The sequence below is a fragment of the Hippocampus bargibanti genome, linkage group LG10 (genome assembly GCF_051943395.1).
Source record: "Hippocampus bargibanti isolate YZ-2025 linkage group LG10, ASM5194339v1, whole genome shotgun sequence".
Classification (NCBI taxonomy): domain Eukaryota; kingdom Metazoa; phylum Chordata; class Actinopteri; order Syngnathiformes; family Syngnathidae; genus Hippocampus; species Hippocampus bargibanti.
This window is the reverse complement of record NC_142743.1, coordinates 129,944-271,476: the sequence shown is the minus strand read 5'-3', so window position 1 is coordinate 271,476 and position 141,533 is coordinate 129,944. Positions and strand designations below refer to the sequence as shown.

At 44.1% G+C, this 141,533-nt stretch overlaps 9 protein-coding genes across 27 annotated transcripts in view; 5 read left to right on the top strand and 4 right to left on the bottom strand.

The window, feature by feature from the left end:
• Positions 1-1,867, top strand: part of arpc1b (actin related protein 2/3 complex, subunit 1B) — a 13,671-nt gene extending 11,804 nt beyond the window's left edge. For 3 of the 4 annotated variants that reach the window (XM_089006659.1, XM_089006658.1, XM_089006660.1), the window contains 5 exons: positions 6-113; positions 246-467; positions 583-658; positions 754-1,112; positions 1,307-1,867. In XM_089006659.1, the coding sequence (XP_088862785.1) occupies positions 6-113; positions 246-467; positions 583-658; positions 754-1,112; positions 1,307-1,325 (784 nt within the window). In that variant the 3' untranslated portion in view covers positions 1,326-1,867. The remainder of the gene's footprint in view (positions 1-5; positions 114-245; positions 468-582; positions 659-753; positions 1,113-1,306) is intronic. The other variant, XM_089006661.1, reaches the window with a different exon arrangement.
• A 7,431-nt stretch (positions 1,868-9,298) lies between these two features.
• LOC148892006 (protein AF-17-like) lies at positions 9,299-38,606 on the top strand. Of its 12 annotated transcripts, XM_089006644.1 has the most exons (22): positions 9,299-9,872; positions 11,196-11,275; positions 11,379-11,433; positions 11,557-11,666; positions 14,052-14,155; positions 14,613-14,706; positions 14,902-15,009; positions 16,168-16,302; positions 18,264-18,353; positions 18,648-18,795; positions 18,876-19,652; positions 23,889-24,088; positions 25,142-25,250; positions 27,695-27,761; positions 27,892-28,040; positions 30,936-31,121; positions 32,015-32,091; positions 32,259-32,587; positions 32,724-32,802; positions 34,014-34,207; positions 34,283-34,391; positions 34,518-38,606. In XM_089006644.1, the coding sequence occupies exons 1-21, from the start codon at positions 9,764-9,766 to the stop codon at positions 34,344-34,346; spliced, it is 3,264 nt and encodes a 1,087-aa protein (XP_088862770.1). In that variant the 5' UTR covers positions 9,299-9,763; the 3' UTR covers positions 34,347-34,391; positions 34,518-38,606. The 12 variants fall into 12 exon arrangements, 11 of the variants coding, with proteins under 11 accessions (XP_088862770.1, XP_088862771.1, XP_088862772.1 ...); XR_016116286.1 differs by lacking the exons at positions 34,283-34,391; positions 34,518-38,606 and having other exon boundaries at positions 32,259-32,355; positions 32,487-32,624; positions 34,014-34,075; XM_089006645.1 differs by having other exon boundaries at positions 14,905-15,009; positions 34,283-38,606.
• Positions 38,607-39,762: 1,156 nt separating this feature from the next.
• Positions 39,763-42,882, top strand: LOC148892005 (uncharacterized). 2 transcript variants are annotated; one of them, XM_089006460.1, is made up of 4 exons: positions 39,763-39,898; positions 40,039-40,164; positions 40,860-40,976; positions 42,063-42,882. In XM_089006460.1, the coding sequence occupies exons 2-4, from the start codon at positions 40,069-40,071 to the stop codon at positions 42,240-42,242; spliced, it is 393 nt and encodes a 130-aa protein (XP_088862586.1). In that variant the 5' UTR covers positions 39,763-39,898; positions 40,039-40,068; the 3' UTR covers positions 42,243-42,882. The 2 variants fall into 2 exon arrangements, with proteins under 2 accessions (XP_088862586.1, XP_088862585.1); XM_089006459.1 differs by having other exon boundaries at positions 39,858-40,164.
• Positions 42,883-48,435: 5,553 nt separating this feature from the next.
• LOC148892004 (polycomb complex protein BMI-1-A-like) lies at positions 48,436-58,511 on the bottom strand. Of its 3 annotated transcripts, none has more exons than XM_089005351.1 (9): positions 58,341-58,511; positions 57,568-57,685; positions 56,291-56,387; positions 56,169-56,224; positions 55,924-56,053; positions 53,136-53,175; positions 52,929-53,027; positions 52,081-52,161; positions 48,436-49,852 (listed from the first exon to the last, which is right to left on the bottom strand). In XM_089005351.1, exons 1-9 carry the CDS (start codon positions 58,494-58,496, stop codon positions 49,472-49,474), a joined length of 1,158 nt encoding a protein of 385 aa, XP_088861477.1. In that variant the 5' UTR covers positions 58,497-58,511; the 3' UTR covers positions 48,436-49,471. The 3 variants fall into 3 exon arrangements, with proteins under 3 accessions (XP_088861477.1, XP_088861474.1, XP_088861475.1); XM_089005348.1 differs by lacking the exon at positions 58,341-58,511 and adding an exon at positions 57,804-58,208 and having other exon boundaries at positions 48,439-49,852; positions 57,568-57,695; XM_089005349.1 differs by having other exon boundaries at positions 48,440-49,852; positions 57,568-57,695; positions 58,352-58,454.
• A 1,142-nt stretch (positions 58,512-59,653) lies between these two features.
• On the top strand, positions 59,654-78,521 carry LOC148892003 (phosphatidylinositol 5-phosphate 4-kinase type-2 beta-like). Of its 2 annotated transcripts, none has more exons than XM_089005347.1 (10): positions 59,654-60,801; positions 63,847-63,944; positions 65,978-66,074; positions 66,167-66,319; positions 68,086-68,232; positions 71,034-71,072; positions 71,230-71,343; positions 71,505-71,760; positions 73,522-73,625; positions 77,893-78,521. In XM_089005347.1, the coding sequence occupies exons 1-10, from the start codon at positions 60,673-60,675 to the stop codon at positions 77,923-77,925; spliced, it is 1,170 nt and encodes a 389-aa protein (XP_088861473.1). In that variant the 5' UTR covers positions 59,654-60,672; the 3' UTR covers positions 77,926-78,521. The 2 variants fall into 2 exon arrangements, with proteins under 2 accessions (XP_088861473.1, XP_088861472.1); XM_089005346.1 differs by having other exon boundaries at positions 59,657-60,801; positions 75,979-78,521.
• Positions 78,522-81,560: 3,039 nt separating this feature from the next.
• Positions 81,561-83,688, bottom strand: psmb3 (proteasome 20S subunit beta 3). The gene is made up of 6 exons (XM_089005352.1): positions 83,531-83,688; positions 82,467-82,651; positions 82,293-82,400; positions 82,032-82,209; positions 81,769-81,863; positions 81,561-81,698 (listed from the first exon to the last, which is right to left on the bottom strand). The coding sequence occupies exons 1-6, from the start codon at positions 83,531-83,533 to the stop codon at positions 81,650-81,652; spliced, it is 618 nt and encodes a 205-aa protein (XP_088861478.1). The 5' UTR covers positions 83,534-83,688; the 3' UTR covers positions 81,561-81,649.
• Positions 83,689-85,825: 2,137 nt separating this feature from the next.
• On the bottom strand, positions 85,826-95,033 carry cwc25 (CWC25 spliceosome associated protein). The gene is made up of 9 exons (XM_089007041.1): positions 94,871-95,033; positions 94,572-94,744; positions 94,253-94,489; positions 94,094-94,163; positions 93,814-93,959; positions 93,036-93,108; positions 92,770-92,966; positions 89,266-89,433; positions 85,826-87,005 (listed from the first exon to the last, which is right to left on the bottom strand). Exons 1-9 carry the CDS (start codon positions 94,886-94,888, stop codon positions 86,894-86,896), a joined length of 1,194 nt encoding a protein of 397 aa, XP_088863167.1. The 5' UTR covers positions 94,889-95,033; the 3' UTR covers positions 85,826-86,893.
• Positions 95,034-97,761: 2,728 nt separating this feature from the next.
• sp6 (Sp6 transcription factor) lies at positions 97,762-104,048 on the bottom strand. Its single transcript, XM_089005555.1, has 2 exons — positions 103,289-104,048; positions 97,762-99,301 (listed from the first exon to the last, which is right to left on the bottom strand). Exon 2 carries the CDS (start codon positions 99,168-99,170, stop codon positions 98,262-98,264), a length of 909 nt encoding a protein of 302 aa, XP_088861681.1. The 5' UTR covers positions 99,171-99,301; positions 103,289-104,048; the 3' UTR covers positions 97,762-98,261.
• scrn2 (secernin 2) lies at positions 102,624-133,652 on the top strand. Its single transcript, XM_089005553.1, has 9 exons — positions 102,624-102,642; positions 110,797-110,893; positions 112,356-112,518; positions 114,160-114,341; positions 115,531-115,730; positions 116,625-116,840; positions 120,299-120,464; positions 122,276-122,441; positions 127,061-133,652. Exons 2-9 carry the CDS (start codon positions 110,883-110,885, stop codon positions 127,211-127,213), a joined length of 1,257 nt encoding a protein of 418 aa, XP_088861679.1. The 5' UTR covers positions 102,624-102,642; positions 110,797-110,882; the 3' UTR covers positions 127,214-133,652.
• Positions 133,653-141,533: the final 7,881 nt, after the last annotated feature.

Sequence of the window (141,533 nt, the reverse complement as noted above, 5' to 3'; positions counted from 1 at the left end):
TCCAGGTGGGTGTGCAAGCACATCAAGAAGCCCATCCGCTCCACCATCCTCAGTCTGGACTGGCATCCCAACAACGTCCTCCTGGCTGCTGGCTCCTGCGACTTCAAGTGCCGGTACCAAACGTTCACTTTTAACGGCCACCCATTTAAAAATACCGCCGCACAATAGTTAGCCGAACCATCTCGAGTATTTTTGAATTTTTCAGGCAGCCATTTTGAATTGCGCATGAATTGGGCTTCCGGCAGGGTGTTCTCGGCCTACATCAAGGAGGTGGAGGAGAAGCCGAGCCCCACGCCCTGGGGAGGCAAGATGCCCTTCGGAGAGATACTGTTCGAGTCCAGGGGGTCCGCAGGCGAGGTTCCTGGCGGTTGGGTGCACAGCGTCTGCTTCTCCGACTCGGGCAACCGCCTGGCGTGGACCTCGCACGACTCCACTGTGTCAGTTGCCGAGGGCGGCAAGACCGGCACGTAAGATGTCAAAATGGAAAGAAATGCCGACCCACATTGACACGTTGGCCTTTCACGTCATTTCGCCTGCCGTGTTGTGTTGCGTGTGGCTGACTTTTTACGGCAAATTCCACAGCGTGAGTAGTCTGAGGTCCGAAACGCTTCCTCTTCTGTGCGTTACCTTCATCACCGAGAGCAGCTTAGTCGCTGCTGTGAGTACTACGACAACCTTTGTGTTGTCGTCACACACGCACACACAGCCCGTTAGCACCTAGCAGCCAGGCGTCACGTGACCCGCCCCCTCCAGGGCCACGACTGCTGCCCGATGCTCTTCGTGCTGGACACCGCTAAAGGAGGCCTGGATTTTGGGGGAAAAGTGGACGTGCCCAAGCAGGCGGCCCAGAAGGGGATCAGTGCCAGGGAGCGCTTCCAAAACCTGGACCGCCGGGCCTCCGAGACCCAGAGCAAGGACCTGAGCGCGCTGAGCACGCTGCACAAGAACAGCATCAGGCACGTTGCCGGCTCACTTGCAAGAATTGCCACGGCCTTCTCATTTGGTCTTTTGCTTTTTCCAGTCACATCTCGGTGCTGCAGGGAGGGCGCAACCAGTGCACAAAGTTCTGCACCACTGGCATGGATGGAGGCATGTGCATCTGGGATGTCAAGGTCTCACACACACACCTACACCTACACCTACATCCTCGTATACTCTATGGCAGTGGTCCCCAGGGACCGGTTTATTGTCAGGGAGCTCGTGACTAGCCAATCATAGTTTGCAAAAACTCTTGACTCTGCCTCGCCCTCGCTATCACAAACTAACAGACGAGAAACATTGTCTATTTTCTGTTGTTTGTGTTCAGACTCTGGCGTCGTCTATGAGGAACCTGAAGATCGTGTGAAGTGACTCACATGAAGAAGACAAGCGCTGTCTTATTACACAAAGCTTTGGTGCCATATTTTAAGGCAATCTTATCATCATTATTATTGTAATAATTTTATCATTATTATAATTTTTTTAAATGGGTCAAACGCTCGAACGGCTCCGTCGTCTGTGTTAGCTCGGCGTGCTAGCATGGACGATGCAAGACCTGGGCGTACGCTTCCAGCAGTATTTTATAGATTCCAATCGTGATGATATTTATCCACCATGTGAGGCTGCGAGTCCTCGTATTTGGACGCTTATGCTGGTCATAATATGCTTTGAATTAAAAAAAAATTGTACGAAAAAAATGGCATTCCGTTCTCTGCGGCCTGTCTGTTCTCCTGATATCAGAATTGTATTCTGGTGACGGACACCGGCGGTGCTTCCCCGCGTTGGCCACAAGGGGCGACTGATTCTTGCTGGAGTAAATCAACCACCGGCAATTGAGACACCAAAGTGGATCTTTCTCATGTATTATTAAAAATGTCCGGCACTTTCATGTCTCTCTTGTCTGTATGATCATATTTCGGATCGGAGTTTTCACAATAGAAAATGTTGCTTAAAAACAACAGATTGAAATTATATACTATCCTGTTGTATAAACCTGGCGCCGGCCATTTTGAAACCATTTCGACTTACGGCCGTTTGAGTTGCAACCGTTTTGTTGGAACGGAACTTGGTCGTAAGTATATCTATCGATCGATCGATAGATAGATAGATAGATATAATATAATATAGCAGCTGGATAGCTCAGTTGATAATGAAGATCATGAAGTATTCCTCAAAGGGTGCAGTTCAGCCCGGGTCTTGTTCTTGCCATTGAGCTGGCTTCTTAGGACTTGCCTCACGCTGGAGGTATTTGGTCGCAGCCGCTTTCCTTGTTGCTAGTTCGAGGTTGCCATTGGCCTGTGGTATACCAAGGTACTTGTAGCTGTTTTCAATGTCTGCTATTGTTCCTTCAGGGAGTGAGCCCCCTTCAGTGTGGACTACCTTGCCCCTCTTAGTCACCATCCGACTACATTTCTCCAGCCTGGATGACATCCCGATGTCACTGCTGTAGATCCTGGTTGTGTGGATCAGGGAGTCTATGTCCCTTTCGCTCTTACCATACAGCTTTATGTCATCCATGTAGAGGAGGTGACTGATTGTTGCTCCATTTCTGAGGCGGTATTCATAGCCTGTCTTGGCGATTATCTGGCTGAGGGGGTTCAGTCCGATGCAGAACAGCAGTGGGGAGAGTGCATCACCTTGGTATATGCCACGTTTGATGGACACTTGCGCCATTGGCTTCAAGTGTGGTTTTCCGCATCCTCATCGAGTTTGCAACGAAGGCTCTCGGGTGACCTGATACAACTCCAAGCATTCAGTGATCCATGTGTGTGGCATTAAGTCATGCTTTCTTGTAATCAATACAGGCTGTGCACAGGTTTGTATGTCGGGACCTGCAGTCTTGAGCGACTGTTCTGTCAACCAGCAGCTGATGTTTGGCACCTCTAGTATCTCTACTAATGCCTTTCTGTGCTTTGCTCATGTATTGATCCATGTGTCCACTTATCTTAGCCGCAATGATGCCTGACATGAGCTTCCATGTTGTGGAGAGACAGGTTATTGGCCGATAGTTGGAAGGAACTGCACCCTTTTTTGAGGAATCCTTCATGATCAGGATTGTTCGCCCTTCGGTTAGCCATCCTGGGTGAGTCCTATCCATCAGCAACTGGTTCATTTGTGCTGCTAGGCGCTCGTGGAGAGCTGTGAGTTTCTTTAGCCAGTAAGTGTGGACCATATCCGGGCCTGGTGCCGTCCAGTTTTTCATACCTGAGACTCTTTCTTGTATATCTGCCGCTGTGATGGTCACTGGGTTCTGTTCAGGGAGGTTGCTGTGCTCCTCTTTCAGAGTCACCAGCCATTGTGCACTGCTGTTATGTGCCTTTCCAGTATCTTTCAGTTTCCAGCCTTGGAGGGTCTGCTCTGCTGTTAGAACCCTGCCACTTCCTAGATGTGTCTGTATATTATTTTCAACAGGATGAGTTTGATGACACTGCCTTAGTTTGGAACAGCCATCTCATCAGGCCCTTAAAGAACATAAATGTCCCCAGTGGTCGGCCCAACGTGATCAGAATCAGAATCATCTTTATTTCCAAGTATGTAGAACACACAAGGAATTTGTTTCCGGTGGAACACGCTGAACTAGTATCATCATCAGAAAAATTGCAAAGAGGCACCATACAGTTCTACTTGGATTACTGTTTAAAGAGTTAATGACTTGGGGGAAGAAGCTGCTTATGTCTGCTGGATTTGGTGCGCATGGATCGGTAGCGCCTGCCTGAGGGGAGTAGCTGCAAAAGGTGGTGGGCAGGGTGCGGAAGGTCCGGTAGGATTTTCCGCGCCCTTGTTTGCATTCTTGCAGCGTGCATGTCCTTAAGAGTGGGTAGGGCGGTGCCAATGATTTTTTTCCCGCCGTCCTAACTGTCCGGTCAAGTTGGATTTTGTCCATTTTTGTGGCGGCCCCGAACCAAGCGGTGATAGAAGAACACAGGATGGATTTGATGACAGCCGTGTAGAAATGTTGTAGCACCTCCTGTGTTGCAGGCCACGCTTCTGAGAAAGTAATTCCTCTGATGGGCCTTTCTCAGGATGGAGTTGGTGTTGACCTCCCACTTCATGTCCTGGGAGACTGATTCCCAGGAACTTGAAGGTCTCGACGGTTGTTGTATACTTTACCTGAACTTTATGGGACAAGGAACTTACTTCTGTGAACTTGTAATTGCACTTCAGAGAGGCCCGTAGCGCAACTTAAGTTTGAAGAATTATGTTTTCAGGGGTCATTGACATTAACTTTTGCTCAAATATTTTTGCTTTCCGAATACCAATCATACTGGACTTGTATTTATATTACATTATTTTATATTCAAATGTGGAGGACACTGATTCGCTGTGGCGACCCCTGAAAGGAAAAGCCAAAAAGAAAAGAAGATATTCATGTACACGTGAATTACAGTACTCAAAGCAATCACCGTATCCGGTATGTTTTGCTTGGTGTTTGGGTGGAACCATTTTATGGCTCCTCAACTGGTGTTAGATGCAACATTTATGATGAAACCAGCCATTTCTTCCAACCGCTTGTGCATATTTTTTTATTGTCATTTCACTTTAAACGGATAATTGGAACACATTTTGTGACTAATAATGTATAGCCATCACAATTATGTATTCTTTGTCTTTGCTGTTTCTCTTACGGTATAAGGAAAACAGTTGATCTCCGATATAAAATGTTCGTTTGAAAAAGCATTCTTGATGTCAATAAACATACTTTCTTGGTCGCTGACTTTACCGACAAATACCAAGGACAACCGACACCTTTGGACAAGTTGCGTCCATAATTTGTAAAATGACTTCAAAGGACTTGTACTGAGCGCATTTGACAAAGATTCCACCGCATAGAGGTCTCTATTTGACCTTTTAAGACTCGCGCTGCATATTCATGAAGTCTTGCTTTCGAGTTGGTGACGATGCCCGAAGTGACGTCACATTCGGAAGGCCCCTGATCAAGAAAGCGACACACAATGCATTTTGGGTACTTTGTTCCGTCTGAAAACACCGTGTTGATGGCGAAATTAGAAGGAAAATTACATAAATAACGCAATGGTGAATCGTTGTGTGTCGCAGCCAATTGCTGTAAAACGCATAAAGAAGGTGTAAGTTGACACAAATTCCCAGCGGACAAATCAGCCCATTTCCAACGGAGCAGAGCAGTCGAGCACCAGCGAAGGCGAACGAGGAAGCTAAGCAGAGCTAGCGATTCGCCGCTTGGATAGCGGAAGTTTGATGCATGTTTACTCATTTAGTCACGCTGCATGCAAACTGTGAGCACACCTAGTGAAAGAGAGCAATCGCCATGTTAGTGGAGCAAACTGATCGGACAAACATCCACTTTCTACCGTGTCATTTTTTACTCTGGAGCGCTGTCGGAGCTATCTCTCTCGTCTGAATAGCTGATGTTTGTGTAAAATTGCAATATTATTTGCTACTTGTGCTACCTTCGGAGCTGTCCAACCTTTTGTAATGATGTTCATCTATTCTTGAAAATCGCTTGAAGAGTATATCTGCAACCAAATCCATTTCTTCTCATCCTTCAGCCATTGTGGTTTGACAAAACCATGTGATTGGCTAGTAACTAGCCAATCGTGCGACGAGCCAACTTTTGCGACAACTCTGACGTTGCCAGCGCCTTTGAACAGGCCTTGAGTTGTCAACTCGAACTCTGATTGGTTAAAGCAACGGTTTCATCGCAAGTGATTTTTACGCTCAAGGCCTGCCAAACTGATGGTGAAGGCATCCAGGTCGATTTCTGACCCCGGTCACAAATTATGGTGGAACTTTGATTGGTTAAATGCTTAAATACCCCACCAGTATCATATGCGCATTCATCGAAGCCTTCTTTCAATGACTATGCCCACTAATTGCAGACTAGACTGAGGGGTGGATCCACAGAAGCCCTGAGACTGACTCGCCGAAGCCGTCAGCTTTGATCCAACCCAGTTTAGGAACCACTGCTCGAGAGTAAACACACGTCATACACATACTTTGAGAAGACACCCTTGGATTTGAAGGCTCTCTAATCCCTGAACAAGATTTGCAACCGTTTGTCTAAATACCTACACATTTCTTCTCTCCCAATCCCAAATGGTTCCTCGGCTGCGGTTTTGCAACAATTCGCATGTGATGGTTGGATGTTCACGAACAATAACATGTTGCTTTTAACAGAGATTGCATCAAACGGACTTGTGAATCTTCTTCTTTTCCTTTGGGCTTTTCCCTTCAAGGGGTCGCCCCAGCATATAAGTGTCCTCCATCTTTAGAGGTTTGTTACAGACTTGTGAATAGTGTGCTTATAAAAACGGAGTGCACATATTGCACAGTACCAAAGAATCAAAGTCTGGGCAACAGCAGTTATTTATTACCCTCACAACAATTGAAAATGTGTAAGCAGTGACCGGAGAGATCAGTAGCAATATGTTTAAGGCTGGTGCTAAATAAATCCACGTTGACTGAAATACCTACAGTTGTTTTTGATCATCTAACACCAATCAATGGGCGGCCCGGTAATATAGTGGTGAGCACGCCGGCTTCACAGTGCAGAGGTCACCGGTTCGTGTCCCGTTCCGGCCTCCTTGTGCATGTTGCATGTTCTCCGGGGCCCGTGTGGGTTTTCTCCGGGTCCTGCAGATTCCTCCCACATTTGAAAAACATGCCTGGCAGGCAGACTGCACATTCCCAATTGTCCCTCGGTGTGCGAGTGACTGGTTGTTTGTCTTTGTGTGCCCTGCGATTGGCTGGCAACCAATTCAGGGCGTCCCCAGCCTAGTGCCCGAAGATGGCTGGGATAGGCTCCAGCACCCCCGTGACCCTAATGAGGAACCCTAAGCGGTATGAAAAATGGATGGTTAACACCAATCATCGACCCTTTTAAAAATCTATTTTTTTGAACAAACAAGAATATCTTTTTTTCTTTATTACCAAAACATCTGATGACACATTTGGAGATGCCACCTGATTTGGTCGAGCGAGAGGGTTTCCGCTTTCAACACAGAGGTTGAATTCACATGACAATTTGATTCACAGGTTTGTAACCATTTTACATCACATTGCAATAAAAACATAGCACAAGAGACCCAGAAGAGTGCCCTGGGAGAGTACAACATCATTTGGAACAGTGCCTTGAGATGACCAGACGCATCCACGGCAATGCAGAAATGAAGGGAGTGTTGTCAGAGGCGACGGTCTTGTGATGAGCCCCAAGGCTTCTATCATTCACAACCCCCAAAATGTATTTCGGAGTAGACATCGCTGTAATGTTTTTTGTTTTTTTTTGGCAATTCAAACATGTTAAGTTTGCCTGTACCACCTCTCATTTTGCCAGTGGAACACTGTCACCGCTTTGAGCGCTAGTGGTTTGACAAATCACATTGTATGCGTGAAAGGAATCCAAACATACTCCTCGTGTAACAAAATCAACTATGCAGCTCTTTAAGACCTTTGGCCGATGCAATCCCGAGTTTCCATGTCTATCATATCTTTGGTATCCAGTAATGGTGTGTGTCTGCTATGAAAAAACCTTCGAGCGATCCCATTTCTCGGTTGATGTTCCAATAATTGTCTCACACCTTCCTTCCTGGCACCCGTGTCACCTCATGTCACACATCATGGCACTCCTGTCATCTGTTACAGGATTGTGTCAAATCTGTTGTTGCATCAGGTTGTTGCAGAGATGTCACTGTTGGATTGGAAGTTAAATGATAGATTAAAATGCGGAATACCATAGCAATGTGCAACGAAAGAATGTAAGAATAGTTAATATCTTGATCTTGGGTGGGATCGGGGCGCACCTCCTCATCGGGCGATGACGGTGACGTCTGATGTCACAGTTCCAGAATGGCTTATTTACACTTCTTGTCTTTACGTCTGTGCCGTACAGGAGTGGTCCATCGATGAGAAGGTTTCTTCAGCCGTCATCTGTACAAATTTTTAAATTAGCTGACTTAAAGAACCCCCTCAGATTCAATCTTAGATGTAGACAGAGCCGGTTAATTCCTAAATGCTTGAAGCAAGCACCCCTGGAACCCGGATACTTAGCCCATAAAATGCAACAAAATTATACTAGGAAAATACTCAATTTGCGAATTAGGAGACTTAACATAGAGATAAAAAACAAACAGTCACAAATAGAAACTTATTATCAGCGATTACAAACTAAACTTACCCACAAAATCTATCAGGAAGTGTGTGAATGTACTAAATCCGGTTATATGAGGCACCACAGCAAAACCAAAGAGAGGGTAAATTTCTAAAATTACTTTTACTGAAACAATCCCAGCTACTGGTAAACACGCAAAAAAATTAGGAGTGAGCAGATTTCAAGGGAGAATTGGATCAAAAATTTGTCAGACAGAGATCTCTCAGAGACAGAAAAGGCGGTACTAACCAAAGGTTTAAATTTCTCAGTGACGCCTAAAACTATACCTACAATAGATAACAGCTACTGAATCGGCTATTAAAAATAGAAAACTTTCGTATGCAGAGGCATCTTGATCTACGCATTAAAATATCAGCCCTTCTCAGTAGTGCCAAACTACCTCCGTCCAACATAACATTAGAAGAGAGAAAGGCGTTAACTACTCTACAAAAAGACCAAAATATTACTATTTTGCCAGCAGACAAGGGCAGATGCACAGTGCTGCTCAACACATTGGATTATGAAGACAAAATAAATAGGTTAATCAGTGATTCTAACACTTATGAGCAACTAAAAAGGGACCCTTCCAATAGATACAAGAAAGAAATGATAGACTGTCTCCAAAAGTTAGAGAAAGGAAAACATATAGAGAAACAGATGTATTTTAGATTATACCCGGGATCATTTGGCTGGATTTTTACCACTCACGAGGAACGGAAAAACATTCATATTAATGGTGAGTCTTTTGTCCTTTGGGCTTTTCCTTCCCTTGACGGGGTCGCCACAGCAAATCAGTGTCCTCCATCTTGAGAGGTTTGATCCGCATGTTTGTTTTGGCCAAGCTTTTACGTCGGATGCCCTTCCTGACACAACACTCTGTATTTATCCGGGCTTGGGACCGGCACAAGAAGACATACGTATGTCCCTTTGTGGCTACAGAACAAGCAACTCGCTCAGTAAAAGGCTCCCAAAGACAAAATGGAGTATTGTCACAAACTTATTTGAAATAAGACATTCCGATGGATTTTTACCAATCATGAGGAACGGAAAACCTTTCATATTAATGAGGAGTATTATCACAAAGTCATTTTAAATAACACATCCTGTGACTGAAAAGTGACGTGGAGAGTTTTGATAGGCGCTTATAAATGAAATGTACTATATTATTATTATTATTATTATTATTATTATTATTATTATTATTATTATTATTATTATTTGGTCAAAATCACGTGCGTGCGTTTGTGCGCGCGCGCGCTCGTGTGTGTCCACGTGTGTGCGTGTGGCTCTCACTGAAAAACATTTCAAGATATTTGACTTTGACGGCTCTCTTCGTCAAAAAGGTTCCCGAGCTCTGCGCTATCGCTATCTTTGCTCAGACATTTCCCCCGACTCAATATTGGATGTGAGCATGCGCACTGCATCGCCTCTATGGGACTGGGAGGACATTACGGAAAAAACGTAGCAGCGGCACCGCCACCGCCACCCCAAACCTTACTGCGAGCAAGAGCGATCGGCCCGCGACCATGACCGTGCCCGTGCCCGTGCCCGTGCCCAATGCGGTGCTCGAGGGCGGAACGAGCCCTTGACCGAGAGGCCTAAAGCGAGATCTGCGCCGCCGCCGGGAGGGGGAAATATACTATTTCTTCATATGGAAGCAGCATGCGGGAAATGGTTGGCGGTTGCTGCGTGTGTTCCGACGAGCGAGGCTGGGCTGAGAATCCGCTCGTTTACTGCGATGGACGCGGTTGCGACGTCGCCGTACATCAAGGTAACGTTAGCCGCCGTTAGCGTGGAAGGAGCGGACGGCCGAGGCGACGACGGGAGGCGGGCCGTCGAGCCGTCGCTGGATGGATGGAGCCTACGTGCATACTTGTGCGTGCGCGCCTGTTCGCGTCTGTGGGTGGGTGGGTGGCTGGCTGCTCGCGTGCGTGCGTGCATGTTTGTTTGCCTACGCGTGTGTGTGTGTGTGTGTGTGTCCCGGGTGGTAATTGTTATCTCCTCACAACTCACAGAGCCAAGCAAGGTGAATGCTTGTGTGCGCGGGCGTGTGCATGACATTTCCCAGCCCTGTCGCGCACGACACATTTTCTAATTTTCAAATATTACCATCCGTACAGCATCACGCCACTCTCCCGAACCCCCGTGTCCACACGTTTCACTTCTTGGGTATTATGAAAACCTTTCTTTGAGTTCGAGACGATGTGCTATACATATACAGGTGTCGTAAAGTGTTGCAAAAACCGTACTTAGCCAGATACAAATGAGAATTGCGTGCCTCGCAGATCTGAGGTTTAATTTTGAAGTCATGGCTGCGTGCTTTTCTGCGTGCACTTCGGTTGGCTTCTTCATCCTAGAAACATGGCTAATTGAAGACTTAATTTAAAAACCAGATGGTTAAATTCAGATGAATGTCACCATTTTTTTACACACGAGTGGCAATTTGCTATTTAACTGGTTGAGGTGTCAGCGTTCTTGTTTATTATGTTTGTTAAAGTCATTCTAAGTGCCTTGCGTGCCGGGTCAGAGAGGACAGTCGTTTCATCTGTGCTGTATCAGAATCAGAAACCTTTATTCGTCCCACAATGGGGGAAATGTGTATGTCATGCATCTGAGCATACGTATTTGAGAATAAAGCTGACTTTGACAAATCTGGCCCGCCACATCATTTCATTCGGCCCGCGAAGGCAAATCAAACGTGTGAATTTCCACGGTCCTTGCTCAAGCCTGAAAGAAAATTTCCAATTGTCCCATGCGCGCCCCACAATCACAGTCATTATTTGGCTTCAAAATTGAAAACTAGTTATGCATTAATTTGCTGTGCGCTCTGTATGTAATATGTGGAAGGATTAAACATTCGAATGGTTTCATAACGGCCCCCGAGCGCAAATCGTAACTCCAGTGACCGACACCCTGGCATCTGGGACGTTAGTAAAGCATGTGGTTCTCTGGACAATTTGCCTGCACTTGTGAGGTTCCGTTGGCACTCTTTAATATCCGATGACAGATTTGACATCAGCTTCATATAAGGAGTGCCTTGAGATTGCAATTGTTGGAATATGAATGAAATGAATCAATCCCGTTTCTGTTTCAGCATGCTACGGCATCGTCCAGGTTCCCACTGGCCCGTGGTTCTGTCGTAAATGTGAATCACAGGAGAGAGCAGCGAGAGTGGTTAGCGTACCAACGCACGACATATGAACGGTTTCATTTGTCATGCTGCGATCGCAGTAACTGAACTAAAGTGGGATTATTTTGTGTGTGTGTCCTTCGATAGAGGTGCGAGTTGTGCCCCCACAAAGATGGCGCTCTCAAGAGGACAGACGGCGGAGGTAAATGTATATGAGACTCGCTTGAAACTTTGTCTCTGGCCTTTTTTTGCCTTACCAAAGTCAAATTTCGAGAAGAAAACCAACGTTTTCATGCTCCAAATCTTCTGTGGTTGTCACCATTAGGTTGGGCTCATGTTGTTTGTGCTCTCTACATACCTGAGGTGCAGTTTGCCAACGTCCTCACCATGGAACCCATCATGCTACAGTATGTTCCGCATGAGCGATACATGAAGGTATTGAAACATGTTGAAACAACAGTTGTGTTGAGTCCTGAAAACAAAGGGCCACCATTTTTAGTGCAGCCTTGTAGATATCTGCCATTTGAAAAAATACTGAAGACCGTTTGTTGAAATGATCTTTGTGAGCAACCCGGCTTCTCCTCAAATGCTTGGAAGGCAAGTTGATTTCAGAAAATAATGTGGCCGCAGTTTAGTTGATCCTAAACTCCCCTTAAAAAAAGGCACTGCTCCTCCTAAATCCAATATTGAGCTTTGCGACGGACCCTTCTCTCCAAAACTCTTAAAAGCAGACTGAGGAGTGTGTCCCTCCTGTCGTTGACAAGTTTAACCCTACAAATTCAGTAATTAACTCATTCATTGCCGGCTCAGATAAAATGGGTCTTTGCTTTACATAGCTGGCGATGGCAATAAATGAGCGCCAAAAATAGAAAAGTGGCGGTACCGCCCCAGTCTGCTTGACCCGGTTCGAACATGGACACAGGAGGTGCAGCTTCAGGCAGCCGGCGAAGAGTGATGACAAGAGAGCACGAGGATCGTTGTCTGGTAGTTTTAAGGCTTATTTAGTTGAAAATTATGTTTTATGGGGACCTGGGAACGGATTATTCTCATTTTAATGGTTTCCTGTGGGAAATAAATATATTATTATATATTAATTTGTATATATTATTATACCAATTAAGTTTGTACGCCAAGGTATCACTGATCTTTGCTCCCGAGCCTCTCTACCTCAGACTCCAGACACATAACACACAAAACCAGTGATGTGAAAAGACAGTTTGCAGGAAATCACAATGTTGGCAACTGTTGCGTTGCGTGCGTGCGTGCGCGTGTTTAATAGCGAGTAAAGGAATTAAAAGCAAAGTGCCTATCTCCATTCAGACTAGCCCATTCGAGCATTGCACTTTCCATAAAAATCAATGCCGATGCTGACTGACACTGGCTCTGTGTTTGAATGTAAATCTGCACAAAGGAGCGTTGGAGGCCTAGTTTCCTCTTAGTGTGTCAGCTCAAGTAAATTGCAGGCAGGTTTCTCCTGTCTGCCTCATTCTTCCACACGTGTGTATTCTGCATTCCTCAACAGCATTACGGATGGATGGTGACAACTTGAGCAAGCACTCTTCCTTTTACAGGGCTGGTGTGGCAATAATAAGAATACATTTCATTTATAAGCGCCTTTCAAAACTCTCAAGGACACTTTGCTGTCACGGGATCAGTTTTTCTGTCGGTGAGCAGCAGCAGCCAGACAATGTCTGCATCCTTCTTCTTTCGTTTCAACGTCGCTGTCCTCTGAGGGGAACATGACTCCCTCCCCCTTTACACAGACCGTTCAAGGGGGGAATACCAAACCATTTTTTAAGCCTCCCCACTTTTGTACTAAACACAAGCAGGGACAAAATGTGTGTGTGGGGGGGGGGGAGTCATAAAGCGACACTGGAAGTATTCAAAGCACTGAATCAACGGCGTAATGATGTGGTGACAATCTCACTGAATCTCTAATGCGTAAAAAAGGGGTCTTGCTGGCTCAAGCAGGACTGAGGCACAAAGGCGACAACAGAGGCACGGGCTAAAAGGTAAAGAGCCTGCCATTCCTTTGTTCTGCACCTGTTTCTCGGCCTCATTCGCGCGACCCACTCACTTCAGGCAACACAGAGTGGGAAGGCCACCAACTAAACCCAGAAAGAACACATATCTTCAAGATACGTAGCCTAGCATTTCAGATTTGGATCACTGCTACCTCATCTCTTATGCTTTGCACCACCACGTGTGCTCTATTGACGAGCATTTGTCACCGGAAGAGGCCTTTTGGTTTCTGTTTGACCTAATGATAGAGAATAGATAGAATAGAAGGTATCAAGTTTCATGCTGTTGTGTGCTTAGTTAGGTGAACACAAGGCCCACAATGAAAGCACAGAAGAACTGGCATCAATCTGAGGTGAACAAACGCAGCCCGTTAAACTGTCATCCTCATGCGGGAGATCTGGCCTTGGACAGAATTTAGGACTTGGTAGGTAACTCATTCACAGGAAGGGCTCAGTAGCCAGGTTACAAATCAATCAGTTCATGGAAAGACAGCCCGCTAATATGTATATATTCTCTTGGTTTATGGGTGGTGGTGTTTGTAACGTGGCTGTTTTACTAATATACCACTTCAATTTGCATATACTCTCAGTAAATAGCTTGGCAGAGATTGGGCGTCCGTCGTCATGAATGGCTGCATCCCCTGCCGGCAGTAAAAGACAATCTTCCTGTGTTCACATGTCCGAATAAACATCTCTGACACCTAACCCTTTTAGCAGTGGTGCGATACATGCAATAAAAAGTGTTCCTGCCGTCCTAAAAGGTCTTACTAGTCGGCTCTCCATACCATCCTTTGCCTAGACATGTTACATCTGTGAGGACCACGGCAGAGAGAGCAAGGCAGCATGCGGCGCGTGCATGGCCTGCAACAGACAGGGCTGCAGACAAGCTTTTCATGTCACCTGGTAGGTGGTCAGGAGCATGCATGTGCTCTACGTGCCGTTCCAAAAATGTTGTTTCATTTAAATAAAAATACAAATAGTTTGACACTGCTACTTGAACTAGTCGGTCACAAGACGTAGTCAATATTTTCTTGGCAAAAGGGGGTTGATTCAAAAACACTCTTTATCGTCAGGCAAATATCCCATCCATATTTCAAGCAATTTCACAAGTAGTATATATTTTTCCGCGGTGGATTTTTCCAAAAAAAGCCAAGCAAAAAAAACTCATGTTATCAACTTCTCTGAAATCCTTCAAAGCGTGAGTAGATTCTTGACCAACGTGTCATGCGAGTTGCAGATTTACTATTAAGTTAATCTCTTGTCAATGGATGTTCCGGGGCAATGCATGTATGTTATGGTGTGGATTGAAACGTAACTGCCTGTCTCTTCACATTTGTGCCCGACTGGATATTGCCGTTAGCGCTCAGATGGCAGGCCTGCTGTGTGAGGAGGAAGGCCCTGAAGCTGACAATGTCAAATATTGTGGCTACTGCAAGCATCACTACAATAAAATGGTAGGAGATCCGGCCTTTATAACTACGTACCTCCTTACTGTGTACACCAGTGCTGTATAGTTTTTCATTCCAATACAAACACTGCACAATAAATATGTATTACAGTAGAGTAAAGTTTTTGGGTGAATATATATATGAAAAACAAATGGGGCTGTATCAAATGTCTCAATTTCCAGAATGTTTCCTTATTTCCAGCAGAAGAAACGCCGTTCCAGTGAAAACGCAAACAGTGCCTTCAGTCATTCCCGGGATCGCTCTTCCTCCACATCACAAGACAAACACCACTACCACCGCCAGAGGAAGGTAAAGGCGTCACACGTGTATTCATTTGACATCCAAATTAAATTGTTTTAACACGTTTTGTTGATGATTGTTGCAAGTGAGAAGTGGCGCTTGTCGCCTCCGACTACATCGACCACCATTTCCTTAGGTGGTTATTTTCATGGTCGGGGCATTGTTCATGTATTCATTTTGGGTGCCTTGTCTTTCTCTCAAAACTGCCCGATTTCCCGCTGCTCCTGCAGGCTGTCGACCTACCTACCTATCTGAGACATACAATGATACTTCGACTTACAAACGCTTTAGCTAACAAACCTTTCGCCTTACAAACATTAAATTTGCCACAATCTAATCTTGGCATACGAACGAGTTATCGGGAAGCGCACGGAGCGCCACAATGAGTGAGTGCTATGTCGTTCGCGAACGAGCCGGTTCTTGGAGCTGGATCTCTGAAGTGAACGAAGAGAGCTCCTAACAAGGAGCTGGAAATGGCAGCCGACCTCTATTCCCCGCCCCCAGTCTTTGGTTAAAGCCGCACGTGATTGGTCAAGACTAGTTTCAACTTTATTGATAGGCAGAGTGTAGACTGCACGGTTAAAATATCCCATCAATCAGGCTCCACAAATAACCCGCACAAGCCATCTGTATAATTTGAAGGGAAAAGACAGGCAAGGGAACCAGCTATGAATGAAGTTTCTAGTGTGTCTGCCGGCATCTGTTGCTGTTGCAATATCACAACTTCCAAGATGTACAACCCAGAACTCCTTGAGACATTTTATGCAAAAAGCTATCAACCCAGCTAAACAAAACGCAATTGATGAGGAACTGGGTCAAATTATCGCTGAGAAAGCACGGCAACTTCACTCGGATATCCCCATTGTGGGACGAATAAAGGTTTTCTGATTGTGATATCGTCAAGAGGCAACCTGGAAGTTCGTCATCCATTGATGATTTCAAGGCTAGCCACGGATGGTTCGAGAACTTCAAGCGTCGTACAGGGATTCACAGTGTCATTGGTCATGGTGAGGCAGCCAGTTCTGTCGATAAAGCTGCCAAAGCTTACAAGGAATCATTCCTTAAGATGGTGGAAGAAGAAGGCTAGGTTCATCGTCAAGTGTTTCATGCTGATGAAACCAGTCTCTATCGGAAAAAAAAAAGCCTCACCGGACTTTCATTACACAGGAAGAGAAGTCCGTCCCTGGGCATAAGCCTATGAAAGAGAGGCTAACCCTCCTTCCTACAGTCCTCATGGAATGTGACTCTCCCTCCCACCTCCTCCCGCTCCATTCAATCAAGCCATCAACGACCATCACAAAGGTAAATAAAACGACTTTATTATACTGTTTCTTTCTTTATTTACAATACCATAGCACATTTATTATACATAAAATGAGGTATATTTTGTGTAGTTTTACATCTTATTTAGTAGAAATATATGTTTTATGTGGACCAGAGAACCGATTATTCTCATTTTAATGATTTCCTATGGGGAATTCATGTTTGGAATACACACTTTTCGCCTTACACACACACTTTCTGGGAACCAATTAAGTTCGTAAGCCAAGGTATCGCGGTACTTGGACAGGAGTGGTAACTCGGGTTATGAGTGGTTTCATCAAAAGCACTGTGACTGGTGTCTTAGGTAAAAAAAGATAGGCCGTATTTCTTCAGCCTCTAAAAAAGGACGCATGCGCCTTATGCCCAACTTCATTCCTGCTCTAGGGACAATTGTGGCTAGTAGTTAGAATTTGCACACACTGTTGTGGTATATTTGACGTAATGAGTAATTAAAATAATTGTTACCACACACAAAGATCAAAAACATGCGACCTAATTAATTCCCGTGTTGTATACTTTTGGGATGACGACACAGCACCATTTACTCCAGTGTAGGCCTGGCCGCCGAACAACTCGGGTTGCACTGAGGTTAACACACTTTGCTTTAGTAAAGAGATTTATATGAGCGCTCTACAAAATTTACACCGTTGTAAGATATCGATGAAAAGCTTTCTTCAGCCGTCATCTGTACAAATTTGAAGGTGTCGGACGTTTCGCTTCTTAGCCAAGAAACTTCGTCAGCAAACTGAAGTCTTACTGGTAGTTTAGGTCCTATGTATATATATCCCTACTGTCCAGACATGGCGGTGCTATGATAGGTCCCTGCTCTCAGGTTGGGGGGAGCAGAGGACTACCCCCTGCAGCTGCTCCACTGGTGTAAGATATCTCGCAAACAAAATATAGCGATGCAAATGTGTGCCGTTTGAACATCCCTTTATTGAGAGTGCAAAAAATATGTCCAATCTTTAATGGGTTGTTTTTATTTCAGTTTTGCCTTTGTTGATAATAGTGATCCTTTTAAACTACAAATCCTATTGATTCAAAGAAAACCGTTTAAAAACAAAAGGAGGAAAATAAAATTAAGCTGAATTTGATTTTGACGCGCTAAAAACTGAGACTGGTGCGCCGATTCCAAAAATGTGAGTCGAGTAGCACATCTCGTGTTTTTCCCCACAACTTACCATGTAGAAAAGCAAAATTCAGTGATTAGCTGCAGTGTAAGAATGAGCTTATTACCGTCGGACTTGCAACTTGCAGTCACAATTGAAAAGGTATCATGAGAGGTGTATGCAGCTCCCAATCGCTGCGCGCTTTCTTGGAGGGATCTGCGAACAGAAAACTAGCAATTACTCTGCTTTACTGTGTAACCATGGGCTTACAGTCATCATTTCTGTTTTCTTTGATGACTTGTCAAAGATTTTAACCGTTTAATTTACATAGATGCCATTTAATTTCATCTTATTTAAGAAAAAAGGAAACCCTTTCATCACTTTGCTGCTGTGAAATGTAAATTTCTCCACTGTGAGACTAATAAAGGCAAATCCAATCCAATCCAAAACATGATGCGATAGAGGGGGATGTCAGTTAGGAAACAACAAAATGGCGTCCTTTGAGGTGTCGCCACAGCGAATCAGTGTCATCCATCTTCACTGTATACTACATAAAAAAAATGCTTGATCCTTGAGAACAGTAAAATACTATATGTTGAAAAGCTTTTTTTTTTGTATTCATCGATCGTTTCATAATATTTGGAGTGCAACTATACAGAGCATATAGGTTACTACTACGAAACAGTTCCAGCTGGAAATGTTATGGCCCCTTCGCATCACGCGGAAAAGCATGTCAAGAATGCTGGTATAAGGTGGAAAGATGTTGAATGTATGATGATCTTAAATTCGTCCTTTCTGAAAGGTGTCGAAATCCGTTATGTTTTATTTCAGAGTCACAAGGACAAGATTCGTCAGAAAGAGCGCCACAAGAAGGCCTCAGACAGCCTGCTTTCTTCAGCGATGTCCACCAGTGGAGACATGGTATGAAGAGCAGAGCGAAAGACAAATCTATCTATCTATCTATCTCGACCGACCCACCTACCCACAGACCCATCCACCCCCCCCCCCCCCCCCCCCCCCAACCCACAGATCCATCCATCCATCCATCAGTAGAAATGAAAATAACAGCCGGCCCGCCTGTTTATTTGTTTATTTGCTACGTTATTTTCATTTCTACTGAGGATCGATCTTGCCTCCAAATACTTGTCTTTGGCTCGTCTCCTTGACTAAGTAAGCTTGACATTTCAAATCATTTGTCTACGCGTGTTGGCACAGATCTCTTCCAGTCACCACAGTTCCAAAGACAACGAGGGAAAGACCAAGAAGCTGATGTCGCACAGCCATGCTCACCACAGTAAGAAAAGGGGAAGCACCGGGAAGAGTGGTTCCTCCAGTTCCTGTTCGTCAAGTCCGTTCAATCCAGGTACGTACTACACTGACACTTTAGCAGGTGCAAGAAGAAGAAAAAATATTTGTAATACGGATCCCGTCTCGCTCATTAAGGCGGAATCCTGTCTTCACCTCAAGATTCCCATCAGTTCTCTTCATCATCCCGTCCGGAGCGTGACCACGAACGCGGCGGCGAGGATCGCAAAGAGCGTCACAGGAGGCCAGCCACGCAAGGAGCCCAAGAGGACGGCAATCAGCCAGATCACAAAGATGAGGATAAAGAGGAAGACGAGAATCGTAATTATCAGGAGGCGCCTGCGTTGACCCCCGCCGAAGGCCCTCTCGCAGGGTCACAAGGTCGGTCAGATGAGAACTCCAGCCCTTTTGAGAACAAGGTCACAATTTCAACTTTTGGATCCATCATGCGCATCACCTCCACGTCAGTGGCGGGTAGTAGCGGCAAGATCCGAAAGATCTCCTCTCCGGGAGACTACAAGCCTTCCAAGTCTCTGTGCAAGTTGTCTCAATTGAGCACACGATCGATCCCCGAAGAAGCAGAGCTGGCGGGCAAAACCATCCCGCCGTCTCTATCGCAAGAGAGAAGGCACCGTAACAACAAAAAGAGTCGTCATGGTCCAGGCCGACCCCGGGGAAGCAAGAACCGAGAGAGGAAAGAGGACACGCAGCATCATCATCATCATCATCACAGCGCACCTCCTCTTCCACTACCGCCAGTCTTCACCTCCTCACTCTACCCGAGCCCAATGTCTGTTTCGGCCCTCACCTTCCCCTGCTCACTTCCCACCACCGCCACCACTTGCTCTTCTTCGTTCTCATCCTCCTCAGCTAGCGCTTTTTCCACAACCCACGGCAACTCGATGCTTGGCTCGGGTGAGTAGGTGTGTGTGGTAACGCGGAGGTTTCCGGTGTGAAGTGAAAAGTGTGCATGCGCTTCGACATATTGGTTTGCAACTTGACCGAAAATGAATGGCAAAAGGCGCAATTGCAGTCTAGCCTAAGGACAACAAAAACGGACAACTATTTCCTCTTCTCTGTATTTGCTTGGTCTTTGTCACCAAGAATGTATACTCCATCAGAGGTGCTCAACTAGTTGAGCGTGGTTGCCCGGTAGCCCCCAGATTGGTCACAAGTTGATTGCAAAGGGGTCGAGGGGCTAATGAATGGGACTCACGAGGAAACCATTTTGAAATGATGATCTCTCATGTTCACGCATTTCACACGCTGCAAAAGTGTGTCTTCTGCCTCCGCCACACTAGGCAGTGATTTCCTTGTCACAAACTCACAAATTATTGGATCCATTTATTTCTGATTTGTTCATGTTTGAAGACGTTATAGCTGTTGCTCATCGTTTGTGTGTGTGTGTGTGTGTGTGTGTACAAGCGAATGTGCATCTCTCGCTCTCTCTCTCTCTCTCTCTCTCTCTCTCTCTCTCTCTCTCTCTCTCTCTCTCTCTCTCTCTCTCTCTCTCTCTCTGTGTATACAGGATAGATTTACATGCAGTAATGAACAATCGAAAGAGACTAGTTTACTTAAAGGACAACCGACGTCAACCGACAAGTTGTGTCCACAATTTGTAAAATGGCTTCAAATGACTTCTACTGAGCGTATTTTACAAAGATGCATATAGCTATACGTATTTTACGTTTTAAGACTCGCGCTGAATATTCCGGAAGTCTTGTTTTTGAGTTGGTGACGAGTCCGTACGTGACGTCACTGAAGGAACGCCCCTGACCCAAAAAAAAAGGACTCATTGTAGCAGTCCTTCCATCACGTCAATGCATTTTGCTGTGCTTGTTTGGTCTGAAAACGTCATGTTGCACCAAAAAGAGCCAGAAGAGGGCGACCAAGATCCATCTAAGGAATTTATCAGCCTGTGGAAATGGGCTGATTAATTGCTCACAGGAGCTTGGTCGCCATTTTCTGCCTCTTTTCTCAGACGCTACATTGCAGTCCAGATGCCTCAAAATGACACGGAAGGACTTCTTTAATCGATTGCAAACATGTATGCTTTCCTCTTCAGAACTATTTGAATCATATTCATAACTGGATGAGTAACAAGAAAGCATATTCTCCGAATCTGAAGCCATTGTTTTGATTCTCCAGCAATGCAAGACGTCTTGGCGTGACGTCACGAAGCTGATATTATTCCCATTGTCCAAGGTCTAAATGAGCTAAATGTAGCAGTTATTGTGATCTTGGACCTTGGCTATGCCTGCCTCAAGAGCCATGTCATTTTATTGTTGACGTTTTTCAAAAACTCTGCAAAATGTGGGATGTGTCCTTATTTTCATTGTAGCTTTCCAGAGGTTGATGCTATAGCATTCAAAGTGGTACCAAATGAAAGCTAATAACATTGTCTTACATATGGTAGTAAACACATGAACGCCTGTGTTAATTTTAATTATTTTTTTTTGCTCTTTTGAATTCAAGACGGCGCCGTGAGAGTGGCTGCCTTTCCAGCAGCTCATGTATTTTGTTTTTCTACTTTCATTCCTTTCATCACTTCAATCAATGAATTTTGATAGCGCAGCACGCAACAGTGGCATCAACAAGGGTGCAGCGAAGCTTATTGAAGAAAAACTAGGCAAGACGGTATTCTACTTCGCTTGTCGCCATCACATATCAGAGGTAATAACTGGAAGGGTATGGGAGGCTGTGTTTAGCAAGGTCAAGAGTCCTGACAACCCAATGTTCAGCAATGCGAAAGAGAAGTGGGACAAGTTGGTTCAGGACTGCCCAAGAGTTCTGGGCCTAGTTGAACAAGACTTGAAACAGAAGAAGACAAGCACAATTGCAGTCTTAAGCAATGTCCTTGAGGAAGCGAGTCCGAGGGCAGATTACAGAGAGGTGGCAGAGCTGTGCCTGATCCTGCTTGCTGAGAAACCTCCTGCAGGTATCCACTGGGCCAAGCCAGGTGCCATTCACCAAGCCCGCTGGATGGCCAGGAACATTTACTGTGTGAAGATGCTCATGTTTTCCAAGGAACTAAAACGCAACACGGAGACTATATTCAAGTTCCTGGCCTTATTCTACACCAGCCACTGGGTGACCGCCACATCTGCAGCTGATGCACCTATCCATGACCTCCAGCAGACATTTAAACAGCTTCTTCCCCCAAGCCATTAACTCTTTGAACTCTTTCAACAGGAGCCAAAATGGAAGTGTATAGTGCCACTTAGCAGTTTTGTTTTTTTGACAACGATACTAGTGCAGCGTGTTCTACCGGAAACAAATTCCTTGTGTGTTCTACATACTTGGCAATAAAGATGATTCTGATTCTGATGAAGAACATGCTGCAATACAAGCAGTATGACTATGAACTGGCAACCTCGGTTCTCAAGAAAATGAACAACCACCGCTGGTATCTGACCCAGGAAGTAGTGCCATTCAGCTTGTTCGGTTCACATGCCAGCATGAGCAAGTCTGCAAAAGAGAAGCTCGCAGTCAAGCTGTCAGAAACAGCGAAACCTGAGAGTTACAGGAAAGACAAGCCAGTGTTTCCTGTCATCGAGGCAGCTACAGTTCTCACAGACCCGGTAGGGCCAGAGTCTCACTTTCTGTTTGATGCTCTTTGAGTGAAATGTGACTGGCTCACTACTCCTGCTGACACCTGGGAAGACTGTGACAGCTACAGGAATGCACAGAAGGTCAGTGAAAGTGACCAATGATGTGGCTGAGTGAGGTGTGAAACTAATGAGTGACTTTGCAACTCAGATCACAACTGACCCAGAGCAAAGAAGCTGCTTACTACAAGTTGTGGATTGGATTTGCCTTTATTAGTCTCGCAGCAAGCAAACTTATGAAAGGAATCAAAAGTAGAAAAACAAAATACAGGAGCTGCTGGAAAGGCAGCCATCTGACAGTTTCAAAAAAGCCACATTGAACAAGTGATAATACATGTATTAGTAACATTAGCAACAGTTTCTTATGCAATATATGTGTCAGTGCAGTGCTATCATACTACCAAATTGATTTTTTGTAGTGTCCCAGCTGTTTGTGCATTAAAATTAGCCAACATTTACACAGGTGTTCACGTGTTTTATTGTGCTTACCACCATATTCAAGAACATGTTATTAGCCTTCATTTGGTGCCACTTTCAATGCTATAGCATCAACCTCTGGAAAGCTACAATGAAAATAAGCACATAATATCCCAAATTTTGCAGCATTTTTGAAAAACGTCAACAATGAAATGACATGGCTCTTGAGGCAGCCATAGCCAAGGTCCAAGATCACAATAACTGCTATATTTTACTAATTTAGACCTTGGAGAATGGGAATAATATCAGTTTGCAGAAAAAGGTCCATTTTGAAGAGGTCTACTAAATGTATTTTGTTTTGATGGCGATTTAAAATATGTCTCGACTTTTTTGCTCATTTTCTTTTGACTATATATTGTCATCCATTTTCTATTCCGCTTAGCCTGACATGGGTCACGGGCGAGGTGGAGTCGGCAGGGTACATCTTGCACTGGTTGCCAGTTTAACATCTAGACACAAACAACAATTCACATTCACACTCACAATGAACCTACGGGGTATGATTTTGCAATGTGGGAGGAAAGGGGGGATCTGGACAAACCCCAGGTTGAACATGCAAACCGCACACAAGGACTCAAACGTTTGCGCCTCTGTGGTGGGAGGCAGACGTGCTGACTAGCAGGCCAGATGTTTTTTTTTAATTGTTATCAAACCTCTAAAGATGGAGGACACTGATTTGCTGTGGCGACCCCTCGAAGGAAAGGAAAAGATCTATTCAATCTTTTGTCATATATATTTCACCTTGCATTGTAATCATAGCTACCACCTTAACCCTTGAGTCATAAATATTCCTATGGTGAACATTATATTTGTTATTGTCCTATTACGATGAAAACAGGATGTGAAGAGAAAAAAACAAAAAACAACACATTTGACCAAAAAACCCCCAAAATATAATCTGAAAAACAAAATGACTTTCCACTCTGTTAATTGTTTTTGTTGTTTTTTTTTTATATATAAAAATGTGTTTGTCTACCAGGGTTGTCTCCGTCAAATCTGGAAAATGAAGATTTGTTTATCTGCAGACACAGAACATCCAAACCAATCTTCTGTCTTTGTCCCTCAGGTATCTTTTCCAGCATTAAGAACCCCCTGTCAGCGGGTGTGGGCATCTGCGGCACCTCTGTCTCCCTGAGTGCAGGGCTGTGTACCACTTCCTTGTCCCCGGCTGGGGGCATGTGTAGTAGCTCTCTCTCATCAGGACTCCTCCCTTCCCACACTCTCGCAGGCTCTCTCTCATCAAGCAATTGTGTTTCAAACCAACAGGTATGTACGGGACAGTCACACATATATTATTGTCATTGTTATTATGTGTTAGATTCTATTATTATATTCTGTGCAAGCTCTCAGTGGTACAGGAGTGGTGCATCCATCGATGAGAAGGTTTCTTCAGCCGTCATCTGTACAAATTTGAAGGTTCCGGACGTTTCACCTCCGATCCATATTAGTTGGCTGACGAAGCCTCTTGGATAGGAGGCGAAACGTCCCAAACCTTCACTTTTGTACAGATGACGGCTGAAGAAACCTTCTCATCGACTCAAATGTAATGCATTTATGAAACATACTTTACTCTTGATGTTTAACTTCATGGCTTTTGTATCTCCGCACTTACCCGTAATTTCCGGAATACAGAGCGCACCCGATTAGAAACCTCACCCAGTAAAATTTTCAAGGAAAAACCATCTTGTACATAAAGCGCACCTTCTCTATAAGCCGCATATTTCTAAAGAAAGACGGTACACGGAAAAAGGTTTCACCCTTTTAATAAGATACCTTAACTTTTCTTTCAAAACTGTGCCTGTTACGCGGCAGCAACACAACAAGCATTATGGTAGTAACAAAGCCCGAAGAAGGCTGGTGAAAAAAAATCATGCCGGTAAAAGTGAGACAGCAGCGACACGTGCGCACTCGTGAACAGGACTGTGTAGAAAAACATACCACGTTATTGAAACACGGGGTGACCCAAAAGAATGCGTACCCATGAAAACGTCAATTGCGGCTTTGATTAAAAAGCGACAACTTATTTCAAATTACAAGCACACATTATTCAGTTGATGGGAGACCATTCACCAGCGTTTCAGCTATTTGTAGTCAATTTATGGCCTTCCCAAGATGTGTTCCAAATGTCCACCCTTTTGTTGCTAGCAAACTCTACTACATTCAACTTGGCACATATATTCGCCCTGTCTCACTCTTACCTTTAGTGCTTGAGCGCCTCTGGATGGATGCATACATTGGCCGCATCGTTGCATAACTCGCAGGAAAAGTCGTGGCTTATTATGGTATATCTGTCTCCTTTTTTAATATGAATTTCAACAGGCGCATCCAGGTTCAAACGGCACTTACAGCGCCACACCCGCGCCACCATTCATCACTGGTCTCTCCTCAATATCACCACTCCTGAGTCACGCCCCAACCTCACTACCAGGTAGAGGTCAATGTAACGGACTTGAACCACCCACACCTATTTTGTATTGCCAATCAATTATTTGATTACCTTCTAGAACAGGTGTCAGGAACCTATGGCTCCTTTTCATGATTGCATCTGGCTCGCCGATTAAACAAAATACATATTCTCGCTTTTTCGCTGTTCATTTCCTGTTTGGGCGGCAGTTGGCGGAAAGCGCAATTTTAATTGGATGATACTGACCTAAGGTGGCCGTTGATGTCGAAACAGGTAAACGCTCTCTTTTAAATAAGCCTGACGCATAAAAAAAATGAATGATCGTACTCTTCAGGTTGAATGGACGGAAGGATTCACCTTTGTGGAGAGAAAACGTTCTGCCGTGATTCTAATTTGCAATTAAACAGTACCATGAATGAAACAGTTGAATATGGCACTGTGGCACTTTCACAAGCCCCATGCTAACGTTAGCATCGATATACTTCTGTGCGAGACAGCAGAAAGCGAGCGTGCAAGCTAATGAGCAGTGTGCAGGCTAGCTAGCAGTAACTTTGCGTATGCAGCCGGCAAGTTGACTTTCATTCCGATCGTTTGGATGGATTGTTTACCAATCACCAGGAACGGAAAACCATTCATATTTATGGTGAGTATTATAAGAAAGTTATTTTAAATAATACGTATCAGTGTTTGAAATAGTGTCTGCCCGGTAGCCCGGGGCGTACAACTTTCAAAACGTCTCGGTCTGACAACTTCTTCAAGAAAAAAAAGTGTTGTTTTTTTTCAATCAAACATTGGTTTTATTCAAGAAAGCAAAGGCTACAAACAAACCGCTACAAGCCAGCGATATTTGTGATAGTTGTGGTAGGTACTTCCTTAATAAAAAAAAATCATTTATACTTCGCAACAGTTTTTTTTGTGTGTGATTAGTCGACTTATTGTGTTTCAAGTTGTGAAAAATGGGGCAGGCAACTTTATGGCCGGGCAGGCAACTTTTCAGAGTTGTCTGCCCGCGTGTCCGCTAAATTTTTGTCCTGAGTTTCAGACACTGATAATATATTCTGAGATTTCGTGGAAATCACGTGCGTGCATGTGTGTGTGTGTGTGTGTGTGTGTGTGTGTGGCTCTCACTGACAAACATTTCTAAATATTTTACTTTTATGGCTCTATTCGTCAAAAAGATTCCCGCCCCCTGTTCGAGAACACAGTGTCAAGCTCATTTTTGCCCGCGGGCCACTTTGTAGTTACGATTTCCTCTCGGGGGCCGTTATGAATTTGAATCCTTCCACATATTACATATAGAGCGCAATACAAATTAACAAATAACAATTTTTTTAATGTTGAAGTGAAATAATGACTGTTATTGTGGTGTGCATGGGACAATTGGAAATTTTGTTTCAGACTTGAGCAAGGACCGTGGAAATTCACGCAGCAGTTTGATTTGCCTTTGCGGGCCGAGTGAAATGATGTGGCGGGCCAGATTTGGCCCCCGGGATTTGATTTGGACACCTGTCTCCTCAATCATTTGAGGTTGAAACATGGTGTTATCATCTGCCTCAACCAGTTGAATAGCAAATTGTTAGTAGTGTGTATAAAATGGCACCATGCATCTAAATGTAAACGTCTGTCTTTGAAATTAAGATCTTCAAATTGACTCTGGACTGATCATCAGGCAGTCATTGGGTCCATAATGAGCAAACATTGACAATTTGGTCCTCAATTAGCCATGTTTCTGGGAACAAACCCAAGTATCGTATAACGAGGATAACCTAAAAAAATGTGGGTGCGCTTTATAAACGAGGCCCGGGTAAAAACTCTCATATACGTATATTTAATGCTTTATCCCCTCTTGGAGCGGGCAGCATTTCCATGGCTATTCGCGCCCTTCAGTTTTGATTCTTGGAAAGACCCGGATCACCCGCATTCTTTATTATTTTTTTTTAATTGTTGATTACCATTTCTTTAGCTACGCTTCATTTCTTTCCCAGCCTTGCCCACACTGAAACGTGAGTTAAGCATTGCTGTTTTGCACAATTACCAAGATCCAGAGTTTCCATTCATCATTTTGACATTGTCAATAAATGATTTGTAATCACAATGCTTGGTCTGAGCCGAGAGAAAGGGAAACAAAATTTGATACCGATTTGGAATTGAAAATTAGCCTTATACTCCAATATATATATATATATATATATTACATGCAAAAAAAAGCCATGAGCACAACAGAAAACCAAGAGCCGCGATTTCCAAACTAAACGTCAGCTCTGTGAGGCACACAATGAATTCTCAATTGTATGTATGGGGCAAAGTCTGCTTTTTGCAGCACTTTACTACACTCGTACGGTAATGATGTGGCGGGCCAGAATTGGGCTCCAGGCCTTTGACAACTGTGACAACTACAATGACACAAATGGAGAAAATGGCAAATAGACTCAAAATGGATGACTATTACGTGTTGTTCCCTTTCGTAGAGTCGGACCTTGTCGACTGTCGCTTCCCATGTCAGGGACACTCGCCGAGGGAAAGTCTTTCATCTCAGTACGTCTTTTGTTAGATTCTCTTTTGAAATCGTATTCAAGCGATAAGAAAGAAGTCATATGCGTAGGCAGCAGGTGAGCGATCTCAAGTAACAAAGGAAACCCTTTCACTCCCTCGATGTCACACACAGGTCTCCTATGAGCTCCCTCCCTCTTCTTTTTGACCAGAGAGATGGCTCGGGCGCAGGAGTTCAAGCGTGTCCCGAGAACATCCCCCGGGCAAGCTCTCAGATTGAGCTGCTGTTGGAGAAACACAGCAACGGAGAGATCGGCGTCGACAGTAAGTGACTTTGTTCGTCGCCTCTTATTCAGACAGCGTTTCGGCGAAATGGACCTGCCGCTGAACATTCCGCAAGCCCCGACCGACCGACCGACGCTGCTCATCTTTAAAACCCGCCTCAAAACTCACTTGTGCTCTTTGGCGTTTGACTCGGCATGATTCAGACTTGCTCGTGGTTTCACTCCCTGGTGCTTTTTACTAACTTTGTGACTGCTTTATTTCCTGTATATGATCATTTTCCATGTTAAGCGCTTTGTTACAGCTTCGGCTGTTGTTGAAGCGCGAAATAAATCAATATGTATTGTATTATGATAAAAAGGTCTTGCTCTGCAAACTAAAAAATGATAACACCTCACGGATATAATTACAATACTGATTACACTTGAAATCCTGGGGCCAGTTATTTCCCAAAAAATGTACAGTGATACCTCAGCTTACGAACGCTTTAGCTATCGAACTTTTGGCCTTACGAACGTTAAATTCGCAAGAATATAATCTTGGAATGCAAACTATTTTTGGGGAAACACACGGAGCGCCACAATGAGCGATGTGTCGTTGGCGAACGAGCCGATTCTTGGCGCTCCTAACACGGTGTTGAAAATGGCAGCCGACTTTTTTTTCCTCTATTCCCCGCCGCCAGTCTTCGGTTAAAGCCGCACGTGATTGGTCAAGATCCGCGGTAGAGGAGGCTGGGGACACACGCAGCAGTGAGCGGGGGAGGGGTAGGGTAGCTGTTACACGCTGTGAGCAAACGACAGAGCTTGAAACAAAAAAAAAACAAAAGTGAAAGGTGAGAAAATGGATAGAAAAAACAGTGACATTTGGACTCGTTTCAACTTTATTGATAGTTCAAAGGCAGCGTGTAGACTGCAAGGTTAAAATATCCCATCAATGAGGCTCCCCAAATAATCCGCACAAGCCATCAGTTCAATTTGAAATGAAGAGAAGCCAGGGAAGCAGCTATGAATGAAGTTTCTGCTGTGTCTGCCTGCATCTGTCACTGTTGCAATTCACAACCTCTAAGATGTACCACCCGGCGCTCCTTGAGACACTTGATGCAAAAAGCTATCCACTCCATCAAGCCATCAACGACCATCACAAAAGTGAATAAAACGACTTTATTACTGTACAGTACAGTTGTTTTCTTTAATTACAATAGCACATTTATGATCCAAAAATAAGGTATATTTTGTGCAGTTTTAAGACTTATTTAGTTGAAAATTATATTTTATGGCACCTGGGAACTGATGATTCTCATTTTAATGGGAAATTAATGTTTGGAATACACACTTTTCGACGTACACACACTTTCTGTGAATCAATTAAGTTCCTAAACCAAGGTATCACTGTAATTGGATGGAAAAAAAAAAGATCCAAATATGTAAATTGCATTTTTGACGGTCCAGAATCGGATATACAGTTTGAAGTTGATGCCAGTTTTTCAAAGAAGTATTGGATTGGATCATCCCGATCCAGATCCTCTGTTTTCAAGATTACCAGATCCCAATTACCGGTGCTTTAAAGGACAACCGATGTCACTTTTGTTTGATAGCATCTAAAATAGCCAAAACACGCAGTATGATATTTTTATTCAAATGCAAAACGCCAATAAAAATGACTTCAAGTGTCCAGAATTTGCAAAAAATTGAGCTGTGAATTGAGCATTTTCAGAAAGTCCCGCCTCCAGTTCGTGATGTCACGCCAAGACGTCTTGCATTGCTGGAGAATCAAAACAACAGCTTCAGATTCGGAGAATATGCTTTCTTGTTACACCTCCAGTTATGAAAATGATTCAAATAGTTCTGAAGAGGAAAGCATACATGTTTGCAATCAATTAAAGAAATCCTTCCGTGTCATTTTGAGGCAACATTGGGAGGCAGAAAATGGCCACCGAGCTCCTGTGAGGAATGAATCAGCCCATTTCCACAGGCTGATAAATTCCTTACATGGAGCTTGGACGCCCTCTTCTGGCTCTTTCTGGTGCAACACGAGGTTTTCAGACCAAAGAAGCATTGACGTGATGGTGATGGAAGGACTGCTACAATGTGTCCTTTTTTTGGGTCAGGGGCGTTCCTTCAGTGACGTCACGTACGGACTCGTCACCAACTCGAAAACAAGACTTCCGGAATATTCAGCGTGAGTCTTAAAACGTAAACTATAGCGATATGCGGTGGAATCTTTGTAAAATACGCCCAGTAGAAGTCATTTGAAGCCATAATTATGGACACAACTTGTCGGTTGACGTCAGTTGTCTTTTAAGTGGTGTGCTTTTTGTTTGTTTGTTTTTTAGACAAAAGGCAAAATGAACAAATCTCCATTGACTTTCTTTCCACAAAAAATAACAAATATGATGTGGATATTTTGAAGAATGAAAAGCATAAATGTCCAATAGCTGACAGAACAAAAGAATGTTTTGTTTTTTGTTTTCCTTGGGATTATGACATTCACTTGGCAGTTCGGTTATTACGGTGTAGGGCGGTCAACTTGGCCAAAACATTAAGTCATTGTAGGTGTTGCCATCGGCGGGCAATCTTTGACAAAATTGGAGGTACAACCTGGATTTTTGCGCCCGTAGGTGTTCCTAATGAAGTGGCCAAAATATAAGGTACATAATGTCATAGTTCTTGTGTCACTTACTTGATTCTAAATATTCCGACCTTGCAAGATCAGCAATCAATCCCATTCCAAGTGTCTGGTCATTTCCTTTCTAATTGAAGTGATCATGTTCATGACTGTACTGTATTATGGCGCTACAAATGAATTACAGCGCTACAATGGACCACGTCAACCGACTGATGCTGACCTTTTTTGGGGGTCTATTTAGAGTCAAATAATGTCAGCGGCGGGCGGGTGCGTGCTTTCTTTGTGATTTGAATTGTTTTGTGCCTGTGCCAGTCGTAGACATGCTCCAGTCACTTCACTCACTGCAGCAGGAGAACCAGCGGCTCCAGGACCAGATTCTCACTCTGACAGCCAAAAGGGAGCGACTGCAGTTGCTCAACGCAGAGCTGGCCGTACCTTTCCCTCACGCTCATTCAGTGCACATCGCGGCCCGGATGAACTTCCTGTCCTCAAGTCAAGGTTACATTTGGAGATTTGTCATTTTTATCACGCCGTGTACTAACGTAGGTTGCACCGTGTGTGTGTGTGTGTGTGTGTGTCTATCTATCTCTTGCTTGCCTCCTCCTTCATCAGCTTATCGCTGTCGGTCGGTTAATTGTTAAACACGTGCACTGTTGTCTTTTTTTCCTCTCTCTCTCTTTCTGAAATGGTCTTGTGTGTCTCTTGATTTGAGCGTACTGTGGCTTCCTCCACTATTCGAGAAAGATGTGTGCCAAGCTAATTCAAGACTCTGCACAGTACATCAATGTAAATGACACTTGACAGTCACAGACAAGCATACATACAAGAATAAATAAAAGACAATTATAAATAGAAACCAGATCAAGTGAGACAAAAAAAGCCATTTTAAATGTGTGGCTTTTGAGATGGGATTTGAAGGTGGCAAGCGAATCAACGTTACGAATGTTGGGAAAAAGCGAGTTCCAGAGTTTGGGTCCGAGCGTCTGAAAGCTCTGCCCCCCATCGTGTCGAGACGGCCAGGGGGCACACAGAGGTGGAGGGAGGAAGAGGATCTGAGGGAGCGAGAGGGACTAGAAATTTGAAGAAGGTCACATAGGTATGGGATGGAGTCAAGCTTTAAATGTAGAAAGAAGAATGTTCAAGTTGATTGTATATTTGAGCGGGAGCCAGTGGAGCTCTCGGAGGACGGATGGGGGTGATGCGGTGAAAGGATTGAAATAAAAATGCATTATCATCCTTATTATCAATGTCACTGACCGGCATCTGGCTGCTGACCGCTCCAGTGTCCCTTAGCTGCCTCTTGCTGAAAATCAGCCGGGATAGATTCTCACCTTTGACGCCGATGAGGACAAAAGCAATGGAAAATGACTGGCTTTTGCCTGTTTTCTCAGAGCCTCTAATGAGCAATAAGGATCCCCTGTCGAAGAGCACTTTCCATCATGAGCACGCCTTTGTTAACTCCTCCGAGGTGAGAACCTGCACTTTTCTGCTAATATATCAAGTTGACATGTAGCGATGGTCCTTTCCGGCTCGGGCGGGTGTCGACGACGACTTTGCCGGCGCACTGTATGTAGAGCCATCTAGCAAGAAAAGCAAGCTCGGAGAGAAAAAGGCTGAATTCCCTTTTGCTTCCAGGATGTCCACTCGGGTAGTCCGTCCCGCAGTGGATCTTCCCTCTCCTTCCAGAGTAGTCCACCTCCTCAACAAAGCCAATCCGCGCTGAATGGCCGAGGTACATGTGACAGTTTGGGAGCCATCGATCGGCCGGCGGCGGGCGGGCTTCTCGCATCTCTTGCGGCGAGTCCTCAGCTGACGAACGGGGCGCTCGGAGCTTTAAACGGGGTGATCCATTCTCCTGTCCAGAGCGCCGCCCGGCCCGCACTCCCTGCTCTGCGCCCCCAGCCGCCTCCACTCGACCACCAGACGATGGCACAGAGCTTTCAGCTTCCCGAGAGCGCCAGCCCGTGCGTAACCAAAGCGCCTGACGTTTTTCTTGTGCCCGTCCGTATCTCCTCCGTAATGCCACCATGTCTTTTCTCGGGCGTCACACACATGAAGCTATCATGACCTTTTTTTTTTGTTTTACTGTACATCTTCCAGATCTTCTGTCATGTCCGAGCAGCAGAAACAGATCATTCTGGAGCAGCAGCAATTCCTCTCGTCACAGAACTTCACTCCTGTAAGGTTCTTTTTTGAAGCATTAGATTCACCCATCCGTGATCCGGACCACTTTATCCTCGCAAAGGTCGCGGGCGTTCAAGAGCCTATCCTCGCTGTCTTTGTCATAATAATACGTACATGTCATTATGAAGCGCCTTTCAGAACTGTCAAGGACACTTTCCAGTCACTGGATTGATTTTTTTTTTTTTTTGTGCGAGGGTGAGCAGCGGCAGCCATTCGCGCCAGCATTCACTCTACTCGGAAGTGACACAGCAGCAAAGAAACGCATTCCTTATGAAAGGAAGAGGAAATGAAGGAAAGAAAGAAGTAGAAAAACAAAATACAGAAGCTGCTGGAAAGGCAGCCACTCTTGCGGCGCCATCCTGAAGTCAAACAAAAAAAACTAAATCTGACAACACAAAAACACAAAGAGTCATTCGTTCTTCAGCACTTTCTGTACCCTCTTTGTGACATGAAGCAGTTGTAGATGAAAGACGGACGGCATCAAAGCCTCCTTTCACAACCTATCTTGTTGTGAACATTCTTCTTTCTACATTTAAAGCTTGACTCCATCCCATACCTATGTGACCGTCTTCAAATTTCTATTCCCTCTCGCTCCCTCAGATCCTCTTCCTTCCTCCCTCCACCTCCATCTTTGCTAAACATTGTTGATTGAACTAACGAACCAAGGGAGTCTGACTTGTGTCTTGTTCTTTGGCACTCATACGTGAAATTGTCCATTGGCGTTGATTGTCCCGTCGTGCTTTAAAACAGACACATGGTTTAATTTACAACAGATTCTATTGTTACAGACAGCGTTTTTTTAGTTGTTCAATTATGTTTGGGCGTATACTTTGGCCTTTGTCGGAGTGTCGGGCAGCCACATCATTTGCCGCTGCTCACCCGCACAAAAAAAATCCCGTGACTGTAACGTGTCCTTGAGAGTTTTGAATGTATGATTGATTACTACTTCACGATGCCTATTGGGCCCTCCCTACAAGGCACGTTTCATTGTTTGACCAGCGGAAGCACACAAGATGACCAAGGTGAGGGAGTGCGCCATTCACGCTTGTGTGCGGGTAGGCTTTTTGAGCTAAAGTAGACGGACGGCGTCTTGTCGAGACCCTTTGAGTCTCCGGCGGGAGTAGAAGTTCAAAGAGGTTGCCGCTCGCTTGTCGGAATGACGTTGATGAACCTGCGCGTCGATGAACTTTGCCCACCATGCCTTAGGAACAGAGGGCGGCGGTCCGCCAGATGCTTCGGCGGCAAAGGCGGAGGGACGCGCAGCGCCTCACGCCGGCAGGAGCCCCGCGCTCGGCGCCAAACTCCCCCATTTTGGCCCGGTCTCCCGACCCGCCGTCCTCAGCCGGCGCCTGCCCCCTGCCAGGCGACCGCTTTGGACCGCGGGAGAGCCCCCTCCGCAAGTCTGTGAGTCGTCTCGCCACCGTTGCTTCTTATTGACCAGCCCTTTGAAGTTTCTTACCTGCGTCGTTTTTCAGGCTGCGGGAGACAAGAATGGATGAAATCCACCAATGGTCTCCAGTCCAGATATCCAGCAGATAAAAGTCCCTGAAGGATAACCGACCGACCGACCGACCGACGGACGAAGTCAGCTCACATGACACGCCGACGTCATATTTTACTCTGTCGTCATGAAATGAACGTAGAGCGGGATGGACTTGTGTAGGGAAGTGAATTTATCAGACCTTCTTTCGTCTTTCTGTGTCTTTTTAGACGGGCAGCTTTTCAGAGGTCGTGAATTGGGCGCTCATTGTGTCCACCAGACCAGTGGACGGTCGTTACAGGTGTGGTCTAGGGTTTTGATTTGAAGCACTGACCCTTAATGAATCCTTTCCATCAATGTTTTTTTTTCTTTTTCTGGGAATGAATGACTTTGATTTGTCCACACGTAAGCCACCTCACGCATTTGTCTTCCTGTCAATGTTGTCTTCCCTTTCTGTTCGCTGCACCTGTGTTGTTCCTTCCAGGCATTTGCTTTACTCTTACAGTCAATGGTTAATTTCGAACGTTCTACCCTGCGGTTGACTTTCAAGGTTGATTCCTCACAGGACAAGCCAAACGTCACGACGACGACAACATGCCATCAGTGGCATTTCAATGCGAAACTCGTCATTATCTGCGCTGACGTGTGGCTTCCATTTTGCGCGTTTTACTGCCTGTACTGGCTATAAATAGCCACGGGAAATCATCTCATCGACTATGATGAAGTCACTTATTTACTGATGTCTCCAGATTCAAAAGAGCCTCTTGTTCCTCCTCACCGCTTTCTTTCGGGTGAACTTGCGTCTATTCCCAACAGAGAAGTCTACTTGCTGTCCAGATTAAGACTCGAGAGAAACCAAACATTTGGAAGTTGTTAGTGAGAATTTGTTTCCCCGGATTAAGAGTGCACTTTGCATCTTAGTTTTTGGAGCCATTTAAGTCTTTTTTTGTTCATGTGACTCGGCACTCTGTTTTTTTTTTTTATTGTATTTTTTATGTCCAGGATATATATATATATATATATATATATATTTGCGCTACGTATTCTTACTGTAGATGCCTGCTAACTGGCTGTACTTTTAGCAATACTGGATAGATAATGCCTTAAAGATGCTAGCTCTCGAGAGAAACGGTTGTGGCCAAAAGCTCAAGCCACTCCTTTTTTGGTTGTCTTTTTTGAGTGATAAACCGCACTCATACAGAACCAACCAACCCATTGATACATTTTTATACGTCACCGGTTTCATCAAATCTTCTTCTTTTCCTTTGGGCAAGCTTTTCCCTTGACGGGGTCGCCGCAGCAAATCGGTGTCCTCTATCTTGAGAGGTTTGATCCGCATGTTTGTTTTGGCCAAGCTTTGACCGTCGGGTGCCCTTCCTGACGCAACCCACTGTATTTATCCGGGCTTGGGACCGGCACAAGAAGACATGCGTCCGGTTTCATCAAAGTGTGAATAACCTGTCACCGATAACTATACTGTCATTGTTTACTGTAATGTTTGTGTTCAGATATAATGTACCTTGGTTGTTTGTGCTTCAGAGGATCTTAGAGACATCTTATAATGGAGCGTGCGCAAAGGATGTCAACTACAGTATCGTGAAAAAGCTGTCAAAATGAAAATAGTGTTCTTTGTGACGTTACCTACTTTGGGGAAGTTGAAATCAGACGCAGCCGAGCCTTCTTGGCTAACGGCGCTCCCGTTTGTTTTAGTCGTGGAAAGCCCGTCTGCCTGCGTGGCATCTTGCTACGTCGACGTGGTGCTTCCATTCCGCAGCTCGCAAATTCATTATTTACCAGCAATGGGTTTTTTTCCTTCTTCTTTTTTGTGTTCACTTTAGCGTAGCGATATTGTCGGGGGTCTCGTTTTCTCGCCTCTTTTGATTTTGAATATCGTCTGCCCGTGTAAGGTCTTGACTAGTTAGTGTCGTCTGTAGATGTCAGAAAGCAACGTCAAACGGAGGTGTTCAAATACTGTAGCGATGACACAATTATTATGTTGATTTAAAAGTAAATACTCTGAGCCAACATTTCCTTCTTAAAAGCGGGACGCCTACAATTTACCAAGTACAGTATGTCCCGAGAAGACAATGTCCAAGGAAAGGAGAGGCGCAAATGTTTTTCTTTTCTTTCCTATGTTGCACTGAGGCACTGTAAGCCCAACTTGTTCCAATGATTTTTGTTTGATGATGAGTTGTACATTTCTGGTGTGAGACACGTTTTTTAAAAGCTTTGAAGTTGGGTTGACCGAGATAATTGTGACGGGTGTCACAACAGTGACTGTCTTCATCCCCACGATGCTGCCGTATTAATGAAGACGAGACTCGTGGATGTGTCTTTTTATTTCTTTTATTTCTGCAACACTGCAACACAGTATGGCAGAAGGGATGGGTGAAGTCGCATGGGTTTCGTCTTGTGATTAACCTGAATCTCCTCGAGATTGTTCTCAAATGCAAAACATTGTAGATAACAAAACAGAATTAACAACGTGTGATCGTATAGTGGTTATTTACAGAAAAAGAGAATACAACACAAGTTCACTGTTATTTACAAGATGTCCCTGAACGCATCATGGGCGGAGACTCGGCAGAACACGCGGTGCGCTTGTAATGGCTGGCGCACAGTTCAACCAGCCACGGACACTCACGGGCAAATGAAACACGACACAAGAAACTAAATATTGTTCAATAAAAACGAAATGAAACAATTATTACCTGCAACACAGTATGGCAGAAGGGATGGGTGAAGTCGCATGGGTTTCGTCTTGTGATTAACTGCGATAGAAAAGCGCATATTCCTAAGTTCCACTCGACAAAACGTGAAGTAAATAATGACACAAAAAGTAATCTGGACTCGAAATGAATAAGGGAACTAATTAGATAACACTAGACAGTACAAAAGGGGAAACAAAATAAGATATTGTCATGAAAATGCGCGTTAATCAAGACCAACAGAAAATTGCGACTCACCCTGAATCTCCTCGAGATTGTTCTGGAAACTATGGGCGGGACATAGTGCCACACTGTGCGCCGTTGCGTCACTTCCTTCATAATTTAATAACCTAAGTGTACAACTCCGTTACATACACCCCCCTTAAATTATGCAGAAGTGAGGCAACATACACACGGAAGACAACAGAAAGACCAACAGGCAAAATAGACAAGGTTATCGGGCAAGGATGTACAAAAATGCTGTCTAATTATGTCGCTCATCTGACCAACTACGTCAGGTGACTGGAGTAAGGGATCTGTCGCCGGTGTGTCAGGGTCTGTGCGCTCGTCGGAGATGCACTGTACTGGGTCTGGGAAGGAACTCTGTCCCCACTAACATAAGTGGCCTCAGCTCGCACCTGCCCATTCCCCTCTGTACAAACTACATCACCCTGCATAGCACTACATAACTGTGACAGACTGGAGAAAGGTATCTGTTGCTGGTGTATCAGTTGTCTGTGCGCTCGTCGTAGATGCACTGCACTGGGTCTGGGAAGGAACTCTGTCCCCACTAACATAAGTGGCCTCATCTTGAACCTGCCCATTCCCCTCTGTACAACCTACACCACTCTGGATTGCACTATACAACTGTTACACGGTTGGGAAGCCTCTACCAACACACTCAAAGGTGTGCTACTTGTTACATGTAAGGAGCTCATTCTTAGACTTAACACACAAAAACACGTACATGAAAAAAAACACACTAATTGCAAAACAGCAGGTAGACAATTAACACACTACATGTATTTCCAAAACGGGGGTCGACACACCGTCCACCGAGTGATGGGACTGCACAGCGTCTTCATTGTGCAGCATCGCGGTCCCAGTCCGAAGTGGAGAGTCACTTGTGATCCGGGTCACGGCACCAATGTGACGGGTGTCACAACAGTGACTGTCTTCATCCCCACGATGCTGCCGTATTAATGAAGACGAGACTCGTGGATGTGTCTTTTTATTTCTTTTATTTCTGCAACACTGCAACACAGTATGGCAGAAGGGATGGGTGAAGTCGCATGGGTTTCGTCTTGTGATTAACCTGAATCTCCTCGAGATTGTTCTCAAATGCAAAACATTGTAGATAACAAAACAGAATTAACAACGTGTGATCGTATAGTGGTTATTTACAGAAAAAGAGAATACAACACAAGTTCACTGTTATTTACAAGATGTCCCTGAACGCATCATGGGCGGAGACTCGGCAGAACACGCGGTGCGCTTGTAATGGCTGGCGCACAGTTCAACCAGCCACGGACACTCACGGGCAAATGAAACACGACACAAGAAACTAAATATTGTTCAATAAAAACGAAATGAAACAATTATTACCTGCAACACAGTATGGCAGAAGGGATGGGTGAAGTCGCATGGGTTTCGTCTTGTGATTAACTGCGATAGAAAAGCGCATATTCCTAAGTTCCACTCGACAAAACGTGAAGTAAATAATGACACAAAAAGTAATCTGGACTCGAAATGAATAAGGGAACTAATTAGATAACACTAGACAGTACAAAAGGGGAAACAAAATAAGATATTGTCATGAAAATGCGCGTTAATCAAGACCAACAGAAAATTGCGACTCACCCTGAATCTCCTCGAGATTGTTCTGGAAACTATGGGCGGGACATAGTGCCACACTGTGCGCCGTTGCGTCACTTCCTTCATAATTTAATAACCTAAGTGTACAACTCCGTTACATAATCCATGTTATGAATGTTGCACCATGTATCTACAGTATAACAACATACAATGAGGTTTAATGGAGAGCAAGTGACCTGTTGGAATTAGAAGTGCATAAAATGCAGTTTCTCAAATACAGTACGTCATGAAAAGCAAAGTTATAGCTATGCATGATTATAAATGTGTGGTTCCTTTGCAACAAAAGAGCACCTAATGTCAAGTTTATTGTTATTGTAAAGTGTAATTGCCCGGAGGGAGTGATCAAAAAAGAATTTGAGAATATTCAGATTAATATCCCTGTAAAGTATTTTGATACTTTGGTGTGTACAATTGAAAGAGTGGAAAAAAATCAGTTTTGTCAATAAATGTATTTTGATGAGGTTCAATGTCTTTAATGAGTTTTCCTTGACGGCGTAATATTGCAATCCGTGCATTTGGCCTCACAACAAAACATCAGGTGTCTGTGCCCTTCAATTGAACACGTTTCATCTTATATCTGATGTGTAAAAGATGCTTGTAATCGCGGTTTGGGTCTTTCCGTTGTTGAGTGACGTCAAGTCGCGGTCGGTTTCCACTCGACGTCGCAACACGGACCGAACGCGACCGAACGCGACCGAACGCGACCGAACGGGCTGTTCCGGCGCACTTTGACAAGTCGGAAGTGGTACAAGTTACGTATTACGATGAGCGTTACCGGCCGTACGCGTACGGATTCATGAATGCGCCAATAACTTCCGCTTCCGGCGCCTGGTACTGCAGGATCGACCAATCAAATGAGCGTACTGCAGTCGTCAGGTCGCGCCTATTGCCTTGTTGACGCGCCACTCAAACTGAATCCGCATTGTGATTGGCTTGATGTTTGACCCTCGATTTGCAAGTTCCTCTTACTTAAAGCGCCACAACCAACCTTCTTTGAACCTCGACCGAGATGACGCCCGTTTTGTGAAGTGAGGACGCGACTGTATTTTGACGATGTCGCTTAATTGATCGGCGCGGACTTTAATGATGTCGCTTTATTGATCGGCCCTGACAGAGAAGCAGCCACTGACGTTTCCTAATAACGGTGTGTTGTGAACTTGTTTTGAAGAGATTCATCGAGAGCTCCGGCTGCGGCAACATGTCAATTGGAAAACTGAAGCCGGTGGTCAAATTGGATCACGGATGGATTTGTTCAATGTTGAAACGAGCTCGGATGACAACGATGGTTTCAAAGGTAAACGTTACCCTTTCCGCTAGCGATTCCCGTGAAACAGTGAGAGCTCCTTCGTGCTTCCATGGTACTTTCGTCACTTCCGACACAATAACTACACTGCGTTTGGTGCGCCGTTAGACTGACGAATCTGCGTAGGGAGTAGGAAGTAGGGAGTAGTAAAGTAACAAACGTAGAAAAGAGCAATGGTGGAAATCCAAAATGTGGCCCGGGGGCCAAATGCGGATGGCCGGTAACGCCGTCACCTGCGTGTGCTAAGTGCTGCCGTCTAGCGGCTCGATTAGGAACAGCAAATTAGCATCGGTTTCATTTGCTGAATGAGCGTCCCAATACATACGAGCCAAAATGGCGACGATCAACAAAAGGAGCCACGTTGACGAACGAGCGCTGGCAATTCCAGTTTTACATTCATGTTTCAAATGAACCCAAACGCATGCTTAAAATAACTGAAATCTCAAGTAAAAAAGCTTTTGTGAACCACAACGGTGCCTTGAAATGTATTTGAATGAGTTGCTGTTATATCTAAAGAACGGAAAGAACATGGTTGCACCCCCCGACATTTTTAACACACAAAATCTGTTGCCCTTTGGACATGCCTGCGCTATATTTATAATAATTAGTATATATATATATATATATATATATATATACAGACAGATATAAAGTTGGGCGTGTGTGTGACACGTGACTTTCCTCAGGTCCATCTGGCCACAATTCCTTGTAAGGCCGTCATCCCGTCCAAGAAGCCTTTCAAAGTGGACCTTATTGGCGGAAAGCGTTACTCTTGGTGCACCTGCGGGCACAGCAAGAAGCAGGTAAATGCTATATGCGCTTTCTAATGAATAAAAAAAGAGGTGGACATGTACAATGAGACTATAGTCTTTTCATTGCCACTTGTGCTGATATTGCTCATGGGGGGAGGCGAGGCAATACAATGAAAACGTGTGCATACGAATGGTGAGCGTTGTTTGCATTCATTGGATATTGCTTGATGTCGTTTGACGTCGTTGACTTTGTGTCCGTCCGTCCGTCCGTCCGATGGGGTAACAAATGTTTTGTGTGTCGAGAGGCCTGCCTGTAATTGTCTTCCTCGCTGTTCTTTTGCTTTCTGCTTTCCCCTTCATGGGTCGCCACGGCGAATCGGGGTCCTCCATCTCATCCTATTTTGTGCATCGCTGTACGGCAAATAGGGATTCAGGGTGGGGAATCGGCAACATCACATGCTCTCATTTTTGCAAATTATGGTGCAAAATAAGGATGGTATTTTGTCCACGACAAAACGTCATCTCAATAGACTCTCCGGAATATTGATGATGACCAATTTTGTGTTTGGGAGCCTCTTCATCTTTATTAAATTCATCCAGTTGCTCGTTCTGGAGCCGAAAAGCCAGTGTCTTATTGTGCCGGTCCCGAGACCGGATAAATAGAGAGGGCTGTGTCAGGAAGGGCGTCCGACGTCAAAGCTTGGCCAAAACAAACATGCCCATCAAAGCTCTGAAGACGGATGACACTGATTGGCTGTGGCGACCCCGTCAAGGGAAGGAAAAGAAGAAGAAGACGACGATCTGGAATATGTCTGCTATCCGATGTTGGCAGCGCTCACGATGAAGCATTTCCTACAAGTTTTAACACACGTGCTAATATGCAGCTCTCCTCAGATCACTGATGTTGTAGCTTTTTAGCTTTTTATTTTAGCGCGTGTGTGTGTGTGTGTTAATTGACAATTGGCAGTTAGAAAGTGCACTTTATGTTTGTTGTTTGTGTGCGTCGGTTTAATGAGCTCAAACGTTTGTGTGATGATAAATGTGCAAACAGCCCCCAGAAATCAGGAAAGGGACACATACTTTTCCATTGTACGGTAACGTATGGCTTTGAAAGTGTATTTTGTGTGATTGTTTCAGCCTTTCTGCGATGGAGCGCACAAGAGCAAAGCCCAGGGCCTGTCGCCACTCCGCTTCGTGCCGGAGAAAGATGCCACCGTTTGGCTGTGTGGCTGCAAATACACCAACAAGCGTCCGTACTGCGACGGCACGCACGAGCAGGAATTCATCGTATCCGCACCGCTACATGAAGCAAACTAACACGTCTCGCCTTCTAGACTGTCAAGTGTCCAACAAGAACACTGCTTGTAAATGCGGAACATGCGGTATGAGTGTATGTACATTTATTTCAAGATCGAATGTTAGCACTTTCAATCTGATACGTTGGCAAACCTCTCGGAGATCATTGCTTCTTAACCCTAATGGGGCATTAAAGCCAACCGGTTGGGATGCATTTTCATCGAAGAACCGTTCCTGACTGAACAATAAAAGTGAAACAAGTGTTACTACTTCAGATTTGCTCAACTGGGGATGATAAATCATGCAGATGAATTGATTGAGGACTTGTTCATCCGTCACGGGACATATTCATATGACCATTTCTTTTTCCCTTAACATAGCGTGTGCAGGGCGACCCAAAAAGATAGGTACCCATGAACATTTCAATTGTGCCCGTGATGAAGAAGCTATTTATTTCAAATGACAACCACGCGTTAGGCAGTTTATGGAAGAGCATTCAGCAGAGTTTTAGCTATGTCCCTCCATTTATGTCTTTGCCAAGATGTGTTCCAACAAGGTTAAGAACCACTGGTCTAACAAAAGGCGGTCTGACATGTTATCAGTAAATCAAATCAGATGTACGTACCATCACCACAACAATAAAAAAAAAAATGACATGACACCTGTATTGTTTTTGTCTCTTATTTTCAGTATGATACACGTTGACTCTCGGTTGAGTCTTGCCATTTTTTTTCAAACAGACCTCCATTCAAGGCTGAAAATAGCTCGTAACAACCACATTCACGGACAGATGTTCATTGCTTGCTAGTTATTTTATAAATCAATTTGTTACGTTGTCACTGTTACGTTGTCAGTCACTCTTGAACAATACGTCTGTGTAAGCTCTCAGTCGTACAGGAGTGGTCCATCGATGAGAAGGTTTCTTCAGCTGTCATCTGTACAAAAGTGAAGGTTTCGGACGTTTCGCCTCCTATCCAAGAGGCTTCGTCAGCGAACTAAAGTCTGACTGGTCGTATCGGCCCCATTTATATATCCCTAATGTCCAGACCTGGTGGCGCCGGACACAGCTATGATAGGTCCCTACTCTCAGGTTGGGGGGGCAGAGGACCCCTCCCTGTGGCCCCACTGATTGTTCCTACATTCCTGACTAACGATTGGCCTATTACCCCCACTCCCCCCGGTATCACCTCATCAGCAGATTCAATCTTAGATGTAGACAGAGCCGGTTAATTCCTAAATGCTTGAAGCAAGCACCCCTGGAACCCGGATACTTAGCCGATAAAATGCAACAAAATTATACTAGGAAAATTCTAAATTTGCGAATTAGGAGACTTAACATAGAGATAAAAAACAGTCAGAAATAGAAACTTATTATCAGCGATTACAAACTAATCTTACCCACAAAATCTATCAGGAAGTGTGTGAATTTACTAAATCCGGTTATATGAGGCACCACAGCAAAACCAAAGAGAGACAAAAGGGTAAATTTCAAAAATTACTTTTACTGAAACAATCTCAGCTACTGGTAAACACGCGTAAAATTAGGTATGAACAGTTTGCAAGGGAGAATTGGATCAAAAATTTGTCAGACAGAGATCTCTCAGAGACAGAAAAGGCGGTACTTACCAAAGGTTTAAATTTCTCAGTGACTCCTAAAACTATACCTACAATAGATTATATCACAGCTACTGAATCGGCTATTAAAAATAACAAACTTTCGTATGCAGAGGCAGATGATCTACGCATTAAAATATCAGCTCTTCTCAGTAGTGCCAAACTTCCTCCGTCCAACATAACATTAGAAGAGAGAAAGGCGTTAACTACTCTACAAAAAGACAAAAATATTACTATTTTGCCAGCAGACATGGGCAGATGCACAGTGCTGCTCAACACATTGGATTATGAAGACAAAATAAATAGGTTAATCAGTGATTCTAACACGTATGAGCAACTAAAAAGGGACCCTTCCAATAGATACAAGAAAGAAATGATTGACTGTCTCCAAAAGCTAGAGAAAGGAAAACATATAGACAAACAGATGTATTTTAGATTATACCCGGGAGAGGCCACGCCATGTATCTATGGCCTGCCAAAAATACATAAAGAAGGGTTCCCCCTCCGACCCATTGTTTGTAGCATTGACTCCTCTACATACAATGTAGCCAAATATTTAAAAACTATTTTAGCTTCGTTGGTTGGTAACACAGAATACCACGTAGAGAACACCACAGGGTTTGTAGAGAGGATCAAAGACCTCATATTGGAACCTGAGGAAACTTTGGCATCATACGATGTGACTTCTCTCTTTACATCTGTCCCAACCCCAGCAGCAGTCTCAGTGGTGAGGACGAGACTGCTGGCGGACGTTTCTCTGCATGAAAGAACCAAACTTAAACAGGATCACATCTGCCAATTATTGGAAATCTGGTTGTTTCATGGTTGTGCTATGGGCTCACCAGTTTCACCCATAGTGGCTAATCTTTACATGGAAGAGATGGAGAAACAGGCCCTCACATCCTTCCCAGGGACAAAACCTAGACACTGGTTTAGATATGTGGACGATACTTTTGTCATAATTAAGAAACAAGAAATTCAATCCTTCACAGATCATCTCAACTCTGTAGACGTCAACATTAAATTTACTCGTGAGGACATTCAAGAGAACCAACTCGCCTTCTTGGATTGTAAAGTAATTATAAAAGAGGACAGAGCGCTAAAAACAGAAGTCTTTAGGAAGGCTACGCACACTGACCAATACTTACTTTTTGACTCTAACCACCCTTTACAACACAAACTAGGAGTTATCAGAACCCTCCAGCATAGGGCTAAACTTATACCAACTAGCACTGAAGGTAGAGAAAAGGAGTCAAAACATATCAGGAGAGCACTCACTAACTGTGGGTACCCTCAGTGGTCATTCAACAAATGTCAGAAAGAAAGAATAGCGAACGAAACCAATAATTCTCAAGATTCAAAAAGGAGAGGAGTAGCAGTACCGTACATTGCAGGAGTTTCTGAAAAATTACAAAGAGTCCTTTGGCAACATAAAATTCCAACTTATTTCAAACCGATAAACACGTTAAGGCAAAAATTAGTGCATCCAAAAGATAGGCTACCAAATGAAAAACAAAGTAATGTGGTTTATTCCATACATTGTAAGAATGAAAATTGTAAAGAGCAGTACATTGGGGAGACTCAACAAATTCTCAAAAAAAGACTTTATCAACATCGCAGGGATAATACTAGTGGGCCTCAATCGGCAGTACATTTGCACCTAAAAGCTAGCAACCACTCATTTGACGACAATGAGGTTAAAATCTTAGCGAAAGAACATAGATGGTTTGAAAGGAGAGTAAAAGAAGCGATTCTTATAAAACAACAAAATCCTTCATTAAACCGGTCTGGTGGGGTGAGGTTCAATTTGGATCGTTCATACAATAGCCTGCTCAGGCAAAACAGGTTAGGCAACTTTCGCAATGCTGATGAGGGTCGTTGGGGGTAATAGGCCAATCGTTAGTCAGGAATGTAGGAACAATCAGTGGGGCCACAGGGAGGGGTCCTCTGCCCCCCCAACCTGAGAGTAGGGACCTATCATAGCGGTGTCCGGCGCCACCAGGTCTGGACATTAGGGATATATAAATGGGGCCGATACGACCAGTCAGACTTTAGTTCGCTGACGAAGCCTCTTGGATAGGAGGCGAAACGTCCGAAACCTTCACTTTTGTACAGATGACGGCTGAAGAAACCTTCTCATCGACTCTTGAACAATGTTTTCAAAATGTTGAAAGTAGTCATGTACAGGGTGACCCAAAAAGAACATTTCAATTGTGGCTTTGATTAAAAAAGCTATTTATTTCAAATTCTAACCGCACGTTATTCAGTTGACGGAAGACCGTTCACCAGAGTTTCAGCGGCTTCGGTCCATTTTTAGTCCATTTATGGCTTTGCCAAGATGTGTCCACCATTTGGTTGCGAGCAAACTCGTCCTCAAAGTTATCAAATCACTTTGACGCACTCCTCTTTCGGGAGAAAACATGGCTCCAGCGAGGCACTTGGTAGGACGCATCTTTTCGGGTCACCCTCCCAAAAGAGGAGTGTTTTAAAGAGATTTTTTGGGTCACCCTTTATTAAAACATGTTGAAAAAAAGCATATCGTATCAGTTGACTCATGAGCAAAATAATGTCCCACAGCACAGCACTGGTTGGACGAGCAATGTCATGTGAATATGTCCAGTTGACATGTCAGAAGTAATGGACATTTTCAATTGGCTACGGGTTCACCTGAATGGAAGAAGCTCCGTCCAACCCCTGGCCTGCGATCCAATCCAGATTAAGAACCATTGGCTTCTTCGTGAAATCTTATTTTTGGCATGTCGAGAAATGAGGCATAATAAGTACATGAAGAAAACTGCCAGCATTGAACTTTATTTCACAGTATGTTTCACAACTTCATGATGTTCTCCGGAAAGGATTCACTAGAAAACCTCGTCAACATTTGATTGACCTAAAACATGCACATATGGCTGTTTTTATGTTAAAGCATTGTTTTGTTGTTGGAACGGAAACAAAAGGAATGATGAACATAATGAAACAAGATAGATACATGGCCATGTATTCAAATCCCTTTTGAGTTCTTCTGACGTGAGACAAAATTACGGTCATCTCACACACGCGCGCACACACACACACACACGCGCGCACACACACACACACACACACACACACACACGCACACACACGCACACACACTCAGGGGAGAGCAGGCGTGATTGTGGCAGTGTTGAAAAAGTGAAAGCTGCTCATGGTGGGAAATACTTGTTGGTTTGGACCGTGGCCAGGCTCAAGGAAAGTGCATCAACAGTTTTTGTAATGACCATATTAACCTCACGGGTACTGGACACTTTGACAGCAGTTATTATTGAATGAAAAGGCAAGAATTAACGGTCCTTTTTTTGAAGCTTTCTATCCAAGCGGCGCAGCGATTTTCACTGCGATCTTCTGCAATGCGTCAAGTTTGACAGAAGCCAAATGAAGGTACAAATTCAACGGCGGAAATGAAACAACCACTGCGTATACAATACAAAATGATGACAACGTTTTGTATAAAAGATAAGTTTATACATATGTACGCACACGTGCCCACACTGTACAGTTCTTACTTGCGCGTGCGCCGTTCTAGTCTAATCGGCAGTACATTTGCACCTAAAAGCTAGCAACCACTCATTTGACGACAATGAGGTTAAAATCTTAGCGAAAGAACATAGATGGTTTGAAAGGAGAGTAAAAGAAGCGATTCTTATAAAACAACAAAATCCTTCATTAAACCGGTCTGGTGGGGTGAGGTTCAATTTGGATCGTTCATACAATAGCCTGCTCAGGCAAAACAGGTTAGGCAACTTTCGCAATGCTGATGAGGGTCGTTGGGGGTAATAGGCCAATCGTTAGTCAGGAATGTAGGAACAATCAGTGGGGCCACAGGGAGGGGTCCTCTGCCCCCCCAACCTGAGAGTAGGGACCTATCATAGCGGTGTCCGGCGCCACCAGGTCTGGACATTAGGGATATATAAATGGGGCCGATACGACCAGTCAGACTTTAGTTCGCTGACGAAGCCTCTTGGATAGGAGGCGAAACGTCCGAAACCTTCACTTTTGTACAGATGACGGCTGAAGAAACCTTCTCATCGACTCTTGAACAATGTTTTCAAAATGTTGAAAGTAGTCATGTACAGGGTGACCCAAAAAGAACATTTCAATTGTGGCTTTGATTAAAAAAGCTATTTATTTCAAATTCTAACCGCACGTTATTCAGTTGACGGAAGACCGTTCACCAGAGTTTCAGCGGCTTCGGTCCATTTTTAGTCCATTTATGGCTTTGCCAAGATGTGTCCACCATTTGGTTGCGAGCCTCAAAGTTATCAAATCACTTTGACGCACTCCTCTTTCGGGAGAAAACATGGCTCCAGCGAGGCACTTGGTAGGACGCATCTTTTCGGGTCACCCTCCCAAAAGAGGAGTGTTTTAAAGAGATTTTTTGGGTCACCCTTTATTAAAACATGTTGAAAAAAAGCATATCGTATCAGTTGACTCATGAGCAAAATAATGTCCCACAGCACAGCACTGGTTGGACGAGCAATGTCATGTGAATATGTGCAGTTGACATGTCAGAAGTAATGGACATTTTCAATTGGCTACGGGTTCACCTGAATGGAAGAAGCTCCGTCCAACCCCTGGCCTGCGATCCAATCCAGATTAAGAACCATTGGCTTCTTCGTGAAATCTTATTTTTGGCATGTCGAGAAATGAGGCATAATAAGTACATGAAGAAAACTGCCAGCATTGAACTTTATTTCACAGTATGTTTCACAACTTCATGATGTTCTCCGGAAAGGATTCACTAGAAAACCTCGTCAACATTTGATTGACCTAAAACATGCACATATGGCTGTTTTTATGTTAAAGCATTGTTTTGTTGTTGGAACGGAAACAAAAGGAATGATGAACATAATGAAACAAGATAGATACATGGCCATGTATTCAAATCCCTTTTGAGTTCTTCTGACGTGAGACAAAATTACGGTCATCTCACACACGCGCGCACACACACACACACACACGCGCACACACACACACACACACACACACACACACACGCACACACACGCACACACACGCACACACACTCAGGGGAGAGCAGGCGTGATTGTGGCAGTGTTGAAAAAGTGAAAGCTGCTCATGGTGGGAAATACTTGTTGGTTTGGACCGTGGCCAGGCTCAAGGAAAGTGCATCAACAGTTTTTGTAATGACCATATTAACCTCACGGGTACTGGACACTTTGACAGCAGTTATTATTGAAAGACAAGGCAAGAATTAACGGTCCTTTTTTTGAAGCTTTCTATCCAAGCGGCGCAGCGATTTTCACTGCGATCTTCTGCAATGCGTCAAGTTTGACAGAAGCCAAATGAAGGTACAAATTCAACGGCGGAAATGAAACAACCACTGCGTATACAATACAAAATGATGACAACGTTTTGTATAAAAGATAAGTTTATACATATGTACGCACACGTGCCCACACTGTACAGTTCTTACTTGCGCGTGCGCCGTTCTAGTCTAATTCCCACGAGCACATGTATGGATTTGGCCGCAGTCTCGTGGTGAAAGATGACAGCTCCCTCTTTTTTTCCCCCGTTTGTTAGTGTCGTTCCGAGAGGGGAGCAATCCAAACGCCGTCGTCCCGCGGAGGGAGACATTAGGTCGTAGGAGGCATCCCGCTTTTTTCTCCTCCCCTGGCCTTCTCTTTGCCGACGGCAGAGTTTGTGCCATTGACGCTGACCTTTGGAGCGGAGGCCCCCCGTTTGGATGAGAGAGCGTGTCGCTGCGTGTTGTCGGGCGCGGCGGTACCGTTCAAGTTCTGGACGGCGGACGAGAGGGTGTGAGGCGCGGGGCTGGCTTGCGTAGAAACTCGCGGCGTCTGAGCAGACGCGGGACTGTGAACTTTGTCGCTTTGCGAATCGCTCTCCGAGGTCGGGCTGGCGTCGACGCCGTCAGAGTGGCCCCGGACGGCAGACTGTAATGGCCTCCGACGCTTCCGTGTGGGTTTCACCAGGTACTGCAGGGGAATGGGTCCGGTCTGCGCACAAGGACACAACAGAGATTTGTCCGAGCTGCGAGCTCAGGTGATGTCAGAGGCTGAGCCGTGTTGCTGACGCCATTGGATGATCTATACAATACGTTGGAAGCAAATTTCTGCCGTTGGCTTCATCGCCATTTAGCGTGCTCCATTTATAATATAGCAAAGCTCTGCTTGTCTGTGACTGTAAAGTGTCCTTGAGAGCTTTGAAAGGCGCTTCATATGTCATGTATTATTATTATTAAGGCTCATTCACATGTCTGTAATGTATTCTTGCCCTTCCAAATGCCTCTTAAAGGACAAGCGACACCATTTTTTGGTTTCCTAACTGACATCTGAAAAACGTTTGATAGCATCGAAAATAGCCAAAACACACAGGCTGATAATTTAGTCAAATGCAAAACACCAAGAAAAATGACTTCAAGTGTCACAAAACTGCCACAAAATGAGCTCGAAATTGGGGAGACTCAGAAAGTCCCGCCCCCTTGGAGCCTTCTCTTTGATGTATTCATGGAGCTTGGACGTTTCGTCCTGGACAGTGGCTCTCACACTCACTAGTCCCCGGCCTCCTTCCTTACGGCTTGTGTACAGTCTCAGGGTGCTGGACTTGGGATGGAACACTCCGTGCATGGTGAGGAGTTTTTAAAAAAAGCTCATTAAAACAAAAAATATATATACAGTAAAGTCTCGTTATATCGATATTCAAGGGAGTCCGAAAAAATATCAATATAACCGGGACTATCGATATATCCGATATCGATATAACGAGACTTTACTGTATATCTATCTATCTATCCACTGTGAGAGTAATAAAGGTAAATCGAATCAAATAGCATCACTTTTCTTTTTGTCTCATTGAAGCAATTCAATCCCGCCCAGGCCTTAATTTCCTCCAAACAGGACAAAAGGGGACTCAATGAGAATGCATCGTTTTTGCACAGCAAATCTGACGGTCATCCACATGGCCATCGAAGGTTTTCTTCAGATTACAGCAGAGGCCCACAATTGAACCTTGCGTTACACCACAGGACAGCGTGCGAGAGCATAAATAGAACACAAAAGGTTCCGTCAGCCAAATAGGATCTAAACCACTCAGGTGCACTACCACTAATCCCCACGCGGTGCTGCAATCGAGCCAACCGTATGCTGCGGCCCACAGTATCACATGCGTCACTTAGATCCAACAAAACAATAATACGTTTCATTTCAAAACTCTCAAGGTCACTTTAGAATCACAAAATAGGGTTTTCTGTAGGTGAGCAGCGGCAGCCACATGGGCCAGCGTTCACTCAACCCGGAAGTAACTCAAATAGATAGCTAGCTAATAGATAGTCTCAAGTGTCATTCGGCAAGAATATGAGATTAAACATTCCCAACAGATCATCATCTTATAACCTGACTGAAATAGCTTGATGAAAACATTTCCAACGAATGTGCACCATATTTTCCATTAAAAGCAATAATAATAGTCGGCAGATTGGAGAGGGATCTGAAATGTGATCATAACCAGGTTTCTTCGGCAGGGATTGCGCGCCAACATGTTTAAAGTTAGGGGGCGAGACCAGACAACAACGTACAGTTGTAAACGGACAAAATGACCAATACTCGGGAGAAATGAGGAACAGTCAATGGGGGGAGGGGGGCATATCTGGCAAAGCGTGTCCTTGAACAGCATCGAGACTATTTAACGCCACCGAACAAGGGCCCCGAATGATGACAGCAATAATAGAACATGCAAAGATAAACATATTGTACCAACAAGTCGAATCATTTCATGACAAAATAATATAATAGGTAATGAATTGCTCCTCAACATGTTGCTTCAAATGGTACCGCCACGCTGGTGGCCTTAATGGACAGAGTGGCCCAAAAAGATGCGTACCCATGAACTTTGATTAAAAAGCTATTTATTTCAAATTCTAACCACCTATTATTCAGTTTATGGAAGACCATTCACCAGAGCTATTTCTGTCAATTCTTTAGTCCATTTATGGGTTTCCCAAGATGTCTTCCAAATGTCCACCATTTCGTGGCAAGCAAACCTGTACTCGTCTGACAAAGTTGTCAATCACTTTTACACACTCCTCTTTCGGGGGAAAACATGGCTGCAGTGAGGGACTCAGTAGGACGCATCTTTTCGGGTCACCCTCCCGGCGTTGACAAAAAAAATGACAAGGGGTCACAGTGTGCTACTAAAATACAAAGAGAGATGAAGAAACTTCACTCACCCGTCTCCATTCGTAGAAATAGGCAATATCCATTAGCGTGTAGTAGTCTTTCAGAGGTTCGTCCCCATACAACACCTCCACCTACGATCAATCACGTGACACAACATTAGCTGCATCACATTGCACCACATTGAGGAAAAAGTTGGACAGAATTGGAAAAATGGCGGCAAAGAGCTTTGCAATTATTAGTTTGATGCAGTTCACGAGTCTAAACAAAATTGCAATTGTGGAACTGATGGAATACGAGTTAAGCAGCAAATTCTGCCCATTTGGAGTCATTTCAGGGGGTGGCCACTTTGCCATTTGCGGCCAACTGAAAATGTTGCTCGGGGCTCAGGTAATAACCAATCAAGGCTCACCCGTTTTCTGAAGTCGAGTTGACATCAAATGGTCACCCCCTGAGATGGCTAATTTTAAAATGGATTTTGCTGCTACAAGCATAAGATGCATCTGAATACTGTCTTTAGATTGATGGAGGCGCATTATAATAATAATACATTTAATTTACAAGCGCCTGGACAATGGAGATAAGAGGATAGTCTTTCAGCTCATTTGGCTTTTACAATGGCGCAGATTGACTTAGTAAGTCATCCACACACATCCACAAAGAAAAACTTGGGAGTTGTTTAGCGCGACTGAAAACGGTCCTGTCAGGACTTTTGCTTTAAGTTTGCGTGTGTGTTCAAAGTCCCAATGACAAACAAATTCCACGTGAAGACAGGCTGCTGGATGTTTCAATGCTACTTAACAAGAAGACTGCCCTTTCACCAAGAGCAGGCCCGTTTTCAGAATTTAACTTTTCATCTTTGATGACTTTTACGGTGATTGGATGTTACGTGTGTGCTTACCCTGTAGTTGCTGGGTATATCCATTTTACTTCTGAGGAACTTGGCTAAGTGCAGGACGGACATGGCCGCTGGGCACTGCAGGAAGCGTTTACCGTTGGACTGAGAACAAAGAACAAATCCAGAGTGAGGACTCCACCCCCCAAAAAATAGACCAATCAACTTGATTGAGGCTCTGATCGCTATCCTTAAAGTGAAAGAAGGTTTTACCTTGTCTCCATCCATCTCTGCACGCTGCTTCTCATTCGGTCTGTAGGCAAATCAGTATTTTATTCATATGCATAATATAATATAACTAACACGCGTCAACCACGATAGAGATGCTAACTAAAGGTGAATGAATGCCTCTTATGGGGGAAACAATGATGTCAGCTTCAATCTGTATGATTTGATCTTTTCAACTTTTACTCGAGAGAGAATTGTCTTGCGCGCTCTGTAGCCTCAAACAAGACACCCAATTGGAATAGAACCTTTTCATGAATGGAAGATCTGATTGTTGCGCTAAACTCAACGATACTTTGAAATGACTTTGAAGTGACCGTCATCAAAATCTTGGCCCCTCCCACAGGCGGTGACTGATGGGCAGCACGAGAGAGCCGCTTTTCACAAGCCAGGAATGTAACAACACAGAGGTCCAAGATGGCGCCCGAGTCGGCAGCCGTCAGCAAGTGCTCTCGTGAGCCTTGCTTTTTGTTGTTGTTGTTGTTGTGTTTTCTTTTGTCGCTTTGTGTTGTTGTGCGTCGTGTGGAACGGATACGGATAGTTTTTCAGCCTTTTTGGCCACGACATTCATCAAGGAGGAGACTGTGCCGAGCGGATGCGCCTTTTGGGCAGCATGAATTGCCAGTACTGATTTTGAATGGGAGGAATGTCGGAGCCATTCGACTGCCATCGCTGGACACCAAAGGGGCCATTGTGCTTTTTTGCGCCTCTTATGGGCAGCATCTTCACACCTCCGTTTTGTTCAGTGGAAAGGTCGGTGCTGTTGGACAGTCTGCGGTTGGATGCATGCATGGCTTGAGGAACTCGCGATAAGAAAGGAGAGTCAGCGCATGCGTATGTGAAACTGTCGCGGCTTGGAATTGAAGCGGATTTACGTGGGATTTACGTGAGACAATCTCTTTTCGTCAATGTAGCATACAGCTGTGTGTTTGCTTATAACATTTAGCTTGTAGTAGACGTGCACATTCCACCATAACGACCCTGATCCACTGATGAAAAGGATACTTTGATCCTCTCCTCTTTCATCTAGAATTGCTTCATATCACAAAGAGGGTTCGCAAGTGCTGAAGAATGAATGCCTCTGTGTCTTTGTGTTGTCATATTATTTGTTATTTACTTTTTTTCTTCTTTTGACTTCAAGATGGCTCCCCGAGAGTGGCTGCCTTTCCAGCAGCTCCTGTATTTTGTTTTTCTACTTCTTTCTTTCCTTCCTTCCTTTCATAACTTTGCTACTGTGAAATGTCAATTTCTCCACTGCGAGACGAATAAAGGTACATCTAATCCAACCCAACAGAAGAAATTCAAATTCAATAGAAGAAATTCACTCTGCCGTAGCCTAGTTCTAATGTATGTTTCATCACACTTAAAGGACAAGCGACACCATTTTTTTGTTTCCTAAGTGACATCAGAAAAACGTTTGATAGCATCTAAAATAGCCAAAACACGCAGGCTGACATTTTGAGTCAAATGCAAAACACCAAGAAAAATGACTTCCAGTGTGCTAAAACTGCAACAAAGTCAGCTGCGAAATGTGGCTTTTCAGAAAGTCCCGCCCCCAGTTCGTGACGTCACGCCAAGACGTGCTGGAGAATCAAAACAATGGCTTCAGATTGGGAGAAGATGCTTTCTTGTTACTCATCCAGTTATGAATATGATTCAAATAGTTCTGAAGAGGAAAGCATAAATGTTTGCAATCGATTAAAGGAGTCCTCCCATATCAATTCGAGCCGTCAATGACAGCAATGTAGGACCCAGAAAATGCAGAAGATGGCGCCCAAGCGCCGTTGGAAATGGGCTGATTTGTCTGCTGGGAATTTGTGTCAGCGAATATCAAATAGTAGTCTTGGTGCAACACACAACGATTCACCATGGTGTTATTTATGTGTTTTCCTTCTAATTTCGCCATCAACACGGATCAACGCGAAGTTTTCAGACCAAACAAAGTACCGCAAAATGCATTGTGTGTCGCTTTGTCGGTCAGCGGCGTTCCAAACGTGACGTCACGTGGGGATCGTCATTAACTCGAAAACAAGACTTCCTGAATATTCAGCGCGAGTCTTAAAAGGTAAAATATAGCTAACTATATGCGATGGAATCTTTGTAAAATACGCTCAGTCGAAGTCATTTGAAGTGATTTGACACATTATGGACACAACTTGGCCGAGGCGTCGGTTGTCCTTTAATGATCATTTCTCAGGTCTTTCCCCTGGAAATATCGTTCCGTGGAGCGCAGACTTTTTAAAGTGATGCTAACGTTAGTCGTGCCATTCCAAAACCTTTACACTTTGCCTGTCGCCTTATTGTACTGATTTGGCTGTGAAGTAAACGTCCCCCATTATAAATGTCCCTGTTCGTGTGTCTGTCCACTCTGACTCATGGTCAGTGCAAATCTCAGAAGAAGAAAATCTCCCACAGTACCGATGACACCATCATGTTTCACTGTCCACTTTCACACAGGCTTGCCATTAAACTTAAGACGTACACAAGCGATTCATTCGGCGGTCCCTTTCATCCAGAACTTATTATGTGCACTTTCACTGAAGCGTGTCTCTGCATATTTAGCAAAGTCGTGCGGCTTGGCCGACCGACTGAGGTACCGCTATTTATACATCAACGTGTGGGCAACAATTACTTTCAAGCCAAATGTGTTTGGACAGCGAGTCAGTCTCAGGTGTTAAATGTCACACTACCTTAGACAAGGGGCCTAATAAGCAGTCACAATATAGTTTGTCCGTTTAAAATTGCATTTTAAAACACACGCAAAAGATCCACCAACTTGTTTCTCTCGTAGAACTGTATTGACAAACTGATGATTTCATCTTCCGCAATGTTAAACGTCTCCACCACTTCGCCTGGTTCCAGAACACGATTTTCCGAGTAGAAATCTCGCCTACGCTTCATCTCATCTGCAAAGACAGTGAAACGCAAGCAACTTGAGTGATGCCTTCAAGCCACTTTCTGGTCAATATCCAAGCTTGTGCCAAAGGTGCTTTCAAGGCACAAAAACGTGCCCGGTCTTACCTTTAAACAATCCGGGAACAAGCTTATATACTATGTCTTGTAGAGTTTTGTCCGCTCTAAATGAAGAAATATTTTGAAGATGAACAAATACCTTTGGTAAAAGATAGCAAATGCTTGCTTACCTGATGCTGAGTTGTGGACATGTCTTGTGAACCTGGACGTCGCATCGAGGGCAGAATTTGTTTGTCTCCAAAAAGGCAACGATGCACGTTTTACAAACTACAAAGGGGGACACAACATAGACCAACACTATTAATATATATGCAGGTCATATCCGATTTACGACCGGCGCCAGTTACGACCACCCGTACTTACGACCACGACCGGCAGACCTTTTTTTTTCTTTTAAGTCTACGGCTGCCACCGCGACAGCCAGCAACGCGACTGAGACAGATGATTTATTAAGCTACAACACAAAGCCCTGGTCCCAAAAAGAGGACCAGGGGAATCATCAAAAATAAAGAATACCAAAACCCGACAATGGCGAGAAGCAACTCACACGCGGTGGTTCAGAAACGGAACAATCCTGAAAGGATTATTGGATGTTTGTGTCGGACGAAGGTATCGAAAGTACAAATACAAGTTGACAGCATCCCGTTTTCGTACCCGCTGTCCTGAAGAAGGAAGTGCTGGAAGCGGGGAGGCGCGGCCCCGCCCCCAGCTGTCAATCCGAATGCGACAATCGGGAAGAGGGAGGGTTGTCCACCGACACCGAGGCGGAGCGGGTGGGATCGCCGGCGCGACGCAAACGCCGCGTCGGGCTCACGGTCGGCGCCGCCGCCTCTTTGAGACAGGTGACCTCTTCTGGCTTCTCCGTTAGCAGGGAGAGCCGTTTTTGAAAAGCTCGCATGCGTGGGAAGCCGTGCGTATTGGCTCAGCAGAAAGCGTGTGCGCCGACACAGTAATAGAGATCGATCATACGAAATATTAAATGACACTAAAAGTGATAAGATTTATACATGAACTGTCAACATTTTGGTATAGTCAATAGAAAACGTTGCTTACAAACAACAGATTGACATCGTATACTATCCTGTATCCGTTAAAGACACTTGTCTCATAAATGTGAACCAATCAAATAAAAAGCAGTGGAGCAGAAACTGAGTTGCCTTTTCGTGTCGCTGCTCCAAATGGCTCATTTCGCCCGATCGGTAATTTGGTAAAACTGCCTTTGTAACCAAAAATTCAAGTAGCAAATATTGTAATTTAAAGTGTTTGCAACAAAAATTGGGGCCTCAAGCAGGGACATGGTCATCATTTGTCTTTCAGCCAGTCAATGTACTGCATTTGACAAATAGCAGTTTCGTTTGACCTCACGCTTGCAAGTGGATTGTTTTATGTATGGAGTAATATAATGGATACTGTAATGGCAATATGCCCAATCGGGGATGGTACTTACAGGAGTGCAGGCATTCTACAATGGTTGTAGCATCAACCAAATATCCAGCACACAGCGGACAAGTGAGATGTGAATTCAGCTCTGTGATTTTAATCATGTTGGGCTGCATTTTGTCCATCTGGGGAGATCTACGAGAGGAAACAAACGGCAAATGGCTTAGCTTGCGTTTTATTCTTGAAAATCACACGCAGGTGGAGGTGGTGGCTCGTATGTTTCGTGGAACCGTGGAGCCGTACCCCGTCTCTTGCGAGCCTTTCGCACAGTGTCTGCAGCTCGTCCTCGGACCGAAAAGCGCCGACAAAGACATTCGATCGCCGCCACTAGCCAATATAACAGCAAATGAGATTGAAGCGACGAACGAAGCTTTGTCGGGGGTGAGACGTTCGTTGAGCTAATGCAGCCCGAGCGGTGGCGCACATCAGCCGACTATTGAATGGCTCCCGTGCGGGCCTCCTCTTAGGGCATCGGCTTCGCTGTTTGCCCAGAGCGCCAACAAAGAGGGAGCCCATTTGTGCCGAGTTCCGCCGTTCGAGCCACCGGCACGCCAGAACGCAACGGGCGAAAAATGGCAACGGCGAGAGGACGCGGGGTTTCCGAAAATCAAACCGGTACACAAAGCAGCCATCTTACATTCACTGACAGGGAAGGAGCTTGTATCGGGAGGCGAACAAGAGAGGCTCCAAATGTGACACCGTGCAGCGGGATTTCGCCGCGAGCGAATGAGCGGAAGCGTCGCCGCGTAGCCCCGCAAAAAAAACGTCTGCTGGACGAGCTTCGTTCGTACCTGGTTTGACATCGACGCTTCCTTGTCCCATCAGCGAGGAGCCACATACGGTCTTAGCACTTAGTTGCCATTTGCAGCAGCGCCAGAAAATGGCTTTTTTTTTTTTTTTTTTTTTTTTGGTCAGGCCCGTCAGAGGACTGCCCATTTTGTATCACGTGATATTATTTTGTCGCCCAGTTCACGGGGCGTGCGGGGTGGCCGCTCGACCGACTGCGAGCCTCTGTGGGCCGCGCTCTCGGTTTTCGATGAATGACCGACTGACTGATTGATTGATTGATTGATTGATTGAGGATTGCATTTACCTTTATTCGTCTCGCAGTGGAGACATTGACATTTCACAGCAGCAAAGTGATGAAAGCAATGGAAGTAGAAAAACAAAATACAGGAGCTGCTGGAAAGGCAGCCACTCTAGCGGCGCCGTCTTGAATCAAAAGAACTAACCCTAAATAACAAATAATATGACAACACAAAGACACAGAGTCATTCATTCTTCAGCACTTTCTGTACCCTCTTTGTGACATGAAGCAGTTCTAGACGAAAGAGGAGAGGATCAAAGCGTCATTTTCAGCAGTGGATCACGGACGTCACGCTGGAACGTGCACGTCAACTACAAGCTAAATGTTGAAAGCAAACACGAAGCTGTAGCATCCATTGACCAAAAGAGATTGTCTCACACCTCCTGTCCCGCGTGAATCCGCTTCAATTCCAAGCCGCGACAGTTCCACACACATCGGTTTGATTGGATTTCTTGTGCTGCGTAGTTGAATTATTACAATTAATCGCTCACCAGTTTGTTTGTAATCATGCATGCAGAACTACACAGGTAAAACTCAGAAAATTAGAATATCATCAACATTTCATTCGTGTAAGTAATGTCATCATAAACTGTAAGCCATAATAATCACAATTCTAACAAATAAAAGCTTGACATATTTTGCAATGCAAATTAAGAGTGGAAATAATATCTTGAGTTCATCTTTTAAGTTGAATGGCTGAAATGAATGAACTTGCATCCATCCATCTTCTGCCACTTATCCGGTGTCGGCTTGCGCGGGCAGCAGCTTCGCTAGGGTAACTCAGACTTCCCTCTCCCCAGCCACTTCTTTCAGCTGGGAGACGTAGTCTCTCCAGCGTGTCCTGGGTCGTCCTCGGGGATGTCTGCCAGTGGGGCATGCCCGCGACACCTCACCAGTGAGGCATCCGGGAGGCATGCTAATCTAACATACAGTCGGAACAGGATTGATCAAGGACGACTTTCTACACTGGCACTGATCTCCATTGAGACAGAGAGACTTGGATTTCATTTATAAGTAAAGGTAACATGATAACATTTTTTCCTCTCTGCGACAGTTTGTATACAGTATATAAAGAAGGCTGACATGACATTTTAAACAAAACACGTGAACCGTTGCCAATCAAATGGTGAATAAGCTCCTCTGTGGAGTTCATATGTTTGTAAATCTGACAGTGATGACGTCAGTGCCTCACCAGCCATCAACCTCAGCGCACGTCACTGCACAAGGGGACACAAGCCATGCAGTGCCTTACTTATTGTGCCGGTCCAAAGCCCGGATAATTACAGAGGGTTGTTTCAGGGAATGCATCCGACGTAAAAGCTTGGCCAAAACAAACAGGCAAATCAAACCTCTGAAGACGGAGGACACCGATTCGCTGTGGCGACCCCGGAGGCAAAAGGCGAAAGGAAAAGAAGTGTCATCCAAATATGTCCGTACATCTTCTGAAAAAGTTTGTGTGCTCGGATTGGATGAGTGGGAGTCCCGCTAGTTGACTCGGCGGCCTCCCGGGGTCGCTGTTGACAGAAAGGCGCAAGACGCCATCTTGACGAGACCACCAACCGACGCTGCGTTTGGTGATAACTGACCACAATTTTAGGCGCATCGGGATGAGATGACCGCATTGAAAGAGAACCCGAGCCACGTGGGCCGCGGGCTATAAATATTAGTCGAGGGCCAACCGAGAGGAGCCGTTGGACTCATGTTTGCCGCGTCGGGTTGTCTTTATGACGCAACGCCCGATGTAGCCTGATGGCCAGCTAGCCGCCGCGCGGACCCGCCCGCGGCCCGCCGAGAGGAGGAAGGGTGGCGACGGCGCAAAATGCTCGACGACCCCCGACTCCCATCCGGACTGTTCCAAGACCGAGGCCGGCTTCGAGTCGAGCGACGAGCACAATGCACTTAGATTTTTTCAAAGCTCTTCCCTTTCCCATTTTTGAGGGCGCGGCGGGGTGCTGTTAGACTTCGAGGCTCGGAACGACGGCGAATGCCGCGGCGCCTGCTTTGAATTCCCGGTCCGAGCGAGACATGTCATCCAACTGCGCCGGCGCGAGCAAAACCAAGACGAAAAAAAAGCATTTTATTGGACAGAAAGTCAAACTGTTCCGTGCAAGCGAACCCATCCTCAGCGTTTTAATGTGGGGTGCGAATCACACGGTAAATTGTCCTCTTTATGTGCTTCCATTGGCTTTTGAGTGGTGTGTTTTGATTGAGCTTGTCCGTTAACCCCAATGGCACTCCTCCAAAACCGGGACGACGTGAGCGTAATTCATCGACTTAAATTGCATATCCGTTGAAACGTGAGGCTTGTGCGTTTTGGAAGGTGCGAGCCACGTTCGGTTGTCACCCAGTTGCTCGGCACTTTGGCCGATGCACGTGTCACTCTGCAGTTTGACCTCTCAGTTAGTCGCAAATGTGAACTCCGAGCACGTGAACCTTTTGCGTCTGTTGTACTTGCCGTTGACGAGAGTGCTGTCACTGAATGTGCAGGCGTGGTGGAAGGGGTGTTGTCGAGAGTTGGAGCGGCGGCACGCTTCTTATTTTCACTTCCGCTGCTGCAGAAGGAACTGCTTTTAGTAGACGCTCGTTGGACATCTCAATAGGTACCCCCGTGCTTGCCTCATCGTAGCTCTCTTTCTCTCCCCGCTCTCTCTCTCTCCCTCCGTATATGTATATGTATATGTATATGTATATGTATATGTATATGTATATGTATATGTATATGTATATATATATCAACAAAACAGAAACAAATACGTATGATTCGGTTGCTGGTCTGGTGTAATTGTATATAATCTAAAAAGGCTTATTGCTGAAATACCTGAATGCATTCTGCAGTCTGAATGCCGTACACTACAGGATCGCTTAATAGATAAATGTGTGTGGACATCCCTGCTCATTCCCACTTCAGTCTGACAATATCGAAATAGAAGTCAAACGGCAAATTAGTTAATCGACAACTATTCATTCATTATTTTAGATGATCGATTAGTAATTCGTATGCCTTTTTATTTCAAATAATTGACTAACTTGCTCAACAGTTTCTTAGCAGCGTCGTCCTCCGTGAAAGCAGATGATTTAGCTCCAAATAAAATATTTGACTGCATTTTCAACGCGCCCTTTTTTGCCTTTTTCTCCAGTTACACCGGACCAGCAACCGAATCACATTTTTGTGTGTATTATTGCTTTGAAATCAAGTCCTTTTTGAAAATAAAAGGTCGAAATTAAAACATGCTTTAAAAATCAGATTCATGGATTCATTAATCAAATAAGTAGCCAAAATGGAACTGTATAGTGCCACTTAGCAGTTTTTTTGACAACGATACTAGTGCAGCGTGTTCTACCGGAAACAAATTCCTTGTGTGTTCTACATACGTGGCAATAAAGATGATTCTGATTCTGATAAGAATTACGGTATTAAAATAATTATATCAACACAATAACTAATATATTCAGAATATTATGCACATTCAATGGTTTCCTGTTTCTAGACTTGCACATTCAAAAAATAGCCTGAACTGAAGACACTGTTTATTTCATAGGTGTGAAAGACAATGTGTTGACACGGCCATCGATTGCGACCAGTCAACCCCACCTTTATATGACTAAATAGGTTGCTAAAATGATCAACGTCATGCAGTGCTAGCTCTTCAACACCACTGCAAACTATAATCACACCCACAAATGAATACCTCTCTTGACAGCGTCACTCAAAATCCAAACGGTCCAAACCAGTCCCTCGACCGGGAAATAATACTTTCTGCTTTCTGTTAACGTTTGTTTCCAGCCTCATTGCCAAGCCAACGAGGTATGTAGCATGTGGCCCAAACCAAGGAAAAACACATCTAAATGTGGGCGCACAGCCACAAAAAATAAAAGAGAGACAGTTGTCAATTGCTTTATCATGTTAATAAGTACTACTTTCTGCTTTTGAGTGTGACATTGTCAACCTCAATTTAATTGTAAGCACAGGGCTCCTCTGCCCTATACTTGCACAAACGCAGAGAAATCTTCTGCTACACCTGTCATGTTACTGTTCAATCCATCAATAGCATTGTTAACAAAAATTTGTGGATGCAGCACTTGTGTTGGCTGCGCAGCTATTACAAATGGAGCCGGTGAGCATCAATTTTTGTGGAGCCAGGTGAGCCGCATGGTACCAACAGCAGAAGTTGCAATATTCCTTTGAAGTGATGAAAAGTGCCCATGCGGGCCTGAAAGTTATCGCGCACAATGCAATAATGTGGTGGTGATTGTCTGAAAGCATGCAGTGAGCTTTCTTTTGAACTGCATTTCTGATTTTTAGTGGATGAACTCTGGCAGTTGCTGTGTGGCGGCAGTTTGATCTGTAATGTGGGCGGGCAGGCACCATTTCGTCTTGTCATCAGCAATTGAATGCAACTTAAAGCCTGAAGGTGGAAGAGGGTTTTTTTGTTTGGAGAACATTTTAAAATCTAACGGTGATAAAACAGGAATGTTTGCATTTGGTTGTGTTCCACTGCCTGCCCATTTTTACAAATAGTGTCAGAAAGCCGTGCTTTCATGTCAGTGCACTTGAATAGTTGTCATTTGTTTCTCTCAAACAGTAAAACTCCGGAGCTGACTTGTGTTTATGCCATAGCATAAGTATGGACATTTTGCTTCCCGCAGAAAGAATGTGACCAATCTACACCATAAATACCATAAATGGCTTGTTTGAGTATTTTGTTAATGAAAAGATACATTTGCATTGTTACACAAATGGTCCAATTTGACCCTTTGGACCATTTCAAATTTGGAATTTTGCTTGTTGTTGTTGTTGTTGTACCAAATAACGCATTGATTGACGATCTCAGCACTTCCGCAGCTGTGGTGAAAATGTTCTATCTCAGATGTTTGTTTCAAGACTCCGAAGGGATTGGAGGGTCGTGGTTGCGGTTGCGTGTGAATCGGTAGCCCAGTTGAAATCGTACCGTCTGCCGTTGAGCAAAGAGGTTTTCCAGCACCGTTTGGCCTTCACTTGGTTAATTCTACAGTATTGACAACAGCTCGCTCCGAATGACTCTTTGTGAACGCAGGCGAGACATTGTTCAACTTGCATTTGCTTTTCATCAAGGGATCTTTTTTGAAACTGTGTTATTCTTACTCCGCGGAGACATATTGTGTTTCTTTGTCTCGCTCTTCCACTTGTGTGATCGATCAATTGTTCTTTTCCTCCTGCAGGTTAATGAGTTGAGTAATGTGCCTGTACCAGTCATGCTGATGCCAGATGATTTTAAAGCCTTCACTAAGATCAAAGTGGACAACCACCTATTTAACAAGTGGGTACATTGCTGTTCCTTTTTTCTGCCGCTGTTTTTTTCCCGTCATCCTCAATTTTGCCGCACGTACCATCAAATGACCCTCCCAGAAAAGGAAGATGCAATATTCATTGTGAACCTTTTCTACAGCGCCATCCATTGCAAGAGGTTGTTTAAAACGCTCGACTTGCATGCTTTTGTAAACATTTCCAAACATCAAGAATCCTTGCGTACTTTACACAGCTAGCCAGCCCTTTTTGTTTCTTTTTTTTCTTTGGGGGGCGGGGGAGCTTGTTGGTTTGGAGAGGTCCTCACTGTCTCAGTAGCCATTGGTTAGCCTGCCCCATACAACTGCGATGTCGATGGCGACTCCATTTTTTATTTGTATCATGACGAAAGGCTAAACCTGTATATGGAGCCTAGAATCTAAATAGTCTTCATTGCAATGCAGGTTAAATCCTCCGCAACTGCAAATTGCCCCACCGATCAAATACAGTATGTTCTAATTTGTAGAAGTGAATGGCAATTGGTGCGACCAACAGAAACTCAATGCGGACTTACTTAGCTTGACCTCTGCTTCTATGATATGTCACAATCTGTTGACATTTAGAACGCTCACTCAAATGCACACTTTTTCAAAGCGGCGCCTCACAAGTGGTTTAGTTTGATGCGGGGCGGTCCTCGGGACATCCAACCATTTGCACACCCATTAGATTAGATTAGATTAGCCTTTATTAGTCCCACACTTGAGAAATTTGCATTTCACACCAGCAAAGTGATGAAAGGAAGAGAGATGCAAAAGAAGAAATAGAAAAGCAAAATACAGGAGCTGCTGTCAAGGCAGCCACTCTCACCATTAAACAGGATATAATTGACCATAATATGCACCCTAAAGTGTTCCCCAAAACAGGCCATCATCTCTTTAACCCTTTCATGCACCAATAATAATGAAAACTCATGACCCAATAACGTAAAAAGCTGTCCACTAGAGTAACTGCGGTCCCCGAAAGGCTCAACCAGACCAAAAACATACATTGGAAAAGCATTAGAAGGGCTGTGACTCATGAAGTGCACACTAGATGCCTTCCTCTTCTTCCAGAGCAGGGCTCGGGAACCTTTTTGACTAAGAGAGCCATAAAAGTAAAGTAGTTAGAAATGTTTTTCTGTGAGACACACACACACACACACACACACACACACACACACACACACACACACACACACACACACACACACACACACACACACACACACGCACGCGATTTCAACAAAATGTCAGAATGTGTTATTTAAAATAACTTTGTGATAATACTCCCCATGAATGCGAATGGTTTTCCGTTCCTCTAATCGGTCAAAATCCATCCAAAACGATGGGAATGAAAGTCAACTTGCCGGGTCCATGTGCAAAGTTACTTCTAGCTAGCCTGCACACGGCTCATTAGCTTGCACGCTTGTTTTCTGCTGTCTCTCGCAGAAGTATATTGATGCTAACGTTAGCATGGGGCTTGTCAAAGTGCCACTGACATTCGACTGTTTCGTCAATGGTATTGTTTCATTGTCAATTAGAACCACGGCAGAACATTTTCTCTCCACAAAGGCGAATCCTTCGGTCCATTCAACCTTTTTTAAAAGGGGGCGTTTACCTTAGGTCAGTATCATCCAATCAAAATTGTTCTTTGAACATCAACGGCCACCTTAGGTCAGTATCATCCAATCACAATTGCGCTTTCCGCCAACCGCCGCCCAAACAGGGAATGACCAGCGAAAAAGCGAGAATATGTATTTAGTTTAACCAGATGCAATCATGAAAAGAGCCGTATATAGCTCGCGAGCCATGGGTGCCCGCCCCCTGTTCCAGAGGGACAAATGTGTGCTGCTTCCTCGTCACATCCCTCGAATGTTTTGAATGGGATAAAGCGACGCTGTCATCTTCTCATGCGAAAGGCGCAAATGCATTTGAAATAGCACTTGTCAAAATGTGCAAGAGTCGGTCGGACGAAACCGGCAAAGGTAACGACGTGGCTCGACTGTCTGACTTGTCTGCGCCTTTTCAGAGAAAACCTTCAGAGTCGCTTCAAGTTCAAAGAGTATTGTCCCATGGTGTTCCGAAACCTGAGGGAGCGCTTTTGCATCGATGACCAAGATTATCAGGTAAGCACGACGTAAGAAGTCACATTGTAACGGGATGAGCTTGTGCGCTCATCGCAAAGGTCGTGAAGGAATCCCGTCGTTGTCTCCGGCAGAACTCTCTCACGCGGAGCGCTCCCCTCAACGGCGACTCCCAGGGTCGTTTTGGTCATCGCTTCCTCTCCAGCTACGACCAGCGATTTGTCATCAAAAGTGTGTCCGGTGAGGACATCGCCGAGATGCACAACATCCTGAAAAAATACCACCAGGTAGAATGCTTGCTTGCTTGCCGTGTTTTATGCTGACAACGACTATTGGCCTGATATTTTGCAAGTAGAAATGTAGTTTCTCAATGTGCTGCCCGACCTTTTTTGACCAAATATGTACTTTTCGATCAATCAATCGACCGTTCAGATCAACCCGTGACAGTGAAACTCCTCGACGACAACAACAACAACAAAAATCCAACGTACTTTGCTTCCTCCGTATTTCATTTTTACTCCTTTTATGCTGTCTTCACGTGTTTAAGCTTTTCTTTTCGTCACTCCTTGCATATTTCACAGAAAGATATTCCTAAATCTCCAGTGCTATCGACACATTTTATTATCCTTGCTGTCATTGCCTTTAATCGAGCATCTTCCTCTTTATTAAGTTCGGAGAGTTGCTTTTTCTGTAGCCACAAAGGGACATATGTCTTCTTGTGCCGGTCCCAAGCCCGGATAAATACAGAGGGTTGTGACAGGAAGGGCATCCGACGTAAAAGCTTGGCCAAAACAAACGTGCGAATCAAAGCTCTGAAGATGGAGGACACTGATTGGCTGTGGCGACCCCTTGAAGGGAAAAGCCCAAAGGGAAAGAAGAAGAGTATGCTCTTCAAAGGTCTGTTTTGTAGCCATTTTAGCAATGTAACTCTGTTTTGCGTCTGAAACTGACAATTATACTTCCTGTATTACTGCGCGCTTGTGTAAACCAATGTGGTGGTTGCCTTTTCCAAGCTAGCAGTAAGAGTGGCTGTGGCGGGCTGAGATTGGGTTAAGGCTTGTTTTTGTTGTCCTTCACCTTTTTTTTGAGGCAAGGATGGAGAAAAGGATTTTGTATTGCGCAAGAAGGGAGGGGCTCGTTGTACGTTGTAGGAAGCAGAAAAGAAAGAATGGCTTTAATGCATGAAGACTTTTCACACTCGGTGGTATTTTCACTTTTTGTTTGAGAGGAGTTTCACTCGACGACACACTGCACGTATGCCCTGATGAGCAATCGTCATCTAAGAAAACTAAAGTAGACCCCCGAGTTTGATGAAACCCTAACCCTAACCCTAACCCTAACCCCAATCATTGCCCACCTTCATCAAGAGGTGTGGGAGCATAAAAAGCGAGAGATCGATAGGCGGATCAGTGTGTAGCGTTTCAAAATGCTTCTCCCGGCATCGCAGATGGCATTCTTTGCCAGAGCCATTGATGAATTTGAATGGTAATTGTCAAGGAAACGTCACGACAGCTCCAATTGCAGACTGCGGAGCGCTAACAATTTCCGCTGATGCAGGTCGCGCGCCACTCTAAGTTAATGGTGACCCGCTTTGATTTATTTTCGATACTTTTTGTCAAATTGAGATATGATAGGACGCTAAAGGTGCAGAAACGTACATTAACTCACCTTTATTAGTCTCACAATGGAGAAATGTACAATTCACGGACGGCAGCAGCAAAGATATGAAAGGAAAAGGAGAGGAAAACAAAGTGCAAGAACAAGATATAGTAGCTGCCGTAAAGGCAGACGCTTTTGCGGCGCCATCTTGACGTCAAAATAACAAAAATTGAATATGAATGAGGCGCTCAGAGACACAGAAATGTCACCCCCCACACTCCTCACAGTCAACTCGGGATCAGTCCGCGAGCATCCACTCGATTTGGGTTACTTTTGCTTTCAACAATATAGCACTTGGTTGGGAGAAAAAGGACTTGATTCCGTGTCTTTGCTACGTGGCCGCCACTTTTTGTGTCTTTCTTAGATGTTCCTCTCTACTTTCCCTTCTCCGCAGTTTATAGTGGAGTGTCACGGCAACACGCTGCTGCCGCAATTTCTGGGTATGTACAGGCTTACAGTGGATGGGGTGGAGACGTACATGGTCGTCACCAGGAATGTCTTCAGCCATCGCCTCGCTGTTCATCGCAAGTACGACCTGAAGGTATTTTGGCCATTGCTCAAATTTTGAACATAGGATAGGATAGACAGCAGCCGCATAGAATAATAATAATAATACATTTCATTTATAAGCACCTTTCAAACCTCACAAGGACACTTTACAGTCATCTGATCATGTTTTTCCTGTACGTGAGCAGCGGCAGCCACATGGGTTCACTCAACCTGGAATAACTGAAATAGATAGAAAGCTAGCTAGATAGCCAGATCATATGCGCCTTTGAAGCAGGAATTGAACCACGAGGATAGACGCACACAAATCAGTTCAGCTCCTTCTCCACATCGAACGAACAAGTTGTGTTTGCCCAAGTTGGTTCCTCATTTCTGGATGAGTTTTCACGTTTCACCTTAATTTGAGGGATTTGCAATGAAATGCATTTGCCATACACTTTGCAGTATGACAAAATGCAACTTGCTTTTTGCCAAGGCTGTGGCAGAGCTGTTCGGTTTGGACACTTTAAACAAATGCTCGAAGATTGTCTTTCACTGCCGGCGGGACGCACGGCTTTCATGAAGCCAGTCTGCGCGCACTTCTCCACTGATACCCGATCCCTGCAGCCTCTGCCAGGCTTTCTATTGATAATAGATCGATACATTAGTCAAACAGCCCACACATTATTTGAATAGCAGACCCGTGGGCGTCCCATGTACACCCCTCGGTGGTCCTCTGGAGGTACCAACTTGTCGCTCGGTGCAAGCGTCAACATCCTTAAACCGACAGAACGTAGACATTTGAACGAGTGGCCTTTCCATCAACGGATACATTTGTAACCTGGCTAACGATCTCTTCTCGTGCTGTACCAAATACCCACAAGTACAATTACCCTTCTGCCCCGGGTTAGATTTCTTACTCAAGGATGACGGTTTGTTTAACAGGCTCCGTCTGTTGGCATCAAATTGAGCTCCATTGTGTAGCGCCTTTGTGGTCGCACCTGTTGGGCAATAACTTCAAGGACAACCGACTCCATGTTTTTGTTTCCTGACTGACATCGGAAAAACGTTTGATAGCATCTAAAATATCCAAAACATGCAGGCTGATATTTTTAGTCAATCGAAATGACTTCAAGTGTCCCAAAACTGCCACAAAATGAGCTCGAAATTGGGGAGATTCAGAAATCCCCGCCCCCAGTTCGTGACGTCACGCCAGGATACTCCAGAATCAAAACAATGGCTTCAGAGAGTTCAGATTCGGAATAAGATTCTCTCTTGTTACTCATCCAGTTATGAATATGATTCAAATAGTTCTGGAGAGGAAAGCGTACATGTTTGCAATCGATTAAAGAAGTCCTTCCGTATCAATTGGAGCCGTGTAAGCAAAGCGACGAAACTGGCAAAGGACACGACATATGAAGCTCCGTTAATAAGCAATATAGCATCAATTGGGTGATATGTGGCATAGAAGGACATGAATAACAAATAATAAGATACAAGATGTCAACATCAATGCAGATTGTTTAATGGTTGTGCATGCAAAACGTTGTTTCAACTTTCAAGATGAAGAGTTACGAACTTACGTATGAATGACAGCGGTTATCCATCGCTAACTCCGGTTAGCTCCTGGTTGCAGCAGCTGAATGAATGCTTGTCCGATCGGTTTGCTCCACTATGATGACGATTGCTCTCTTTCACCACCGGAAGCCACTTTCAACCCATTGTCAGGCTCAGAGGATGACAGTGGGGAGGGGATTCGCTCACTTCACTCTGGGGGCTGCTCGTTCGCCTCTGGCTGGCGCTCTACTGCCTTGCTCCGTTGGAAATGGCTGGATTGTCCGCTGGGAATTTGTGTCAATTTACACCTTCTTTATGCGTGTTACCGCGATTGGCTGCCACACAACCATTCACCATTGTGTTATTTATGTAGTTTTCCTTCTAATTTCACAATCAACACAGTGTTTTCAGACGAAACAAAGTACCCAAAATGCACTGTGTGTCGCTTTCTCGGTCAGGGGCGTTCCCTCAGCGACGTCACTCGTCATCAACTCGAAAGCAAGACTTTATGAATATTCAGCGTGAGTCTTAAAAGGTCCAATAGAGACCTCTATGCGGTGGAATCTTTGTCAAATGCGCTCAGTAGAAGTCATTTGAAGTGATTTGACAAATGATGGACGTAACTTGTCCAAAGGTGTCGTTTGTCCTTTAAGCAGACAACAAGATGAAACTTTGAAACGCTTCCATTCCGTCGAGTCTCTATCAGGTTGCAATTTGACCAGTCGACGGGCTTCACAGCAGGCAGCGGCCTATATATATATATATATATATATATATATATATGAGACTATTTTTCGCAGGCCTCGTTTATAACGCGCACCCAAACTTTTTGAGTTGTTTTTTTCGGTAGAAAGGTTTGCGCATTATACTCTAATAAATACGGTCATTTGAAAAGGCGCTGTTGTGCTTAATCTTTCATAATGTATTAGCAGTCATAGCCTCCCCAAATCCAAAATGCTGTTGCCGTCCGTGATGAATGACTGCTTTGCAATCCAAACCGTATTTTGATCTCGGAATGATGTACATGGCGAGTGGACAGCGCTCGAGTCCGTTTCAGATCCGAAATGCAAAAACCAAAACCAATGGGAGTGATGCACGACGGCGCTGGACTGTATTTGTCAATGTTTTTCTTTTTCCTGTTTGATCGCGGCTTCACTGCCAGCAGTCGCGAATGGCGTGGCCCGCTCTCAACTTCACATTTCTTACATGGCGAGGCCTTTTTCACAAAGTCTGACGTGAACCCACAAATCGTGCTCTTCATTCATCGTTTTCTATTTCTACGGCTCTTTCTTCTTTTAGGGCTCCACTGTCTCAAGGGAAGCAAGCGACAAGGAAAAGGTACATCTGACCCCGCCCACCCCCTTAAAAAAAGCCTCGAGAACAGATGGAAGGAATGAATTTTGATCTATTTCCCACGAGTGCTTTTGTTTGATCTTGTGCAGACCAACTGGAATTGGTTTGTTGAAGATGCCCTATTGTTGTTTGCCCTCCTCAGGCTAAAGAGCTCCCCACTTTCAAAGACAACGACTTCCTGAATGAAGGGCACAAGTTGCAAATAGGAGACGACAACAAAAAGTACTTCTTGGAGAAACTAAAAAAGGATGTTGAGGTAGGATTTTCTCAGAAGCATAGCTGACATTTTTAGTTTATGCAGCGAAAGAAGGAGCGGCACAGTTGTGAGTTGTCGTCGTCGTCGTCGCCGCCGCAGCCCCTGAAACGCGGCTCTACGTATTGACTGGAGTGCACAAAATGCCACGCTGTATGTTTCAGTTCCTGGCCACTCTGAAGCTCATGGATTACAGTCTTCTCGTGGGGATTCACGACGTGGAACGAGCCGAGCAGGAGGAGATGGATGTGGAGGTGGAGGCTGGTGCCGACGAGGTGACGATGCCGTATGAGAATGACGGGATGGCTGCAGGCGTGCTCAGCGGCTCCTTTGGCACACCGCCCGACAGCCCGGGAAACCCCCTCAACTGTGGCTTCTTTGACCCCTCCGTCGACGTTTACGCGATCAAGAGCCATGACAGTGAGCAGTCGCTTTTATTTTCACCTCATTTGCTGAAATCATGTCAAGTTGTCCACTACCATTTAGTGTACAGACAGGGGTCGGGAACCTGCGGCTCGCGAGCCATATTATGGCTCTTTAGATGATTGCGTCTGGCTCGCCCATAAAACATATTCTCACTTTTTTGCTGTTTGGGCAGCAGTTGACGGAAAGCGCAATTTTGACCTAGATGATACTCATCTAGGTGACATTGATGTCGAAACAGGTAAACGCCCCCTTTTAAATCAGCAGAAAGCAAGCGTGCAAGCTAATGAGCAGTGTGCAGGCTAGCTAGCAGTTGCTTCGCCTCTGGAGCCGGCAAGTTGACTTTCATTACGGTCGTTTGGCGGGATTTTTTTTGACTAATCATGAGGAACAGAAAACCATTCATATTTATGGTGAGTATCCATCTAAATATTTTACTTTTAGGGCTCTCTTCGTCAAAAAGGTTCCCGACCCCTGCACCAAGCCAAGGTCGTCAAACTCATTTGTCTGCCGCGGGCCACATTGTAGTTAGGGTGTCATCTCGGGGGACGTTATGAATTTGGGGAAACCATTACAATGTTTAATCTCCCCCCCCCCCCCCCCCCCCAATATATTACATGTAGAGCACACAACAAATTAATGACTCACTAGTTTTCAAATTGGAAGTAAAAAAATGACTGTTTTTGTGGTTTGCATCAGACAATTAGAAAAGTTGTTTGGTTTTTTTTGGTTTTAGCAAGCATGATGGACTGATTTGCTTTTGCGGGCCGAATAAAATGATTTGGCCCCCGCGCCTTGACTTTGATAAGCCAAGCCATCATCCATCTGTGCGTTTTTCGCCGCTTATTCGGCCGTGGTCGCGTCATGGGGGTCAGCTCCCCTTCGCAGAGGCGTTGGAGGAGAAGCGGGTGGACTCTCAGCCCCTCCCGGATGACCGAGCGTCTCACCTTATCTCTCAAAGAATGCCCAGACATCCAGCGGAGAAAAGTAATTTTGCCTGCTTATATCCGGCCGGGATCTCGGTTTGGGACGTAGATCGACGGGTAAATGGAGAGCTTTGCTTTTTGGCTTAGCAGCTTCTTCACCAGGACAGATCGGTGGGTACAAAGTCTGCATCGCAGCAGAAGCCGCACCAATCAGCCTGTCGATCTCGCGCACCCTCCTCAACTCATTCGTGAACGAGACTCCCAGATACTTAAAGTCCTCCACTTGGAGCAAGATCTCCTCCGTTCCACACGGCCCTTTTCCAACTGCGAACCTTTGTTGCAGATTTGGAGGTTCTGTTTTTCATCCCAACTGTTTTACACTCGGCTGTGAAAGTGACTTGGAGAGCTTTGCATGAAGGAAGGAGCCTTCAAGGACAACTTGTGTCCATAATGTGTCAAATCACTTCAAATGACTTCTTCTGAGCGTATTTCACAAAGATTCCACGTTTTTCTGAAGTCAGGAAACAAAAAAATGGTGTCGGTTGTCCTTTAAGAGGCCTTTGGAAGGGCAAGAATACATTACAGACATGTGAATGAACCTTAATTATTGTTATTATTATACATGACATATTAAGCGCCTTTAGTTAGTTAGGAAACAAAAAAATGGTGTTGGTTGTCCTTCAAGGAACAGTGCCACATCATCTGCAAAAAGCAGAGATGCTATACTGCGCCCCACTCCCCAAAAAATACAATATAAAATAAAAACAATTGAAATATATTTTTTCATGAAAGTAGAACCAAACGATGAGCTTGTTTGTATTTTTTTGCACAGGTTCTTTGAAGAAAGAGGTGTACTTCATGGCGATCATCGACATCCTCACACATTACGATGCGAAGAAAAAAGCTGCACATGCTGCCAAAACTGTGAAACACGGGGTGAGTGTCATGACTTTTAAATTGGCTTTGACACACACCTGGTTACACAATATGACGTGAGCCTGCATCTCGCCCTTTGGTCACTCAGACACTCAACAATAATTTGTCCGTCGTACACAAGATCAAGCATCATCGAATTTCATGTGCTTAGTATTACGCTTCAAACATGTGATGTTTCCTTCGAGAAATGCGCTTTCAGTTTGGAGATTATTTTTGCTTTGGAAATAACAGAGTAAGATGGTCTGGCAACGCTTGGCGGAAAGCGTCTTCAAATTCTCAGATTGCTTCAGAAAGATGCCTCAAGGAACCGTTAAGCCATTTCACAAATGCCGAATGTTTATGGTCCATCGATGAAAAGGTTTCTTCAGCCGTCATCTGTCGGACGTTTTGCTTCTCATCTAAGAGGCTTTGTCAGATAACTAAAATTTGCTGGTAGCTCTGGCCCTATATATATATATCCCTACTTTCCAGAGGAGAACCCTCGAGCATAGGGCTAAACTAATACCAACAGGCATCGAAGATAGAGAAAAGGAGTCAAAACATATCAGGAGAGCACTCGCTAACTGTGGGTACCCTCAGTGGTCGTTCAACAGATGTCAGAAAGAAAGAATAGGGAATGAAACCAATAATTCTCAAGATACAAAAAGGAGAGGAGTAGCAGTACCTTACATTGCAGGAGTTTCTGAAAAATTACAAAGAGTCCTTTGGCAACACCAAATTCCGACTTATTTCAAACCGATAAACAATTTAAGACAAAAAAATAGTGCCAATAGCTGCCAAATGAAAAACAAAGTAATGTAGTTTATTCGATACATTGTAAAACTAAAGAGGAGGTAAGGAGCAAAGACTAAACAAATTGTCCAAAAAAGACTATCAACATGACAGGGATAATAGTAGTGTGCCTCAATGGGCAGTACATATGCACCTATAAGCTAGCAACCACTCATTTGACGACAGTGAGGTTCAAATCTTAGAGGCCACTTAGATGGAGCAGTGGAGTATGGACGATATCGACGACAATTATCTTTGTTGAAGACGAATCTGTGAGCTGGCCAAGATCGTTTTCGGAGCCACTTTGGACGGAACAGACAGACAGACGGTAACGAGTTTTACCGAACGTCCCTTCAAAAATAACTTTTCGTCCTCAACGAATCGCCACGTATTATTTCAAGGGAGCATCTTTTCAACACGCCCAAACGCCACGTGGCGACACACAACATCTTTGTCCACACGCGTATGTGAGACAAAAACAATCATCATAATAATAATAATACATTTAATTTTCAAAACTCTCAAGGACACTTTACAATCACAGGATTTTTTTTTTGTGCCGGTGAGCAGTGGCAGCCATTCGTGCCAGCGTTCACTCTACCCGGAAGTAACACAGCAGCAAAGTTAGGAAAGGAAAGAAAAAACTAAATTCAAGTACGAAGATGGGAAGGGTCTCACCACGTTTTTCATTGACAGCACCAAAGTTATGAAAGGAGGGAAAAAGTGTCGGAGCTGCTGTAAAGGCAGCCCCTTTTGTGGCACAACACAAGACACAGAGAGTCGATCAACCCGAAGCACTTTTCTGCATACTATACTGCCTGTCTGTTGTTGGAAGCAACTGTAAATGTACATTCTCCCATTTCCAGAGCGAGCTAACTTTTGTTACTCACACAATGAAAAGCACCACTGGAGCCTTGGACCCGAGTCACCAATACGTTACAGTCAATGTAAAAATATCCCAATATTGGAGCATAATTAGCAAATACTGGATCAGACGTTCGCTTGGTGATTCGTTCATGTGATGTCAATTGAAGTCAAAGTCCGCTTTCTTGTCAAATGTGCTAATACATTAGCATGATGAAATGACGCACGCCGTCATGACTTGAACAAACATCATAAACACAAAAACGCCAATTTGCCGGGAGAGAGAGGGGAGCCGCTGCGTCTTTACGCGCCGCCATCTTGGGGGGACGACAAAAATAACACATCAGATGACAACACAAAGACACAGAGAGTCATTCATTCTTTAGGACTTGCTGTCCCTGTTTTTGATGACATGAAGCAGTTCTAGATGAAAGAGGAGAGGATCAAAGTATCCTTTTCAGCAGTGGATCAAGGACGTCATGGTGGAACGTGCACGTCGACTACGAGCCGAATGTTGAAAGCAAACCGGAAGCTGTAGCATCCATCCAAGGTTCACTAAATCCTGCTTCTGCTGCATTTTGCTTAATTGGTGCTACTGAAATGAGGAAATGAATGAATGAATGAATGAATGAATGTCATTGGGAGGACCATGATGTTCCAAGTTTGGTCGTCATCATTTTGGTGCCTCTTTTCTCATTCCCCGGCTGATGTTTTCCAGGCGGGCGCCGAGATCTCGACGGTGAACCCGGAGCAGTACTCCAAGCGCTTCTATGAGTTCATGTCCAATATCTTGTCATAGCCTCTTTTCCACTTTATGTCCAATATCTTGTCATAGCCTCTTTTCCACTTTGCCTCCCGAGCCACTAACAGATCCGCTACGGGTGCGCGCGCACAATATTCAAACAAACTATCGTGTCCTGATCCTCTTCAACGAGCCTACGAGGCTCTTCCAGAACCGCAAACGCAAACGGTGCCCGTCCTTCGTCACCTTCTCGACGGCAGTTTTGGAAAGAGCACCCCGATAACTTCCTTTTCATTTGACTTCTTGCTCCTCCGTTCCGGCGCCGTACCTTCGCCCTCCTCTCGCCAGCACAGGAACTGTCTCACCGATGCCTTGAATTAGTGCCCACGCCTCAGCACCGTCCGTCCGTCCGTCCGTCCGTCTTGACTTTCTATTCACGCTGCGATTCCTTCCTTTCCATTGGACGTGCACACAAACACGGATTGCATGAGATACTTTGAACGGCCTTCTTCTTTCAGCATTGAGAAATGAAAAACCAAACGTATTGCTGATCGTTTGGAATAACATTTGAACTGATGACATTGTGGACCAATCAGTCTCCAAATGAATGGCTAATGTCCATCCATCCAGCAGTTAGTTCAACATCTAACTGCAGACCTTCACATCCCAATGAAAACGACAACGCATACATGCGCACAAATCGTGTTGGAATGTTTCATTACCACATTGGTTTTATTATGATCTATTTTTTTTTTCAATTAACACGCGCTTGATCAAGGGTGGTCAAAGGAAAAAGAGCAATTTTAAAAAGCGGGAATTCAGCAACAAATACGTGGTTTTAGCAACATTTGATCAAACATCTTGTTTACATTGATGTAGCAATTGTGTGTTTGTATGCAGTATTGTTTTGTTAAAACCTATTAGGAAACACTTGAAAATGATTCATTGCATATTAAAGGGACTTTTATCTTGTCTGATTCTTTCTTCATCAACTGCAGTGTTAGGATGTTGCTTGCAGAGAACAGAGCCAATCCACGATGGCCTTTACCGGCGGGCTTACCTGTTCAGGCCACAGATGAATCACAATAGTGTTTTGGAATGACCGTAGTTGGTGTTTCAATCAGTTAACATCGTTAGCAAGAGTTGATCAAGCTGCGGATGATTGTGTGCGGCGTCGGGGGCCACCGCGATGATAAATTGTCCCAAGAGCACACTTGTCAGAAATCGCTTTCAGATGATTCTGTCACTGCAGGGTGGCGGAATAGTTAGCAAATGCGCTTCAAAGTGCAAAGGTGCAAGATTCAATCTTCTTGTTTGGAGTTGATTTTCTCCCCGTGCCCGCGTGGGTTTTCTCTGCGTCCTGAGGTTTCCTCCCACATTCCAAAACATGCATAGGAGGGTTAACAGAACGCTCAAACACCCGTCGGTGTGAGTGCGAGCACAACTAGTTGGTGCTCTGTGCGTTTCCTGCAATTGTGCTCATTCATGGAGCAATGACGCTCCGGCAAAATCAACTACAGATGTCACGTGACTGGTCCCCGAGCGCTGAGAGGATCCAAGCGGCGACTATCGCAACGGCAGATAAGGAGAACCACATCGTGGGTGAGAGTCCTTCCTATCGTGCAAAGACTTGTGCATCTTTGCAATATTTTTTTCATGACACTAGTGCAGCGTGTCCTGCACGTTCCTTGTGTGTTCTACATACTTGGCGATAAAGATGATTGTGATTCTGACTCGGATGGTTAGAATTGAGTTTTGGTTTCAGAGTGGATGAAATTCGATATAGACAGTAATTGCATGGCTTTATCTTTGAGACAAGCCGAAGTAAACACGTCGCCTCTGCGCCAGGTGTGAACAACTGAAAGAATTACGAGAGCTATGTCTGTGTAGGCTCTCGGTCGTACTGGAGCGGTCCATCAATGAAGAGGTTTCTTGAGCCGTCATCTGCACTTCTTTGAAGGTGTCCGATGTTTCACTCCTCATCCGAAGAACTTCGTCAACCAACTAAAGTTGTGCTGATAATTGTGGCCCCGTGGACAGAGTTGGTGGTGCCGGACCTCTGCTGATAGGTCCCTGCTCTAAGATCGGGGGTCCAATAGACTACTCCCTTAAGCGAATCTGATTAATTCTTTTGTTCTGTCAGATTACCTCTAATGTTCTATGCCTGAATACTGACCGACACCTGGATACTGAGCCAGTAGAGGTAATCAGACAGAGCATATTTCTTGAGTTTATGAATTTTGGGTTGTAGCTGTAAATTACAATTAGTGATACCTCAGTTAACAAACTTAATTGGTTCCCAGAAAGTGTGTGTAGGGTGAAAAGTGTGTTTTCCAAACATGAATTTCCTATGGGAAACCATAAAATGAGAATAATCAGTTCCCAGGTCCGCATAAAACACGTTTTTATTAAACAAGCCTTAAAACTACACAAAATAGACCTTATTTTATGTATAATAAATGTGCTATTGTATTGTTATTAAAGACAAACTGTACTGTCTAATAAAGTAATTTTATTTACCTTTGTGATGGTCATTAATGGCTTTATGGAATGGAGGGGGGAGGGAGGGAGTTACTGTTTGGAAGGAGAGTCACATTCCATACGGAGGGTTAGCCTACCTTTCATATGCTTTTTCCCAGGGACGGACTTCTCTTCCTGTGTAATAAAAGTCCAGTTAGGCATATTTTTCCAAAAAAGGTCGGTTTCATAAGCATTAAACACTTGATGAGGAACATAGCCTTCTTCTTCCACCATCTTGAGGAATGATTCCTTGTAAGCTTCTGTCATGATCTGGGTGGCGCTGTCAGCTGCACAGGTGCTGGTCATCCCGAGCCTTGGCGGACTGCCACGTTCAGATTGGCGACCACCAGGTAGCGCTGTCAGCCTGCTGCCTCGCAGGTGCTGGTCGTTACAATCAGTGTCACTTAAAAGGACTCCCGGCAGGACCATACGGTGTCGGGTCATTGTTGAATGCATTGTATGCAATTGTGTTCATTGTGTATGCATTGTATGCTGTGTATGTGTTTGTTTAACCTTGGCGGACTTTTACTCTTGGTCTTCTTTTGATACTTGGTATTTTTTCTATTCAGATGATTTTGATGTTTTACATTTTGTTCCTGCTGACCTTTATTTTAATACAATTTGTCAAACAACCTCCTACTCCCTCCTGCCTGCTTTTTGGGATCCGCACCCGCCATCACCACCTTGCAAAACGTGACAGCTTCGGCAGCTTTAGCGTCAGAACTGGCTGCCTCCCCATGACGAATGACACTATGAATCCCTGCACGATGCTTAAAGTTCTCAAACCATCCGTGGCTAGCCTTGAAATCATCAATGGATGACGAACTTCAAGGTTGCCTCTTGACGATATCCAAGTGAAGTTTTCATGCTTTCTCTGCGATAATTCCTTAACTAACGCTGTCCCTTGCTAGCTGCTTTTTGTTAGTCCAAATTAAAAAAAATTCAAACTCTTCTATTGCCTGAAACCGTTGCTTAGACAACGCGAAAGCACCCTTAGCAACACATTCACCTTTAATAACTTTGTTGTTCCGAAGGATGGTAGCAATGGTTGACTTAGCGTACTGGGACGGTAAGTCACACAAACGCACACCTCGTTCTTGTTTCTCGATGAATTCCTTCTGCTTGACCATAATTTTGTTTTGTGTCTTCTTTGGCTGAACACTAGCCTGTGGTGGGGTCTTTTTCGGTCCCATAAAAGCAAATGTATCCTTGATAACAAACCACGTATGCACTCTGAGAAAGTGTGTGTGGAAAAGTAGTCCGGCAGCCACCGGTTAGAAAGGTAGGAGGGGGGCTGATTGTGAAGGACTTTATAGGTACGTAGGGTAGGAGTAGTTTAAATAGAATTTGCTTGGGAACCAGTGGAGGTTTTTCAGGATGGGGGTGATGCGATCATGGCTGCGTAAAGGATGCTTAAGCGGCATTGAAAGAAAGAGAAGGGCGTAGACAAGAAATGGTTTTTAAAGTGGAAGAATGCGGTTTTAGTGGTTTGAGTGCTGCGTTGGTCAAAAGAGAGGTGATTATCAAAAAGGAAGAGGAGGGGGACAGGGTGCAGTTGTCGGTAGTGAGATTCATGTTGGAGGCAGTTTGTTTCAGGGACAGAGGACAAAATATTAGCAGTTGAGATTTAGTGCAGTTAAGAGTGAGAAAGTTTGTTTGCATCCAGGATTTAATATCTGTGTGACAGTTAGAAAGAGTGGAGTGGATTGTTTGGATAAATGATTTGGTAGACATGTAGAATCGGACGTCTTCAGCGTAGCAATGGAACTGGAGACCATAACTCCGAATGATTTGGCCGAGGGGTAGAAGGTAGAGCTTGAAGAAAACAGGACCGAGCTCAGAACCCCGGGGGACACCGTGAGGCAGTATTGGAAGAGCAGTTGTTGAGGTGTATGAATTGTTTCCTGTCTGTAAGGTATGAGCAAAGTCGGTTGAGGACCTTGTCCTAGAGAGTAAAATGGAGTGGTTGATGGTGTCGAAGGCAGCCGTAAGGTCGAGGAGGACGAGGATAGAGTAGGTCAGAGTCAGAGGAGAGGAGAGGAGAATGTCATTGGTGATTTTGAGGAGAGCTGTTACGGTGCCGTGTTGGGTGCGGAATCCAGATTGAACGACTTGGTTATCGTCTAGATAGTTTTTCATTTGAGTTGCGACTGCACGTTCTGTGACTTTGGACAGAAAGGGGAGGTTGGAGATGGGTCAAAAATTGCTCATACTGTCTGGGTTTTTTGATGACGGGGGTCACAGCAGCCAGTTTGAGTGAGATGGAGACATGGGAAAAGTGGAGGGGGGAGTTGACAATGTTCAAGACGAGGTGGGAGATGGTGGGAAAGTAGTGCTTGACAAATGAAGCTGGGATGGGATCCAGTGTGCAGGGGGCCCAATTCGTTGTTGAGATAATGTTGGTGAGTTTAGCTATGGAAACTGCTGTGAATTCGGAGAGGTGGAGTAGTTGGAGTGAAGTATGCTGGTAGGAAGCGGGGGTGGTGGACAGATGAGGTGGTGAATGAACTGTACAGGATGTGTCCATTTTGGATGGAAAATGAGATTGAAATGAATGACTATGTCGACAGTAAAAGAGGCTCAAGTATTGTCGGTGGGTTTGAGGAGCTTGTTGACAGTACAGAAGAGAGCCTTTTAGTTCTTGGAATCCGTTTGGATCAGCTATATAAATAAACACCGCGCAGACAATCGGCACCAGTGGTGGCCAAGCTCTTTTGACCAAAGACCTACTTTTCAAGCGATTCCTGCAATTGACCGACCCGTTTCCACACCAGCACGCGCGCTATAATGACCAACAGCCCCGAATGTTTGTGGGCAGCCTGGTAGTCGAGTGGTTAGCACGTTGACTTGACAGTGCAGAGGTCAGGGGTTCAATTCCCGCTCCAGCCGCCTTGGGTGGAGTTTGCATGGTCTCCCCGGCCGGGCCTGCGTGGGTTTTCTTCAGGTCCTCCGGTTTTCCGCAATACTGTAGTTAGCGAGATATACCTGTATATACTTCAGATTCATATGCCAACACCTTGAGAACATTACACGTCAGATTGTGGAAACAAATTTATTTAACAATACAAAGAGCGGGCAAAACCCTACATGCATTGTTTTCAAATAAACATTTGAGATTGGTGGGGTTTTAATCCATCCTAGCCTTCAAGCTTCTTTTGGTGATCTTGTCCTTTTCACTGGACGAAAAGACTCAATCACTCCACATCACATTGCTCCAATCCATCAAAATACGGTCACTCTACTTACATGACGTGTACGACGACGCCCATGCCGGACAGTGCATCCCGATCGAGTGCATTCAGCATGGCCTGTGAAATTGTCTCAAACAAGTCCTCGGGCTCCTGTATGACCAAACACATTTGTAATGTAAGATACAGAAAGCCCCGGCAAAGTTGTTTGCTCCCTGCCCTATCTCAGATTTCAATGTTGATGACGTTTTTGTTTTTTTAATGGTCTCTTCATGACGAATTTGCAAGTGGGAAAGCCCCTCTTTTTGACACCTAACTTACCAGGTCGGGTTCCCACAAAGATTCACACATGCCATACATCTGCTCCGAGCAGGTCCCGCTCACGACAAAGTCCTCCGTCACCATGGGACATCCGATCAAGTCCAGGGAGCAGATGAATGGCTCAAAGGTCTTTGGATCAAGCCCGGCGATCACAGGCTCAATGTAGTAGGGCCCGAACCTATCAGGGAAAATCACCATGAGATTATATCTTGTTTGTATGCACCTTTTGAGACTAACGTGTAACCATGAAAATACACACACCTCTTTTCATACAGTAGATTTGACACCATGCTCATGAAAGTCTTGGGTTTGATCTGCCGACCCTCCTTCAGTTCATAAAGGTTCAATCGGAATTTAAGCCTCTGCGATCTATATGCACAAACAAAAAAATATGATGACCGTGATGCCGGAACTCCAGCTGACACACACACTTACACTGTCTGAACATCAGTAGCTAGCCCAGCCAGCCCGATGTAAAGCCTCTCGCCCATGGGGAAGATCTTCTCAAAATCCGTCGTTACCATCTGAGCCTGGATCCCAAATCTGCAGTCAGATGCGATGGCCACGCAATTCTTCCCCCTCATGGCCATGACGGCCCCTCCATTATATGACATAATAGACTGCAAGGTGGAGGACAAAGGCAAGGAGACGCCACAATTACAGTATCACACGTTGAAAATGTTGCACAGCACATAGAATTCAGGCAGAAACAATATGAGACACGATTTTTTTTAAATATCCATCGCCGTTTTATTGTCACTTAAACACCAACTATGTCCTGAGTGTGAGACAAATGTGGTGGTCAACAGCTGTCAATCACACTTGCATTGTGATGGCTGAACAGTAGCGAACCGCCACATACATTTTTTCACGTCTGTGTAAACTCCGAGTCGCACAGGAGTGGTCCGTCGATCAAAAGGTTTCTTCAGCCGTCATCTGTACAAATTTGAAGGTGTTCTTATCCGAGTTGCTTCTTCACTTTAGTTCGCTGAAGAAGCATCGCCTTGAAATGTGTACAGATGACGGCTGAATAAACCTTTTTCACATGTATTTATTTTCTCATTTAGCACTTTTCTGTTCAAATATGACTTTAAAAGTGTAACTGAACAACTCCGCAAACACTATACGTATGCTATACTATATGTTTGGCCTTGCCTATATTAATTGCTAGCAGTTTCACAGTCCGTTCACGGCAACCGAGGCTAACGAGACGACAATATAGTAAGCGACTCATTCCTCGAGGAAGCGTGACAACAACGGCGCCGAGACCATGAACAATATCGTATTTGCTTTGCTGGCCTGTTCTTCGCATGTAGATCTCATCGAAAACTTTGTGAAACAGCAACAGCGGACTTCCTCAATTAAATTGGACATGATAGTTCATAACGCAACGTCTTTCTGCGGCCATGCTAAACGATTAGCATGGCGTCGATCTCCCTCCGCGTAAAAATCGATTTCAAGTTTCGATCCCGTTTTTCAATTATGTTACGCGTTCCTACCATGATGAAAATGTCGTGGTGTACTTGTCACAAATAGAAGTTCACACTGAGCCTCGTTGCTTTCTTTAAACAAGCTTCCCGGTGTGACTACACATTCTGAGGGAAGGCTGAGATCACACAAAGACGCACGCTGTCTAACAAATTGCTCGAATGCGATTGGCTATTTAACAACGATTTCATTGGCTGTCTCGGAGCTCTGCATAGTTTGTTTGAGGCGAGTCTTCTTCTTCTTCTTCTTCTTTTTTTTCTTCTTCTTCTTCTTCTTCTTCTTCTTCTTTTCCTTTGGGCTTTTCCCTTGACGGCGTCCCCGCAGCAAGTCACTGTCCTCCAGCCCCCTCTAGAGGTTTGATCGGCAACTTTGTTTTGGCCAGTAAAGTGAAACAAAAAACGTTTGGTCCATGTGCCACAAGAGGGACACAAGCCAATGGCTTATTGTGCCGGTCCCATGACTTCTTCATCCAGACCATTTTATCCACTTGTCAGACGAGTTGAATGAAACATTATGTACACTTCCCACGTCTTTTTCCCCGTCAGACACCGTGGACAGAGACTCGGAACCAGAAAGATCGTCCCCACAGCCGGCAGGAGACGCAGTCATCAATGACATACGTCTGAATTGCCAAGCTATTTATTGAGAGTAGTAGATGTCAATTAAAGTGATACATTAGTCAAACATTGATTATAATGCCACGCCTCTGGGCGTCCTGAGCACCAACAGCTGCGAGCAATAAAACATGGACATTTTAATTGGTTGTCTTTTCCATGAACTGATAAATTTGTAATCTGCCACTTGTGAGGGATGTTTAAGCCGTAAATAGAAAAAAAAGAGTATCTCAAACTCTAAATTCTGTGCAAGGCCGGACCTTCTAGATGGAGCCGACAGTTCACCCTGCCGTGTCTGTTTTACTCAGATTTACTGTGGCCATCTGCTCTTTGACTGTGGGCTTATTGTTTAGTTGGTCAGCAAAGCACCGCACTTTTAAACATGATAAATTCTTATTCTCCATTTAGTACATTGGATTTTAACGATAGTTGCAAACTATGTATTGGTTTACGTCTGTGTAAGCTCTCAGTCGTCGTACAGGAGTGGTCCATCGATGAAAAGGTGTCTTCAGCCGTCATCTCTACTTCTTTGAAGGTGTCGGACGTTTCGCCTCTTATCCAAGAAACTTCGTCAGCAAACTAAAGTCTTACTGGTAGTTTAGGCCCTATATATATATATATATATATATATATATATATATATATATATATATATATATATATATATATATATATATATATATACTTCGACCGGTATCACCTCATCAGTATTCCTAATGCTATTTTGCCTAAATAGGCTATTGTATGAACGATCCAAATTGAACCTCACCACACCAAACCGGTTTAATGAAGGATTTAGTTGTTTTATGAAAATTGCTTCTTTTACTCCCCTTTCAAACCATCTAAGTTCTTTTGCTAAGATTTTAACCTCATTGTCGTCAAATGAGTGGTTGCTAGCTTTTAGGTGCAAATGTACTGCCGATTGAGGTCCACTAGTATTATCCCTGCGATGTTGATAAAGTCTTTTTTTGAGAATTTGTTGAGTCTCCCCAATGTACTGCTCTTTACAATTTTCATTCTTACAATGTATGGAATAAACTACATGACTTTGTTTTTCATTTGGTAGCCTATCTTTTGGATGCACTAATTTTTGCCTTAACGTGTTTATCGGTTTGAAATAAGTAGGAATTTTATGTTGCCAAAGGACTCTTTGTAATTTTTCAGAAACTCCTGCAATGTACGGTACTGCTACTCCTCTCCTTTTAGAATCTTGAGAATTATTGGTTTCGTTCGCTATTCTTTCTTTCTGACATTTGTTGAATGACCACTGAGGGTACCCACAGTTAGTGAGTGCTCTCCTGATATGTTTTGACTCCTTTTCTCTACCTTCAATGCTAGTTGGTATTAGTTTAGCCCTATGCTGGAGGGTTCTGATAACTCCTTGTTTATGTTGTAAAGGGTGGTTAGAGTCAAAAAGTAAGTATTGGTCAGTGTGCGTAGCCTTCCTAAAGACTTCTGTTTTTAGCGCTCTGTCCTCTTTTATAATGACTTTACAATCCAAGAAGGCTAGTTGGTTCTCTTGAATGTCCTCACGAGTAAATTTAATGTTGATGTCTACCGAGTTGAGGTGATCTGTGAAGGATTTAATTTCTTGTTTTTTAATGACGACAAAAGTACTGTCCACATAATCTAAACCAGTGTCTAGGTTTTGTCCCCGGGAAGGATGTGAGGGCCTGTTTCTCCATCTCTTCCATGTAAAGATTAGCCACTATGGGTGAAACTGGTGAGCCCATAGCACAACCATGAATTTGTTTGTAAAATTTCTCTCGAATTTGAAAATATGTAGTATTAAGGCAGATTTCCAATAATTGGCAGATGTGATCCGCTTTAAGTTTGGTTCTTTCATGCAGAGAAACGTCCGCCAGCAGTCTCGTCCTCACCACCGAGACTGCTGCTGGGGTTGGGACAGATGTCAAGAGAGAAGTCACATCGTATGATGCCAAAGTTTCCTCAGGTTCCAATATGAGGTCTTTGATCCTCTCTACAAACCCTGTGATGTTCTCTACGTGATATTCTGTGTTATGTATTGGTTTATAAAAAAAAAAAAAAAACCACATCCGGACCATCGTGGGGTTTGAACTTCCCGTGAAATAGTACAATTCCATGCAGTCGACCACAGTGACAGGTTGCTTCGCCTCTTCTTTGTAGATGGTAGGTGGTATGTTGTTGGATGTAAATAAGCAACTATCTGCTCAATACTCGAAACCATTGAGAGTACCCAAAATAAATTGGCCTCTAATTACGTTATCAATATAAAAGTTTTAGGAGCAACTCTTCTGCCAGCGTCAGGAGTGGAACATAGCTGGCAATATAGCAGAGTTAACTCTTTTAAATGTGAGGAGCAGACATGGAAATCAAAATGTGCATCCAATATCAAAGAAGTGGCTTTGATAAATAATGAGTCTGGTCGTATTATGCCCTCTGAATGGTTGTATGTGAATATTTGGGCAACATGTTCATATATTTTCAAAAATCAATAGTAAATGACTTCTGGGAATATCCTATTGTGTCGTGTTTGTTTGCAGAAACACATACTATTTACAATAAAACAATCAAATGCAAGTCCCGTTTGACTGGAAGGAAAAATAATTTACAACGTGTTCACAGGGGCAAAGGTTTTCTATCAAAGTATTTTATCTGCACAGTACTACTAAGTATGGATTTTTCGTGGTTATTGCCTTATTCTTCACCTCAATCGTCTCCTAAGTATATTCATAAGATTAGCCGCTTTTTGTTCAGTATGTACAGTTTTGTGAATTTTTATCTCTTCATGAAATGGTCCAATGAAGCTGGTGTCCTTTGAATGGAGTGGATATTCCTCTTTACTCTATCCTCCAAAGATGATGTGGCAGCACTCTCCAACTTCATGTCACTGGAAGAAGGAAAGCAGGCGTTATTGGACAAAAACTGTCCAACATTTGATAGTTCTCTTAGAAAGCAACAAACTACATTGATACCTTGGCTTACAAACTTCATTGGTTCCCAGAAAAGTCTGTATTCCAAACATTAATTTGCCATAGGAAACCATTAAAATGAGAATAATCCGTTCCCGGGTCCCCATAAAAAATAATTTTCAACTAAATAACCTTTAAAACTACACACAATATACCTTATTTTATGTATAATAAATGTGCTATGGTATTGCCATTAAAGACATAAACTGTACTGTACAGTAATGAAGTCATTTTATTTCCCTTTGTGATGGTCGTTGATGGCTTGTTGGAGTGGATAGCTTTTTGCATCAAGTGTCTCAAGGAGCGCCGGGTGGTACATCTTGGAAGTTGTCATATTGCAACAGATGCAGGCAGACACACTAGAAACTTCATTCATAGCTGCTTCCCTTGCTTGTCTACTCTTCAAATTGTACAGATGGGTTATTTGTGGAGCCTGATTGATGGGATATTTCAACCTTGCAGTCTACACTCTGCCTTTGAAGGATCAATAAAATTGAAACGAGTCCAAATTTCACCGTGTTTTCTATCCATGTTCTCACCTTTTTACTTTTGTTTTTTTTCACGTGTGTTTTTTTGTTTCAAGTTCTATCTTCTGCCTTTCCCGTTCCTGTGCAGCTCTGTGTTTCTCTAACCCAGGCCTGGCCAACCCGCGGCTCCCGAGCCGCATGCGGCTCTTTGGCTGATTTCATGCGGCTCTTAAGGGGCGTGCGTCCACATGACAAGCGTAAAAAAAGTTTGGTGCTGGCGCTGCCATTCATCCTCTATGTACCGTAAGTTTGCGACAATAGCGCGCGCTGCGCGTTTTGGAGACAATGTACGACTTTTAAGGGCACCTGAGAGTCGTGAAAACTTTTAAGTGCACCTCATGGTCGTGAAATTACCGTATCAAGCTGACCATGTGACGTTAACACGCATGTGCGCGAGATGAAAATCAATCATTTATGTCGTAAACCACGGGTGGCCAACCAACCAGAGACTCGACACAAATTGTTTACGACGTAAACAATTCATTTGCGTCAAGTTCGCTCTCATAATGACAGGGAAAACATGCACAGCAAAACGAGAATGGAAAAATATCCCAATGTCAAACCGGCTGCGCTTAAAATACTGTAAATGTTTGGGTCAACATACGTCTGTGTTTTCTACCCTGAAACACGTGAAATCAAAGCATCGATCGGTTCTGACTGACACTCATGTCAAAGAATTGCTTCGAGTGGCAACAACAGAATGCAAGCCAGATTTAATGAGGATTGTCCAAGACAAAGAATGCCAGAAGCCCCACTAAGCAACATGCACACTATTGTAAATTATTATGCATATTTTTGTTTGTGAACTTGGTTGAACTGAGTTTGTGTGTGTAAAGACAGTGTTCTTTGTTGCCTGTGGTTTTAGTACTCTAGAAGTCAATTTCCGATAGATTTGTTGATTTTGTATTTAAAATGTGATACTTTTAATAAATCTGTCTGAGCAGAGGTCTGTGTGTGTGAGGGATGGGGCGATGGGGTGTTCATGTGTTCCCATGTTTATCCAAGTCAGCATTATTGTCAAAATGCTCATATGCATGGCATACAGCACAGATGAAATTACTGTCCTCTCGGACCCAGCGTGCAAGGCACTTAGAATGACTTGAACAAAGCATAATAAACACAAAAAACGCCAATTTTCCGGGAGAGAGGGGAGACGCTGCGTGTTCACGTGCCGCCATCTTGATGTGGCTCTTTGCAGTAACATAGTAAAAACTGTGGCACTTAGTCTCTGACTGGTTGGCCACCCCTGCTCTAACCCCTCCCCCCGCTCACTTCTGCGTGGGTCCCCTGCCTCCTCTACCACGGATCTTGACCAATCACGTGCGGCTTTAAACGAACACTGGGGGCAGGGAATAAAGGACAAAAAAAGCCGGCTGCCATTTCAGGAGCTCCAAGACACGTCATCCATCGAACGCCACATCACTCATTGTGGTGCTCCGTGTGTTTCCCAAAAAATAGTTTGTATGCCAAGATTATATTCTTGCGAATTTAACGTTAGTAAGGCGAAAAGTTTGTTAGCTAAAGCGTTCGTAAGCCGAGGTATCACTGTATAATGCTCTATTTATATTTTAAAATGCTTGGAGGCAGAAGGGTGGGTGGGCAGACAGACAAACAGCCAGATGGCTAGTCAGACAGACAGACGGATACGTACTGGATAAAACCAGCATGGCGATGATGCTTGGAATTTTGTTCCCGCTGTTTTTCTTGCTCATTTTGCTTCTTGTATCTTCTCACATTATTCTCCCTGTCCTCATCTCTCTTCTTGGCCTGGTCCATCATTTCCTTTCTCCTTTGCTCCAGCTCCTCAGCGGAGAGCTTCCTGCAAGGAAAACATGACACTTAACAGTGATTAAATGCTTTTGGAAATGAGCACAATGTTTTTTTCAAACAGATAATCATATCATTCATTTACTGAATTACAAGCATTCCTACAGGAGCAGCAATATGGCTTCATGCCAAAAAAAAAAAAGAGTACGACAGATGCAGTGTTTGCTTTAAGAATGCTGATAGAGAAGTACAGAGAAGGTCAGAAGGAATTGCATTGTGTCTTTCTAGATCTGGAGAAAGCGTACGACAGGGTGCCCAGAGAAGAGCTGTGGCATTGCATGAGGAAGTCTGGAGTGACCAAAAAGTATGTCAGAGCGGTGCAAGACATTTATCATGACTGTAAGACAGTTGTGAGGTGTGCTGTCGGTGTGACGGAGGAATTCAAGGTGGAGGTGGGACTCCACCAGGGGTCAGCTCTGAGCCCCTTCTTGTTTGCTATGGTGACGGACAGGCTGACAGACGATGTTAGACAAGAATCTCCTTGGACCATGATGTTTGCAGATGACATTGTGATCTGTAGCGAGAACGGGGAACAGGTGGCGGTGAAACTAGAGATGTGGAGATATGTCCTGGAAAGGAGAGGAATGAAGATCAGTCACAGCAAGACGGAATACATGTGTGTGAATGAGAGGGATCCAAGTGCAAGAGTGATGCTACAGGGAGAAGAAATAAAGAAAGTGGAAGATTTTAAGTACTTGAGGTCAACTGTCCAGTGGAGAGTGTGGAAAAGAGGTGAAGAAGCGTTTCCAGGCAGGCTGGAGAAAAATGTCAGGTGTGATGTGTGCTAGTAGGAGGGTTTCAGCTAAGATGAAAGGAAAAGTGTATAAAACAGTGGTGAGACCAGCCATGATTTTTGGACTGGAGACGGCGCCACTGAAGAAAAGACAGGAAGCAGAGCTGAAGATGTTGAGGTTTTCTTTGCGAGTGACCAGGTTGCATATGATCAGGAAGGAGTACATTAGAAGGACAACTCATATTAGAGGCTATGGAGAGAAAGTCAGACTGAGATGGTTTGGACATGTCCAGAGGAGAGAGAGTGACTATATCGGGAGAAGGATGCTGAGCCTTGAACTGCCAGGCAGGAGACCGAGAGGAAGACCCAAGAGGAGGTTTATGGATGTGGTCAAAGAGGACATGAAGGTAGCTGGTGTGAGAGAAGAGGATGCACAAAACCGGGATAGATGGACGACATTGATTCGCTGTGGCGACCCCTGAGGGGAAAAGCCCAAAGGAAAAGAAGAAGACGACAAGCATTCCGACATGTAGAGGCCAAGACAGTGCATGAACAGTCTCAAGGACACTTTACAGTCAGACAAACATCGGTACTATAATAAATAAAAAAACAATCACAAATAGAATGCAATAAATAAAATACAATTATAAATAGAAACAAGAGAGAGAGCTACACAGAAAATGCCATTTTCAATGGGTGGCTTTTGAGATGGGACATGATGGATAGCAACATGAAATGTCCTGGTGGATTAAAGTGCCTCCTAAATCCTTGCGTAAAACAAAAGCATGATGAACAATAGTTGGTCCTCTTTTTTTCTGCCTTCGTCCAACGATTGGTGCATTACCGCTATCTTCAATAATGGAGTGTGGGTCCCAACTTCTGATTTAACCCTCGTCTTTCTGAAAATAAATATGAACATTTTAACTCATGGATTTCTCTCGAAAACTATCGCTCCAATTTAAAGCCACTGTCCGTCCCCTGAGCTCATTAATTAGTTCTTGTCTTGCCACCCGAAAACCCTGAGATGATTTGAACACATGCTGAAATGGTATCAAGAGTGTGTATACGTGACGGTCATCCAGTTAGCGCAACCATTTCACGGTGCCGAGGTTGTGGGTTCCAACCTGGCTCCGGCCTTTCTGTGATGGGGAGTTTTCTCTGTCCTCCCTGAGCGTTCTCCGGGTATTTCGGTGTCATCCTGCATTCCAAAAACATGCATAGCAGGTAAGTGGTTCCTATGTGTCACCACGAGCGTGAATGGTTGGCGACGAGTTTAGATCATAGCCCGCGCACTGCCCAAAGACAGCTGGGTAAGGCTGCGGCACACCTGCAACCCTCGTGAGCATGAGGCACATTCGAAAATGCATATTGACGCCTACTGCAAATATATAGTCAACGCAGTACACTCAAGCAAGGCAGTGGTTGCCCGATTTCACAACTTCAAAGAAACACATGCGAGGGTCTGTTTTAGTAAATTGTCGGCAAAACATCCATTTTCCACCGCTTTGGCATCAGTGAAACACGTGCCTAAGATCGTACACTGAGAAGTCCGTCAGTACTTGACAAGGTTAATGGCTATTAAAGTGACAGACAATAAATAACGCTTGGTTGAGCAGACACGTCGGTGCTGTTGGACAGTCTGCGGCTGGATGGACGCACGGCTTGAGGAGCCTGCATTGATACGTATGTGGAACTGTCGCGGCTTGGAATTGAAGCGGATTTACGTGGATCAGTGACACAATCTCTTTTCGTCAAAGGATGCGACAGCTGCGTGTTTGCTTTCAACATTTAGCTTGTAGTCAACGTGCACACGCCACCATAATGTCCCTGATCCACTATTGAAAAGGATACTTTGATCCTCTCCTCTTTCATCTAGAATTGCTTCATGTCATCAAAAACAGGGTACAGCAAGTCCTAAAGAATGGATGACTCTCTGTGTCTTTGTGTTGTCATATTATTTGTTTTTTTTACTTTATGTTATTTCCGGGTTGATTGAACACTGGCACGTGTGGCTGCCGCTGCTCACCCGCAGAAAAAATATCATGTGACTGTAAAGTGTCCTTGAGAGTTTTTAAAGGCGCTTATAAATGAAATGTATTATGATCATTATCATTTTATCATGATCATTAATATTATTATTATTATCCTCTTCCATAGTGTCCGTCTTTTTTTTCTGAAGTTTTTCAAAGAAATACAGACTCGTGACAGTCTGCCGGCGGACCAGCTATCAATGCTGATGGAACGCACTACCATTTCTGAACAATACTATTTTCCTTGATGTCAGATTTTAACGCTGGTTATCCATCAATTTGTTGTTTTCAGGCTCGATTACCATTGCGTCATCAATGGGACCAAGCCATTTTCAACGGCTCTCGTTGGTCAATAACTTGTTGGGAAAAAAAGGGGTAAATAATCAATGGCTGTGCTGACGTGGCCTGCAAATGGTGGGGATCCACCGTGTACGATTTCAGTCGCATTGGGGAAACAACAAATTCAATGTGGGCCGTGACAAAAATGAGCTTTCAATGTATAAAAGCACCTCTGGACATTCTCTCTGACCAACACACGCACACCGGCAGCCGCCGAAAGTCTTACTTTGACACATGATTCCGTTGCCTTTGGTACCGTTCTCTCTGCGGGCTACGACCCCTGACCTCTGCGTTCCTGTCGCTTCGGTGTGAGGAAGAGGAGAGCATTTCCCCATTTTTTCTGGCGGGAGATCGGCTTCGACACCTCTCTGGCTGTTTTGAGTGATTCAAAGCTGAGCTCTGGTATTGTTTTCCGGCAGGAATCTACAGCGTGAAAAGAAGGTTGAAGTGGCGGGTTTGTGTGTGTGGCGTGACATTTTAATGCTTACTGACCAGGAGGCCGTAGCCCGGACGATGATGGCAATGGGATTTGTTGTGAGAGGAAGTTCCATCTCGTGAATGTGACCTGAAACACGTTGAAGAGTAAAATTCAGATCCAAATTAGTGGCTTTCCCTTGGAGCGATGTATTGGTGAAATATTTTAATGAGGGCTGAATAATTATTCAAAGTCAAATCATCATTGCAATGAAGTAGTTGCACGGGTTGCAATATGGGGAATCTAAAACCCCATCTCTTTCATTTCAGTCAACTCTTGATTTTTTTAGGTGCAAGTGGCTATTGTATTCATTTTTACTTTTTAAAAATCTAGAACGGTTCAGCAATTATGGAGCAGTCACCATGTTGTTTAAATAGGATTTTTTTTCTCACGAAACATGAACAATTTGACTGGATAAGGTCAACAAATGTTTGCATCATTATTTCAGTGTACGCTACATGAGTTTAGTAGAATTTTGTCAAGTGTTAAAGAGACGCTCCAAAGTCCATAGTCAACTCTTGTCAGTTAACAACTCTAATTGAGTAAGATATGCATTTTTAATTAATTCCTGATTTATTCACCTTTACTACAAGTGCAAAATATGTATGGATAATAAATCTGACACTGAGACTATTTTATTGTCAGGCTTAGTTTAAAAAAAGACCAACAAGACCTTGAAAGAAATAATTGTATACTAAATGTCAATCAGAATACTGTGGCAGAGAGAGCGCAGAACCACAATCCTTATTTTTAAGTGTTCATCTGCACTTTTAAGAACCCGACAATTGTGTGTACCTCTCTTTTTTGTCTTCTTCATCTGAACTCATACTTGAATGGTTTCTCTTGTGTTTCTTTTCTTTTCTTTTCTCTTTGTCTTCTTTCTTTTCCTTCTTATCCTTCCTCTTTTTCTTCTTGTGTGTCTGCTCGAGATTCTGACGCAGCTATGGGAGTTACACAATATTTCATGAACAAGTGATTAAAACGATCATAGTGTGTACAAATTGTAGTATTGCAAATTGCTCCGTTTTCTCAGAAGCATCTTTACTGGCAAGGCCAATCACTTTTTTTTTTTTACCATTTCTTTAATTTTCTTCATCTTCACTGGATTCGTCAAGACTTCTCTCTTCTTTTCCTCCTCACGCTTCCTTGGGTGCAAAATGCAAGATGTACGGTTACAATTGTCATCCACGGTTCAGTTTGAATTTGTTTTTTCGGGAGCACGGCAATGTTTCACCTAATGACAAAAAGAGGGTCTTCTCTGATCTTGGCAGCCATGTCCAGGCTGGAGGTAGCGGCGATGGGGCTGAAGATGGAGCCAGGAAGAAGTCCAGTCTCTGCTGACGGGCCACTTTCAGGCTCCTCGTATTGATCGGTGATCTGCTTGTCAATGGGGCGACCCATAAGATATTCATCTCTCGACACCTGATTAGAAGGGCCCTGGTACATCCAGTCCAAACGATCATCCTTCTTTCTATTATGGCGCAAATGACACACAATGAGACAACCTGAGTGACATTCAGACGTTTTCTGAAGGTTGCGTCGTGACAACTAACTTGATGGCACCACTTTCCTCGGCGTATCTCGTAATCTCTTCGCGGGCTCTTTCCTCTTTCAGCTCCTTTTGAAGCTCCTCGATTTTCTTACGTTCTGATTCGTGTTTTTGTTCAGCTTTCCAAACGCGCTCGATGTTTTTCATAGTCTGGGGGTGCCAGCTCTTCTTTAAATTCTAGCACAAGACACATTGAGGCCACTAAGAACAATGCACAACTTGGGACAGGGGATGGGATCACAGCCATGACTGTTGTGATCGGGAAAGGAATTGGCAATTCATTCGACGACAGATAACACTTACCAGATCGCCGCCCCCCATTTTGAAACCTTGCTTCTAGTTACTAACAAGAACAAAATTAATAAATAATATAGTCTTTCTAATATATCGGTGATAAATGAACGTTTTCCGTTGACACGAAAGGCCAGAAGCTCACGGGTTTCGTGCTAAGTTATTGTTGTGCTTCCGGTTGGAAATATTCTTTTTCCGGTGTCGGGCGCGGTGCGTTCAGGACACTCATCTTGATTGTGTGAATCCAACCACTCTAATGAATCTGTATCAATTTCCTACGAAGCCGAGATCTCGCAAATGTTTTTTTCTTCGATGTCCCCTTAGGCTTAGGGGCTCCGTAATTTCCTAACGAGTCGTGGAAAAAAAAACACTTTCATTCAACAAAAAGAAAATGCACCATCATTATGTTAGCGATCACGTAAGTTGTGTAGTGGAGTGGTTTATTCATAGACGTTTGTGCAAAGGAACCGGGTTGAATTCCAGCTCCAGCCTCCCTGTGTGGGGTTGGCACCTTCTCCCCGTGCCTGCCCGTGCCTGTGTGGGTTTTCTTCGGGTCCTCCGGTTTCCTCCTTCATTCGAAAAACATGCACGACGGGCTGATTATATATACACACACACACACACACACACACACACACACACACACACAATATATATATATATATATATATATATATGTAACGGAGTTGTGCGCTTAGATTATTAAATTATGAAGGAAGTGACGCAACGGCGCACAGTGTGGCACTATGTCCCGCCCATAGTTTCCAGAACAATCTCGAGGAGATTCAGGGTGAGTCGCAATTTTCTGTTGGTCTTGATTGACGCGCATTTTCATGACAATATCTTATTTTGTTTCCCCTTTTGTACTGTCTAGTGTTATCTAATTAGTTCCCTTATTCATTTCGAGTCCAGATTACTTTTTGTGTCATTATTTACTTCACGTTTTGTCGAGTGGAACTTAGGAGCATATGCGCTTTTCTATCGCAGTTAATCACAAGACGAAACCCATGCGACTTCACCCATCCCTTCTGCCATACTGTGTTGCAGGTAATAATTGTTTCATTTCGTTTTTATTGAACAATATTTAGTTTCTTGTGTCGTGTTTCATTTGCCCGTGAGTGTCCGTGGCTGGTTGAACTGTGCGCCAGCCATTACAAGCGCACCGCGTGTTCTGCCGAGTCTCCGCCCATGATGCGTTCAGGGACATCTTGTAAATAACAGTGAACTTGTGTTGTATTCTCTTTTTCTGTAAATAACCACTATACGATCACACGTTGTTAATTCTGTTTTGTTATCTACAATGTTTTGCATTTGGGAACAATCTCGAGGAGATTCAGGTTAATCACAAGACGAAACCCATGCGACTTCACCCATCCCTTCTGCCATACTGTGTTGCAGAAATAAAAGAAATAAAAAGACACATCCACGCGTCTCGTCTTCATTAATACGGCAGCATCGTGGAGATGAAGACAGTCACTGTTGTGACGCCCGTCACATATATATATATATATATATATATATATATATATATATATATATATATATATATATATATATATATATATATATATATATATCACAACAAGACTACTGACAAAATTGAGACTACATTGTTTGCCTCAAAATGGGACGAGAAACACACTTGATGGCTTTTCTTACCAGGCATTCCCTGTCTCTAACTTTACCTCCACTCGACCAGCCTTGCTCAGCTGACGTCATTAAACGAACTTTTGAAGCCAGACGGACATTTTGACGTTGATAACAGGATACAGCGAACGTTTTCAGGAATGCAGTCACTGGTACAGCATTCATGGAAATATTCGTTTACTCAAGTGTCCGCTAAGCCAAGAGCAATTTACTCTGAGCAGCTCATCAGATGCATTTGACACTCTCTTCCACATTCAGTTCTTCTTCATTTGGATGTGATGATCTCCAGGACGTAAATGTAAATGAGTGAAATAGAAATGCGTTTGCTATTCCAGTAAATCATGCCATTAGACCAGGGTTGTCAAAATCATTTGCCACGGTCCACATTATAGTTACGGTTTCCTCTCAAGGTTAGGCCTTTGTGAATTTGGGGAAACCATTACGTGTTTCATCCCCTCCACACATTACATACAGAACACACAACAAATTCATGAATAAATAGTTTTCAAATCTGAGGGAAAGAAGAATGACTGTTATTGTGGTTTACATACGACAATTTGAAAATTTGGTTCGGACTTCAGCAAGCGCTGACATACTTGATTTGCTTTCGCGGGCCAAATAAAATGAAGCGGCGGGCCGGATTTAGCCAGGACCTTGACTTTGATACATGCGCATTAGACCCACTTACATGACGCTATTTTGGATCAGCCGAGAGTAAAAACTCATATTAGTCTCACAATGTGGAAATTTGTATTCGATGCGCAGATACAGAGATTCCGTAGTACCGTATTGAGCGACTGTGGGCTTCCGGGTTCTGGAACTTCCGTTGTTTGATTGATGTTCATATAACATTTTCGTTAAAGTTTAAGTGGATACGTTTTTATTTTGGGTGAGAGAATTTCCGTTTGACAGAAGTTCGTAGGTTGCAATACTTACCATAGTGTATCGTTATATTTTGACATCAATTGTGGCGTTTATTTGTATTTGTTTTACAATTGATTGGTAGATTTGCATGACTTTCTTCATAAACAAATAGAGTAATCTATCATGAATTAACAAATGTCAAAGCAGCCCAAATGAATGCGCCCTACTTTCTACAGGTAGAAAGTGTCCTGAGCAGCATGTGTATATCGACACACAACCGAGCGGCTCACTGCAAGTTGAACAAAAACTGTAATGTCTCTGTCTCTGACAAGAAGAAGTATGTACGTATTATTCGTTTTTAATTGCCATCAGTATTATTAAAATAACACACACACACACACACACACACGAGCAAAACTTTGTGTGGCATACTGAATGTGCATTGGATGAACCCTTTATTTTTAAATTAAAACATACAAGGAGTCATTTATTCTCTTACGCCATTCTCCATAAAGAAACAAGCAAACAATGAAAAAAGTGATTAAAAATGTTTCCTTGTAGAATTGTCGTTTCTTGGTTTTCTATCCTACTGAAACTGTTGCAAAGAGCCCAAACAAAAATATGACACCATCAAACCCTCTTTTGGTAACAGTTAATATTATAGGCAGAGAGAGGTTAGAGTGCTTCAGGAGGGAATCACCGAGGTGATTGTCCAGTCATATCAATAATTTAATGAACCATAGAACACATTCTGATGCAAAGAGCTTCCATCTATTTGGGCGTGCGTCCAAGGTAAAACTCAATTCTAAAACTGATGACAGAAAGTGCAACAGATGGTCTCTTTTTTTCCATCAAACTTGATCCAGGAGGTGATGAAATTAGTCGCACGAGACTATCCAGTTACAATGGACATGGATGGGTCCGTTTCACTTTTCAGCTTGAGTGGAGGCTCGAAGGTGTCATGCGCAGACACGTTTGATGATGACTGAGGACGAGTGGGCGATTCCAAGCCCTTGCCTTCTCTCTTCGCACTCTCCTCCCCATGCTCAGCTGATGACTCGTGCGTACGCATGTGCTTGGCCAGGTGATCGTTCCGCATAAACACCCGAGGGCACAACGCACAGCTAAATTTCTTGGTACCGGTGTGTGTCTGTAAATGGCGTTGCAGTTCATCAGAACGTGTAAAACGCTTGCCGCAAAAGAGCCAGTTGCAGACGAATGGACGGTCCCCGCTGTGCCACCTTAGGTGAGCCTTCAGATGAGAGGTCTTAGCGTAGGCTTTACCGCAGCCGGGGATGTGGCAGTTGTGCATGTGCTTCCTCCTGCCGTCATCCACGCCGTGGCCCAATTGCTCGGCGTGAACACAGTTGGGACACCGACAAGCTGCCTGGCCTGAGCCTCTGGAAGAAGAACGCCTCTGGGACTTGGGCCGGACCAAGACGACATTTTCCAATGGGTCTTCAAGTGCGAAAGAATCCTGTTGCAAGATATCAGGCGTCAGCGGTTCCATTTTGAAGCACTCCGGTGGGAACAGGTGAGGCGAGTGCGATGCCGGGAGATGTTGTGTTAGAGGCAAGGAACATAGTTGTGGATCGGAACCGTAGCAGCCTAAAGAGGCCTGCAGACTCACGGTGCTCCCTGCACTCACAGAAGGTAAGTCAGCACCTTGCCCGTTGTAGAGGTCAGTCCAGTTCGCAGACTGAACATCCCTTTGAAGGTCCCACCAGGAAGGTATGTTGATGTCGTCTGCGCTGCCACTTGACGGCGCTGTCCGTAGCCAGGGTTCGTAATTGTGGGCCATCTGCGCGTTGCAGGTGCACTACTGTAGATGAGATCAGCGGCTCAAGCTGTTGTTAACAAGATCCCTTTTGTGTGTGTGTATGTGTCGCCCAGATGATTACCACATGGCTGAGAGGCGACGCACCATAAAACCTGCAACAGAAAGAGGGCAAATAATAAACTCTAAAGCATCGTCTTTTTCTTTGTCACGCACATTCCATCGGTGACTTCACAAAACCATGAGCGATGAGGTCATCAAAGACACTGTATACACCTTTGTGGCCCTGACAAACTTCAGATATGCAGTTAGTTATTGGGGCACAAATCCTCTTTAATACACGGCAACAATCAAACAACAACGCTCATCCACAGCTCACTTTGCTCATTGCCACGGATACTCCAATACTCATAGTACATGGCCGTGCAGACAGAAAAGAGGGGAGACAGACATGTCCGGGCATAGGCCCGCCACATGCATCTACTGCCAGGTACTTCCCAAGAAGGACAGTCAAAGAAAAGCCGAAAGAAAACAACATCATTGATCCTCGTGTTGGGCTGCAGGCGGTGGGGGGTAAATGCTGGTAAGGTTGTAGGAGGGAACAGTGGGGGCGGGGGGTGTTGACAGGGAAGCACTTTGGTAAAGGAAGAAGTTGCAGGAGGGCGGTATGGCTGCGGGCCAGAATCTATTTGTACGTCTCTGTGGGCTGTAGAGATGAGATGAAACTTGGCAGACAGGAGAACCTGTTTTTATGAATCACACTTGATTTATAGGCTTTCGCACATCACGAGCCTGCAGGCAACATACAAAAGAAGCCCTGTAAAACACTTCACCTCAAACACACAGGAGACAGCAGTTACAGTCTGATGACAAACAGCGGCTGACTGAGACCAATCTTCACGGGCCTCCTCAACGTTCAGAAAAGCTGACGTGAGGCCGCATTCCAGCGGTCAACAGTTCTTTCGCCCTTCAAATATGTCAGTCGGCTGCAGGAGGAGGGGCTTTTTTTGAAAGGGGACACAAAGCTTGTTAAAGTGCAACATGTCCGTGGAAACTGACGAGCTGAAAGCTGGGACGACTTGTGCGTGGCTCTCTGAACAATAAATTCTTTGCTCCAAACAATCTTGTTGACTCGTACCACACCCCCGGTCCTCAAAGATCTACAATTACCTTTACAACAGGAAACAGTAAAAGAGTCTGTGGCTTTCTTGTTGAAAAGATGACACGGAATGATACCATATCTGACAAAGCAAACCCGAGAGTCTCCAAAGACGTCAAGTCCCCAACTTCTTTGCAGGTGATGCAAAGATGGTTGGCATCAGGCTGACTGACAGAGACAAAATCCTTCAGTTGCTCTTAATTCGTCGAGTGTGCCTTTTTGAAGGTCCGGTCAATCAAAAATGGATCGCACATTTCAAGAAATTGTTTGGAATTGCCTAATGAAAAGTGAGGTGCTTATGGTCAAACAGACATATTTCAAGTCGGCCCGCTGGAGCCACTGCTAGTGCTCTGTAATTTTGGGGGAATGTGACTCCGGCATAAGTCGGAATGGCCCATGTTCCTCTGCCAATGACAAAGAAAGAATCATCCTCCTCAATCCCGCAAAGTGTCGGGAACACTGCATGTGAGAAACAGATGGCGCGGGGCGAAGGTGTGGAGATGATGGACCTGGGGGGGACTGGACCTCTTGCCGGGGAGGAAGATGATGGTGCAACGCAATGACAGAGCAGCAGCCATAAAACCTGCCTGGCCAAGATCCAGCACTGCCCTCACTTTACAAGTCGGCCATTGGGCGGAAGAATGAACAGTCTTTTGCTGAGAGGAGGGAATACTTGCGTACTTGTCGGTGTGCACCCCGATTGATCAACGTGACCTTCAGACTAATTTAATCACCTCATTAAAAAATAAACAGAAGCTAATTCTCTTAACATGCTAATGTGTTTTTTGCGGATACGCCCGCTCAACTCTTACAGATGTAGCAATTTGTTTTCAACACAAAGGGAGGAGGAACTGCACAGCACAGCACAGCACAGCACAGCACTCGTGGCAAGGATCATCACCTGTAATTGCCGCCTCGAGCTTCAAACACATTTAGCTCAAAATCAAAGCTTTTAGGCATGACGCCGTCCGACATAAACCCGCAGAAAATGACAACGTTACAATTTTTACACACCAATGAAAGATTGACAAGCAGAGTTAAGCAGCTATTCGTTTTGACCAATGATCCTGCCGTGGGAGACACAAGAGAAAAATGCTCTTCCAGTAGATTGCAGAAGAAACAATGAACCTGTGCTTCCACCTATTGTCCTTCATAAAAAATTAATTATGTGGTCATGGCTTCTTTCAAGTTGATTTATTTTGTGTTCAACTCACTACAGATCCAGATTTCATATTGAGTAAGTCAAATTGTGAGTACATTGAGAAAAGAGGTAGCATACTGGACAAAATCGGACTGAAACGGACAGTTAAGGACGGCGGAGAAAATCATTGGCACCGCCCTAGCCACTCTCGAGGACTTGCACACTGCAAGAATCCAAACAAGGCCGTGGAAAAATCCTACTGGACCCTCCGCACTCTGCCCACCACCTTTTCCAGCCACTCCCCTCAGGCAGGCGCTACAAATCCATGCGCACCAAATCAAGCAGACATTTAAACCTTTTAACGGATGTTAAAAGGTTAACAGATTGGATTGGATGCGCCTTTAATAAATGTACATTTAACAGCAGCAAAGTGATGAAAGAAAGAGGAGAGGAAGGGAAGAAGATATTGTGCATCGAACAACGACATGACTGACATCAAGCAAAGGATTACCGTTGCCATTGCCACAATTGATAATAACAATAATCCATTTCATTTCTAAGCGCCTTTCAAATCTCTCAAGGTCACTTTACAGGAGGCTATGCAACAGCGAACACGGCAAGAATTTGAGTACTTCTGATCGGAATAAAATATCTATTCAATTGCATTTATATACAATTTTGAAATGGTAAAGATACTTACTTTATGGACACCCTGTAATTCATTTGATGGGCTGTCAACAGTGCGCTTATCACTCATGTCGTGCATGCCAAGTACGTATTGCATTTCTTTTTTCTGAGAGCAGGTTTGGTTTGATTCTTCGTGGTGCAATGAACAACAGGAGGAAGTCAACTATCATGTTATTTTAAAATGAAGCTCTTGTACAATATTAAACATTTTACACACTACGGATTGCAAGCAATATTTGTCGAGTAAGTAGTGAAACTAGCATTTTGGCAGACTGTATTTAATTTTGTTGTTGTTTTATAAGACAGAAGGATACTGAAAAAAGATGGATGGATCTTGGTCTCTTAAAATTCAAACAGACTTTGTACATTAAAATCTAATCCATAAAAGTGAAGCGGTAATTCGCACTATGGTAACTCCCGAAACTCCAACAAGATTACAAATATTGATTTGCACAGGTGGTTAATTCCCCCCTTTTGGTGGCTTCGGCGACGAGCTGTCTGCACTTCAGGTGAGTACTATTTATGTTTCTGATTGTTGACTTGTATTCCATACCTTTGGAAGCACATACCTGTACCGCGTACATTCCATACTTGGTCAAAATAGGCTCGTTTCTTATTTACCGGCATACAAAATAATGTCACGATCAATGTAAAAGGCGGAAGAACGAGGATGAAAGAGACTTGAAGGAAGAATGTGACAATTTGTGGTTTTCTGAAAACCCAAAAACCTCTGGCTCCGGGCATTCAAACATTCTTCATATTGTAAGGTAAAAACATACGTACAAGATATGTTGTTCTCACTATCTTATCAAGATTTTTTAAAGGTTTTGTTTCGCTCCACCTCGTGAAAGTTCATTCCTGTCTCTTCGTCGATCAACTTCTTATCAGAAGTTGATCAACGAAGAGACGACAAATGAAGTGGATTTTTTTACGTTATCAATTCAAAGGTTATCAATATTACGTGATAGATAGAAAGCAAAAGACAAATGAATTGTATTTTTTGTTTATTTATGTACTTTTACTTTGAATCTCTAGATTTTTTCACGGCTCCCCCCTTAAGTATGCCTCTGGACTTGTTCCGATACGCGAGTATTTTCCTGCCACATCTGTTTAAAAGCGATGGTCAAGAATAGATGATGCCAATTTCTGCATTACCTGTTTGACTCGAAAAATTCGCCTTGAACGAAGTTTGGCTCCGTTCAACTGTGCTTCTTCGGCTGCCTCGGAAAGTGACCGCAAACAAACGAAGACGCATCCGCAGCGTATTTCACGCACACAAGGCGACGATGCACTTCGGCTGCGCTCGCAGTTGTGTGGCCAAACTTGACAGTATCGCACTCGTCTTGTCTGAGATAAGGCCCCACCCTCCACCTGACGCGCCAACTCCTTCTTTTTATGTTCATGTTGTGCCAGCGTTCACTCTACCCGGGGAGTACCCACAGAAAAGCCACGCAGGCGCAAGGAGAGCACGTGCACTCCACACAGACAGGTCGGCTCAAACCCACAAAGAACGAAAAACGTTTCGGATGATTCATTTGGCAGATTTTTTTTATGCATGAGCAGTACATATACTGTATGTAATAGCAACTTGCAAATACAGTAGTTAATTGGTCAATTGGATTGGATTGGATGCGCCTTTATTCGTCTCGCGGTGGAGAAATTGACATTTCACAGCAGCAAAGTGATGAAAGGAACCGAAAAGGAAAGAAATAAGTAAAAAAAAAAACATACAGGAGCTGCTGGAAAGGCAGCCACTCTCCCGGCGCCATCTTGAAGTAAAAAAAAAAAACAACAACAACAAACAAACAAAAAAACGAAATAACAAAAAATATGACAACTCAAAGACACAGAGAGTCATTCATTCATAAGCACTTTCTGTACCCTCTTTGTGACATGAAGCTGTTCTAGATAAAAGAATTGGTGACGCTCCTGCGATTTTAAATAAACCGATTGCAGTCGCTGTACGGTAAATAGGATGATTCTGCTACAATGGCATATTGTTTAGCAAGTGTTCGTATTAACATTATTGGATTTTCTATTAAGATTAAAGTCCAAACTCTTGAAGGTCTTGCTTGTAAGAAGACTAATTTTGATGAACTGTTGCTTTGATTGATTTGGATGTACATCCCAAGTTTGAATTTCATTCCCTTTTGTCTTTTTTTTTTTTTTTTTTTTTTTTGGGGGGGGGGGGGGGGGGGGGTAATTCCTTACCTGCATGTCACGGCCTGTTGGTAGAGCTTCTTCCAATCAATTTAGAAACACAGAAGCATTAGGACAGATTTATCATTGCTGCTTTTTGATTTTTGTAATGCCAAAAATTGACCAAACGTGAAGGCAATTGGTATGTTAAACACGGGCATATAGTCTGCAGAACCGGTCCCAAGTGGTGTAGGCCGGGGAATTTGTGGCTCTGCGAATATTCCAGTCGTTAATCAAAGTCTGTCATCAAAAATGTCTCCAATTGCCACATATTTACAGTACAAGGCCATCTGTGATTCTTGATGTTCTCCAAATGTGACAGACACATATGTTTCATAGCTTGTTGACATTTTATCCTTGACACTGCTAGCACGCTGATGTGTGTACACCGTTCCTGGTTCTTCAGAATGATTTTGTGGTCAGGAACGTACACTAAAATGGCTGTGGTTCCCAAAACAACCATGTTCTTGCTGTGGTGTACGTGAATACAGTAGTTTATAAGTTTGATATTCCTGTCACAGCGCTGTGCATGATTAGTGTTGCAATTAGTCATTGAAAGGGGAACACGACACGTCGGAAAGAGTTCCTCAGCTTTCTATCATAACCTTCCTTCTATATACGCCATTCCTTCCATTTAAAGTTTGTTGTGTATTTGATGCACTGGCATTTGTCATTGGAAAATCTTCTCAACCTCCTCTTCTAACTTGCCAGACTTTGACGAGTAAGGCTAAGTAAAGTCATACGTCCCTTCCCAAGGTGAGGAAAGTCCAAATAAAGTCAACAGCAAACACAGAAGTAATCCATTTTTGTGAAGTATTCAAAATCCCACAGAGTATCCTGGCCCACAGCGTTAAGATACGCCCCCCCCCCCCCCCCCCAAACAGGTACTCAATCATCATGCAGGTCTTACCAACCCCCCTCTTCTCCTGCCTCCTCTTTCAACTTCAAACCCAGTCATTTCTGCAAACTGTGCTTTGATTGTGCCAAACACCTGTATTTTACGAACCAAGACTTCCTCGCGAGCCACCGCCTCCCACCTTTGATTGTCAAACAGCAGTGGCGCCGCCATTACCGTCTGCACGACTGATGCCGCCCGTCTTCTCCTCCTATTTTCCCTCGTCTGTCTTTTAACCACAAATCTAATTGCTTAGACATTTTTAATAGCTTTATTTTGTCTCATTTTCAAAATCCCCTTTATAGTGTGTGTGTGTGTGTGTGTGTGTGTGTGTGTACGCGTGTACGCGTGTGTGTGCGTGTGTTTGTGTGTGCGTGTGTGTGTGTTTGTGTGTGAAAGTTAAACATCTAATAATGAATATACCGTACATAACACTTGAATTGTGTTTGGAACCACACAAGGAGTGTCCTATCTTCAAAGGTGACGTGGTTCATAATTATAGCTTGTTTTACAATATATTGCATATTGATTTATATAGTGCTTTACCAACAGCTTTAACAAAGCATTTAACATGGACAGCGATCATATACAGGAAATAAAGCGGTGGCAAAGATAGTAGAAAGCACCAGGTAGTGAAACTAAGATCAAGTCGGAATCATTCTGAGTCAAATGCCAAAGATTACTAGTGAGTTTTGACACGGGTTTTAAAGATGGGTAGGGAGGGGGCTTCCCGAATGTTCAGTGGCAAGTCATTCCAAAGAGTGGGACCGGTTTTGTACTGTTATTAATTATTTTACCATTATAATAACAATAATAATACATTTCATGCAAGGTTATGGATAGCTTTAAATTTATAAAGAAGAATTTTAAAGTTGATTCTATATTTGACTGGGACATAGTGGAGCTCTTGGAGGACGGATGGGGGTGATGTGGTGAGGTGAAAGGTTCCGGTGATGATCCGGGCTGAAGAATTCTGGATGAGTTGAAGTTTGTGGAGAAGCTTCTGAGGGACACCCTATAGAAGTGAATTGCAATAGTCAATCCTGGGTGTGACAAGACTATGAAGAAGGATAGCAGTGGTGCGAGGAGTGAGAGACGGGCCAAGACGATTGATATTGCGTAGGTGGAAGTACGCAGATCGGGTTGAGTTATTTATATGGGAGTGGAAAGAGAGTGTGCTGTCAAGAATGACACCGAGGCTCTTGACCTGATGGGAGAAACTGCTTTGCTTCACTCTCTCCTCCCTCGCAGGAAATTCATAATTAACATGTGTGTTCAAATAAACTGTTATAACTTCTCTATTTGTTGTTCAATCTTTATGAAACTTTCAGTACACTTTCATAACATATAATAGAATAAGATAATAACGTTTTTTTTTTGTGAAATTGATTGAAGTTTTAGAAAATTATTGCAATGTTAATGAATATTTTTTCCCCAAAACCTGCAAATTACAACAAAATGCATTCACAACAAGTCACATATGCATGAAATAAACCTAGAATGCATTTTAAATAATTCAGGATGTTTTTATTTGTGGTATGGTTTCAAACATGGAATGCATAGGTTCACCTTGCATTGCTCACAACCTGTTTTTCTTCTTAGCCCTTTCTTTACATGTTCTCTTTTTATCCAATTCTACTGGCCAATGAAGGAGGGCAACGGTGTCATTCTCCTTCATGCATTCTCCTTTTCTTTTCCTTCTGTAATTGCCAAACGTTTGTCCTGAAGTCTAACCGAGTCCTTTTTCGGAGGCGACCTGTTCTGGTTTTCACTTGATGCTTTGGAGAGAGTTTCATCAGTCTAAATCCATTGCAAATACAAATATCTACTAGAAACCAGAACAGGTATTTGCACCATTTGAGTGATTTCCTGGAGATGGCGTATGAAGCACGTGGTTGATCAGCCCGAAAGTATTTGAATGGTGATAGAAGTTCATCAATGCAACAGTCACGAACGACTGTGTCAGATGCCAAAATGTCTTCATCAACATGCTCATCTATTTCATTCTCATCAGGATCTGGAAAGATATACACTACATGGGTATTTTAGAAAGAAAAAGAACATATGGACCTCCGTTTCAATAATCATATTGAGAATGCAAAGCTATGAGGTACTGCTATGAGTGGAAAACGCACCATTCACTTACAATTATTCGCATCGGGGACCAAGTCAGGATCAACAATATCATCGTGAAAATGTTCCGAATTGGGGACACTCCTTATTTTTAATATTTCTCGGTAAATAAACAAGTAAGCGTTAGTTTATGCAATTCAGTATGAAGGTAAACCTCTTCTGAATAGCTCCTAAAATAGTCACAACATATACTTAGGTGGTATTTCATCCCTGCGCTTTGAAGATGGAGGAGAGCACATTGTGTTGCGCATGAAGGAGATGATGTCACTGACGCTCTTAAAGGCAAAGCTGCATCTAATCTGTTTTAAAGGGACACATAATTGACTTCAAGATGGCGCCGCGAGAGTGGCTGCCTTTCCAGCAGCTCATGTATTTTGTTTTTCTACTCTCATTCCTTTCATCACTTTGCTGCTGTGAAATGTAAATTTCTCCACTGTGAGACTAATAAAGGCATATCCAATCCAATCCAATCCAATAATTGTGCCGCATCAGTTTCAATCGGCACTTGAACTGCGACCTTTCATTTTCTCGATCTCGAAGCCCAATCGTCCGTAAAGGGTTAACTATCCACGGCCCGCCTGTAGTCGGCATCCGGCATGATTTGCTATCGCTTCAGCCCGACTGGAGGCGCGACTCGGGATACGCGGAAGTCAAAACACAACGACTGTAGTCGTTAGCCGGGAGGAATGAGTGAAGGTGGATTTGGTCCCAACGAGGAGAATTGCGTTTTTTTCGCTGTTAAATTGGAGGAAGTTATGGCTAAACCACGATTTCATTTCAGAGAGGCAGAGCGAAAGGGTGGAAGAGTGGCTTCGGGTTTGCTGGAGAAATAGAGCTGCATGGGTGTCATCCGCAAAGCAATGAAAGTGTATACAAAATTTACGGAGAATATTGCCATTCTAGTTGCTATATACGTATTTGTTTTCCAGAGAGATATAGACTGTTCAATGTATTTACTCTCGTGATTAAAAAAATGTAGAGTCGTATATTTGCAGTGTTCCTCCAGGATTTCAAAGATGAGTGCTTAATTCACTTTTTGTTTTCCACATTTTCTTGTTTGGTGTTCATTGCGTATTGTATTTTTGGCAGTGACGGTTGGTGTTGCTAGGTTGTCAGGCATGGTACAGCTGCGAATGTTGGGCTCGGGTGAGAGGAACTCGGTGCTGTATTGTGAATAGGGAAGAAAAAAATCCGCTGCCATTTTATATAATTATATTATTGAGATGATCCTTGTACTCCATGATGCTGCATTTTGATAATTGCTTTGTTTTGTTTTAGGATGTGGTATATGTTTTCCTTTGAATACAGTTTGTGGTCATCACGATGTGCAGTTTGTTGTGTCTATTGATAAGTCTCTGGTTGCGTTTGCTATTATTTAGCCTGTCTACAGCCAGGTCAGTATCATAAAAGAGAATTTGTTCTCACTGGTCTTTGCATGATAAGTAAATGTCAAATAAAGAAATGAATATTTCTTGTTGTTGAGAGAGAGTGTATTAGTCATGTCATGTGTGTTCAGCGTTGGCTCGAGAGGGTGTTTATTTCCCGTGGTGTCTTTACCGTTTGTGTGTAAGGACAGACAGGATGCGCAGCGTCTGTCAGCACACGTCAGAGATGAAAGGCCAAGAGGGGTGTGTTAGAGGATGAGTGCCTTTCAGGTAACACGTTGTCTCCTCAAAAACCTCTCAAGAATTTATTTGGGGGCGCCTCCAGTATTCCAACGGTTCCACGAGGCTGTGACTTCATCCAAAAGAACTCCAGAACAATATCAAAACAAAAAGAGTGTCTGTTGTGCACGTGGCCGTTTTTGAGCTGCAATGATAAATTTGACGGAACCTCCGAAAAGCGTCACAAATGAAACATGAGTCACCTTTGTTAATTTTTTAAATGTCAATGTGCATGTTATTGCCACAACACCATTCTGTCTTAGACAAAAGCATTGACATACAAAGCATGTTGCAATGTAGTTGGACAGGTAGTGTCAATTTGAGATAGGAATTCACTGCTAGAACACAATCGCTTCTATTTTTAACACAGATTTCGTGGAACTTGAAGCACACGTGCACAAGCTCGCAGTATTTTGTCAGATTTATTTTTATATTCTTGAGGGAGCCCTGCATGGTGGTGGTGGTGGTGGCCCGGTGATCGGCACGTTGACCTTACAGTGTTGAAGTGTCGGGTTGGATTCAAGTTCAACCTCCCTGTGTGGAGTTGGCTTGTGCCTGTGTAGGTTTTTTCCACATTTATTGTTTCCTCCCACATTTCAAACATTTGCGTGACAGGTTAATGAAACATTCTAAATGTGTCCTTTGTTCTGATTGTGAATACAAATGGTTGTTAGTCCGCGTGTGCCCTGCGAACGGCTGGCAACCAATTCAGGGCGTTTTCGCCACCGGCAGCCCAAAAACAGCTGGGATACACGCTCCAGTACTCCCCGCGACCCGCGCGGGATAAAACAATTGGCTAATTATTCTTGAATATTTTTTCATGCTGACAAACTCCCGCTTCACACTTCAGCCAATTTACAGGTCTCAGTAATAAAGTAAAAGTACGTGTCAATGTTGACATTTACACCCGATTTTTATCTTAAAACAATCAAGACGTTAAAATATGTACAGTAGTATGTTGGAAGATACGTACTGTATCGAAAAATAAAGCACTATAATGCTCTTGGGCACCACCTCATGGTGTTTTTCTCTTCTGCCTCTGTCTCGATGTAAAAAATTCCAATAAAATCATGGGATTCTTATATGGTCGTGTGCTCCTTCCTCAACTGCTACAGGAGAATATTTTTTAAATTATTGCTTTTACTACTACGTTTTGAAGTTGAACCTAACTTAATAGATACAATACATTTAAAATCGGACGGATTATGTTGATATCTACCCTGCAATTATAAAACATGTTCTTATCACAGATCGAATGCGCTTCAATTCTGGAATGACTCCCATGACTAAAATTGTGAATGACGCAATGAGAAAATATCCATCCGCGCACAATATCACCTGAAAATGCTCAAAGGGCTTGCCGTAGAAGGTAATCGAGCGTCGACAAATTTGGCAAACAAAATGAGCCAATGGCGCCCAACGCAACGCTGCTGAGCCCGCACGAGCAACAACAGACTGTGACCTTACGGAAGTACCTGTGTGTTCTTCCCTATTCAACTGTCTGGAATGATGCACAGAAAATGTCCAATTCTTGGACATCTTTCATTTCCCCCCTCTATAGGGTGATCAGTTCCCGAAGTGCGGTGATCACAGTCTGTTGTTGCTCGTGTGGGCTCATTTTGTTTGATAGAAATGAAAATGATCACCTGTAGAGGGGGGAAATGAAAGATGTCAAAGAATTGGACATTTTCTGTGCATCATTCCAGACTGTCGCATAGGGAAGAACAGACAGGTACTTTGTTGAAAGTACCCGTGTGTTCTTCCCTATTCAGTGTGCAGTGTCCACTTTAGGATTCCTTGGTCACGTGACTCCCAAGCCTCCGACCTGTCCTCTCCCATCCCGCCGACAGCGCTCACAATGTCCGACTGGTAAATACGCAAATGCTTTTATTTTGCAACAGTAACGGGTTTTTTGCGCGCGTTTACACGGATCTCAGAGTGGCATGATAAAGTCTCCTGCACTCAAAAAGGGTTTAGACGACACGTGCATGACCTTTCTGCTAAATCGACTACTAGTATATACAGGCTTAATATTGTTTAAGAAACACCGACTGCCGTCTCACATTTGCATAATTTGAATTCCGGAATTCGACTCTGACGTTGACACCAATACAAAATAAAATCGGCGACTTGTTCGGTAGCACCGGGATTTGTGCGGATTACGGGCCAATAAATACTCTGCACAAAACGGTCTCTCAATCCAATCCCGATTGACGAAGTGGTCGATGTTTAGCTCTTCTCGGACTCAAATGTCTTTGCGTTGATCTTTTTTCCTCGTCGATTGCACACACGCTGGATTGCTGTCGTCAAGCACATCCGCATTTGTATCATTTGACATTTGCAGAATGTACAATCGCGGCGGCAAACTCATTGGAGGCGATTCTGTCGGCTCTGAAATGTGAGCATTTCACCCCAATGAGAACGTAGCAGCACACAATATGATTTTATTCAAGGCATGCTTTTTACGGTACCTTTCAATCAGTACGCCATTTAAACAGCAACCCTTAATAACATCTCGCATCACATTCCAGAACTACTTTAGTGGTGCCACAATATTTGTGTGAGTGTGTACATAGAAAGGAAAGGTACTTGATAGATCGACAACAGTAAATATGCCCTACATCCGTTACGTATATGAATGTATGTGGGCAGAAGGCCATATTGTTGAGTCATTTACAGAGCACTGGGTGAGGTGAAGATAAAAACAAATGTACAGTGATACCTTTGTTTACAAACTTAATTGGTTCCCAGAAAGTGTGTGTAAGGCGACAAGTGTGTATTCCAAACATTAATTTCCCATAGGAAACCATTAAAATGACAATAATCCGTTCCCACGTCCCATAAAACCTAATGCTCAACTAAATAAGTCTTAAAACTACACACAATATTTCCTTATTTTATGTATAATGAATGAGTTATGGTATTGTAATTAAAGAAATAAACAGTAGTGTATAATAATGTCTCAAGGCGTACTGGGTTGTACATTTTAGAAGTTGTGATATTGCAACAGCAACCGATGCAGGCAGACACACTAGAAACTTCATTCATAGCTGGTTCCCTTGCTTGTATGTTCCCTTCAAATTGTACAGATGGCTTGTCTGGGTTATTTGTGGAGCCTGATTAATGGGATATTTTAACCTTGCAGTCTACACTCTGCCTTTTTGCGAACGACACATCACTCATTGTGACGTTCTGCGTGTTTCCCGAAAAATAGTTTGTATATCAAGATTATATTCTCGCGAATTTAACGTTCTTAAGGCAAAAAAACTGTTTGCTAAAGTGTTCGTAAACCGAGGTATCACTGTATTCTGATTTGTCTTTTTTCTTTTAGGATGGCAGGAGAGCCAATGTCATGTGACTGTTTTGTTTCATTGCCACCTGGCTCTCTTGATAACCACGTTATTTTTGGGAAGAACTCTGACCGTCCCCGGGATGAGGTGCAGGAGGTAGTCCATTACCTCTCAAAATCTCACCCTCCCGGCACCATGCTTGAGGTAATAGCACATTAGTCGAAGGGAAGATGCATTTTCGTGGCGCCGAGCGCCGACAGTAGCTACTTATTTGCCACATGCCACACAGTTTAATGTTGTAATATAATTTGCTTGCTCTATTTCTGTGTCTGTATTTTTAATTGTGCAATGTAATAGTTAAATGAGGCAGCAGTCTAATCAATATCTTGACTTTATTTCCTAATTTGTATTGCCACATGGATTTTAAACGACACAGACTGCAGGAGCGAAAACAAAGTTTCCACATGAGTTAATCATCGTGAAAACTTTGCTCAATCTGGAACTGCGGGTTGACTTTCACGTCAGAGACCTTGTGAATGTTTGAGCAGAATTCATTGTTCAACTTTCCAAGGGCCCACCCTGCATCATTTCAATTTGCTTTTCGTTGACAACAGAAGACTAAAGAAAGTGCTCGGTCACATTTGCTGCAAATCTCCAGCAAACAATGCCCACTCTAACCACAAGCTTATTATTACTAAAATGCTAAAAAAAAGAGAAAAGAAAAAAGAATACAGTTATTTAGTCACATTGTAGCAGTTGAGGAAGGAGCACACGCGACTGACTGGAGCACACCTTTGTTCCAACTGCTACAAGTGGTTCTAGCTGGCGGAAACATGGAAAATGCAATAAAACATTTTGAACTTAGACACGCTCCCTGCTGTATAGCTGCTGGGTGAGATGCATGGTCCTAGTGCCCGCCACTCCGCCCCCCAGAACACCCAGAAGTAAAGTCAAGGTGAAAACTATGCAGGTGGCTCGACCAGCCTGCCGCAACGACTACGCAGTCCTTCATTCGGTGGCGCAGGTGAATTTATTCGGGTAGGTGACCCGGGTGAGACCTGGAGGTTTCCGAGGGCGTCCACGGCGTGGCACCTGGGCCGGCAAACTGTCCTCACCCGCAAGCAAATGAGCTGGTTTGAGAATCTCGAATGAAACGCACTCCCTTCGCCCGCCCATATTGAATTCGAAACTCAAGCATCATGACACTGGACGTGCTTGATTTCCTTTTGCAGGCCGAATAAAATGATATGGCGGGCTCGATTTGGCCCCGAGCCTTGACTTTGACACCTGTGTTGTAAACGGCACACAATCGATATACCTAAATGGGTCATTCGCATGTTCTGATAATTGATTGAACTGATCATTTTAACCTTTTACAACACCATTCATTGTTTTGCAATAAATGTAGCAGATTGTCACCGGAAGAGTAGTAGGATACATCCCATGATTGATTTGTGAGAAACCAGGGGTCCCGCACAGTGACAGCGATAATATCCTGCCAGTTGAGGATGTAGTCTGCCTTCCATCCGAATTCAGTGATGATAACATTCTCCAAGACCAGCGTTAGTTACTCTGTTCAGAAGATGCGGTGAAGAAAATAGTCGGATGGCTATTGCACTATGTGATGGCGGTGACTTGTTGGTACTGTAACAAAGAAGACATACTGTATACTGTACGCATCTACCAAACTAATCAGAGGATGAGTTCATATCAATAGCCAGCCACCTGAAGATGAGAATTTGCTGGGAAAATACAAATATGGTGGGAGATTTCAAAGCAGGTCAATCGTCTTTGTCACATTTTCCGTCGATTCATTTCTACTATGTTGTCCCTTCTATTCTGTAGTGTACGCACATACAGATTCCGCAGGTGGAGCATTCACATGCAGTCATTTTGAGTAAACCAGCTTGGATGTGGGGAGCTGAAATGGGAGCCAACGATCAGGGAGTTTGTATCGGGAACGAGGCAGTTTGGACTCGGGAGGCTGTCACTCCTGGAGATGCTTTGCTGGGAATGGATCTTGTGAGGTGAGCTGCGACTGAACGCATTGCATGACTACATTGCATCCAGAGCGACTCCGCTTAGCGGTATTTTCCTCAATGATACTTTGAAAGCAAAGTGCTCATATGTGCTTTTTGCTAGTGGCCACCCTGCCACCTAAAACATGCAAATTTCTAGATTACGATGTTGGTAATAATCTACAGCAGGGGTCGGGAACCTATGGCTCGCGAGCCATATATGGCTCTTTTGATGATTGCATATGGCTCGCCGATAAATCTAAATACATATTCTCGCTTTTTTCTGTTCATTTTCTGTTGGGGCTGCAGTTGGCGGAAAGCGCAATTTTGATTGGATGATACTGGCCGTCAGTCAAAACAGGTAAACGCCCCTTTAAATGAGCCCCACGAGTAAAAACAAAGTACGCTTCAGCTTGAATACACCGAGGATTTGCTTTTGTGGAGAGAAAAGGTTCTGATTCTAATTTGCAATGAAACAATACCGTCGATGAAACAGTCGAGTGACATTTTAACAAGCCCCGCGTTAACGTTAGCATCAATGTACTTCTGTGAGAAGTATGTTGCATAGCAAGTGTGGAAGCTAATGAGCCGTGTGCAGGCTAGCTAGCAGTAACTTTGCGTATGTAGCCGGCAAGTTGATTTTCATTGCGATCGTTTGGCTGGACTTTTACCAATCATGAGGAACGGAAAACCCAGTGGTGTAGTGGTCCCTTGAGTAGTGGGTAGAGTTTAAAATTTCACAGAAAGTAGTACAGAAAAAAAGGACGGTTTTAGAACCAGTGACACATGTAAGACTACTCTATTTACCCAAAAATCTGTCATTTCTACTCGCTCACTATTATGAAATTATCATGACTTAATTAGGAGCAGTTTTTAGTTACTAAAATGTATTAATAATGCATTAATAATGTAAAATGTATTTATCATGAGACAAACATGGTGTTTTGGTTATTCTTTGAACATTTATTTAAATAAAAGACTTTAAATCTGAAGTTGACAATGTAGCCACAAGGGGGCACAAGCCAGTGTCTTATGTGCTTGACTCACTAACAATTGTTCAAAAATCCCTGGTGGGGTTTTTTTTTGTTTTTTTTGCCGGAATCATGTATTCATTCGTAACCTTGAACCAGTTGTAACAGTGTTCTTTTTATGTTGATGACAAACATGTTAATGAAACGTATGATTTCTTGTACCTCAGATTGGGCCTGGAGCGCGGTGACAGTGCATGGGCGGCACTCACAGTCATCACTGGTCTGCTGGAGCAGCATGGACAAGGTGGCCAAAGCAGGGAAGATCCAGAACCTTTGAGCTACCATAATACCTTCCTTCTGGTGGACCGAAAGGAAGCATGGGTGCTGGAAACAGCTGGAAGACTGTGGGTGGCACAGAAGATCTCAGGTGATTAGTATTTCTTGCTGCAAAGCCATTTTTAATGCATTGATTGGACCTTTAGTCGTACCAAAGCAGGCAGATACGTAAATCTTTATTGATTGATTGATTGATTTAGTTGACATCACAATGACTGAAATGCATTTTTGTTGGCCTTTGCCTTTCAATCATTTTCAGGCTATTGAAGCACGTACAGTAGATGTCACAATATGTCACAGAATCATATTGACCAATGCTATGCATATCTGTCGAAAAAAAGGCTTTTGACAGCATTTGACATTTTAATAGAGGATTGGTTTTCCCTTTCCCATAAATTCAGAAAAAAAACAAAGAGCCAATTTGTGAATGCAGAACCGCAAAATATATGCAACGATTCATAGACGCTGACAGTTACAATTTGGTCATGCTGTTAAAAAAAACGGTACTCGCGCGTTTCCAAAAAAAAACACACACAATGTTGTCAAATCATATTTGCTCTTTATTTACAGACGCAGCACTTAATCATGTCAAGATGTGGAATCAAAAAGAAAAAGCAGGCAATGTTTAGTCAGGGGCACCATCGTTTCTGTCCTGGCTGGTTCCACTCGCTTATAATAATTGTTTTGTCAAAATTCCTAAGCAAATCCTAATTGCTTTTTCAGTCCTTTATCTTTTTATTATTATTATTATTATTATTATTATTATTATTATTATTATTATTATTATTATTTATATCTATCTATCTATCTATCTATCTATCTATCTATCTATCTATCTATCTATCTATCAATTTTTGGGAGGACGCGTGATTTCTTTTTTTAACTCATGTCGGCCATTTCAACGACGGTTCCCGGGTTGTCTAATTCTTTAATGAAAGGGTACTAATCATTTTGTCCATGTGTAAAAGCCAATGTTCCTTTTCAGAGGGAATGATGAACATCTCCAACCAGTTGACCATTGGCACCCAGATCTCGGCAGAGCATCCAGAGCTGCGTAGCGTGGCCCGGGCACAGGGATGGTGGGATGGTATAGGAGAGTTTAACTTCTTACAAGCGTTCGGCCTTGAGAAGCAACCCGTCAGGATGGAGCTTGCCAAAAAGCGCTATAAGGGGGGCGCAGAGCTACTGCAGCAGCATGACGGTGAGGGTTGAAGGTTTTCAAAGCAGCCAGAAAAAAAAAAAACATTAGTTTTGTTGAGGGCTGGTTGCATTCAAAATGTATTCAAACTGATAGACAAACTTAAAGTGACATTCTCTAAGCATTTTAATGCACATGTTCTACTGTTAAAGGACAACCGACACCATTTTAGGCACACTTCAAAATCATACACTCGTGTGACGCAACAACGTCACGCCAGGATACTCCTTCACAAACTGCCTCGCTCCTGAATCAAAACAATGGCTTCAGAGAGTTCAGATTCTGAAAAGATGCTTTCTTGTTACTCATCCAGTTATGAATAGGATTCAAAGAGAGAAATGGAACGCCAAGAGTATAGAACTAAGAGTAGGAACTTTGAATGTAGGAACAATGACAGGTAAAGGTAGAGAGCTGGTTGACATGATGCAGAGAAGGAAGGTAGACATACTGTGTGTCCAGGAGACCAGGTGGAAAGGGAGCAAGGCTAGAAGCTTAGGGTCAGGGTTTAAGTTGTTCTATCATGGTGAAGACAGAAAGAGAAATGGAGTTGGGCTTATCTTAAAAGAGGAGTTTGTTCGGAATGTCTTAGCAGTAAAAAGAGTATCAGATAGAATGATGAGTCTGAAGCTAGAAATTAAAGGCGTGATGTTCAATGTTGTTTGTTGGTATGCCCCACAAGTAGGATGTGAGCTGGCGGAGAAGGAGACATTTTGGTTGGACTTTGATGAAGTCATACAGAACATCCCGAGAAGTGAGGGCGTTGTAATTGGTGGAGACTTCAATGGACATGTTGGCGCAGGAAACAAAGATGATGAGGAGGTGATGGGCAGGTTTGGACTCCAGATGAGGAACGCTGAAGGACAGATGGTGGTTGACTTTGCTAAGAGAATGGAAATGGCTATTGTGAATACTTTCTTTCAGAGGAGACAGGAACATAGGGTGACCTATAAGAGTGGAGGCAGAAGTACACAGGTAGACTACATTTTGTGTCAACGGCGCCATCTAAAGGAAATCAGTGACTGCAAAGTAGTGGTCGGTGAGAGTGTAGCCAGACAGCAAAGGTTGGTGGTGTGTAGGATGGCGCTGGCAGTGAGGAAGATGAAGAAACCAAAGGCTGAAGTGAGGACAAAATGGTGGAAGTCTAAAAAGGAAGAGTGTTGCATGACATTTAGGAAGGAGGTGAGACAAGCACTGGGTGGGCAAGAGGTCCTTCCAGATGACTGGCAAAGTACAGCGAACATAAAGACACAGGTCGGAAAGTACTTGGTGTATCGAGTGGAAGAAAGGTAGATAAGGAGACTTGGTGGTGGAATGGGGAGGTGCAGGAGTGTATACAGAGAAAGAGGTTAGCAAAGAAGACGTGGGACACTGAGAGGACGGATGAGAGTAGACTGCAGTACAAGGAGATGCGGCGCACGGTTAAAGTAAAGGTGGCAAAGGCCAAACAAGAGGCCTATGATGACTTGTATGCTCGGCTGGACAGCAAGGAAGGTGAGACTGATCTTTACAGGCTGGCGAGACAGAGAGACAAAGCTGGTAAGGACCTGCAGCAGGTTCGGGTAATTAAGAATAGAGATGGCAATGTATAAACAGGTGCCAGTAGTGTGATGGCAAGATGGAAAGAGTACTTTGAAGAATTGATGAATGAGGAAAATGAGAAGGAACAAAGAGTAGAAGACGTGACTGTTGTGGACCAAGATGTAGCAAGCATTAGCAAGGATGAAGTGAGGAGGGCGCTGAAGAGGATGAAGGGGGGAAAGGCACTCGGGCCTGATGATTTACCAAATGAGGTATGGAAGTGTCTAGGAGAGGTGGCGGTGGTGTTCCTGACTGGGTTATTCAAAAAGATCTTAGTTGGTGAACAGATGCCTGAAGAATGGAGACAAAGTGTAGTCGTGCCCATTTTTAAGAACAAAGGAGATGTGCAGAGTTGTACTAATTACAGAGGAATAAAGTTGATGAGCCATACAATGAAACTCTGGGAAAGAGTAGTTGAAGCTAAACTAAGAGCAGAAGTGAACATTTGTGAGCAGCAGTATGGCTTCATGCCAAAAAAGAGTACGACAGATGCAGTGTTTGCTTTAAGAATGCTGATAGAGAAGTACAGAGAAGGTCGGAAGGAATTGCATTGTGTCTTTGTTGATCTGGAGAAAGCGTACGACAGGTTGCCCAGAGAAGAGCTGTGGCATTGCATGAGGAAGTCTGGAGTGACGGAAAAGTATGTCAGAGCGTTGCAGGACATGTATCATGACTGTAAGACAGTTGTGAGGTGTGCTGTCGGTGTGACGGAGGAATTCAAGGTGGAGGTGGGACTCCACCAGGGGTCAGCTCTGAGCCCCTTCTTGTTTGCTATGGTGATGGACAGGGTGACAGACGATGCTAGAAGAGAATCTACTTGGACCATGATGTTTGCAGATGACATTGTGATCTGTAGCGAGAACGGGGAACAGGTGGCGGAGAAACTAGAGATGTGGAGATATGCCCTGGAAAGGAAAGGAATGAAGATCAGTCGCAGCAAGACGGAATACATGTGTGTGAATGAGAGGGATCCAAGTGCAAGAGTGATGCTACAGGGAGAAGAGATAAAGAAGGTGGAGGATTTTAAGTACTTGGGGTCAACTGTCCAGAGCAATGGAGAGTGTGGACAAGAGGTGAAGAAGCGTGTCCAGGCAGGCTGGAGCGGCTGGAGAAAAATGTCAGGTGTGATGTGTGATAGAAGGGTTTCAGCTAGGATGAAAGGAAAAGTGTATAAAACCGGGGTCAGACCAGCCATGATGTTTGGACTGGAGACAGTGCCACTGAAGAAAAGACAGGAAGCAGAGCTGAAGATGTTGAGGTTTTCTTTGGGAGTGACCAGGTTGGATAGGATCAGGAATGAGTACATTAGAGGGACAACTCATATTAGAGGCTTTGGAGAGAAAGTCAGACTGAGATGGTTTGGACATGTCCTGAGGAGAGAGAGCGGCTATATCGGGAGAAGGATGCTGAGCCTTGAACTGCCAGGCAGGAGACCGAGAGGAAGACCGAAGAGGAGGTTTATGGATGTGGTCAAAGAGGACATGAAGGTAGCTGGTGTGCGAGAAGAGGATGCACAAAACCGGGATAGATGGACAACATTGAATCGCTGTGGCGACCCCTGAGGGGAAAAGCCGAAAGGAAAAGAAGAAGAAGACGGTGTTTTCAGACGAAAAAAAGAACCCAAAATGTATTGTGTGTGGCTTTCTTGGTCAGGGGCGTTCCCTCCGTGACGTCATCAACTCGAAAACAAGACTTCATGAATATTCAGCCCGAGTCTTAAAACTGTGCTGTATGTCATGCATATATTAGCATATTTGACAATAAAGCTGACTTTGAAAACGTAAAATATAGCTATATGCGGTAGAATCTTTGTAAAATGCGGTCAGTAGAAGTCATTTGAAGTGATTTTAATAAACATGTTTTCTTTCCTGTGTTTTTTTAAGGCTCTGTTACAGCAGAAGTGATGATGTCTATTCTGAGGGACAAACCTAGTGGCATCTGCATGGACTCTGGCGGGTTTTGCACCACAGGGAGTATGGTGTCTCTCCTCCCCAGAGATGCCAGCCTGCCCTGCATCCACTTCTTCACTGCTACTCCAGACCCCTCCCGGTTTGTCATCTACAAAAGTCCCAAATTCCCCAAACGCATATTCTAAACGTATTGAAAACAACAACAAAGAAAGAAAAAACAAACAGAATGGGCGGGGGAAAAAATGGTGATCTAGGTTTTTGGCAATTTATATGATAAGGCGGAAGTGCAAGAAATAATGGGTTTATTTAACATAATAAAGCCTTGAGTCTCTTGGTATTGTCAACATGTAAAGTTAGGAACAATATGTATGAGAAACAGCAGCTCTCTGACTGGTATTGTATGTAATGTGTCCTATTAATGTGTTCAAACCATTTTTTGATTGATGATTACAAAAACAGATTGATCTGATTTATTTTTCTGGTCTCTCTGATTTGTATCTGATTTTGTCAGTCCGTCTTGTGTTACAATTGGGATTTGGAAAGTTACAACAAACGAATTTGGTCCCTTTCTTAAAATGAAGAGAAAACTCAATCAAATCTCAAATAGCGTTGTTGGTTTTCGAGTTTAACAAGTACCAAGCAATTGGGACTGAATCAACAGAGCTACTCAAGCCACTGCTGCACAGTTGCGGCACGTGGGTTCCTGCCATAACATTTTACTACCGGTATTTGGCGAGTCTCGGCCACTGATTTTGGTGTGGAGATGTCCCAAATTGGCCACTTGCGACCAATGGTTGAGATTTGTTATCGTTAACCCCGGTTTCCAAAGCCGCCCCAACACATTGCCAATTCACCGGGCTGCAGCTTCCGATGCCAGAGCGTGACGATGACAAGGTCAAGGTGGCGGCGGCGGCAACATTTTTACCACACTCTTCCCTATTTCATCCATTGACACATATGAAATCCATCATAAATATGGTTAAGTATTGTTGTAAAATGCACTATGCGTGCTGGATACTGTATTTTTATAAATTGGCAGTGGCCAATACTGCCTCACTCACTTAGACCCTCCACATGTACTTTATAGCCGACTTCCTTGGCGTAGCACAAAATAACGGCAATATATGTTGGCCAACCCTAACCCTATCAGCGATGTCACGGCCCTGCTCAGCCTACATGTTCGAAGCACCTCGGAGGAGGCTCTGAAAAGCAGTCCCACCGTAACCGCAAGGCCCTGAAAAAGTGTCATGGAGCTGTAATGGACGAAAAGATTTCTTCAGTCGTCATCTGCACTTCTTTGAAGGTGTCGGACGTTTCGCTTCTTATCCAAGATGCTTCTTCAGCCAACTAAAGTCTTACTGGTAGTTTCGGCCCTATATATATATATATATATATATATATATATATATATATATATATATATATATATATATATATATATATATATATATATATATATATATATATAGAGAGAGAGAGAGAGAGAGAGATAGATAGATAGATAGATAGATATATGTGTCTACTGTCCAGACGTGGCAGGTGGTGCCGGACTCTGCTATGATAGGTCCCTGCTCTCAGGATGGGGGAGCAGAGGACAGCTCCCTGCGGCTCCACTGATTGCTTCTATTGTCCTGACTAACGACTGGCCTGATTGCCCTATTTGCTCTGGTATCACCTCATCAGCATTACTAATCCTATGTTGCCTTAGCAGGCTGTTGTACGAACGATCCAAATTGAAGCTCACCCCACCATATCGGTTTAGTGAAGGATTTAGCTGTTCTTTTGAAGAAACCTTTTCATCAATGGACCACTCCTGTACGACTGAGAGCTTACACACACGTAATGAAAAAGTGGCTTTTGAACGTGCTTCAGCTTTAGTGAGTTGATGTGTTTTCTTTCTCTCTCCACTTTTGTCATTGTTCCTACCCCCGTTCTCCTTTGCCCTTCCAGGTCCATCTTCAAACCGTATATCTTCTCTGAGGATTACACCCCCGTGCTTCAGGTGGTCTCCCCGCACTTTGGGCCTGATGAGAAGCGGCCGTGCTTCCCAGTGGATCGCAGACATGACCTGTACAAGGCTCACCAGGAGGCACTTAACACCATGAAGACTGACCCGGTAGGTCAATTGCACGTTTTGTCATTGAAAAAGCAAAGTACAGAATAGCGCTGACTGAGCCTCTGTGTAAAGATAGAAGACAACATTAATAATAATAATAATAATAATAATGCATTTAATTTCTAAGCGCCTTTCAAAACTCTCACTGACACTTTACAGTCACTGGGATAAGAACTTTTTTTTTGTGTGCGGGTCAGCAGCGGCAGCCATTCGCTGCAGCGTTCACTCTACCCGGAAGTAACACAGCAGCAAAGTTATGTAAGGAAGAGGAAAGGCAAGAAAGAAGTAGAAAAACAAAATACAGGAGCTGCTGGAAAGGCCACCACTCTCGTGGCGCCATCTTGAAGTTAAAAAAACAAAAAAAAAAACAAAAAACTAAATAAATAATATGACAACACAAGGACACAGTGAGTCATTCATTCTTCAGCACTTGCTGTACCCTCTTTGTGACATGAAGCAGTTCTAGATGAAAGAAAGAAATTGGTTTACTTTACAAATAAATTGGACGATACCGCTGGGTAGGTAGATAGAGGCGTATTGTTCAAGTTTGTGTGTTCTCAAGATGCCTGCACGGGTTTTCCCTGGGTACTCCGGATTTGTCCTACATTCCAAAATAACATGCATTACAGGCTGATTGAACACACCAAATTGACCCGAGGTGTGAGTGCGAATGGTTGTTCGTCTCCGTGTGCCCTGCAATTGGCGGTCGACTGGTTCAGGGTGTCTCTTACCTACTACCTGAGGACAGCTTGGATAGGCTGCAACCCCCCCACTATGGGGGGGTTCACGTGGCGACTTTGTCGCACCAGGGCTGCCCCTGTAGAGCGTTCACACATACAAACCGGTGTAGCCGCTGTAGCCCCTTAAAACAGCACCGGAGCAAACTTAACCCTGCTCAGGCAGGTTTAAAAATATACTTCGGAATAAGTGATGTGTGAACGCAAGTGGGTTGAATTCGCTCGCTTTGTGTGAGAATTGATTACCGTATTTTCCGGTGTATGAGGCGCATCCAAAAGCCTTTATTTTCTTCAAATGGTGACCAGGCGCCTTTTTGGCATAATGATGAGAAATTTAGAAACATTGGCATATTTTGCTATCTTTACACAGGATGAGAATCATTTTTATTGGCCAAGGAATTTGTCTCCGGTAGAACACGGTGCTCTAGTATCATCATCATAAAAAAAAAAAAAAAAACAAATAAGTGTAGAAGGATATTCCTCAATGTAGTGGTACCACTCAGGAGCAACTGTGAGATAATGTGGTATGCGGTATCAAGCAGAGCTAAAGTTATCAGTGGTACAACAAAATACAATAACAATTGTACAGTTGGTGCAGAAAATCAATGAACCATTTTGAAGCGATCATTTGCTGTATTTGTAGTACAAATTATGCGCCTTGAGCGCCTTAAAGTGTCTGGTGCTGGAGAGTATCTAGGTCAGTAACAGTGGTTCAAGTGAGTAAAATGAGTACAAAGCTTTAGCTATGTACATAGCTAGAGCTACAATGATTATAACGGGATGCTGTTCCACAGGTTTGTGCAAAATTGCAACGATCCGCTATACGGTTATATTTGGGTTGCTGTTCAGAGAGTTAATGGCTAGGGGGAAGAAGCTGTTTAAATATCTGCTGGATTTGGGGCGCATGGATCGGTAGTGCCTGTCTGAGGGGAGTTGCTGGAAAAGGTGGTGGGAGGGGTGCGGGGGGTCCAGTAGGATTTTCCGTGCCCTTGTTTTGGTTCTTGCAGAGCTTACTGTCTCACACAACACAAACGACTGCACCTCAACGCACCCGGCTGTCAAATTCATAAAGTTCTCAGACGACACCACGGTCATCGGTGTCATCAAAGACGGCGACGAGTCTGCGTTCCGACAACAAGTGGAGCAGCTGGAGCTCTGGTGCAGCCGTCACAACCTAGAGCTGAACACGCTTAATACAGTAGAGATGATGGTGGACTTCAGGAAACATCCATCACCACAGCTACCCCTCACACTATCCAACTGCCTCGTGTCAACCGTCGAGACGTTCAAGTTCCTGGGAATCGCAGTCTCCCGGGACATGAAGTGGGAGGTCAACACCAACGCCATCCTGAGAAAGGCCCAACAGAGGATGTACCACCTCAGGCTGCTAAAGAAGCGTGGCCTGCCGCAGGAGGTGCGATGACATTTCTACACGACTGTCATCGAATCGATCCTGTCTTCTTCCATCACGGTTTGGTTCGGGGCCGCTACAAAAATGGACAAAATCCTTCTTCAACAGACAGTTAGGACGGCGGAAAACATCATTAGCACCGCCCTACCTGCTCTCGACGACTTGCACACTGCAAGAATCCAAACAAGGGTGCGGAAAACCCTACTGGACCCTGCGCACCCTGCCCACCACCTTTTTCAGCTACTACCCTCAGGCAGGCGCTACCGATCCATGCGCACCAAATCCAGCAGACATTTAAAGGACAACCGACGTCTCCGGACAAGTTGTGTCCATAATTTGTAAAATGGCTTCAAATGACTTCTGCTGAGCGTATTTTACAAAGATTCCACCGCATATAGCTATATTTTACGTTTTAAGACTCGCGCTGACTATTCAGGAAGTCTTGTTTTTGAGTTAGTGACGATGCCTACCGTGACGTCCCGTCTGGAACGCCCCTGACCGAAAAAAAGACACATTGTAGCAGTCCTTCCATTACATCAATGTATTTTGCTGTACTTGTTTGGTCTGAAAACCTCGTGTTGCACCAAAAAGCCGCCAGAAGAGGGCGACCAAGCTCCATGGTAGGAATTTATCAGCCTGTGGAAACGGGCTGACTAATTCCCTACACGGCTTTGTCGCCATTTTCTGCCTCCCTTGGGTGCGACATTTCCCACCCCTGATGCCTCAAAATGACACGGAATAAATTCTTTAATCGATTGCAAACATGTATGCTTTGCTCATCAGAACTATTTGAATCCTATTCATAAGTGGATGTGTAACAAGAAAGCATATTCTCCGAATCTGAAGCCATTGTTTTGATTCTCCAGCAATGCAAGACATCTTGGCGTGATGTCACGAACTGGGGGCGGGACTTTCTGAAAATGCCCAATTCGCAGCTCAATTTTTTGCAGATTTTGGACACTCAAAGTCATTTTTATTGGTGTTTTGCATTTGAATAAAAATATCATACTGCGTGTTGTGGGTATTTTAGCTGCTATAAAATGTTTTTCTGATGTCAGTTAGGAAACAAAAAAGTGACGTCGGGTGTCCTTTAAGCAGCTTTCCCCCCAAGCCATTAACTCTCTAAACAATAACCAAAATAAAACTGTATAGTGCCTCTTTGCAATTTTTTGATGATGATACTGTTGCAGCGTGTTCTACCGGAGAGCAATTCCTTGTGCGTTCTACATAATTGGCAATAAAGATGATTCTGAATCTGAGTTTGATTCCGAAGAAAAACAAAATGTGTTTATTTCTGAAAATTTTAAGGCCAATATATTCTATGAAAACATCTAAGGAACATAAACGTGATGAAGAAGAGATTGGTCATCTCTGAAAATTATAGTTGTATTGGATTCTGATAAAATGTTTTTGACCTTGTAAAAATTCTGAAAATACCACAGAATATACTATTGTGCAACTTCTATTTTCGTGTTTGACATCAAAAAAGGAAAACTATGTCAAAATCTGACTGTTGAGTTGACATTTCCTTTCGTGCAGCACCGTCTAATCATTAGACGGACCATTAGACTCTAATGGGTGCAAAACGTCCTTCGCCCTCTCTCTCTCTTTCTCTCTCTTTCTCTCTCTCTCTCTCTCTCTCTCTCTCTCTCTCTCTCTCTCTCTCTCTCTCTCTCTCTCTCCCACACATCTTTTATGAATTTGGGGAAGCCATTAGAATGTTTAATGCCCTCCACATATGACATATAGAACGCACAACAAATTAATAAATAACTAGTTTTCAATTTAGAAGAAAAAAATAATGATTGTTATTGTGGTCTACATGGGACAATTAGAAATTTTGGTTTGCACTTTGGCGAACATCATGGAATTTCATCCGTTTGAATTGCTTTGGCAGGCTGAATAAAATTATCTGGTGTGCCAGATTTGGCCCCCGGGCCTTTACGTCTGATAGTTCATTTATCTGGAAAAGTATCAACCATGGTTTTTCGATGTGTCACAAACAAGGTGGGGAAAATGATGTAAATATTATTTATTAGTGCAATTCGATAGGAATAACACGGAAATTATTTTTTATACATAAAATAATGTATATTTTATGAAGTTTTAAGGCTTATTGAGAAGAAAATTATGTTTTATGGGTATCTGGAAACGGATTATTCTCATTTTTAATGGTTTCCTATGGGAAACTAATGTTTGGAAGACACACTTCACCTTACACACACTTTCTGGGAACCAATTAAGTTCGTAAACTGAGGTATCACTGTACTTGAGTCACAGTAAGTGCAACGTCCATTGTGTTATTGTGTCATGACTCAAGGAAAACGTTTTAATTATTTACAGAAACAATTTAGCAAGTTTGCATAATCCTGCAAACAAACCAAAAAATACGGGAGGGAATAGTAATATTATTGTGTCCAATTTTTAATGTTTGTGGTATATGTCTTTTTTTCTTTCTCCCTTCTGGGCAGGACAAGGGCTTAGCCATCTTTGGGATTCTGAGAGACCTCGAATCGCAGTGTCTTAGTGAAATTTCAGCCATGTTGAGTGGAGAGATACCGGGCGATGAACTGGGAAATTTGTTTTTTGATTGTGTGGACACAGAGATCAAGTTATATCAATGACAGGTGGGAGAACCGGCCCGTTTCAATCTAAATTATCTATTACCCTTTGGAATATTGGGAAATTCAACAACATTCCTGGCAGAACATTAAAAAAAAACAACAATCATCACTAATTTAATTAACTGTGATCAACAACAATAGAAAACACCAGGAAGTCGAAATTGTTGGGTTGAAGGTCACTTTATGGTGTCAGTGGCTTCTTCTCTGTGTGTACATGAAGCTGTCATGTATGATGATCAACTATTTTTTCTTCAAGCAACCTCTTCATTCCTACTCGTGGAGAGTGTAAGCAAAGGACACTCAAATCCTCTAGGAACAGTTATCCTTCAACTTGGCTCTGCCTCGCTGTATACATTGCTGATAGAAAGAGAATGGATGTTTTAAAATGTCTGATCATCATTTCAACTTGGGACTAATGACCTCTGTATTGTTCATAATTTGTTTCACAATTTAGTGTTAATAATGCGGTAAATGGCACATGCAGTATTGTAGCAGTAGTTTTACACTTCACTATTATATGGGGTATGTTAAAAGCAGGATTTGTTGTTGGAAATCAATGGATGTTCATGTGATGGCAACATGGACAGCATAAAATGAAGATTACATAGAATTGTTTGGATTTTATGTCTCAATAACAACACAGGAAGCCAAACACGTTTGAGGAAATTTGCAAAGTGGAAGTACGGTCACCATAGTATAAATACTTTTTTTTGGAAAAGTATCAGGAAATACCATGAAGTGTATTTTTTTTATTTTTTTTTCTGGGGACAACTGCACATATCGGTACAAAAAACGTCTGTTGTGGTCAAAAGTGTTTTTTTTTTTTGTTGGAGGAATCATTTTGGAACAAATACAGCACATAAAGAATGGTGAAATAGCGAAAGATGGAAAATAGAGACGATTTGATAAAAGACCATTCATGAGCAGACCCGATTTCGACGGTTCGGTCTCCATCCGCAATCTGGGAATCCGTTCCATCATCGACACTACGTCTTTACTCAAATAATAATCATCCACATCCAACCTCGTATTCATCCTTTTAAAACTCTTCCGTCCCTCTAAATCAGACATGGGCAAACTACGGCCCGCGGGCTTTTTAATCCGGCCCACCGAACTTGTCCAAATTATAGTAAAAACAGTGTCTGAAACTCATGACAAAAAGCTAGCGGACACCAGGGCAGACAACTCTGAAAAGTTGCTGGCCCCATATTCCAGGTATCTGCAAATCTTGCATATCCTGCATATTCCTGGAGACAAATGTATGAACTGCTAAAGGCTATTTTTCACGTTTGAAAGACAGTTAATAAATTGGGTTGTAGTGTTCTTACTGTGCTGAGGTTTGCACACACTACATTTAATGCTTTAGTATATCCGGCCCAAACACTCCTTCCAAATGCTCCTGGCCAGGCCGGCCCCGCTGTCAAATTTTAGAACCCATTATGGCCCGCCAGTCAAAAAGTTTGCCCACCCCTGCGCTAAATCAACCCTACAATACCAAAACATAATAAGGAGGTATTCAAAAGTCTTCTCTGAACTACTATTCCTCTGCTTGACAGACCTCCCGAGAGAGATATTGACATGTATATACATAGGCTGTACAACGAGTTTGGAGATATGCCAACAGAGACTACACGAACGACCAAACTATCAAGTCACCCCTGGAAAAGAGTTCACATTAGTTACCATGAACAATTCACTCATGGTGGAAAGGCTAGAGAAGAGAAACAGTGAAAGTGCCGTGGGTCGCGTCCACACGAGGCAAAAAACAAAACAACCTCGTCGGACATAAAGGAGCTGGATCCGAAGTACTCGATGGAGGCAGTAGATGAGTTCAAAAGGTTTTACTGAGACACGCAGGGGATCACCAAACAAAACGACAGCACAAAGGGAGAGCGACCGACCTGGCATACGGCAGTGGAGAAACACGAAATACGGGGCTGGTTGCCACATGCTTGAGGAGGGAAACGTGGAATACCGGGTGGACTTTCATTGTAGGGGGCAGCCGGAGCATGACCGAGACCGGGATGAGGATGGCCTCGATGGGGAAGGGACCCGCGAACCGCGGGCCCAATTTGGCCGACGTCCCAGCCAGCCGGAGATCCCTCATGGACAGCGATACCTCCGGCCCGACCTGGTAGTCCAGTGCCTGGCGGCGACGATGATCCGCTATGTCTCCTTCCACACCCGATGGGCCCGTCTGAGGTGATGTTGAATGGACGGGACCTCCACCTGGGAATAGCGGAGGCTGATAACCACAGGCAGAATGAAAGGAGACCACCCTGTGGCTGAAGAGACCAGGGTGTTATGCGCGTACTCCACCCACGGCAAGTGGAGGGCCCATGATGCTGGACGGTGGAGACACACACAATGTAGAGCCGCTTCTAAGTCCTGGTTCTTGAGCTCAGTCTGGCCGTTGGACTGAGGGTGGTAACCAGACGACAAGCTCGCTGATGCCCCTATGTCCCTGCAGAAACGTTTCCATACCTTGGACACAAACTGCGGTCCCCGGTCCGACACGATGTCCACCGGGATCCCGTGGAGACGGACGACGTGGTTAAACAGGAGTTGGGCCGTCTTAATGGTGGACGGCAACCTGGTTAATGGGATGAAGCAGACCGACTTGGAGAATCGGTCCATGAACCGTGAGGACGACCGTCCTGCCACGGGAAGGGGGTAGACCCGTGACGAAATCCAGGGAGATGTGGGACCAAGGCCGTTAGGGGACTGGAAGTGGCTGGAGATGTCCCGCCGGGGGCTGGTGAGAGACCTTCCCACAGGCGCAGGCCGGGCATGCCTTCACAAAGTCAGCCATGTCCGTCCTAAGCTCCGGCCACCAGAACCGCTGTACCACAAGGTGGATCGTCCTGTTGACTCCAGGGTGACAGGCGACCCTGGAGGCGTGTCCCCAGTGCAGCACCTCAGCGCGCAGTGCGGGGGGGATGAATAGTCGATCGACCGGACACCCCTTCGGTGCCTGGTTACCACCTTACGCCTCCTGAACCTTCTTCTCCACCTCCCACCTCAGAGCGCCCAGGATGTGTTGCGCCGGCAGGATGCTGGTAGCGACCTCCTCCTTCTCTGCCGACTCATTGATGCGTGACATTGCGTCCAGTTTGGCGTTTTGAGATCTGGGCCAGTAGGTGAGGGTGAAGTTGAAACGGGTCCGGAACAGTGCGCACCAAGCCTGGCGCGAATTCAGTCTCTTGGCGGACCGGATGGCCGTCAGGTTCCTGTGGTCGGTGAACACCGTGAAGGGATGTTTTGCCCCCTCGAGCCAGTGTCTCCACTCAGGCAGGGCCAAGATAACTGCCAGCAGCTCCGGATTTCCCATGTCGAACTTTGAACTCTTTCAACAGTAGCCAAAATGGAACTGTATAGTGCCACTAAGCAGTTTTTTTTTTGACAACGATACTAGTGCAGCGTGTTCTACCGGAAACAAATTCCTTGTGTGTTCTACATACTTGGCAATAAAGATGATTCTGATTCTGATTCGTAGTTGGCCTCCGCGGGGCTCAGTGAGACGATGGGAGAAAAATCAGAATCAGAATCAGAATCAGAAAAAGGCGCAAGGGTGGAGTTTCTGGTCAACTGGGGAGCGCTGCGATAACACAGCCCCCACCCCGGACTCTGAGGCGTACAGCCCTACGAGAACGTGTGGTCCGGGTCGGGATGGCGTAATACTGGGGGGTTGGTGAAGGTGCGTCCTAGGCGGTTAAACGCACCCTCAGCTTCGGGTGTCCACCTAAACGGAACCTTGGTGGGAGTGAGACGGGTTAGAGGTAGTGCCTTCTGACTATAATCGCGTATAAAGCAAAAAGTTGGCAAACCCCAAAAATCGCTGCGTCTCGGGGTTGGCCAACCTACCACCGCTTTGGTCTTGTCGAGATCGGCCCGAAGTTGCCCTTGCTCCACGATGAACCCTAGGAAAGACAGGCAATGGGCATGGAACTCGCACTTCTCTGCCCTAACGTAGAGTCGGTTTTGCAGGAGCCGCGCCAGGACCCGCCGAACATGTTGCCGATGTTCTTCTGCGGATTTGGAAAAAATCAAAATGTCGTCCAAATAAAACAATTGAGGAAGTCCCTGAGGACATCATTAATAAGGCCTTGGAATACGGCGGGAGCGTTGGTCAGTCCGAACGGCATCACCATGCATTCAAAACGCCCTCGGGGCATTTTGAATGCAGTTTTCCATTCTCTCTGATGCGAACTAGATGGTAGGCGCTACGCAACTCCAATTTGGTCAACATAGTGGTGGATTGGAGGGGTGCGAAGGCCGAATCCATGAGGGGGGAGCGGCTAATTGTTTCTGATGGTGATGTTGTTCAGACCCCGGTAGTCGACACACGGACGCAAGGTCTTGTCATTTTTCTCGATGAAAAAGAACGCGAGAATCGGATACGTCCCGCCACGAGGGAGGTGCCAATGTATGTGCGCAGGGCTTCTTGTTCCGGGTGAGAGACGTGATATAGTCGAGAGTCCGGTAGTGGAGTCCCGGGCTGTAGGTCTATGGCGCAGTCATACGGTCGTTGAGGTGGCAGGGATTGCGCGCGGTCTTTACTGCAGGCCTCCCGCAGGTCGTGGTAACATCGCGGCACGGCCTCTAGGCAAATCTCCTCTGGCGGGCCGCCGCAGGAGAGGATGCGCCCTGCTGTGGCCGACCGAAGACAGTGCGCGTAGCAGTGGGTACTCCAGCCTTGGATGGTGGGGCCCTCCCATGAGATGGAAGGGTCATGGGTGCTGAGCCAGGGCAGGCCCAGAACGAGTGGCGCTGCACGAGATGGCATGAGAAGGAAACGACAATGCTCGAGCAACTTGAGTAACTCTGGCTAATAAACGGCCATCCAAATCGAGAATCTCCTGAGGTATCGTCAACTTCTCAATGCTACAGCCCAACAAAGACGCGAGCACGGGAACTGGACGGACCAATTAACTCGCCGTCCAACTCCAGCCGCGTAACGGGCGCTGTCCTCGTCGACTCCGCCGGGGACCGCGGCTGCCGTTTGGAAAGGGGACTCACAGACGACGCGGTCTTCGGCGCAGGACCTTGAGTACGACGTCCTCCGGGGTTAGCGCGATCGCTTTCGCCCCCCCATCTGCTTCGGCTTGTGGCTCCCCTCCTGACGCCGGGCCTGCTCGCTGATGCCGGGTGAGGACGTACGCCGCCGGATCCTGGGTTCACCTGCCCGCTGGCCGCCTTGCTCACGCTTCCTCTCCCGGAGATTGGCGAGGCAGAGGACGACGTCGATCAGTTCGTTGAGAGTTGTGCCAGGGTCGTGGGTCGCCAACTCGTCCTTGAGGGCGGCGGTGAGTCCACGGCGGAACACTCCCCTCAGCACCCGATCGTTGTACCCGCTCCGGGCGGCCGGGATTCGGAAGGCGATATTCGGCGGCTGAACGAGTCCCTTGTTGACAGTCCAGGGGCAGTCCCTCTGCTTCACTCTCTTTGACCGGGTGATGAAAAACCTGGCGTAACTCGGCCACAAAGTCCGGCTAAGAGGCACAGAGTTCAGGTTGGGACTCCCGGACCGCCTACACCCAGGAAGCTGCCTGGTCGGTGAGTAGGCTGGTTACAAACGCCACCTTAGGGTTGTTGGTCGAACACCAACGAGCACTGCATAAGAAATTGGGCGCAGCGACCGGGTTCACCTCCGTAACGTGCTGGGTGTGGTAAGGGGAGATCACGACTGCTTACCGAGAGGGTGGGGGGCCCCGTAAAAGTCGCGGCACGTGTCTCAACCCTTTCAAAGCGTTGAACCAGCATGGACATCGTACCGCGGATCTCCGCGATATCTTGTGTCAGCTGGCTCAAACGCTCCGCCTGATGAACTAGTGCGGACATAAACTTGCCTCCATCGGCAGGAACCATAGTGGCCGGTGTATTCTGTCACGTCCGCACGAGGCAAAAAACAAAACGACCTCGTCGGACGAAAAGGAGCTGGATCCGAAGTATTCGATGAAGGCAGTAGATGAGTTCAAAAGGTTTTACTGAGACACGCAGGGGAACACAAAACGACAGCATAAAGGAAGCGCGACCAACCTGGCATACGGCAGTGGAGAAACACGAAAGGGAATACACCGGCGAATACTGAGGCTAACCAGGTGACTTTTATAGTCAGAAGGCACATTAGTGAATGGAGGTGTGCGCGCCGGAGGACCACGGAGGGGAGGGGCGCGCACCTGACGCCAATCAGGATGTGACACCGTGCTTTTTTAATAGGTCAGTGGACCCACACCGGAACCAATCTCATACTGGCAATCAGGCTGGGTGTTGTGTGCGTCAGTGTGCGTTTGTAAATGTAAACGTGTGTGTGAGGCAAAGACATGATTGGGGAATTAAACTGATGTCACCTGCGAAACGAGCTGATCATGTGATACCTGGAAATTGTAAAGCCTTTTTAAGAGCATGCACAGAATAAATTGTTTGTTGAGTTCCCAGACCAATGATTGACACGTCTGTGCATCATTATTCTCTCGTGAGTACTTTCGCTACGAAAAGCGACTATTTTGGTTACTGTTAAAACGCCAGGACTGCTGCCAGAATGAATAGCGCAACAGGTTATGGGTCCAGTACCACGGGCCAAAGATGGTTTAGACTTGTTCGATGACGATGAGAAAAACTACGAGCTCTGGGAGACGATGTTCCTGGCGCACATGGAGTTGCGAGTCCTCAGAGACGTTATTTTGGGCGTCCCGAACATTGAGGAAGACAGCGAAGAAGCTCTCGCCAAAGACAAGGATAAGAATGCATGTTTGGACAATAAAAGCCTATCGCTGGTCATGAGGGGCGCAAAACGTGACAGAAGAAGAGCACTGGAGATTCTCCGTGAGCATTATGCTGGAAAGGACCAACCACAGGGGGTGAGTTTGTATTGCGAACTTTCCTCACTACAAAAGGCAGCTATGAGACAGTCACAGACTACGTTATCCGAGCAGAGACAGGTCATTGTAACTTTGAAGATCTAATAGAGGGAAACACGAGCCTAATCAAAAGTGTGAAATATGCACGCAGGGCAAGCTGACACAGAGCAGGAACAGACATGCAGATGCTAAAGCTGCAACTGTGCTACAGATAGTGCACACAGACCTGTGCGGTCCTATAGAACCGACAGATAGAAATGGCTACATTTACTCAATAGCATTCACTGATGACCACAGTGAGATGATTTTTCCATATTTTATAAAGGCAAAGGCTGACACAACAAAGGCTACAGAAAAAAATCATAGCCGATGTAGCCCCATATGGAAAAATAAAATGCATCCGATGCGACAACGGCACAGAGTTCACTGCGCAAGAGTTTCAATCTTTACTAAGAAAGCATGGGACGAGTGCACCCTACTCGCCTCATCAAAACGGTACTGCCGAGAGAGGTTGGTGAACACTATTTGAGATGTCTCTATGCATGCTGTTGGAAAATAACCTTCCCAAGCAACTATGGACATATACTGTACAAACGGCCGCTCAAATTTGCAACAGATGCTACAGTAAGCGGCTACTGCAGACACCTTACCAGGCTTTTACAGGAAAGGCACCCAACCTTTCTAACATGCAAATATTTGGCTGTGAATGTTACGTTTATAAACAGGACAAAAAGAAGTTAGATTCCAAATGTGAGAAGGGGATTTTCGTAGGCTATGACAAGTATAGTCCAGCCTATAATGTGTACTAGCCTGAGACAAGAAAAGTCCTGAAACATAGACTGGTCACATTTTTAATGAAAAACAACACAGATGGTCAAACTCAAACGGGTTGTGACTAATGGGACGATATTCAGAGTTACAGTGAGGTACCCCGAAAGGAAATCAAACAGAGTCAAAAGCAAAGAACCGAGTGCTGAAGAGACAGTAGCAACAGGCAATATTCAGACAGAACTGGGAAGGAGGTATCGAAAGGCTCCGAATATTTAAAGGAGTACTTATGTAAAACTAAGTGTGATGATGACAAAACCGAAAATATTTACTATTTCTACAAGGTAACTTGTAGTGTACCTAGGACTTTTAAAGAGGTTATGCAATCTGAAATGTCAAAAATGTGGGCTACTGCAATGGAAGAGAAGATGGAATCCCTGACAGAAAATGAGACTTTCACTCTGACCCCGCTACTGAAGGGCAAACATGCAGTGGGAGGTCGCTGGGTGTATACGGTGAAAGAAAACCCAGATGGATCTGAGACTTGTAAAGCCAGATTTGTGGCAAAAGGATTTGGTCAAGTGGAAGGAATTGACTACAGAGAGACATTTTCGCCGACAGCTAATATGACATCTATTTGAGCACTGACGCAGGTGGCTGTGCAGGAAGATCTCACCCTACACCAAATGGACGGGGAAGACTGCATATCTCCATGCCCCAATGGACTGTGAATTATATGTGGAGCAACCTGAAGGTTTTGAGACCAGGTCATGTAAGCTCAGCAAATCACTGTATGGCTTAAAGCAGTCAGGGCGTAACTATAATCATGATGCTGATCACTGTGTCTACTGCAGAAAATTAGAAAGTCATTTTGTTAGTGTGGATGGATGACTTAATCGTAGCGGTGAGTAACGATACCCTACTCAGTGAAGGAAAATAAATGTGAAAAAGAAGGTTCAAAATGAAAGATATAGGTCCACTTAGACACTTCCTAGCAGTGACGTGCAGTTAGGGGAGGCAGGTGAGACTGTGCCACACCTGCCTCATCATTCTCATCATGGAAATATCAAATGAAAAAATAAATTAAACCGTTCTATTTATTTAGTGATTTGTACTTTAAAGTTATTTTCCATTTAACTTCACCATTTTTTTTTTTTTTCATAATTGCTGAATTTTCGCATTTATATCATGTAGTATATCAACTACATTTCTACAATTTAGCTGGTGTATATAATGTAGAGTAACTTTACATTATAAACACTGTACTACAGTGTTTATTTTATTTAATTTTTATCAAAACTATATGCATAGGTGAGGCACACAGTTCTCCTGCCTCATGACAGGGGGCGCTGGTGATTATAGAGATTCTTCTTGCACCTCCTCAGGTGCAGAATAATAGAATGAGTGAGAGCAAGCTACAGTAAACAGTTAGCAAGTGAAGTGCAACCATCCAGGCATTTTTTTGTGTTGCTTGGCCTTATTATCAGAATGGAGGATTACATATCTAAATTGAAGCAAATTGAGAGACTTTTAAAACTGGAAAAAGAATTCTACAAAGAAGGTATCAATGCCTTTCTTCAGAAGGAGCGGCGCATGGACTTCATTTATGAGTAAAGGTAACACGATATAACGTTTTTTTATTATTTTTTTCTGTGCTACAGTTTGTATAGATAAAGAATGCTGACATGACATTTTAAACGTTAACTGTTGCCAATTAAATGGTGAATACGCTACTCTGTAGAGTTCATATGTTTGTAAATCTGACTGATGACATCAGTGCCTCACCAGCCATGCACCTCACCGCACGTCACTGCTTCCTAGGTATCGATATTAAACAAAGTAAAGGAGAGATCAAGATAACTCAAAAGAAACACATTGAGAAAATGTTGAGAAAATTTGGAATGGCTGAGTGCAAAGTAAGAAGCACCCCATGTGAACAGAAATTGGACTTTAACAGTGAGGGTGAAGTTGTCAACTCATCAGGGTACAGAGAGATAGTGTGCAGCTTAATATACATCATGACATGTGCCAGACCTGATTTAAGCGGGGTTGTGGTTGCAAACTCTCACAACACCTAGCTGACCCAAAACGGCAGCATTGGACTGCAGTTAAACACTTACTAAAATATTTAAAAGGGACTACAGATCAAGAACTTAATTTCAGAAAATGTGAAGAAGAAAAGTTAAAACTAACGGGACATAGTGATGCTGATTGGGCTGCCGATATAAATGACAGGAGGAGCACAACCAGATATTGTTTTTGCCTAACTAAGGAAGGTCCAGCTATATCGTGGAAGAGTAGAAAACAGCCAACTGTGGCGTTATCAACCTGTGAAGCCGAGTACATGGCACAACTCAAGAAAGTATGTACCTTGTCCAATTATTAAAAGGAATAGACAGCAGTAACTGTCACGTACCATTAAAAATATATGAGGACAATCAGGGGGCAATAGCTTTGTCCAAAAACCCAGTGTGTAGGCGGTGAAGCAAACACGTAGATATTAAATATCATTTTGTACGGTCTGCGCACACTCAGGGGAAAATATCTGTAAAATATTTTCCGACAGAAAACATGGTTGCGGATGTTTTTACTAAGGCGGTGACAAAAGTGAAACTTGAAAGATACAAGCGATATTTGTTTGGAGAAATGTGAATATTTTGAAGCTTGCAGAGTGTTGCAAATATGTAGGATATTTTTATTTTTACAACAATGTTTTGATGTTTTTTGTGTTTTTGTTCTCTTTTTTTGTTTTTGCTGCGTGAAATTGTGAACATGTCTTTGAGTGGGAGTGTTGAGTGTGCGTGTGTAAATGTGCATGTGAGGCAAAGACATGATTGGGGAAATTTCATGATTGATGTCACCTGCGAGCTGATCATGTGATACCCGGAAATTGTCAAGCCTTTTTAAGAGCATGCGCAGAATAACATGTTTGTCGAGTTCCCAGACCAATGATTGACACTGTCATGATCTGGTTGGCGACCAACGGGGGGCGCTGTCGGCCCCGCCTGCACCTGCACAGGTGCTGGTCATCCCGATCAGATTGGCGACCAACGGGTAGCGACGTCAGCCCTGCCGGCAGCCTCGCAGGTGCTGGTCGTTACAATCACTGACACTTAAAAGGACACCCGGCACGACCATCCATTGTCGGTTCATTGTTTGCTGATTGTTTACTGCATGCATTGTGTATGTGTTTGTTTAATTTTGGCGGACTTTTACTTTTGGTCTTCTTTTGCTACTTTGTATTTTTTCTGTTCAGATGATTTTGATGTTTTACATTTTGTTCCTGCTGACTTTATTTTAATCCAATTTGTCAAACAACCTCCTGCTCCCTCCTGCCTGTTTCCGCCATCACCACCTTGCAAACCGTGACAATTTCAAACACTGGTGTAACACTGGACATCAGCCAGGTCCATTTTTTTTTCATCTCCCTCACCCATGCGATCCCACTGGTTTTCATCACGTTCTCTCCGTCGGCACTCTGGTCACCTTTTCCATATTTTTCAGTACTCTCAAAACTTCGTAGCTTTGTTTTGAACTCGCCAAGTCATTCTGTCATTAGTTTGAAAAAAAAAACTAAAGAAATAATATGACAACACAAGGACAATATGACAACACAAAGATACAGAGAGTCATTCATTCAAGCACTTTCTGTAACCTTTTTCTTACATGAAACTGTTCTCGATGGAAGAGGAGAATATCAAAGCGTCTTTCCACCAGTGGATCAGGGTCATCGTGGTGGAATGTGCACATCGACCACAAGCTAAATGTTGAAAGCAAACACGCAGCAGTGGCATCCATGAACAAAAAGATTGTCTCACATCTCCTGTCCCACATAAATCCGCTTCAATTCCAAGCCGCAACAATTCTACATACGCATCGGCGCTCTGCGCTGACGCTCCTTCCTTCTTATCGTGCGCTCCTCAAGCCATGCATCCATCCAGCCGCATACTGTCCAACAGTACCGACCTCTCCGCTGAACAAAGCGGGGCTGTGAAGATGCTGCCCAGAACAGGCGCCAAAAAGCACAATGGCCCCTTTGGTGTCCAGCGATGACGGTCGAATGGCACCGACATTCCTCCCATTCAAAAACAGTCCTGGCATATTCACGCCGGCGAAAAGGCGTAACCGCTCAGCACGGTCTCCTCCGTGATAAATTTTGCGGTCAAAAATGCTGAAAAACAATCCAACAAGACAAAAACAAAAACAAAGCAAGGCTCGTGAGAGCACTTGCTGACGGCTGCCTACTTGGACGGCATCTTGGACTCGCATCTGAAGTTGATCCCTAATATGCTCGTCTGCTCTCCTTAATGACGTGAATAGAGTCTCTGCTCGCATAACATAGTACGTGACCGTCTCATCACTATTCAGAGTGAGGAAAGTTCACAATATAAACTCACCACCCGTGGTTTGTCCTTTCCAGCGTAATGCTCACGGATAATTTCCAGTGTTCTTTTTCAAGTCACGTTTTCCGTCCCTCATTACCAGCGATAATTTCTTATTGTCCAGACATTGCACCAACTCTGCATACGCCTCTCCATTTTTAGCCTTATCTTCGGCGAGAGCTTCTTCACCGTCCTCTTCAATGTCCGGGACGCCCAAAATAACATCTCTGCGCAATAAACCTCGTCTCCCAGAGTTTGCAATTTTTCTCATTGCCGCCGAATAAAAGCCTGAACCACCTTTGGACTGTGGTACTGGGCCCATAACCTGCAGCGCTGGCCATTCCTGCGGCAGTCCTTGTGTTAATACAGTCACCAAAATAGCAGTTTACCTGAACAATGGCTAATATTCACGGGAGAATAATAACGCATTGCTGTGTCAGTCAGTAGTCTGGGAACCCAACAAACATTTATTTGACGCATGCTCATAAAAGGCATTAAAACATCCGGGTCTTTCATATTAGCTCGTTCGCAGGTGATATCACTTAAACATGACTTAAACATGACTTTGCGACACACACCATTTCAGGCTCCTTGTGAGGAGATCTCTTTGTTCACTTCAGAGATCGGGCTCGAAGAACTGCCTCGTTCGCGGACTACACATCACTCATGCAGACTGCAGAGTAGTGATTGGAATTCCGGCTCTTTTCAGAGAGCCGATTCTTTAGGCCTGGCTCACTAAAAGGATCGGCTCTTTTGGCTCCCAAATGGCTCCTCCTATTTTTGTTGATTAAATTAATTAACTACCAAAAATGATGAAAAAAATTGTGAAAAACAAATTATTCGTGTAAAAAATACACTGTATAAAATATTTGTATTTATATGGCTTGATTTATATGTGCACAGAGGGCATCCAGTAACTTTCACTTTCCCTGTGGTTACTCTGGTTTCATGATCAGCTGTCACTAATTTGCTCTTCATATGAATAAAGCTATCGTACCAACTAGTAAAAATATAATAATTAATTCATAATAACAGCATAACGTAATATTTTTCCACCTGTCTACCCCAACCCCCCACCCCTTCTCCTTACTACTGCGTGTGTCTGTAAATTCTTCCCTCCCTCCTCAACACGTGCGGCTTTACCCGAAGACTTAGGGTGGGGAATAGAGGGGAAAAAAGTCGCCCCCATTTCCGGCTCCTTGTTAGGAACCAGCTATCTTCGTTCACTTCAGAGATTCGGCTCTAAGAACCGGCTCGTTCGCAAACGACACATCGCCACTGCACAGACAGAGCTACCGAAGAAGTCACATGGTAAATCACACGTCACCGACGGTCTCGATTAACTCGCATTTTCATGTTAATATCTCCCTTTGTTTTGCCTTTTCTACTGTGTGATCTATTTAATTATTTCCCTGATTCCTTCTTAGTCCACCTTACTTTATGTACCGTTAAATAATTTACGTTTTGTCGAGTGGAAGTTGAGTTTATCGTGCTTTTCTGTTGCGCAGTCATAGCCTTTACCTATCCCTTCTGCCATACCGTGTTCCAGGTAATGATTTTTCATTTCGGGTTTCCTGTATATCGTTGTTTGTGTCGTTTTTCATTTGGTCGTGAGTGTTCGTGGCGTGTCGGCAGTTCGCTGCGGCCGCCATAAATTGTACGTTGCGCCGCCGTTCTGCATATGATGTAATCAGGGAGGTCACGTAACTAACAGTGAACTTGAGTATTTCTCTCTTCTCCCTCCCTCTTCAGTGGGGCCACAGGGAGTGGTCCTCTGCTCCTCCCAACCTGAGAGCAGGGACCTATCATAGCTGTGTCCGGCTCCGCCATGGCTGGACATTAGGGATATATAAATAGGGCCGATACGACCAGTCAGACTTTAGTTCGCTGACGAAGCCTCTTGGATAGCAGTGACGTGCGGTGAGGTTGATGGCTGGTGAGGCACTGACGTCATCACAGTCAGATTTACAAACATATGAACTCCACAGAGGAGCTTATTCACCATTTGATTGGCAACAGTTAACGTGTTTTGTTTAAAATGTCACGTCAGCATTCTTTATCTATACAAACTGTAGCATAGAAAACAATAATTAAAAAAAAATGATTATCGTGTTACCTTTACTGATTAATGAAGTCCATGCGCCACTCCTTCTACAGGAAGGCATCAATAACTTTCAGATATTGATGCAACAGTTTTAAAAGTCTGTCTATTTCTTTCAATTTAGAGATGTAATCCTCCATTCTTAAAATAAGACCAAGCAACACGAAAAAAATGACTGGAGGGTTGCACTTCACTTGCTAACTGTTTAC

Excerpts from the sequence above, each read along its gene's own strand:
- LOC148892006 (XM_089006644.1), top strand. The coding sequence starts at position 9,764 with ATGCGGGAAATGGTTGGCGGTTGCTGCGTGTGTTCCGACGAGCGAGGC. Across the intron at positions 16,303-18,263 it reads CATCAACGACCATCACAAAG|AGTCACAAGGACAAGATTCG; the intron begins GTAAATAAAACG and ends GTTTTATTTCAG. Across the intron at positions 32,588-32,723 it reads CTTCCCGAGAGCGCCAGCCC|ATCTTCTGTCATGTCCGAGC; the intron begins GTGCGTAACCAA and ends TACATCTTCCAG.
- LOC148892005 (XM_089006460.1), top strand. The coding sequence starts at position 40,069 with ATGTCAATTGGAAAACTGAAGCCGGTGGTCAAATTGGATCACGGATGG. Across the intron at positions 40,165-40,859 it reads TGACAACGATGGTTTCAAAG|GTCCATCTGGCCACAATTCC; the intron begins GTAAACGTTACC and ends GACTTTCCTCAG. Across the intron at positions 40,977-42,062 it reads GCGGGCACAGCAAGAAGCAG|CCTTTCTGCGATGGAGCGCA; the intron begins GTAAATGCTATA and ends TGATTGTTTCAG.
- LOC148892004 (XM_089005351.1), bottom strand. The coding sequence starts at position 58,496 with ATGGGCAGTCCTCTGACGGGCCTGACCAAAAAAAAAAAAAAAAAAAAA. Across the intron at positions 53,028-53,135 it reads CAGAGATGGATGGAGACAAG|TCCAACGGTAAACGCTTCCT; the intron begins GTAAAACCTTCT and ends CTTTGTTCTCAG. Across the intron at positions 49,853-52,080 it reads ATTTCTACGAATGGAGACGG|ACCGGACCCATTCCCCTGCA; the intron begins GTGAGTGAAGTT and ends CCTTGTGCGCAG.
- LOC148892003 (XM_089005346.1), top strand. The coding sequence starts at position 60,673 with ATGTCATCCAACTGCGCCGGCGCGAGCAAAACCAAGACGAAAAAAAAG. Across the intron at positions 63,945-65,977 it reads GACAACCACCTATTTAACAA|AGAAAACCTTCAGAGTCGCT; the intron begins GTGGGTACATTG and ends GCGCCTTTTCAG. Across the intron at positions 71,344-71,504 it reads AACTAAAAAAGGATGTTGAG|TTCCTGGCCACTCTGAAGCT; the intron begins GTAGGATTTTCT and ends TGTATGTTTCAG.
- psmb3 (XM_089005352.1), bottom strand. Across the intron at positions 82,210-82,292 it reads AATCTACTGTATGAAAAGAG|GTTCGGGCCCTACTACATTG; the intron begins GTGTGTGTATTT and ends TTTCCCTGATAG. Across the intron at positions 81,699-81,768 it reads GGCGTCGTCGTACACGTCAT|TGAAAAGGACAAGATCACCA; the intron begins GTAAGTAGAGTG and ends CTTTTCGTCCAG.
- cwc25 (XM_089007041.1), bottom strand. Across the intron at positions 89,434-92,769 it reads CAACGGAATCATGTGTCAAA|GAAGCTCTCCGCTGAGGAGC; the intron begins GTAAGACTTTCG and ends TTTTCCTTGCAG. Across the intron at positions 87,006-89,265 it reads CGCCATGCTGGTTTTATCCA|TGACATGAAGTTGGAGAGTG; the intron begins GTACGTATCCGT and ends TCCTTCTTCCAG.
- sp6 (XM_089005555.1), bottom strand. The coding sequence starts at position 99,170 with ATGGCCCACAATTACGAACCCTGGCTACGGACAGCGCCGTCAAGTGGC.
- scrn2 (XM_089005553.1), top strand. Across the intron at positions 112,519-114,159 it reads CTCCCGGCACCATGCTTGAG|TGTACGCACATACAGATTCC; the intron begins GTAATAGCACAT and ends TCTATTCTGTAG. Across the intron at positions 116,841-120,298 it reads GCTACTGCAGCAGCATGACG|GCTCTGTTACAGCAGAAGTG; the intron begins GTGAGGGTTGAA and ends TGTTTTTTTAAG.